General features: G+C 34.9%; 1 protein-coding gene across 1 annotated transcript; it reads left to right on the forward strand.

The window, feature by feature from the left end:
• The first annotated feature begins 35,310 nt into the window (after positions 1-35,310).
• Positions 35,311-108,255, forward strand: LOC144580641 (uncharacterized). The gene is made up of 4 exons (XM_078358531.1): positions 35,311-35,450; positions 50,580-50,686; positions 71,556-71,741; positions 107,923-108,255. Exons 2-4 carry the CDS (start codon positions 50,599-50,601, stop codon positions 108,159-108,161), a joined length of 513 nt encoding a protein of 170 aa, XP_078214657.1. The 5' UTR covers positions 35,311-35,450; positions 50,580-50,598; the 3' UTR covers positions 108,162-108,255.
• Positions 108,256-144,179: the final 35,924 nt, after the last annotated feature.

Genomic DNA, 144,179 nt, shown 5'->3' on the forward strand with positions numbered 1-144,179 from the left:
TTAGCTGTTACTATGGTTCAGGTATGGTTTGCTGGTCCCTACCAAGTCGCGTTGAAATTTAATCCCCAGTGTGGTGGTGTTGGGAGGTGGATCCTAGTAGGAAGTGGGTGGGTCATGGAAACAGATCTCTCACGAATGACTCGAGGCTGTTCGTGTGGTAGTGAGTTCTTGCTCTTGTGGGACTGGATTCTCAGGGGGAATGGATTAGCTCCACCAAGAGTGGGTTAATATAAAATGAGCTTATTTCATCCTTTTTCCCAAATGCCTGCTTTCCTTTGAACTTCTCCATCAAGTTTTGATGCAGAACAAATGTCCTCACAAGAAGCCGAGAAAAAGCTGGCACCCTACTTCAGCATCTTCTCTGCAGAAACCTGAACCAAAGAAACCTACTTTCTTTTATGTCTCTTGCTTTATTTTTTTCATAACAGTTAACTGATTTTAATGTATTACATTATGTTCATTGGAGCCTATCTCTCTCAACCAGAAGGTAAGCTCTGTGGCTAACACTTAGAGCAGTGACTGTCATATAATAGATAATAAATATTTGCTGAACACAAAGATGATTTGTTCACATTTGCTCCAAAAACAATTAATAACACTAATTTTGTTTAAGAACGTGACTCCCTGCCGGCTGCAGTGGCACACACCTGCAATCCCAGCACCTTGGGAGGCCGATGCCAATGGATTACCTGAGCTCAGGAGTTCGAGACTGGCTTGGCTAACATGGTGAAACCCGGTCTGTACTAAAAACACAAAATTAGCTGGGCATGGTGGTGTGCGTCTGTAATCCCAGCTACCTGGGAGGCTAAGGCAGGAGAATTGCTTGACCCCAAGAGGAAGAAGTTGCAGTGAGCCAGGATCATACCATTAGCTCCTAAAGGGAGTAAACTGAATGAAGAAATGAAGCCAGGCTTGCATATAATTTCAGAGGTTTTATAAATGTCTTTGCTTTACTCATGAAAGTAGTAAAAGTCATTTTCCCCCCATGTTCTTGAGGCATGTTTCTCACAGGATTTACTTTACTCATTCTAGAGTGAAGGGAAATTCATGTGCATTTAGTATTTTCTAGGGAATGTGGTATATCCACCTTCTGCCAACTCAGGGTTGTGTGGATCTCTTCCTAACTGTGGTTCAGTGACATTAATAGCTGAGGTCCACCATGGTGGTAGTATTTACACATGGAAATTGGCAAATACCACAAACAACACAGCCTTCCTTTCCTCTCCTTTTTTTTTTTTTTTTTTTGGTCAAAGTCAGTTTACCAGCACATCACTGCACCTTGGATTTCTGTTTAGGAGCTTCCTTCTGAGATCTGTAACTAGACAGCAGGCTTATGTGCAGCTCTAGCCCAATTCCCAGCCTCTATTTTCTTTATAAACTACCCAGCCTCAAATATTCCTTAATAGCAATTCAAAATGGGCTAAGAGAGCTGTATTCTTTTGCCAAAGCAAGAAGTTCTTTTGGAATTAGTTATGTCCCACTATTGCTTTCGGAAGCTGAAAAGTAGACTCTCACCAATATGCTCAGATTACCTTTTAACCAGGAAGCCTGTTTATGTCCTTCCTATCCCTGTCCCCACTTTGCTTTTCTAAAGCCTCACAGCTGGTACTTATGTACTTTAATCATTGTGGAACCCAACTCACAAGAGCTGTCCCTTAAGTGATCTATCATTCTTTATTCCTATGGCCTCTTCTGCACCCTAGACCTCTGTAACAACAGTGGCAATATTGCTCTGTGTGTCCTACATGAAACTCAAGACCATTCTGGTTTCGCAAAAGATAAGCACACATAACATGGAAGAAATGACCTCATAAAACTTTCTGTAAAGTGGGAAAATTACCAGTTTTGTGTTGAGGGGCCTACTGAAAGTGAAATTGTATGGTATGGTAATACAACCATCTTAGAAATATATTTAAGAAGTTTTTGTTCTTTAGTATTGATCTCTGGCCAGCAAGACATCATGGATTTGACCACACCTCTTTCCAGACACACCAAGAGTGTTGGTCCTCCCTCATTTCTCTCCTTTACCTGCTCTTTACCCTGACTTTATTCTCTTTATTCAACTTTGTACGTTTGTGCTAAGAAAAAAACTCTTCTAGAAAGTGAGCAGCCTAACCCACCAAGGTGATGAGGAGATAAAAGTGACTTCACTTTGTTGTAACTACTTTCCTTAGAAAGCCATTGTATTTATATAAGGTGTCCAGACATGTACATTTTTTAATGTGATAATTGCATGTATACTCATTGTCCAGGGAGTCCATCACTTGGTATTTATTCTTATGTGTGTGTGTATGTTTTAAATTTCTAACAAATTATTGTTAGTCATTGTATAAAAAGGTATCAGTTTGGGACTGACACCCTTTACTTGGTGCTTTCAGTTTCTGCATTGGGTTTGGTAACATTTACTTAGCGCTTCAAGCTTCTGCCATGATATCATTTAATTGCACATGAGTAACGTGCAGTGAATAGAGTTCTTACTTTAACTTGGATAAATCTGAAAGACAATCACTCTTGACAACTTTATTATTACTGAGTAACTACATCTCATTTTCAAGGATGGCATGGAGGTGCCTATTGATAAAAAGAATTGCACTCAGAATCCAACTGTCAGGGTCAGTTGACTTCTTACTATCTCAGATGATGGTAGAAACAAATATTTCTACCATCACCTGCTGCCTCTGCCAGTCACCTGATATACCATCTACAGGTCCACAGTTCATGCTGTTGACAGCATGACACAGAGAAGAAGGGAACCACCAGGCCAGCAGTCCAAGGACGATCAGCAGGAAAAAACAGAAAATCATAGACAAGATATACAAAACAAAAACAATAAAATACAAAAAAACTCTCCTAGAAAAGAGAGTCTGAGCAGCCTACTGTTCAGTCTGAAAGTTGTGGGAATGTGTTTCCTGTAGTAGGATTGTCACTCTGTGGTGTAGATCTGTATTTAATACATTTCACTCTTCTGTGGCAGTTTCTCACATTAAATACTGTTTCTTGACATTCAGAACATAAAATCAACATATAGACAAAATGCAGAAGAAAATTTCAATTATGGAAAGGAAAGTAAACATTTTCAAGTTTGGCCTTTTTAAGTACACATTGTCAAGTGTCAGTGTTCTGGACAAAATTAGTAGTTTCTTATTCTTTGTTGGTTTTAAATAAAACTGCTATACATATTTGTGTTGAGATTTTGTGTGTGTACATATAAGCATTCAAATAAGCTGTGCAAATACTTAGGAGCATACTTCCTGGATAGTATGCTAAGACCGTTTATATTTGTACAAAAAAATCCCCACCAAATCGTCTTCTAAAATGTATCATTTTGACAAAATATTCTTACTCTATTAAGAAAGCATAAAGTATAATTTTATTAAAGATTAGGGAAAAGATACTGACTTAAGTAATTTGGAAATGAATGGCGTCTGTAAAACTAAATGCAAAAGAACTGCACATGAGCATTAAACTCTATTAGGAAACATTGCTCCCCACATGGGTACAGGCTAACGATTATGAAACCACTTCACATGTACACTGAAATTGAACAATTACGTAAACGCAGGCAATCAAAGGAATCATGCCTCTCACACTTGAAGTGTGAAGTTACAAGCAAGCAAGGGAATATGATAGAATGACTTATGAGGTGACAGATTAGAGTTGAGATTATTACTGGGAACTCATGTTTAGCTGAATATAGATACTAATAATTACACTCATAAGAATGTGTAAATGTAAGGGTTGGAATCAACACAATGTCTTGCTCTGTTGGCTGAGAGGACCTTGGAGCAATGCCACACCAGAACAGCGTATCTAGTACTTGGATCTTAGTTTCTAATGTCACGCTCCAATTAAAGGACACAGAGACTTTTGGAGAAATGACTGATTCTAGGACAGGGCAAAGGATATACTAGATGAGACTGAAAAATATTTCAGTGCCAGAAAAAAAAAGTGGAAGTCTTGGCAAAAAAAAAAGAAGAAGAAGAAAATGCACAATAAGGAGGGAAAGACAAAAGGAAACAGGGCAAACTGAAAGAGTTGTCAATGGCCAAAGCTGGAATGAGGTAAGAAATGAAATAAATCAGTATTGCATTGTAACACAAAGGATAAAATAAATACTTATGAGTTCATGATAATATAAATTACTGAATAAATTAGATAAAATACACTAATCTGTCTTGTAAAACATGAAAAACAATTCATGGGATTACTCAGCCCTTAAAGAAATGGAGCATAACTCCCGTTCCTTAAGTGTGGGTTGCATATAGTGACCTCTTTCCAAGGGTTACCGCTTGGAAAGGCAGGGGCAGGGCTGAGGGAGAGTAAGTTTATATTGAAAATATCCGGGGCCGGACGCGGTAGCTCACGCCTGTAATCCCAGCACTTTGGGAGGCCGAGGCGGGTCGATCACAAAGTCAAGAGATCAAGACCATCCTGGCCAACATGGTGAGACCCTGTCTCTACTAAAAAAAAACAAAAAATTAGCTGGGCATGGTGGTGCATGCCTGATATCCCAGCTACTCAGGAGGCTGAGGCAGGAGAATTGCCTGAACCCAGGAGGCGGAGGTTGCGGTGAGCCGAGATCGCCCAACTGCATTCCAGCCTGGGTAACAAGAGCAAAACTCCATCTCAAAAAAAAAAAAAAAAACAAAAACAAAAAAAAAACCACAAAACCTGTCTTTGCCAGGTTAGCAAAGATAATATCAACAGTAATAATTTAATTAACATTGACTATTTATATTTACTATGATACAATGGGAATAGCACTTCATTTCTGTGGTCTTCCTCCCAAAAATTCATAATAAAAATTAACTGAATTTACATTTTCCAAGAAAGTTGATAAGGAAAATATAACTTGCAAAAAATATTTATTGCCATTTATATTCCCCCATAAAGGCCATAATGAGACACAACAGTCATAAGATACAGATCTAGTGAGGAAGAATCAGAAGCTTTTTTAGAGTTTGTAGTTATATTGAACAAACTACAGGCAAAGTGGATAGTGTAATTTACCTGCCACTGCTAGCTTTATGGTTACATAACTCTGTGAAGCTGAAGTTTTTTGTAGAGAAAACTCAATATTTAAAGATTAATTTGGCTTATTTTAAATTCCAAGGTTTCTTGTTGTTGAAGGTACATTACTTCATCAATGTTGAAGGTACATTACTAATATTTTAAAATATGTTAACTCAAATAACAAAATAAATTTGCAAAGGATAGGATATGCAGTTTACATCAGTGCCTTTGAAGAATTCAAGGAGAATATAAGTTAAGTTAGTGCCAAAAGTAATTTGATTTTAAGTACAATTTATGACATTAGTAAAATCTGTCAAAGTATTAGTATATGTTTCTGTGAGAAAATACCTGATATTATTTTGAATGGTATTCTTAATATAGTTAAGAAGTTCATTGTTGGAAGATAATATTGCTTTTCTTTTGGTAATACTAATACAAGTTTTGATGGAAAACAACCCGTGGTAAAAAGTATCCTTGCTAATACCTTCAAGAAGACAGTATGAAACACTGTAATTCATGGTTCCATCTAAAGAAGCGGCGATAATCTGCTAAATAATATAGGGACCGTGGAAACAAAAGCTTCAAAGGTAACATATTTTTCTATGTAGAGACTTTATATATTATGCATATATATTTTAAAAATATACATGCTTTTATAAATTTAAAATACATATCATTTAAAAATGTTTGTATATACATATGTTTATATATTTTTTAAATATCTTGCAGTTAAGCAGATGATAAACATAAAAATAAATTCTTCATTATGACACCTCTGATTTGGATGATAAATAATATGGAAACTCATTTTAGAGAGTCAAAGATTATTATCAACCTTAGTTTTGTTATGATTTATTTATTTGTTCGTTTGTTTGTTCATTTGTTTAGTGCTGATTGCCAGATTGGAAGTTGATTGAATTTAACACTTTATCCCTGTAATTTAAATTCCAAATATCTATACATCTGAGGTTTCAATCTTTCTGGCGATTTGTCTGTTCTAAACTCCTGATATTTGAATTAAAATATCTTAACTGCTCTCCATAGCCTGATCTTTGACAGACTAACCAGTGCCGCATTCTTAAATTATTTCTGGAACACAGCTCCCATGACCTCCTTCATGCTCAACTCCATCTTCACTTCAGGTCACCCTCACAAAGTTTACCACCAAATTAGGATAGACGTCTACTTGAAAAAATTGAACATCTCATAGATGTGCAAGATGAATAAGGATGCCAGGTAACAAATAGCATGTATTTAACACAGTGATGTGCAAATAGCAGGTGTTCAGCAAATGCTCACTGAATAAATGAAAGGCTGAATTGAAGCACTAAATGGAAATTGAGAAATTATTATTCTAAATAATAGGGATGTCAGTGTGTTTAAAGACATACGTAATATCACCAAAAGCAAATGTGTTCCACATAGACACGTTCTTATTTTGATCTTCATAAAGTGCTCTACAGCATCTTATGTGATTCTCTAATACATTTATTACCTTGTCTGGTTATTTACATGGCTTACTTTCTTGTTATTTTCCTGATTAAAATACATTTAAACCTTAAAATATAGCATTTCTGGTGATCATTGGATGATCACCTCTGTTTTATTACACTACATTTTCAAGCAGCTCTTAACATGTACTATAAAAATACTCTTATTTCAAGTATTTCTAATGGAGTTTATCTCCATTAGTATAGCAGTTCCCCTCTTGAGGATTATAACACTATTTGATTTGATTAAACTGATCAAATTAAAACAAATGCTGGCATAAGCCCTAGAGTAATGTATATTTCAGTTATAGAAACTGCCACTGGAGTGCTTACACTCTACATATGACATACTTTCAGATCTTACTTTTTAATAGATGATTCAGTTACACCAAATAAAAGGAATCTGATAATTTGAGTTCTTTTTGTTAATTTAATATGTATTTCTTTATTACTTAATGAAATTACTTATAATTATTTTACTGCCCTAAATTATATTACATGTTGAATACATAAATGCATGTGTGAGTTTAAAAAGTTGAGGAAAAATTTCCAAGTGTTGAAGATGATGTATTTTGTTTAGATTCGAGTAGACTGTGAAGGAATATGTCTCCTTAAGGGCTAACAGACCATTGGATGCTTTGGGAGAGAATGCCTACATCTTGCTATATAGCATATTAAATGATGATAAAATAATTGGTCACCTTCCAAATCTTATCAAAAGCAGTTGAGCTATGACTTTATTCTTTTCCCAGTGTTTTGAGATTGAAATTAGTGCAGATACTGTTATCTTGCCCGTGTTTAATATTTAATTTAGTTTTTTTCCCTTAAAGTTTGAATATTTGAGAAAACACATAATCCATACAAAGGTGAAATAATTCTATCTTTTATAGTAAGTATTTAAACAAGCTGCAGTATTAACTTGTCCATAAATGTGAACCGTGTTAATTCCACTGAATCTTCATATTACAGTCATCTACCTATATGGTAAGAACTGAGTATATAAATTATAAGCAGTTTAAATATAATTTCTAATATCTGTATCACTTTCATAGAAATTGTACTGGGTTGCAGACATAAAGACTGTTTTTTATTTGCTGGCTTAGCTTCAAGAACTAACTGCTTGTATAACTAGGAAAAGTCATTTTGCTTTCATTTCTCAATTTCTTCATATATTGAAGTAGGAGAGTAGGGTCAGGGACTATGCATTAAAAAAATGCCAACGGGAGGACAATGACTACCAAGCACCCTAGAAATTGACAGAGGAGGAAATGAAGTAACAAATAATAATTAAATATCAGAATTATGATATAGTATTACAATGAATGCCTATACTGATGAAAGTATAGTTATGAATTTTGTAGATTATTTACAAAACATTCACATTCATTTTCTACTAATTTTTCACAGATGTCTACAACATAATCAAGGAATAAATGTATTTTAGAAAGGGGGTTCATTTTAAAAAGGGGTTAATATTAGTTTAAAAAGTGAAACCACATATTAAGTTCTAAGCTAGAGATTGGAAAACAGATTTTTACAGTGCAAAGTTGTTTGAATTGCTCATTCTCATTATTTGAATAATTTCCTATAATTGAAGATCTGTCTGGTTCATTCATACAAGCAGAGGACAATCTTTTCCTGTGTGCATGGTTGAAGAACTTAAACCTGCTTGTTACGTAAGTTCAAGATGAGTTTTTGTAGATGTTGGGGTGATAAGCATGCGAGGTACCCTACTTACAGCAGAAGTAAAAACAAGCAAACAAAAACCAAAAACTTCTGAGATAACAAAGTAACTGTCATTCCAGCACCTTAAAGACAGGAGCAATGTGTGAAATGATGGGCCACATATTAGGTTAGATAAGAAAAAAATTGGTATAAGGAATTTGTAAATAGACCAAAAGTGAAGGAAGGATAGAAGACTTGGAAATTCCAATGAGATTATAAAGCAGTCATAGTGAAAATAGCAGAAAGAAAAAAATGGAAATATATATGACTGCTGGAAAATAATGGGATATTGATCTTTAAGGATTAGGAATGATCACTATAAGGGCACACCCATCCACTAAACAAAGTAATTGCTTCACTTCACTATCTGAAAAAAAATTGCAGTTGGTATTTTCTTTTTCTTTTTTTACTTTGTGTGTGTATGCGTGTGTCTTGATTGCAGGTGGTGAATTTTATGTTATTTGTAAAAGCTATGCGAAAGCAGCATTTATGTGAAATTGGTAAATATACATAATGTGAGATAGGTTGGTAAGAAACTGAAATCGTTATATTGCAACACTCTCTTCCATCTGGTTAGTTAGCCAAGGTAGAAATGTCTACTTCCATGCACTCATTTGACATGTATTCCAGAATTTGATTTGTAAACATTCCCAGAATCTGTTCACCTTTCTCAATTCCAGAGCAAACTAACATCATCACTTACTGAGATAAGCACCTTTCTATCTGGCTTAACTGCTTGTAATCTTGCCCTATTCATTAACTTATTCCATAGGCAGGAAAGGTCTTTATCCAAAAATGAGGGAGTAATATATCATTATACTCTTTAAAATTTCGTTTACCCATTTCCTTTAATATAAAAGAACACACTCTTCATGTGGATTTACAAGGCCCTCCATATTCACCTGTATCATCACCCTCTTCCAATCATTGCCCTCCTTACATTCTTTATTAGACTGTTAACCTTCAGTTTCTTCAATATGTCATACTCTCACTTTACCTTGCAATTTGCTCATATACTATATCCCGTGCATGGAACTTTTTTTTAATGATACGCTCCTTGTGAACCTTAAAATACCTAAGCTTCCTCACTGAACTCTTCCCTGGATGCTGGACTAACTTGAGTATAGCATTTTATTTTCCCACAAAGTGCTGTATATTTCCTTTCATAAATCCCATCAGAAATTTTTGACTTAACAGTTTTATCAAATATATTGTTTTTTTGTATATTTAAACTATTTTGTCTTCTTTGATATTATTGTCAAGTTGTCATACAAGAATTTCAGTATCTTCATAGACTTGATGTTTTAAACTCCAGAGAAAGCACAAAACTATATTCACTGGATATATTACTCTAATCTCGAGACACTAGGAAACCATGGAGCTGAGATTCATGCTAATGTTAATGTGTCTACATGAACCATGTTCTTTCCATAACAGTATGTTGATTCCCAACCCAAAACACTTAAAGATAGATAAAAAGAAAACAAATAAGCAGGATCTCCTTCTCAACGCAGAAATTATAGGGGGCAATGAAGACTTATTCTTGTATAACTACATATCTTGCTTCCAAAGTTCTTATGATGATGCAGCTGTCCACTCAGTGACAAAATATGCAATCTTTCATCTTCACTTTTAGGTTTTGCTATCTTTTTTATGCTCTTTTTTTTCATTTCAGATATTTTTAGCATGTTTAAAGAAAAGAGAAATGTATCTGAAAAGTCTTGAATGACAAATTAATTAATGAAGTCCTTAATGAGTTAAGTTTATACAACTGTACATTCCTGCAACACCCTATTGAAATACCCCGTTAAAAGATATAATTAGGATAAATTTTGGTGAAAAACGTGATAACCTTACATCTCCAAGTAAAGAGCTTCTTGCTTCACATAAAACTTTCGAGATGACTCTTACTGCTTCTTCCATAAAACAGGAATTAAGTACAAAGATGAGATACATATTAATATTAAGACATTTAATTTAAAATCTAACATTTTTAAACGAATGTGGTTAAAAATACATTTTACAAGGTTATATGTTAATAAAGTTTCTTGACATGAAGTAGAAGATATCTGTCAGTTGTTTTCTCAGTATTCACATGACCAGTTTCTTACAATTTTATAGTAGTCATAGCTCATTCATTCATTCATTCATTCATTTATTCATTTATACATTGAGTGTCAACTGTGAACCATGGCAGGATCCAGACCTCTGTACACAATATAAATTTAAATTTGGCCTTTTAAAAAAATATGTATTAAAATTTTTCTCACATTTTTAAACAGTAACAAGACCACACTGCAGGAATACATTACCTAAACATAATTAGACATGAGAGACATAAATTATTTGGAATTGTTTTAGATATAATTTTAAAAATCCTTAATTGCCTCAACTTCTAAGTAAAACTTGAATATGAATTTTACTTGCTGAAATTATTACTAGCACATTTCTAAATCATTAAAAACAAGAAATGTATCTTCGTATGATATATTTGTGCTTACAAATATATGATACACCTTATATTCACTCATAAATAAATAATCAGGCAAATAAAATAAGTTTAGGCATGAGTATATTCATAGTGAATATATATGCATGTGCGTTTACATGTATATGTGTATATAAGTGTGTTTTTTGTGAATATATGCATTTATATTCAGTATATAATAATAGAACTACTATTATAGATCCAGATGTCTTTGATTCAAATCCTGGCTTGTTTACTTTGTGTCTTTACCCAAGTTACTGACAATCTATGGTCTCATTTCTCTTCAAAATGAAAATAATACTAATTTTTACCTGGCAGAGTTGTTGTAACAATTAAAGGAATAGATATATTAAAGTAATTAGAACAATGTCTGGTACTCAGCGAGAATTAGAAATATTGTCAATTATATTGTGTGTATTTTACTATGGCTGGAAATGTGTTCCCACCCAGTGGTGATAGGGAGATGGTGAAGGGATGCTTTTCTTACATCTGAAATTCTCAAGTCTTTATGACATTGAGAAAAAATATCCCAAGGTACAATCCAAAGTTCTGTCTTAAGTTGTTTAATAAACTGGTTGTTCTAAGTAGAATTTGTATCCAAAGTCAATCATCATCAAAATAAGGAATTTTAGGAAACTTGATTATGTTTTGCAAAACATATTCTATATATGTTTATATATAAGATGGTGTACCTACTTGCTTTTTCTCCCCCCACTTTTATGTTCTCTTCTACTGACTGAGATACTTTTTCTTGTAACAGAAATTTTACAATCACCTTTAGATTATTATAATCCTCAATCTATCCATTTTTCTCTGAAATTCTGTTTGAAAGTCTTATTTGCTCTCTGATAGCCGTACTCATTTTCTTCCATTGTTATCACAGTTTTAGTTAGGTATATGGTCATCCGTAATAAATATTATTTTTCCCAATCTTCCTTGCATCCAGGCATAACCATATTACTAGCTCAAGCCAATGATATGTAAATGGTCATCTGGCATCTGGCCATCTGGCAGCACTTGAGAGATGCTCTAATGAGTGAGTGCAGACATACTTTTCACAGTCCTTTTCATCTCCTCCTCTTTCTTGCTTCTAGAAGTATATATATAAGAGCTGTCAACACAGGCTAGAAGGCTGAGAGCCACAGAGTAATTAAGTGTGTGAAGTTTCTTACTGTAGACAAAGTGCTAGATAAACTTTTAAAAAATAGCAAATCATATTTTACCTGGTCTAGGAGATGGTTGATCTCTTAGCCAAGGAAATTATTTTAGCTAAGGAAAGAAGAATCAATATTCACCTTATGGTGTTTGCTCTGCCTGTTTTATCTGCTGGAATGTTTTTTTCCAAATATTCTCATTGCTAACTCCTTCACCTATTTTTAAATTATAACCTAAGACCCCCTAGTACTCTTGCTTCCTTTAACTTATCCTACACCTCTCTTTTCTTATTGTACTTATTACCTTCTAAAACATGAAGTAATTGATTAGTATCATAATTATTGTACTTACGCGACTGAGATATAAGTTCTGTGAGGTAAGAGTTTTGTATTTTTTGTTCGTTGATGTGCTCCACATGCCTATCACAGGATATAAGACATAAACTTTGATTAATAGTTTTTAAGAGGGAGGGAAAGTAGTCAATCTAGATTGAGATATATATATGTAAAGACAATGAGTTAAGAATATTTTACAAGGACATATAATTAATCTTAGAATGGTTGCAATATAGAAAGAAAACAGAAAAGCAATATGAGTTGCAGCATGAGATATTGGGAAATTCAAATGATGGAGAAATTTCTAGGTTTTCACAAGATTCAGAGCCTTTGAGTAACATTAAATGCCAATGGGGGAAGGATAATGTCTGGACTATTGGCATGAAAGCAACTGAATTAGTAAATAGGATTTACTTAATAAGGAGAGATAGAAAATGGATAAGTATGCAGTGGTAAAGAAGAGTTCATTTCAGCAGTGGACTGGATCATTTACAGTGTCCAACTATAGCTGTCAAGGGAGTAAGTGTGCAAACAAGCCAGAAGTAGAGGTAGTTGTCAGAGAATCAAATGTATAAACTAATGATTTCAGTAGCTTCTAATTTCAAGTGATGGCATTATCCAGGGTTTGGCTCTGAAATGCGGAAGGTGGTTCAAGTGGAAAGAAGGAATTTGTAGGACGGAAATGCCAGTGGAAAGTCAAAGGAATGGGAGATGACTGTGTAAGCTGAATCTTTGGCATTACAGTAACTTACACTATTTTAAGGAAATGCCTGGTATAGACAATAAAGACTCAATACATTAAATAAATGGGGAGGGGAAGTGGCCTTATTTAAAATCTCTGAGTGTGATATGAAAATAAAATGCATAAGATATTTGAAAAGAGCAGTTTCCAGGAACTAAAACAGAAAATGGAAAGAAACCCTGATAACAATTTCACATTTTGAAGAAAATTACAAATCATTGAGGTTTATGAAATGAGATGTCAATAGCAAGTTACTAGAACAATAGAGTAAGATGGGAAAAAAACCTCATAAATACCACTAAAGTACATTTAGGAAAGAAAATGCTGTACTAAACAAGAACAGGCAGAATCATCAGGAGAGCAAAGTAATCAGTGACATCAAGAAGATGAATAATTTTTACAACAGAATTTCAGCATAGCCATTGTCTCCACTTTCCAGAGGAAGAAACCAAGGCCCAGACAAGGAAAGAATTGAACAGCAAGTAAACCGCAGAACTCTTCTTCTTACCTGGCAAAGTATCCATTTTTAATTTAAGCAAAGTAGCTATGAGCTTCAATGTTGAAGCAGGAGATTTGATGCTCAGGCTTCTCTATTAATTAGTAACATTGTCTGGGGATTATGGTGAGAATGCAATAACCTAAAATATGTGCAGCACTTAGCGACTCAAGTAGCATTCAGTGATAAATAATAGCAGGTATTATTACTATTGTCATTAATTTACTACTATTGTTATTAACGAGTCTCTCATAAAATTATCTCATCTCTTTAAAACCCAGTTTTATAATCAGCAAAATCAGAAAAGAATGCATATTTTTGGTAAATGAGGGAATAAAGCCCACCTTGAAAAATCATAGTTAAGATTGTGATAACAGATGAGAACACTCTGAAAAGCACTTGGGAGGTTAAACTTTGATTCTCATGCAGTTGAATATACACTCTCCTTCTGCATAACGTTTTTGGATCCTTCACTACATAGTTTACATGTCTCTATTTTGCTGTGAAATACAATTCCAAGCCTTGGATACAATATTTCAGAAGCCACTGACATGGTCATTTCTTGGGCTTGATCTCGTTTCTATTTCCTACTGCAGTTCCATACCACAGCAGCTAAATTACGCTGCCATTTCATGCTGAAGTTGTACTCAATTAAAACTACCTGGTCTCTTAGGTTTTTTTCCCATGAACTTTTTGTCTCTCATTTCCTCTGCCCGATGTTTTCTAAGACTGTTACAAAGAAAGTCTTACAGAAGCTTGTGTTGAAACATATTAGACAAATTATTTTCACTACACGAAGCAAATTGATGATATGTGAGGTGTGTAGGTGTTTGACCAGAGTTAACACCCGGTTGAAATGTTGACTCTGCTTATCTTGGGGATTCCTATGCTGCGTTCATTCTTCATACTCCATCAACAGAGTTAAGTTATTTCTCACTTGTAGCTGTTAAGGCCATGTGGCTATCTGATCCTTTTTCATGGACTCACCTTTACCAACACTGGATGAAAACAACTTTAAAAACTGTACACCTAAAAGCATCTTATGAATGGAAAAAATATGTTTTTCTTAAAATGACTTCACAGAAGGATATAGATTATTAGTAAATTAACTCTTTTTATTATTAGAAAATGAAAATATACACTGCAGAAGAATTATGGTGAACCTTGCAGTATCCATAGTCAGACATCTAGGTTTTAATATGGATTCCACAGTTTACTAGTCTCTCTGCCTCAGTTTCCTCATTTGCAATATAAAGATAATAGCACCTCCCATTTAAAATTCTTATGATAAATAAATGATACAAACATTTTCAAGTGTTTATGAGAACACTAAATTATATTGGTTGTAATTATAAAATTTATATAATTATTAATGTCTGAAATATACATGCCACAGTTTTATATGACTCAAGTATTTCTTTGTCTTCTTGATATCACTTATTTAACATTGAAGGGCAAGTTTTAGTAATATTTTCACTGGCAATTATTAAAAATAAGTAAGTTCTTTTGAACGCTCTGTAGAGTTATGGAAAGTAGCCCTGCACACTCTAAGGAATATTTATAATTTCTGGGTCAAAAAGAAATTAAACGAGGGCTTATTGCCCACAGTTATTCTTACATAACTTCTCTGTCTTCTCAACAACTTTGATCAGTCATGCATCAATTTGCCTTTGAAGGAAGAGGAAAGAGTTTGCATTTTACAATGAGAACATATCAGCACTTATATTTAATTTACAAAGTGAAACTTTAAACATTTTTAAAGGAAATAAGGTAATTTGATTGAAAAAGCATCTTCTGACATTTCACTTTCTGCAAATGCACATTCATCATAGTGATGGTTGGCTTGCTTGAAATTATAACTAATTTGGATTTCAATTGGAGAAAATACGTGCTAACTCCACTAAAAGTATTACTTATATGTTTTCTACTCTTCTTCCCTCATTTCTTTATACATACCAAATACATAACATTTTCTGACCAGAAACTGGATATTGTGTAGACAAACAAACAAAAACTATCAATTATAACATAAAGTAGCGGTGGTGTAGGGTTGTTCTCTGAAGTTTTCTTTTCTTTTTCTTGAAACAGAGTTTTGCTCTGTTGACGCGGCTGGAGTACAATAGCATGATCCCCGCTCACTGTAACCTCTGCCTCCCAGGTTCAAGCGATTCTCCTGCCTCAGCCTCTGCCGTAGCTGGGATTACAGGCGCCTACCACCAAACCCAGCTATTTTTGGTAATTTTAGTAAAGATGGGGTTTCACTCTGTTGGCCAGGCTGGTCTTAATCTCCTGATCTCATGATCTGCCTGCCTCAGCCTCCCAAAGTGTTGGGATTACAGGCATGAGCCACCACACCCAGCCTGGTTTTCTTGATTGTTACTTGAGTGCAGGCTGGAACTCAAATGAGTAAAACACAATTTCAATTTAAAATTGGTAATAGGCAAATTTAAATTCCAGTCATTTTGTGAGGAAATTTCAAAGCTTCCCTGTTATTTTCAGCTTTGAAGTTTGTTCCTCACATCTAAAGTAAGAAGAATAAAAAATATATTTTCCCTACTGAAAACTTTCCCCATTCTGAGTTTGAATGAACATTGGTGTCCTCAGTAGAGGCTCAATAAATACAATTAGAACTAAAGAAATCTGAATGTAATAGACTACCTGTAACAAGCCATGTGAATTTGTTCTCATACTAATTTCCTAGTGACAATCTCAAAAGATATTCCCTTTTTTTCCTTTCCTTTTCTTTTTTAAACAAGGCCTATTGCCTTTTCTCCTAGTGTTTTGATTTTATTTAGAAGTTATTAGGGATATAAGTGTAATTCTACAGTCTCTAGAATGTATATGATATATAATATTTGAATAGTTAATGTCTAGAGTTTACTTTCTGACAGTGGTTTCAGCCCAGTGAATATAGTTTACTTTCATTACAGACTCATGGCATTTATGTTAAGATGCAGAAGGTGTAACATAGATCCATTACTACACGGCAAGTTTTATGTATGATATTGGTACCTGTCCCACTCCCCATCTCCCAGCTGCTGTAAGAGTTGGCTGCTAACAACTCACAGATTCTCCCTTCTGTAAAGAATTGCCCTTGGCTATATGGGAGACACTTGTCCAGAAAACTACAGCTTCCCCATAACCCTCCCTCCGGTAGACCTGCTTTTCATTGGAATACAAGACTGTCCTCTTGCCTCCAGGTGGGACTGCCTTATCTCCCAGGTGCTGGTGAGCTCCTAAAACTACACGGTTGTTTAGCATTCTTATATTCTCCACAGATGTGTCCCTCACATCTCTTCTGCTGAGGGCATTCTATCAGTAAGACATTGAACAAAATTCCTTATCTCAAGTGTGCCTCTACAAAACCCAACCTGAGCTAGCAAGGGAAACTTCCTCATGTGTGATCATGAAAATATATTCTAATTAGGTTCAACATCATTCTAATCTTTTTACATTTTATTTTTATTTACAATCACTTATTTATGCAGAATGTTATAGTAAATTCATACTCATATTTATATTCTTATTGAATGTTAAAATCACTTCATATTTTTAAAAGATAATTTTTAAATTTGTTTACGTTCACAATTTATTTCCTCTGTCTCTAGACACCACTCTAACACTCTAAAACAAACAAAATATCCTGGAATATTCTAAAAAAATAATTTTTGAAGCATTAATATAAATAACTTAATTAAAAAGAAATGTTTCTAAAAGCTTAGAATCATTTTTTTAATGATACAAAGTGGGAGTAAAATAATCATGAATGTAGAGCTCTAGTATTTATCTACCATAAAGGCATAGGCTTACAACACATTCTCCATATGTGGATTTTCTCCTTTCCAAGTTCCACACTAGAACTGTAAATCCTAGAATTAAACTTGCAAACACACTATTGAGATGATTTTCAAAGTGGGTTTTGAGTAGATTTGAATTAAGGATAATGGAGAAAGAAGCAATCATTTTTAATAGTGCTATATCAGGAATTTAAAATTATGATTGTTTTCTGACTTTGATTTTAAGTTCAGGGGTACATGTGCAGGTTTTTATACAGGTAAACTTGTTTCATGGGGGTTTCTTGTACAGATTAATTCATCGCTCAGGTATTAAGCCTCATACTGATTATTTTGCCTGATCTTCTTCCTCCTCCCACCCTCCACCCCCCGAAAAACCCCAGTGTGTGTTATTTTCCTCTATATGTCCATGGGATCTCATTGTTTAGCTCACCACTTACATATGAGAATATGAAGTATTGGTTTTCTGTCCCCACATCAGTTTGCTAAGGATAAGGGCCTCTAGCTCCATCTATGTTCCTGCAAAGGGCATGATATCATTCTTTTATTAAGGCTGCATAGTACACCATGGTTTTTTACCACGTTTTCTTTATTCAGTCTATCATTGATGGGTATTTAGGTTGATTCCATGTCTTTGCTATTGTGAATAGATCTTAAGCATTAAGAGCGGACCCATTGGTTTCAGTATGACTTTACATTTCTATGGTTATATATAAATCATGGCTGTCATATTGTACTACTTTAAGATACTTAATTTAGAAAGAATATAACATGCAACTTAGTGGAGCTCTTACATTACTAGTCATCATAGCCTGAGCTTTTCAAGTTCTACAGGTTTGCAGGAAAAGGAGACTGGGAGGTTTTAGCAATATCACTTATGCACCACAAATTTTTAAAAAATTATATAGTTTGAATAAATTAATCTTTTTTTTTTAAACGGAGTCTCACTCTGTTGCCCAGGCTGGAGTACAGTGGCACAATCTCAGTTCACTGCAACCTCTGCCACCCAGGTTCAAATGATCCTTCCACCTCAGCCTCCAGAGTAGCTGGGATTTTAGATGCTCATCATTGTGCCTTTAAATTTTTAGTAGAGACTCAGTTTCACCATGCTGGACAGACTGGTCTTGAACTCCTGACCTCATGATGCATCCACCTCATCCTCCCAAAGTGCTGGGATTACAGGCGTGAGCCGCAGCACCCAACCACAAATCATGTTTTTATATTTGAAAGAATACAGAGTAAACAAAATGACAGTTGCAAGATTGGGTGTTTTTACCTGTAGACTCAGACATTTTCAGAAAGATGGCATCCAATATCTTAGATTGCTCTCAAGAGAAGCCACCATAGCAGTATAAAAAGTGATATCTAGAATTTGTATCCTCAGAGCATAAAGAACCATAAATTAATCTTAAATTTCCACGATGATCTTTTTTGACTCCATGTCTCACATTTAGGTAACACTAATGCAAGAGGCGGGTTCCCATGGTCTTGGGCAGCTCCACCCCTGTAGCTTTACAGGGTACAACCCCACTTCTGGCTACTTTCATGGGCTACAATTGAGTATCTGTGGCTTTTTCAGGTGCATCGTGCAAGTTGTTGGTGGATCTGCCATTCTGGGGTCTGGAGGACCATTACCCTCTTCCACTAGACAGTGTCCAGCAGAGACTTTGTTTGGGGGATTAAACCCCACATTTCCTTCCCTTCCACACTGCCCTAGGAGAGGTTCTCTATGAGGGGCCCTGCCCCTGCAGCAAACTTGTGCCTGGAGATCCAGACGTTTCCATACATCCTCTGAAATCTAGGCCGAGGTTTCCAAACCTCAATTCTTGACCTCTGTGCACCTTCAGGCTCGACACCACATATAAGCTGCCAAGGGTTAGACTTGCACCCTCCAAAACCACTGCCCAAGTTGATTCCTTGGCCCCTTTTAGCAATGGCTAGAGCAGCTGGGATGCAGGGCACCAAGTCCCTAGACAGCACATGAAACCATATTTTTCTCCTTGGCCTCCAGGCCTGTGATGCCAGTGATGGCCACAAAGCTCTCTGACATTCCTTAGAGACGTTTTCCCCCATTGCCTTGGCAAATCACATTTGGCTCCTCATTCCTTATGCAAATTCCTATAGCAGGCTTGAATTTCTTCTCAGAAAATGGGTTTTTCTTTTCTATTGCATCATTGGACTGCAAATTTTTTGAACTTTTATGCTTTTTTCTCTTTTAAAAGTGAATGTTTTTAACAGCATCCAAGTCACCTAAAATTTCTTCTGCCAGATATTCTAAGTCATCTCCCTTAAGTCCAAAGCTTCACAAGTCTCTAGGACAGGGGTAAAATGCCACCAGTCTCTTTGCTAAGACATAACAAGAGTCCCCTTTGCTCCAGTTCCCAACAAGTTCCTCATCTCCATCTGAGACCACCTCAGCTTGGATTTCATTGTCTATGTCATCATCAGCATTTTGGTCAAAAACATTCAACAAGTCTCTAGGACGTTCCAAACTTTCCACATTTCCCTGTCTTCTTCTTAGCCCCCCAAACTGTTCCAACTTCTGCCTGCTAGCCAGTTCCAAAGTTATTTCCACATTTGGGGTATTTTCATTAAAGCACCCCACTCTACCAGTATGTATTTACTGTATTTCTTGCTACTGATAAAGACATACCTGAAAAGAAAAAGAGGTTTAGTGGACTCAGTTCCACATGGCTCCAGAGGCCTTGCAACCATGGTGGAAAGCAAAAGGCATGTCTTACATGGCAGCAGACAAGAGAGAATGAGAGAACTAGGTGAAAGGGGTTTCCCCTCATAAAACCATCAGATCTCATGAGACTTACTCACTACAATAGCAGTGTGGGGAAAACTGCCCCCATGATTCACTTATCTCCCACCAGGTCCCTCCCACAACATGTTGGGATTATGGAAGCTACAACTCAAGATGAGATTTGGGTGGGACACAGCCAAACAACTCTGATGAGTTTTCTCTCCTCAGAAAACTCTAGAGGTTAAATGTTACTTGAAACAACGTAATAAGCCTCTTTCCTCCTTCCTCTCACTCTAAGAGTTGTAGCATCACCTGGCAGGTAGGTCATGAAATCCATTCTGCCTAGGGCCTACATTTGGTGACCACATCAACTTAAGGTCTGTAAGGCAGTTCTTAGCAGGCGACTCCATGTAAAGAAAAGGAAGGATTTCTAGTTACTATCATCATAAACTAAAATGAGGAAATTTCAAGAGAAGACTATAGAAATTACTATACTCATGCAATAATATTGTATAAATCCCACATTTAAGGAAAATAAAGAAAGGCCTGTCTTTGATTGATATAAGAGGACCATGACAATAATAATTCAAGTCTATTATTTAATTAGTCTCTAGATATATTTTAACAATAGATTTTAAATAAAAACAGGGACAGGACCTGGATCCATATATACCCTGGGCCCCACTGTGATGCTTTTTGATCCTCTTCCCAATCCCTAGACTTCCCCTGTACATGGGGTTCATAGGATGCCCCAAGGATACCTGATACTCATGTTTACAATGCTGTCCCTGGGCTCGATGTCCAGGCTAGGTCCAGAGTGGTGGTTTGGAATATAATTTATTTTCCTGGCTAGTGGGGCCACTGTGTCTGGCAAAGAATTTCTTCCTGGGGTCACATGAGATTAATCGCGGGGATGATGCTGACATGCTGATTTGGGGTGACTCTCACCTAAATCAGAATCAGGAAATGTTCAGGATTCTGATCTACTGATGGTTCAATTCTGAGCCTTGAACATGAGTCACGTGTGTGAGCTGCGATTTAACTCTGATCCATCAGTGTTCCAACCATACTCTGTCTGTAGTTTACAGCATAAGAGGGCTGCAAGGGTAGCTGCAGGCATCCTTTACCCTGTGCCTCTCCCCATCTGCCACTGCAACCCCAAGAGATTACCTCAACTCTTACTGCAAATGCCTTTTCAGTGTCATTCTTCCCTCGGGGGATGGCTGTGCTTGTTTCTTCTGAAGGCTTTGAGACCATGTCTTGCTCTTCAACACTCCAGTCCTTCCAACTGATGTCCTTTCTTGCCTCTAATTTATGGGGTTGTGTGGTGATGTCATGATCTACTGGGTAGATACTCAAGTATGCTGGACAAAGGATATGCATTCATTATGCAAATGCAATTGCTTTCCTGTATTTATCAATGGGCCCCCACCTACCTTTTCTAAGGATAGCTCAACACTGAAAGAGATTATACTCTAAAAATAAAGTAATTTTGGGCTAAACAACTCAAGGACAGATATGGCTGGGAGATGAGTTGCGCAGATTTGTGTTGTCAAATCTAACTAGTAAATTTAACATAACCAGGGATAAACCATCTTCTACATTTTCCTGCACACTCTTGGTGATACTTGAATTGGTGATCATCATCAACAAAGCATAGTAATGATCTGTGATAGAGTCATTTGATGCCAGCTTTAATGACTAGTATAGACGATGCAGTATTATGAGTAACGATGTAATCAGCATTAAATAAATGGCCTCAGGCCAAAAAAATCATATTGTTTGGAGGAAAGGGATTTATCTTGAATAAAATTAATATAGCATAAGTACCACAAATGAGTGAGAACCTTAAAGAAGGCAGCAGAAAAAAAAATGAGGTACACCGTCAAAGAAGACAAAATGATCCTCAGGGGGAGAATGGAGATTTCACCACTGTGTTAAGAGAGAAAGCAAAGAATGATAATAAGCATTTATTCAATTGGCGGTACCACTGAAGTAAGTTAAAGGACATCTTTTTTCATGGCGTGTAGTTTTTCTCTGTGAATTAGAGATATAAGCATCTACTTCTAGGTTGTAGAAAATGTTAAGTTTGGAGGCATATGGTCTCCAAGGAGAATTTCAGATGTAAAATTGTGCTTTATGACTTAAGTGTTATCTAATACAATGAATAATGCATTTATAAAATATATTCACTAGAAACTTTGGCTGTCAGGGAGTGTGTATGAATAAAAATTAATCTGAGGATATAAGCAAATGGCTGTGTTGTATTTGCCTGTTATAATAAAACTCTAGGAAAAATAACAATAGTATCCTCAGTTAAGTTTATCAAATGCTTAGATTCCATTATGAGCAGGGAACTTTGTAGATAAAAGGACTAATCATATTAATAACAGTTTCTGTCCTTAGGAAACACCATCTGGAGGAATACAGACTATAAACATACTTTTATTTTGATGGCATAACTGTATATAATAGTATGAATGGGTATACTGAGCCCAGAATGGTGTGGCCACATCAGATCTTTCTAGTGAACGTTTTCCTAATTGAGTCTTAGAAAGAGTTTGTTACATGCAAAAGTGTGGAGTAAATGTGGCAGTCAAAGGGAAGTACACAGGAATATTGTTTAGCGATTTCCATGTAACAGACCACCCAACTTAGTACTTAGAAGGTAGCCCTTTGTTGTTGCTCTAATTTTGTAGACCTCAATTCATTTTATTGACAATTTCCATTTGACAGATTAGAATTGGCTTAGCTTTCTGATTCTTCTGCTCTTAACTGAACTACCACATGCATTTACAGGGTTCTGGGCAGCTCTGCCTCTGAGGAGTTGGCTAGCCCCTTGAGGCAAGGGAATGGTAGAGGAGACTCGGCCTCATGACTGTCAACATTAGGGGACTATCCCGTTTGTTCACATAAAGGCTTGGCAAGTATTTAAGAGGGATAATAAAATCAAAACCCAATCAAGTCTGGGCTTGATATAATGCCACTTACACATGCTGACCAAAGCACTGGCTACAGGCAGTTCATAAGGCCAGCCTAGACTCAGGGATAACAAATAGAGATACCTCTTAATCAAAGGAACTGCAAAGTCTCATTAAAAGGGGGCATGCATTCAGGGAATGGGAAAACACGTGGCATGTATTTATTTATTTATCCATTTATTTATTTAGTGCATTTAACCACAAAGCACAAAGTTTCTAAGCACAAGATAATTTCATGTAAAATGAATTAACTTTATGAATCTAACTGAACTTCTATTAGAAACTAAAACTTTAAGTACAATATAAAGTAGAAAATTAGAAAAGATAAAGCTGGAGGGGTGACAATCCTGAAAAAGAAGGGTGAGCTTAACAAGATAGGACTTTTTGTAGATTACAGTATTTCCCCCCAAATTCAGACATGGAGAAATCTGCAGAATAAGCTAGACACACACACACACACACACACACACACACACACACACACACACACAGAGAGATAATTACGTACTCAAAGATGAATGGGAAAAAAAATGTCATTCTTTACCCTTTACCCTGGAGATTTAATTTTTTTTTCTTTCCCACCAAATACTAAAATATTGAAAGCTGAATAACAATTTTGGGGAATAAAGTAAAATATTTTAATCAGGTTGTTACAGGTAAGATTTTTACTTTAGACAGATTACCCTGGCAGTCATCTGGATAAAATATAAAAAATTATTAAAGCCAGCAAGATGAAAAATAGATTACTATTGTGATAATCTGAAAGAGAAAAAAAATTAATTTCCAATCTCTGACATTGATTTAAGAATAAAGAAAGGACAAACATGTTTAAACAAAACATAACTTAGTCATGGAATGGATGTGGGGAGGGAGAAAGAGTAGAATTTTGAATGACAATCAAGTTTCTAGATTGGAAGAGTAATGTTTTCACTAAGATAAAGAGCAGGAATACCTTTGATTTACTTTTGTCCACTACACACATGCTTTTACTCATGTTCAGACTCAAGATGAAACATGAAATGAGATTAAGATGCAGACCAACTAGTCCTCGTAATTGAACTAGAAATAGAAACTACCAAAGAGTTTGTCATTTGGGAGCAAGATTAAGAAAGGTAGGTATGGGGAGGACTCAAGATGGCTCTGTGAGAACAACCCAGGATTGAAGCTCTTGCTGGATGCATGGAGAGGGTGAGTCAGGGACGCATTTCCAGATGGATCTTAGTTGCCCACAGAACGGGGAATTTCCCAGGTATAAAAGAGACACAGGACGCCAGGCAGAGGCCTTGGCTGGTGTAGCCGGCAGCCGGTGAGGTTGTGACCTGCGCCGGAGCACAGAGGCGCTCCACAGCACTCCATACAAAAGCGCACTGTTACAAGTGCCCTGTTGAACTGGCAAACTGAGACCTGAGAGGGCTGAACTTGAGACTGAATGGTACTTGGACAGTGAGCCAGCCCAGGAAATCCCAGGGACACAGTGTTTGGGGTAGCGCAGTGTGACAAACAAAATGGCGATTCCAAACGCTCCCGGAGAGGAGGTTTTCTCAAAGCACAGCTCCGTGGGGGGGGCCGTCCACCATAACCGAGGCAATGAGCCCCTACTGAGGTACACGCCCACTGCTAATGCAGCCTGCTGTTGCCGAGGCAACCCGGTACAACAGAGAGACTCCGCCACAGGGTGTAGCCCATGGCAACAGGGCGGAGACCGCAGCAGAAGGGCAGACCCTGCAGCAACAGAGCAAACCTCACACCAGCAGGGCGGGAGGCAAATAGTGACTAGACTGCCTCCTAGCTGGGCAGGACAGCGAGGCAGACACTCACAAGGAAAGCCCCAACCACCCCCCAGACAGATCATCTGAGAAAAAAAGGGTTTTTGTATGAGTTATGTTGCAGCAGAATTAAACATAGCAGCCTAACAGCCCTGAATGAACAACAGAGCTCACAGCTCAGCACTTGAGCTCCTACAAAATACAGACTGTCTCCTCAAGCAGCTCCCTGACCCCTCTATATCCAAAAGACTGACATTTGGCAGACATCATTCTGGGACAAAGATAGCAGAAAAAGAAACTGGTAGCATCCCTTGCTGTTCTGCAGCTGCTATAGGTGCACCCCAGACAGGCAGGGCCTGGAGTGGACCTCAGTAGTCATACAGTGAAGGGGCTAGACTGGTAGAAGGAAAAACAAGTAACAGAAATACTTCATCATCAACAATCTAGGTGTCCACTCAGAGACCCAATCGAAAAGTCAGCAACTACACAGACGACAGGTGGATAAATCCACAAAGATGGGAAGAAACCAGCGCAAAAAGGAGGCAAACACCCGAAACCAGAACACCTTGCTGCCTAGAAAGGACCAAAACTCCTCACCAGCAAGGGAACAAAGCAGGACAGAGAATGACTGTGAGGAAATAACGAAATTAGACTTCAGAAGATGGATAATGAGAAACTTTTGTGAGCTAAAAGAACATGTTTTAAATCAATGCAAATAAACTAAGAACCTTGAAAAAAGATTTGAGGAAATGATAACAAGAATGGATAACTTAGAGAGGAATATGAATGAATTAAAGGAGCTGAAAAGGACTTTCAACCCAGATTTTCATATCCAGCCAAACTGAGCTTCAGAAGTGAAGGAAAAATAAAATCCTTTCTGAACAAGCAAGTACTCAGAGATTTTGTCACCACCAGGCCTGCTTTACAAGAGCTCCTGAAAGAGGCACTACACATAGAAAGGAACAACCAGTACCAGCCATTCCAAAATTACACTAAATGCTAAAGAGCATCAACATAATGAAGAATCTACAACAACTAACGGGCAAAACAGCCAGCTAGCATCAAAATGGCAGTATCAAATTCACACATAACAATATTAACCCTAAATGTAAATGGACTAAATGCACCAATCAAAAGACACAGACTGGCAAATTGGATAAAAAGTGAAAACCCATCAGTGTGCTGTATCCAGGAAACCCATCTCACATGCAAGGATACACAAAGGCTCAAAATAAAGGGATGGAGGAAGATTTACCATGCAAATGTAGAGCAAAAGAAAGCAGGAGTTGCAATTCTCATCTCTGATAAAACAGACTTTAAAGCAACAAAGATCAAAAGAGACAAAGAAGGCCATTACATAATGGTAAAAGGATAGATACAACAAGAGCAGCTAATGATCCTAAACATATATGGACCCAATGCAGGAGCACCCAGATACATAAGGCAAGTTCTTAAAGAGTTACAAGGAGACTTAGACTCCCACACAATAATAGTGGGAGACTTTAACACTCCACTGTCAATATTAGACAGAAAAATCAACAGACAGAAAATCAAAAAGGATATCCAGGGCTTGAACTCAGACCTGGAACAAGCAAACCTGATAGACATTTGCAGAACTCTCCACCCCAAATCCACAGAATATTCATTCTTCTCAGCACCACATCACACCTACTCTAAAATTGACCACATAATGGGAAGTAAAGCACTGCTCAGCAAATGCAAAACAACTGAAATAATAACAGAGAGCCTCTCAGACCAGATTGCAATCAAGTTAGAACTCAGAATCCAGAAACCATCCCAGAACCACACAGCTTCATGGAAACTGAACAACTGGCTCTTGAATGTTGACTGGATAAAGAACAAAATAAAGGAAGAAATAAAGAAGTTCTTCGAAACCAATGAGAACGAAGACACAACATGCCAGAATCTCTGGGACACATTTAAAGCAGTCTCTAGAGGAAAGTATATAGCAAAAAGTGCCCATATGAGAAGAATGGAGAGATCCAAAATTGACACCCTGTTGTCAAAATTGAAAGAGTTAGAGGAGCAAGGTCAAAAAAACTCAAAACCCGGCAGAAGACAAGAAATAACTAAGATCAGAGCTGAACTGAAGGAGACTGAGACACGGAAAACCCTTCAAAAAATCAATAAATCCAAGAGCTGGTTTTTTGAAAAGATCAACAAAATAGACAGACCACTAGCCAGACTGATTAAAAAGAAAAGAGAGAACAACCAAATAGATGCAATAAAAAATGGTAAAGGGGAAATCGCCGCAGATTCTACAGAAATTCAAACCATCATCAGAGAATATTACAAACAACTCTATGCACATCAACTAGTAAACCTGGAAGAAATGGATAAATTCCTGGACTCCTGTGTCCTCCCAAGCCTAAACCAGGAGGAAGCTGAAACTATGAATAGACCAATAACAAGCTCAGAAGTCGAGGCAGCAATTAAGAGCCTGCCACACAACAAAAGCCCAGGTCCAGACGGGTTCATAGCCAAATTCTAACAGACACACAAAGAGGAGCTGGTACCATTTCTTCTGAAACTATTCCAAATAATCCAAAAAGAATGAATCCTTCCCAAATATTCTATGAGACCAACATCATCCTGATACCAAAACCCGGCAGAGACCCAGCAAGAAAAGAAAACTTCAGGCCAATATCCATGAAGAACATAGATGCAAAAATCTTCAATAAAATATTGGCAAGTCGATTGCAGCAGCAAATCAAAAAACTTACTCATCATGATCAAGTAGGATTCATCCCGGGGATGCAAGGCTGGTTCAACATACGCAAGTCTATCAACGTAATTCACCACATAAACAGAACCAAAAACAAAAACCACGTGATTATCTCAATTGATGCAGAGAAGACATTTGACAAAATTCAACACCCTTTATGCTAAAAACCCTCAATAAACTCGGTATCGATGGAACGTATCTCAAAGTAATAAAAGCTATTTATGACAAACCAACAGCCAATATCATACTTAATGGGCAAAAACTGGAAGCATTCCCTTTGAAATCCGGCACTAGACAAGGATGTCCTCTTTCACCACTCCTATTCAATATAGTACTGGAAGTTCTAGCCACAGCAATCAGGCAAGAAAAAGAAATAAAGGGTATTCAAATAGGAAAGGTGGAAGCCAAATTGTCTCTATTTGCAGATGACATGATAGCATACCTAGAAGACCCCATCACCTCAGCCCAAAAACTCCTGAAACTAATAAACAACTTCAGCAAAGTCTCAGGATATAAAATCAATGTGCAAAAATCACAAGCATTCCTATACACCAATACTGGGCTGAAAGAGAGCCAAATCAAGAACGAAATGCCATTCACAATTGCTACAAAAAGAATAAAATACCTTGGAATACATACAACTCACAAGGAACGTAAGGGACCTCTTCAAGGAAAACTGCAAACTACTGCTCAACGAAATCAGAGAGGACAGAAACAGATGGAGAAACATTCCATGTTCATGGCTAGGAAGAATCAATATTATGAAAATGGCTATACTGCCCAAAGTAATTTACAGAATCAATGCTATACCCATCAAGCTACCATTGACTTTCTTCACAGAACTGGAAAAAACCATCATGAACTTCATATGGAACCAAAAGAGAGCCCGCATAGCCAAGTCAATTCTAAGCCAAAAGAACACAACGGGGGGCATCACACTACCGGATTTCAAACTATACTACAAGGCTACAGTAATCAAAACAGCATGGTACTGGTACCAAAACAGAGATATAGACCAATGGAACAGAACAGAGGCATCGAAGGCAACACAACATAGCTACAACCATACAATCTTTGATAAACCCGACAAAAAAAAGCAATGAGGAAAGGATTCCCTGTTCAACAAATGGTGCTGGGAAAACTGGCTAGCCATGTGCAGAAAGCAGAAACTGGACCCCTTCCTGACTACTTACACCAAAATTAACTCCAGATGGATTAAAGACTTAAACATAAGACCTGGCACGATAAAAACCCTAGAAGGAAATCTAGGCAAAACCATCCAAGACATAGGAGTAGGCAAGGACTTCATGAACAAAAGACCAATAGCATTGGCAACAAAAGCCAAAATAGACAAATGGGACCTAATGAAACTCCACAGCGTCTGCACAGCAAAAGAAACAGTCTCTAGTGTGAATCGGCAACCAACAGAATGGGAAAAAATTTTTGCAGTTTACCCATCTGACAAACGGCTGATATCCAGAATTTACAAAGAACTCAAACAGATTTACAGGAAAAAAACAAACAAGCCCATTCAAAAGTGGGCAAAGGATATGAACAGACACTTGACGAAAGAAGACATATATGAGGCTAACAATCATATGAAAAAATGCTCATCGTCACTGGTCATTAAAGAGATGCAAATCAAAACCACATTGAGATACCATCTCACGCCAGTTAGAATGGCCATCATTAAAAAATCTGGAGACAACAGATGCTGGAGAGGATGTGGAGAAAAAGGAACACTTTTACACTGTTGGTGGGAGTGTAAATTAGTCCAACCATTGTGGAAGACAGTGTGGCGATTCCTCAAGGCCTTAGAAATAGAAATTCCATTTGACCCAGCAATCCCATTACTGGGTATATACCCAAAGGACTATAAACTGTTCTACTATAAGGACACATGCACACGAATGTTCATTGCAGCACTGTTTACAATAGCAAAGACCTGGAAGCAACTCAAATGCCCATTGATGATAGACTGGATTGGAAAAATGTGGCACATATACACCATAAAATATTATGCAGCAATCAGAAATGATGAGTTCGTGTTGTTTATAGGGACATGGATGAATCTGGAGAACATCATTCTCAGCAAACTGACACAACAACAGAAAATGAAACACCGCATATTCTCACTCATAGGCGGGTGATGAAAAATGAGAACACATGGACACAGAGAGGGGAGTACTAAACACTGGGGTCTATTGGGGGAAAAGGGGAGGGCCAGTGGGAGGGGGAGGTGGGGAGGAATAGCCTGAGGAGAAATGCCAAATGTGGGTGAAGGGGAGAAAGCAAACAAAACAGTGCCATGTGTGTACCTATGCAACTGTATTGCATGCTCTGCACATGTACCCCAAAACCTAAAATGCAATAAAAAAGAAAAAAAAAAAGAAAGGTAGGTATGGTGAGAAAGAGAATTTCTTAAAGTAGTCTTATAATATTTAGTTTCTTTCCTCCACAAGTATTAATATGAAAATTTTAAAATAAAATAAAAGAGCAAAAGCAAAGACTTCCTATTTCATTCCTCCTTGAGTTTGCTTAACATCATTGTAATTAAATACGTATTAAATTTGTAAACAATAAATAAGAAATATATTAACTAGAAGCAAGTTTGCTTGTGTCTGGAAATTATTTTTAAACATGTCCAGATTTACATAAGAATATACAGCCAAAGCAGTTTTTTTGTGGCACATACTTAAGGATAGATTTGAAGATGTGTGACCAAGGAAAAAGAAAAAGTATATGGGAGTAAGTGGATGTACATTTTATGTCCTGAAGCTGAGAAAAAATTTATGGAATGGAGAAAAAACACTTTCAAATTTATTGATGAAATCAATATTTTCCAAGAGACTGCATTATTTATATTCCACATTTCAAAGACTAAATGCAAAATGTTTTCTAATGTATACAATTTATTTAACTGATACAATTTTTTTTCTGATTATTATCTGTGTTAAAATACAATACACACAATCTTATTTGTAGGGAGATCCTCTCTGTTCATTTTCAGGTAATAATATCAATGATGACCTAATAGCAAGGCTTAGTATTGTTTTATATTGGTGTTCAAGGATGTTGGTATTATTGACTCATTGGCTTAATAGTTTTCTAAAAGTACATATTTCCAGAAATGCACCTTATCGCATACACTATACACATCCACGTGCAGGTCCACATATATGCAAATTAGATACAATAACCAGAAACCATTTGCTTTAAGACAAAGACTTCCATGTCATCTCTTTCTTAAAACAGTTTTCTGATACAACATTGGGCTTCATTGTCAACCCAGAGCTTTTCTTTTTCACACAACTGACCAACAAAATGAATTTAGTTTATTCAATATACAAGTGATAGTTTATTCAATATATAAGAGACTCCTTGGATAAAGCAAGTGGAATTCAATGCAAAAGAATAACATGATAGATCATTAGCTTATCAGTAACAAAAATCAGGATATATGTTCCTGCATTTTAAAAAAATCAGTTCAATGTCTAATCATGAGGAAATGACATTGCTGGTTTCCATAGCAACTGAGTCCTGAGTATTCTTCATTCCCCTCTTTTCTACCAGAATCCAGAATCCACCTCGTTATGGTAAAAAGAAATTCAATGTCACATCAATAAAAACTCTAATATTTATACATCCAAATACATTTTTTCTGTCCAGGGTGACTAAGTAAAGATGCTAAAATCCAGCATTGGCTTGAACAAGAAAAGTTAATTTAAATGTGAGAAGAGCTGAAGCTTTCTTGAATTTTACTTATGTATGCAGCATCTATTATTTGAGCATCCGAGAGAGATGTTTTTCTCATCTACTTTGACAGGCTCAGCTCTTTGGAGAGTTTATTTTATCTCCCCTAGTCAGAAGCTGATTTCAGTGGCACTTCTGCCTCAAACGTAAAAGTCAAAATACAAAAGAACTAGCACACTTACTCTTGTCTAGCAAAGACAAGATTTATTCCATGTGGTGTAAAAACACCTGACAAACTATCTACTTGATATTGAACTTTCAAAATACTTTCATACCACATTTTTTTTGAGTGGGAAAGTATGTTAGCATAATTGACTATAAGTTGTGTTTTCTGTGATTATGTATAAAAATATATACGTTTTAGTCACAGCTATATTGCATAATTTGACAGCACTTCTGTTTTGCTAGATCCATTAATGGATTTTTTTGTTCACAAGTTACAAAGTAATTATTTATCTTAGAAACACAATTCCAATCTCTGTAGCTTTGTCATATACTAGTCACAGTTCAAATTCATGGTTTTGATGCACTTACCTTGCACAGTGTATCACATTCTGTGCCTATTCTATTTCACTGGTGTATTTCCATAGGACTCTACATTTTTCTGAATAATCATTTCGATAATTATTTTCTTTGGTTGTTGATCTAATGTCTGTAATCCTCAGAAGACTCCAGGTTTATGCAGAAACCAAGTCTACTGTTTTATGCTGGATTTCAGTACTTAACATAGAGGCTGGCACACAAGAGAGGTCAATAAATTTTTAATGAATGAAAGAATGAATAATGAGTCTAAATTTACTGTTTCTATTACTTGTTAATTATAACACCATATTCCAGTGACTCTATTATCATTATTGCCTTTAGATTAACACTGCATAAGTGTTGTATTTTGTGTGAAGTCATGGGGAAATGAGTATATATAGCTAAATAAGAGTATCTGTCGTGTCCGTGGCTTGCTACTGTTTATAGAAATAACCCAATACATAATATATCACAGAGCTGACTGACTAAAAGAAAAAATGAAAACTTATCTTAAAATTAACAACATTTTTGGGAAAGACGAGAGCCCCATTTCGGTCAGGGTGGTTGTAGATCAAAGGTGGAAATGTGTTAGATTCCAGACGTATTTTAAAGATAAAATGCAGAGGATTTGCTAATAGATGGGATGTGAGATGCGAGGGAAAAAGTAGAGACAGGAATGAGTCCCGATTCTGGGTCTAAAAAATTGAAAGACGAAGTCTCCATTAACTCATGAGGAAAAAGTAGTAAGTGTGAGGACCATACCACACATCTTACATTTGTTTTTGTTGCTGCTAAATTTGAGATGCTTGTATATCTAAGTTGAAATGCTGAAGGAGTACTGTTCTATGTTTAATCAAACGGTGAGAGGAGCGAGGATAGAAGGATAGAATTCAGAGTTTGAGTTTGGTTTTGGATATTGGATCCTGAATGCTGGGTAGTAAGGAAATGTTAATTTTAAAAAAGTTGAAGCCACGGTGGCAAATGAAAAAGGCAGCCAAATCTATGCTACACTTCTCACCCAACATACACTGATGAAGTCAGTCTAGTATGAAATTGTGCTATCATGTAGTGATTTATCCAGGAACTGATTTACAAATATATCATCCATTGTTTTTACTTTTCTTTCTGTTTTATGTGGGATAGATGTTAATAATTCATGCTCTCTGTAACCTTTGCAATTTACTCAATTTGTAGTTTCTCTGTCATTTTTGCCTGACCTTATAGAATTTCGCCATGCACACACAGAACCTAGTCTTCAAAAAATATAAAAGAGGACCTCTATGAAGACATCTGAAACATTTTTGGGTATATTTTATCTTTTTAGAACTTCTTCCTCCAACATTCAGACACTACAGCCTTCCTAAATGTTCATTCCTGTCATCTCAACTAAAGATATTAGTAGGCGCTCTCTGACATCACTGTTTTAGCCTAAGACCATACCACCCAAATGTGCCTGATCTCATCTGAGAACATTGTTTTATTTTCCAGGAGCCAAAGTATGTCTGCAGGCAGACATCTGAGAAAGCTGTAGTGCCTCCAAACTCAAGTTCTTCTCTTGAGGTTCACAGAATGAACCTTATTATCTACTGTCTGAAAGCCACTACTTTATAAATTTTGCTCTGATACTTTTGTTCATTTGTTCTCATTTGAATTTAATGAGTTTAAGTCTAGACCCTATATTTTATGGTGTTTAAAAGTGGAAATCTACCACTTTTTTTCTACTGTATTCCCCGCTGTGCCTTTCACACTGATTTATGAATTAAGACAGACCCACTTCTCTGCAGAAATGTCCCTAATATGAAGTAAATAGGTATTCTCTGAACAGAGCTTGGGAACGAGCTGAGTTGTATCAGAATCCCTCAAATAGGAATAAACATATTTCTGACAATATAAGCAATATATGTAAGCCTAACAAATTCAATTAACAAGTATTGGATGTATCCTTGTGCCAAAAATACTATAAAGAGAATGAGCAAAGTAATGTAAAATATCTTCTGGTTTACACGCACATGTGCACGTGCGCACACACACACAGTCACACACACATGTATATCAACTGAATTTTACATATTACAAAAAATTCCAAGATTGTAAATTGTAAAAGCTTCAGCTACTGCTTTTAAGTTGATTTTGTTTTGTGTTTAAAAACAAGAACTAGAAGGAATATAAAAATGGAGGGGAGGGAAGGCAGAGACATTCTAAGTGAAAAGGGAAATTTGCCAGACTCTTGTCTCAAAATTTCTTTCATTTGCATCAGTAGATGCAATCTGAGGAGGGAAACAGCATTCTTTTGCCAGTTATTTTCATCACCTAGCTGTTGTTATAAATTATTTAACAATTCAGTTGTGTACATGCCGAGCATGGTGTATAAACTGGTCTGCCTGATTCATATTTGTCAAGTGTATTCCATGCATTTGAGATTGTTGCAAAATAATATTTCAAAAGTTCAATGTACACATTAAACTCTTACCTCACAGGAAAAGTGTGCAAGTATTTGATATCATTAAAATCTCTATAATTATTGTTTTAAGAATAAAGTGTTATATATTATATCCTATGTATAAATTTAAATTACATGCATCCTTCATTTTATGGCAGTTTACTTTGCTGTATTTATCAGATACTGTTTTTTACAAATCCAAAGTTTTTGACAACCCTGAATCAAGCAAGTCAAACAGCACCATTTTTCAAACAGCATGTGCTTATTTCATGTCTCTCTGCTACATTTTGGTATGTATTGCAATATTTAAAATTTTTTCATTACTATTATACATTTTATGGTGATACGTGATCAGTGATCTTAGCTCTTCCTAATGTAATTGTTTTGGGGAGCCATGAACTATGCCCATATAAGATGGCAAAGTTAACTTACAAATGTGTGTGTTTTGACTGCTCCAGAAATTGACTGTTGCTCTCTTTTCCTCTCCTCAGACTTCCTAATTCCAAAAGACACAATAATATTAAAACCAGGCCAATTAAGAACCCTACATCCATCTCCAAGTGTTCAAGTGTAAGAAAGAGTCATAAATCTCTCACTCTAAATCATAAACTAGAAATGACTAAAGCTTAGTGAGGAAGTCATGCCAAAACTAAGACAGGTCGAAAGCTATGCCTTTTGTGCCAAAGAACCAAGTTGTAAATGCAAAAAAAAAAAAAAAAAAAAGAAAGAAAGAAAAGAAAACAAATGTGCTACTCTAGTGAACACAGAAATAATAAAATAAAAATAAGCAGCCTTATGTTGGTATGGAGAAACATTTTAGGTGTCTGGATAGGAGATAAAACCAGCCACAGGCCGCGCACGGTGGCTCACGCCTGTAATCCTAGCACTCTGGGAGGCCGAGGCAGGCGGATCACGAGGTCAAGAGATCAAGACCATCCTGGCCAACATAGTGAAACCTCGTCTCTACTAAAATATAAAAAACTAGCTGGGCGTGGTGGCGTGCGTCTGTAGTCCCAGCTACTTGGGAGGCTGAGGCAGGAGAATTGCTTGAACCCAGGAGGCGGAAGTTGCAGTGAGCGGAGATGGCGTCACTGCACTCCAGCCTGGTGCCTGGCGACCGAGCAAGACTCTTTCTCAAAAAAAAGAAAAAAACAAAACAACAACAACAAAAAAACCTGCCACAGCATTCCCACAAACTGAAGGCTAATCTGGAGCAAGACCCTAACTCTCTTCAATTCCGTGAAGTTCCAAAGAGGTGAGCAAGCTTCAGAAGAATGGTTGGAAGCTAGCACAGGTTGGTTCTTAAGTTTTGAGAAAGTAAGCGATTTCTATAACATAGAGTACAAGATGAATTACCAAATGCTGGTATAGAAGCTCTGCAGCAAGTTACCCAGGCAACCTAGCTAAGATCATTGATGATGGTGGCTATGCAAATTCAGATATTTAATGTGGACAAAACAGCCTTGTATGGGAAGAAGATCCCATCTAGGACTTTCTAGCTAAAGAAGATAAGTTGACGTCTGGCTTTAATGCTTCAAAAAACAGGCTGACACTTTACTTAGGGACTAAATCAGCCAATGCTCATTTACTATTCTGAAAAATCCTAGGTCCGTTAGGAATTATGCTAAAATATATTCTGCCTGTGCTTATTAAATAGAACAAAGCTTGGATGACAGTACGTTTGCTTACAACATGCTTTACTAATTATTTTATGCCCATTGTTGAGGCCTACTGCTCAGAAAAAAAAATCCTTTCAAAATATTACTGCTCACTACCAATGTACCTGGTCACCCAAAAGATGTGATAGAGATGTACAAGGAAATCAATTTTTTTTCATGCCTGCTAATACAACCTCCATTCTTCAGCCCACAAATGAAGAAGTAATGTCAAAAATTTCAAGTCTTTAAGTGTAGAATTGCTAAAAACTTAATTTTAAAAAATTCTTTTAACTTTTATTTTAAGTTCAGAGATACAAATATGGGTTTGTAACATAGGTGAACTTAAGTCATAGGATTTGTTGTACAGATTATTTCATCACTCAGGAATTGAGCGTAGTACCCGTTAGTTATTTTTCTTGATCCTCTTCCACCTCACAACTTCTATCTTCTGAAAGGCCCCAGTGTGTGTTGTTCTACTCTGTGTGTCTATGTGTTTTCGTCATTTAGCTCCCATTTATAAGTAAGAACAGGCAGTATTTGGTTTTTCATTATTATGTCAGTTCGCTAAGGATGATAGTCTCCAGTTCCATCCATATCCCTGCAAACGACATGATCTCATTCTTTTTTACAGCTACGTAGTATTCCATGGTGTATATGTCTTATTATTCAAAACACATTTTGTAAGGCTATCACTGGCATAGATAGTGATTGTTTTAATGGATCTAAGAAAGTAAATTTAAAGCCTTCTGGAAAAAATTCACCACTCTAGGTGTTAATAACATTCATAATTCATGAAAGGAGGTCCAAATATCAACATTAATAGCAATTTGGTAAAAGTTGATTCCAAGCCTTATTAATGACTTTGAAGGATTCAAGGCTTCAGGAGTAAAAGAAACTGCAGATGAGATAAAAATTAGCAAGAGAACTAGAATTATACACAGAACCTGGGCCAACACAGTGGCTCACACCTGTAATCCTAGCACTTTGGGAGACTGAGACGGGCAGATCACTTGAAGTCAGGATTCAAGACCAGCCTGGGCAGCATAGAAAGACCTCATCTCTACAAAAATATAAAAATTATCCAGGCGTGGTGGCACACACCTGTAATCCCAGCTACCCAGGGGGCTGAGGTGGGAGAATCACTTGAACCTGGGAGATGGAGGTTGCAGTGATTGAGATTGCACTGTTACACTTCAGCCTGGGTGATAGCGTGAGACTCTGTCCCCCGCCTGCACCCCCAACCCTGCCAAAAAAACAGAAGTGGAGCCTAAAGGAGTGAATGAATAACTGTACCCTCATGAGAAAATGTAAATTGATAGTGAGTTGCTTCTTATGGAGGAGCAAAGAAAGTGGTTTCTTGCTTTTGATAAAAGTAATGTGAACACTGTTGAAGTGACAACAAAGGGTTTAGATTATTACACAAACTTAGTTTATATGGGAGAGGCAGGGCTTGTGATAATTGAAGATTTTTAAAGAAGTTCTACCGTGGGTAAAATGCTATCAGGTAACGTGACATCCTACAGATAAATCTTTCGTGAAAAGAAGAGTCAATTGGTGCAGCAAACTTTATTGTTTTATTATTTTAAGAAATTTCCAGGACCTCCTCAATCTTCAGCAACCTCCATCATTATCAGTCAGAAGCCATCAACATTAATGTGAAATCCTTCACCAGCAAAAAGATTATGACTCACTGAAGGCTTAGCTGATTATTAGTATATTTAGCAATAAAGTATTTTAAAGTTTTTATTTAGATGTGTACATGGTTTTTATTTAGATGTGATGCTATTGTGTACTTATTAGACTATGGTATACTGTAAATATAACTTCTATATACATTGGAAAGATAATAAATTTGTGTGACCCACTATATAGCTATATGTTATTGCAGTAGGCTGAAACCAAACTTCAGAATTTCCAATGTATGCTTGTCTAGATAATTATGGCTAGCAAGTCTTCAAAAGTGTTATTGTTGAAAATTTATATTTTTTTAGAATACATATGTTTGACTTTAAAAAATACTAGTGACGTACTAAGACATAAACATTTATTTATTTCACCATTTTTTTATTGAATGCTAACAAATTTACAGATTTCTTGGTGATAAGATACAAATAGGAAGAACAGAATAGTCCTGTGCTCAGTGAACAATATGTGAAATGGCAGAGACATACAAACCATTGTTTTATTTATTTATTTATTTTTGAGATGGAGTCTCACTCTTGTTGCCCAGGCTGCAGTGCAGTGGCATGCTCTCAGCTCACAGTAAGCTCCAACTCCCAAGTTCAAGCAATTATCCTACTTTAGCCTCCCAAGTAGCTGGGATTACAGGCATGTGCCACCATGCCCGACTAATCTTTTATTTTTAGTAGAGATGGGGTTTCACCATGTTGGCCAGGATGGTCTTGAACTCCTGACCTCAGGTGATCCGCCTCTCTTGACCTTCCAAACTTCAGATATTACAGGCCTGAGCCACCATGTCTGGCCAAGTATTATTTTAGAATAATGAAATGAAGAGAATTAGGGTATAGTATAATACAGAGGAAATAAATAGATCCATCGTTGCTATAGAAAGTAATAACTACATGTAAAAAAAACCATTATATTTTTCAAGAAGAAATGAGAGGAAATGGATGAAAATATAGTGTGTCTACAGATTACTAAAATTGGTTCTCAGTGGTGGAAAAAAGAAGGAGTTTGTAGCGTGATATTAAATAAGAAAGCAGGAAAGAGCTACATCATAAGAACTTTTGTTAATTTTTTATAGCCAGGCATGGTGGCTCACACCTGTAACCCCAGCACTTTGGAAGGCCGAGGAAAGCAGACCACAAGGTCAGGAACTTGAGACAAGCCTGACCAACATGGAGGAACCCCATCTCTACTAAAAATACAAAAATCAGCCAGTTATGATGAGGAGTCAGGACAATCACTTGAACCCAGGAGTTCGAGGTTGCAATGAGCTGAGATCATGCCACTGCTCTCTATTCTGGGTGACAAAAGCAAAACTCCATCATCTCAAAACAAACAAACAAACAAACAAACAAACAAACAAACAAACAAAAAATCTTTGTTAATTTTCCAAACATAAAAAAAGAGCTTAATATGTATTTGGTAGTCACAAGCTATGCCCAAGTCCCTTGTACTAAGGTCTTTAAATTTTTTTTCTCTCTTTTTTTTTACTCCCCAACTCACCACCTCCCTCTGTCCCTCCCCTATTTCCCCCCAACAGACCCCAGTGTGTGGTGCTCCCCTCCCTGTGTCCATGTGTTCTAATTGTTCAACACCCACCTATGAATGAGAACATGAAGTGTTTGATTTTCTGTTCTTGTGTCAGTTTGCTGAGAATGATGGTTTCCAGGTTCATCCATGTCCCTACAAAGGATATGAACTCATCGTTTTTGATGGCTGCATAATATTTCATGGTGTATATGTGCCACATTTTCCCTGTCCAGTCTATCATTGATGCACATTTGTGTTGGTTCCAGGTCTTTGCTATTGTAAACTGTGTTGCAGTGAACATTTGTGTGCATGTCTCCTTATAGTAGAATGATTTATAATCCTTTGGATCTATACCTAGTAATGAGATTTTTGGGTCAAATGGAATTTCTATTTCTAGGTCCTTGAGGAATCGCCACACTGTCTTCCACAATGGTTGAACTAATTTACACTCCCGCCAGCAATGTAAAAGTCTTCCTATTTCTCCACATCTTCTCCAGAATCTGCTGTCTTCGGATTTTTTAATGGTCGCCATTCTGACTGGCTTGAGATGGTATCTCAATGTAGTTTTGATTTGCATTTCTCTAATGACCAGTGATGATGAGCATTTTTTCATATGTTTGTTGGCCTCATGTACATCTTCTTTTGTAAAGTGTCTGCTCATATCCTTTACCCACTTTTGAATGGGATTGTTTGTTTTTTTCTTATAAATCTGTTTTAGCTCTTTGTAATTTCTGAATATTAGCCCTTTGTCAGATGGGCAAACTGCAAAAATGTTTTCCCATTCTGTTGGTTGCCGATTCACTCTAATGACTGTTCTTTTGCTGTGCAAAAACACTGGAGTTTGATTAGGTCCCATTGGTCTATTTTGGCTTTTGTTGCCAGTGCTTTTGGTGTTTTGGTCATGAAGTCATTGCCTACGCCTATGTCCTGAATGGTTTTGCCTAGATTTTCTTCTAGGCTTTTTATGGTGTTAGGTCTTATGTTCAAGTCTTTAATCCATCTGGAGTCAATTTTAGTAGAAGGTGTCAGGAAGGGGTCCAGTTTCTGCTTTCTGCATGTAGCTGGCCAGTTTTCTCAACACCATTTATTAAACGTGGAATCCTTTCCCCATTGTTTGTTTTTGTCAGGTTTGTCAAATATCGAGTGGTTGTAGATATGTTATGTTGCCTCTGAGGCCTCTGTTCTGTTCCATTGGTCTATATCTTTGTTTTGGTACAAGTACCATTCTGTTTTGATTATTGTAGCCTTGTAGTATAGTTTGAAGTCTGGTAGTGTGATGCCTCCTGCTGTGTTCTTTTTACTTAGAATTGACTTGGCTATGTGGGCTTTCTTTTGGTTCCATATGAAGTTTAAGGTGTTTCTTCCAGTTCTGTGAAGAAGATCATTGGTAGCTTGATAGGGATAGCATTGAGTCTGTAAATTACTTTGGGCAGTATGGCCATTTTCATGACAATGAGCCTTCCTAACCATGAACAGGAATGTTTCCTCATCTGTTTGTGTTCTCTTTTATTTTGTTGAGCAGTGGTTTGTAGTTAGTTCTCCTTGAAGAGGTCCTTTACGTTCCTTGTTAGTTGTATTCCTAGGTATTTTATTCTCTTTATAGAAATTGTGAATGGCAGTTCATTCTTGATTTGACTCTCTTTAAGTCTGTTATTGGTGTATAGGAATGCTTGTGATTTTTGCATATTGATTTTGTAGGGTCTTTAAATTTTAACCTAATATGTTTGGGGTGATGTTGAGGCATTTTAAGCAATGGTGAACATTGATCATGTCAATATATTCTTAAAATATTTCCACTAGTAGCACTGTAAGAGATGAACTGAGAATGGAGAAGGAGATGTAACCAAGAGCTGAAAGCCTGGGATGGAGAGATCAACTAGAAGACTGATACAGTAATTCCAGCAAGAAATTGTATATTCTTCACCAAAGTAATGACATTGGACAAGGAAAAGTAACAGGATTTCAGAAGTATTTAAAAGGAAGCATGAAAAAAAAAGTTACTACAATGAAATAAATAATAGAAAATAAGCCAGGAAAAGTAAAAGCCACATAAGTCGTCACATTATAAAATCAGCTTACCAGATTTCAAAGTTGTGCCTAAGATTAAGTGCAATTTGTGTCCTTTTCTTAAAACATTTTCCCTCTCTTTTTATCCAGCCAAAGCTCATTCACAATTTGCATCTTAGTTCAAACATTACATCTAAATGGAAGTTTTGTTTAAATACAACGACCTGTATTAGGTGCACAATTATTTATTTCCCTGTTACCTGTCTCCAACTATAACCATTGTATTATATATATGTTTTGAATTTTGTTGTTCTTCACTGTAATATATGATTCATGAATAAAGGGTCTTTGTCTATATCACTTCATTTAGATCCCCTAGTTGCTAACATAGCAATTTAAGCAGTACAGTTGTGGCAAATATTTATAAAAAAAAAACAATAAATAAGCTAATAAATTAGATAAAACAGTCCCAAATATTGTAGATGTAAAAATGTTATGAATTATGCTTTAAAAGGTAAAAGGCAAAATCTACATTTCCTGTGACTTAAATCTGAATAACAAATTCTTGCAGTATATACTTTAGGGGCAATCCTGAAAGGACATTTTGGACTGTGATGCCCATGATATATGTGATTTCTTTAATCGTGTCTCCCCTGTGAGTTATATTACTTCCTTTAAAGAGTGGGGGAACAGTCATTTTGCTTCTCAGAGCAGTGCAAGTGTTAATTTTGATATGTGGCTAAGTGCTTAGCTATCTTTAAAATCATTTTTCTTCACATATTCAGCTATAACCTTTGAGAATTTTGATTGTTACTAATCTAATATTTTTTGAATTAGAGAGCTGAGAGCTGAATGAGAAGTATTCAAGGAGAAAGATGCTTACCATAATATGATTCTTAGTTCAAAAATTCATTCATCCATAGCTTTAAAAAGACCCAAGACAACTGACCTTCAGGTCAAGGGAGCAAGTCACATTTTATTGAGAAGGACAATTTGTGCCTATAAAAATGTCCTGTAGTTTATCATTTCTCTTTAAAGAAATAATAGCTTTAAAGTGTAGTAACTGTGGACCCAAAGGAAACATTTTTTTTGGATCATTTTCCTATAACCTTTTTTAAAAGGCCCAGAGAGTAGTGCAAAGTAGATAATCCCCCCTTCCCATATCAGTCTATTGAATAGATAGGCAAACCTAGCCTCCTTCTTTATGTAGCAAGTGATTGTAGTCTGATGAGCTTTCACTGGAATAATTGCTAAGAAATATGGTCTATTTCTTTCTTTGCAGCTTTGAAGCCACAGCCGAATTTATTTCTTGACCAATTTTAACTATGTTAGTAAGAAAAAATAAGCAAAGTAACAACGTTATACATTTGTTTTGAAAGTGTTAAGAATATATCCAGATTTTAGATATTTTAAAGTACCTGGATAAAAGACAAACACAACACTATGTGTGGTATTTTCATGGGAATATACAGAATTAGTATTTGAAGGACACGGTCCTGATCCTTACTTTGCATGTTCCTGGCTGTGAAGTTGGCAAAATAAGTTCAGTTCCACTTTTTTTCTGGGTATAATAAGAGAAGTTTACTAGATGTGTCTACTCAATCAATTTCTTAGTTATAAGAAACAAAACCTATTCTAGTTTGTTAACAAAAAAAGAAACATATTGAAGGATATTATGTAATATACCTTAACACCATGAAGTAATGAGAATTATAGAGCCTCCCTAGCTGGAAATTATACTCCGTGGCCATTACAAGAACATCGTTGCTACTGGGAACCAAATGGCACCCTTTTTGTCTCTGCCACTGCTGTGTCTGAAAGAGGCGTGTTGGCTGGGCGGTGGCTCATTCCTGCAATCCCAGCAATTTGGGGAGCTAAGCTGAGAGGATTGCTTAAGCCTAGGATTTCAAGACCAGCCAGGGTAACAGTGAGATTCTGTCTCTACAAAATAATAATAATAATACTTTTTTTAAAATGGAAAGAGTAGTGTCTCTGCCCCACTTTTACCAGAATGAGCTCCTCTGTTGATTCTGACTGAAAATCTCACTCACTGAGGAGATTAAAGAAAACTAGTTCACTCACCTACGAACTGAGCAAAGTAATTTTCTGGCCTATACTTTGGAAAGGCATGGATTTGAGGGACTGCGTTAAGGAAAATTGCCTGTGTTTCAAAGGCAGGAATTTCCCAGCGCCATACCTCCATCCACTCCCACAAAAGGAAAGTTCTTTATCTAAATTTCTCACACACGGGCTAGGTAGAAATTCCAGGTGAGCTGCTTTCTGTTCAGAAAGCCCGCCAAATGCCCTGGGAGGAGGGGCTCTGTTGTGGGCCCAAGCAACCAATCCAGGGTCAGAGTCGAAGATCAACCACTCCAGACGAAGTTTGAAAGAACTCCTCTCATTGGACAAGAATATGAATGGGGCAGGAATAACTCTGGGGTTAAAATCCCCCTGCCCTTTACCTGTGAGCATTCTTCCCTTGGATCCCCTCCAATGGCAGCACGGGAGCTCTCTCTGTCTCTCCCTCTCTGTCTCTCTTTTTTCCACTCTTTGCCTAATAAATCACTCCCTGCAAAACTCTTCTGGTCCACAATATTTATTCCAATGTCACCACACCCCCAGGGCCCCTTTCCCCATTCTTGTGGCAAAAGAAAGGCCAAGAACCTGGGTACTTTGGATTGGGGAAACTGGGAGCATCTTTGGGACACCCCCGCAGCTCTGCTCAGGTGCCCCGTTGTATCTTTAGCAATTAATGGGGAGGGAGCTGAGACCCTGCGTCCCACCACCAGGTTACAGATTCAAGTGGTTAATTCTACATATATATAAAGGGTGCTTGAAAGTTTTGGTGGTTACAAAACACAAAACGCAAAGTTAAGCTTCACTGTACAACCTTTAGTCCTAAAATTGTGGGGATCTAATAATACATGGGGGATATTATTTAAATGTAATTAAAATTTTCACTTTACATGGAACTATTTTGACATCACAGAAATGCAATTTTGATCAACTACACTAGGTATTGGACTTATAAGAGATTTTGTGCTTCCCAATATACTTTGCTAGCTCAAGTTATGACAGTGCCAGTGCAATTAATTGAATAGAAAAATGGTCAGACAGTTGTTCTGTCAAACACTTCCTGCAGCCAATTTAAATGAAAGACAAATGCAGATAGTTATCTATTGAATGATAAAGTTATAAATTTTAATTATATTTAAAGGTAGGGGTGAAAAAATTTGATAATTATCCAGAACCCAAGAGATGTATAAAGAATCACAAGATGAAGTTACTTTTTAGATTTTGATTGTTTCTAATTTTTTAAAAATTTTTACACATTTTTGTATGTTAGGTAATAGGTGAACATTTTTGTTTTTTACCTAGGGTACATCAATTAGTATAGTAAATAAAATGTAAAATTATGAGATTAATTTGAGTCTAGTTTGTAATATTAGATTTTTTGCCTATTCCATGGAAATATTTACAATTGTTCTAAAACTGCAAAGTGAATTTTAATTAGAATTTTCCTGTGCATATCACCTGCATTTTTCCTAGAGTTGTGTGTCAGACAGTTAGTATCAGTTTGAGCCCCTGTAGGTGCCCAGCTGTTCTTGGCTTGTTGTGTAACCTGCAGAGTGTATCTGAGCATGGAACTTCTTTGAAGCTAACATAAATCTCGTGCAAGGACTGATTCAAAGGTGTGTGCACTTCTCTTCCTCCTCACTGCATCGCACCACTCTTATGCCTATTCTTTTATTTTATGTTAATTTCCAGAAATATTCCTGGCACAAAAATAAGGGCTACAGGCGTATATATTGCAGTCTTTTAGTCAATCTAAAAATTCACCATTTTAAAGAATATCTAGCTTATAATTTAATATTACAAATTGAATCAGTTTGCAAATAAATTTTTAAATTACATGCACGCACGCACGCACACACACACACACATATCAGATAAAAGAAATAAACTACATCATTGGTTATATTCATGATTTTTACAAAATGTCTAATGGAGATGGGGGCCTTGCTATGTTGTCCAAGCTGGTCTCCAACTCTTGGCCTCAAGCAATTCTCCCACCTCAGCTTCCCAAATTGCTGGGATTCCAGACATGAGCCACACACATCTGGCCTATATTCATACTTTGCCTTATTCTTCTTACAGATTTTTTATATTATAAGTTAATGAAATAAATAATTGTGTTATTGGTCATGTTCATACTTTGTCTTACTACTTTTATATAGTTATATTTCAAATAAATTTATTAATAAAGTCACTGGTCATATTCATTCTTTGTCTTCTCATTCCAGTAATTATGCTTAATTCAGTTGTCATTAATATAAATCTTGGGTCCTAATTCTTACAGCCCCATCAAAGTCATAAGAATAAAGAAACGGCACTTAAGAAATGCTTGACCAAATAAGCAAAAAAACCAAACAGAAACAGATATTCACTATGTAACTTCTTTAGGTATCTTTTCTTTATTTAACTGTTGCCTTTTCTTTCTCTCTTTTCTTTCTTTCTTTCTTTTTTTTTTTTTTTTTTGAGACAGAGTCTCAGTCTGTTCCCAGGCTAGAGTGGAATAGCGTGATTTTGGCTCATTGCAATCTCTGAGTCCTGGGTTCAAGTGATTCTCCTGCCTCAGCCTCCCAAGTAGCTGGGATTACAGGCACTCAACACCATGCCCAGGTAATTTTCATATTTTTAGTAGAGATGGGGTTTCACTATGTGGTCCAGCCTGGTCTTGAACTCCTAACATCAGGTGATCCACCTGCCTCAGCCACCCAAGGCGCTGGGATTACAGGAGTGAACCACAGCACCCAGCTGCCTTCTTTATTTTTTGTACTAATCAGTGAAAAATCTTTGATTTTTTTTTCAGGACATGAGAAACATTTTACCTTGGCAATGTAGCAAAGTTTGAAGAGATAGGCCACCCAAGAAAAGGTACAGAATGAGGTGGAACTGCGAGGGAGATGAAAGCAGGTAGAGTCCTTGGGCCTATAAAGGAAATGGAATGAAAAGGAAAAGTATTACAAGATGCTATCCAAGATATGGGAAATAAATTAGACAAAAACCAACACATTAAGTTAGTCCTATAAGAACCTTAGTCTATTTCCAAATGGTTCCAAACGTGTAAAAAAAATCCCATCCCGAGACTTAGTCTACTTCCGAATGATTCCAAGCATGCAAAATATCCCATCCCAAGATATGGGAATGAAATCAGAGAATAACCAGCACATTAAGCTAGTTCTTTAAGAGTCTTAGTCTACTTCCAAATGGTTCCAAGCATGTAAAAATTCCAAGTATGTCATAAAATCTCTTCAAAAAGTGTTTGCGTGCACAATAAATGGTGGCTGAATATGATTGCAAAAATATGCCTTTTTCGTATAAGAAGTATTTCAAACTAAAAACATTTGAAAAACAGATTCAAGAAGGGCATTCTAATTTCCCTTATTGCTTCTTGAACAGTTGAAATCTCCCGTGTGAAAGATACCCTTCTTATATCAGGAGAAAATATTATTCAAGGCGGAGTCATAGCCAAGAGAGTTTGGCACAATCATACTTTGCTGAAATAATTCCTCGTTTCCTTTAACCTTCCCACATAATTTAGTTACTTTTCCACAGTTGCCTCTATTTTTCAACATAATATAAAAGCTTTTGGGTTTTGCCACTTCTTTGGATCTTTATTTCCTTATGAGTGCTTCTATGTCATGTAAACTTATATTAAATGTGTAAGCTTTTCTCCTCTTATCTATCTTATGTCAATTTAATTCTCAGGCCTGGCCAGGAACATTAAGAGAGTCGGTATCAATGTGTTATATGCTCAATTTATGACTTTGCATTCCTCCTTTTAAACCTGTTAAGTTTAGCCTATACCTGCCTCCTTACATATTTTAAGTTTGGCTTAAAGGTTTCTCTGTACATAGTGAACTATAACTTAATTGGATGTATAAACAGACTGTAAATGTCTCTTGGGCCAATCACCATATTTCAGGTGATCAAAGTCTCAGATTATGTTCACATGAGGCAAAGACTGAACAGTAACCAGTCCGGTTGTTTCTGTTTTGTGTATGTCACTTTTCTTTTTCTATTCATAAATCTTCAACCACATGGAAATCCTGGAGTTTCTTGGAACCTGTTGTGGTTAAAGGCCTGGTATATTCTCCAATTGTTTTCTGATCAGTTAAACTCTGTGAAACTTAATTTTTCTAAGGATTTTCTTTCATAAAACTTAAATTCAGTTTTTCTGGTTTGAAGTTGAGTGTAGAGAAAATACTTTTGTGAGTCTGCACTGTCATGGCTTTCTGAAAACATTTACCTGAAAAAGTAGAATCCTGGTCTTACAGCAAGACTTGTAAGTGAATTTGCAGCTGTATTCATAGTGAAATAACTCCATGGAAACTTACCTAACTCCAAAGATATTTGTTTATATTTCAAGGGCAAATGAGGCCCATTATCTTGGAGATAAACCTGGCTGGAGATACTGAATTTATCTGCCTCTTGGAAAATCTTTTTTCATTCCAAAGGACTGGAGTAAGGACCCATTCTCTGTACTTTTCCAAGAAGCACTCTCAGAAAATGAGGAGGTAGAATCAGTCATTTTGTCTTCTAAAAGCAAAGAACAATTCACCTTTTAGTCTTTGTCCCTTGCATAAGAAGGATCTGACTACCTGTATAAGAGATTTTTTTCATTTGTCTTTCCTCATATTATACTAAAGATAAAAATTGAGGCAAAAAGGACCAATAGCTATTACAATGTAAATAATAATAATTAATCTGTATATAGTCCAGAACACTTCATGTTGACATTCACTATGCCATTAATACTGATGAATATTAATAACCTAATGTGTTGGGGAGAGGAGTGTCAGAAATGCTTGCCACATTCAAAAGTTTCATCTGTAAGACAGTTCTTATTAATAGAGGATTTAATAAAAGTTGTAATGGAATAAATTATTTTGGATAGTAAGGAAAAGATAGCTAAAGGTAGAGGAAGCAAATTATTACATGTAAATTTAGAATTTATTTCATCAATGTATTAGAGGTTAATACCCAGGAATGGACAAGGTTTAGGAAGCTTGGGGAGGAAACTGGATGGTAAACTCAAGTCAGATGGAGACAGATCGTGTGTCCACTAACAGAGGATTAAAATGTTAGGATTATAAGTGCTAATGTATATTAAAGATAATAATAAGAAACAGTAAATAATGATAGTGGCAGGAGGTAATCAAGAGCCTAGGCAGAGAGAGGCGGGACCCTAGTGAAACCCCACCTTTAAGCCAAAGACAGTTTAAAGCTAGAAACCAAGCTGCAAGTCTTAGCTGGATCCCTGGACGAGATTGAGAACATCTCTTCTTTCAGTTTGGCGTGCTTTCCTCACCTTGAGCTCCATCCTTCACCTATTTTACATATATCTATCTGTCCCTAATTGGTTTTTAACACAGTCATGACATCTGGCTGGGAGATGCTCTGGTCCTGGTTCATTCATGTCTTTCAAGCCTAGCTCATTCCTATCTTTTGAATCTTTAAATTTAGCTAGCAGACTGCTGGCTTCCTCGGCAGCAGTGCTGTGGAATGCTTTGAGGATAAGGGTCTTGGACGAGAGAAACTAGTGAGCCTTTGGTCTGCAGACCACGTTTGAGATTGCATGCTAGAACAGAGAGGAACCAAGAAGAGAGTATGGCAGGGCCAGGGACACCTATGCTTGTTTTAGCTGTTTTTGCATACTCACAGACCAATAAGTACACACTTCCCCATTCTTAGCCCACAAAAGCCCCAGATTCAACAATACTTGGAGGCGGTTAGCTGCTTTTGGTCAAGAAACCACCTGCTTCAAGTCTCTTCTTCACCCTGAGGTGTTCTGTTGCTCAATAAAACTCTTCTCTGTCCTTCTCACCCTTCAATTGTCAGTGTAACCTCATTCTTTTTAAAGACAGGACAAGAACCTGTGACCCATCAAATGCAGATACAAAAAAGGCTGTAACACGGTGGCTCTCTGCCCTCTGCCAGCACCCAGCAGCCATCCCACATGATGGGAAGCAGCAATGGTGCCAGGCCAGTCCTAGAGTTGGGGACCGTGGGGCAGTGGGACTGAAAGAACTGTTAGCATGCTGTAACACTCACTCTGGGTCTCTGGGGTCACTGGCATTCCTGTTCAGGCGCCACTGTGTTCCTCTGGTCTGGATACTAGAGTACCCATGGGAATTGCTTGTGACATGCCTGATCCAGCCTCAAGTCCTGCATGAAGTGTACTCTTATGCCAGTGCTTGAAATGGCCGAGTAGACTCTGCTCTCGCATGCTCACATACCCATTCCCACCGCAGGCTGAGCACGCAGTCATGGTGGCCAGGAAATGCATGCTGGACTGCAATATGGACAGAGTCTGGGGAGCAGAGTGAGCAGGGCACCTCTTGTGACAGGCCAGGGCCCAAGTGAGTCCTGAGGAAATGTGTTGCCAGCTGTGTTGGCCTCCAGCTGGCAAAGTGGCTCCCAAAATAATCCTGCATCAATAATAAAGATGATAAGACTTAAAGAAAAACTTTCCAGTTAATATTTATGATTCAAATATATAGGACTAATAATACAATACATACTAACATGTTTTTACACCAGCTTTCAAAAAGGTAATAAAATGAAAATTCTGCCATTTTTCAGAGAACAACCTAATCCATCAATTTACTTCCTCATATCTTGTCACAAAGCTCTTTGTCTAAGTCTGATGTTTATATTTCCAATGCATTTCACTAATTGTACTAAATATATGGGTCAAAACCTATATACAGTATAGGTTTTATATTCAAAATTAACTGGCAGTGTTTTGTGGGAAATTTCTTTTGTAATTTGCTTTGCTACTCAAATTCGACTTTTGTTTGTTTAGATATGGAAATGATCTAAGTTTCTATTTATTTATTCAAGTTTTCTTTTCTTAGAAATGTGTCTCTGATAAATATTAGACCAGAGGAAGTAAACAGAATCCAAGACAGTTAACTAAATGTCCCCAAAAATTAAGATAAAAAAGAAAGAGAATAGTTAATTTTATGGAAATTATGTTGCTGGGATCCACTTCCAGCTGTGTGGTCAATTCAAATACAAATCAATTGTATTTCAACATCAAAATGGAAGTCAATATTGAATAACAATAATCGTCTGAGTAGCTGGGAGTTTTTGCTCTCTTTTATATTTATTTTTATTTTAAAAATTAGGATTATTGTAGAGCTAACATGTAGTTATAAGAAGTAATACTTAGAGAATACCAAATATCTATCAATGGTAACATCCTGAAATTATAGTGCAGTATCACATCCAGGATATCAGCATTTATATAGTCATGGTGCAGAAAAATAGAGTAACAAGAAGATACATATAAAGTAAGTTATGCTTCCTTTGGATTCATTGTACTCTTTTTCTTTACTGGGCACTTGCCATGGGAGCTTTTATTTTGAATTGGATACTTTTGTTCTAATATATTCGTATGTTTTCCTCTTTTTGTTGCTTTGGCTTCATTCAAGAAATATCTGGTCGGGCGCGATGGCTCAAGCCTGTAATCCCAGCACTTTGGGAGGCCGAGGTGGGTGGATCATGAGGTCAAGAGCTCGAGACCATCTTGGTCAACAAGGTGAGACCCTGTCTCTACTAAAAATACAAAAAATTAGCTGGGCATGGTGGCGCGTGCCTGTAATCCCAGCTACTCGGGAGGCTGAGGCGGGAGAATTGCCTGAACCCAGGAGGCAGAGGTTGTGGTGAGCCGAGATCGCGCCATTGCACTCCAGCCTGGGTCACAAGAGTGAAACTCCGTCTCAAAAAAAAAAAAAAAAAAAAAAAAAAAAAATAAGAAAGAAAAAAAATTTATGTTTTGTTTTCATTTATATGCACTTCAATGTAATTTTTAGAAATTTTATCTAAGACTTATTCTTTAACTTATGGGTTATTTATTTCCAACACTGTCCAAAAGATGATGTCGAAGTGTCTTATCATAGCCTGGTAGGAGTAAAATTGAAGGTGCCTCACTTGATTGTGTTTTCAAGGATGGGAGCTGGGCCATAGATATTTTCTGTGTTATTTAGCTTGAGTAAAGATGTTATTCTCTAAAAGTCGTCCCTCCTAACGTGCTCCCTTTTTCTTGGCCCCTTTTGCTTCAAAAAAGGAGGCTTTTGGTGGTGTGGGGAGGATATTTCTCTGCCCATTCTCACTGATGTTTCCAGACTGCTGATTTTCACTTTCAAAATTTTCATATATAATACAAAAATAATAAAATTAGGGGACTTACCACTGTGTCATTCATTCATTTGGATCCTGGTCTCTAGCAGGTCCAACTTCTCTCCACCTTTCAGAGTCTTCTTAAGTGTCTCTTAAATTATTTCTTATTTATTTTTATTTTCAAGTTCTAGTGTTTTTAGCTGTACTAAACAGAGAGAGTAAGAAGGATTACATTTACTTTATCTTCCCAGAGGAAGAATAATAAAATGGCCTTTAGTATTACTTTAAAATTTCAAAGAAACAATCATCTCTTTTTGTTCTACTTCACCATACACACCAATTATTCTATTTTCCTCCCACCTTTACCCAAGGCTTAGAATTACATTTTACTTATGCTTTTCACAATTCAATGAATGTAACTCCTAAATCATGCAAAGTCATTATAATGCCTCCATGCTGCTAAGTTATTTTATTCTCTTCTTTTTGCCAATGTTGAAAAATATAGTGTAAATTAGAAATTAGCTTATTTCCTTCATAGTAAGATGTTTATATAATTTTTATTATCTTATTTTGATCACTTATTGAATAATATTTCACTTATTGAAATATTATTCATGTCTGAGTAGGAAATGGAAAGAAATTTCTCAAACTTCTAATGCTTATATTTAACTAAAAATATTATCTTTAAATATTGCTGTTAGTTTTGTACACAAAAATTACACAAGGAAAATATGAAAGACATTTAAATTTGAAATTATTAGCAGGGTACCTGTCATATGAAGGTTACAAAATATTTAAAATACATCATTACATTATCTCAACTGCAGAGGAATAAAATGAGAAAGTTTACTTGCTTTTTGAGAACTACTCTAATTTTTATACAATATTTTCTAAATATACTACATTTGGTATTACTATGAGAACCCAATGTAAGAAAATTATGTTAACTTATTTTAAACATAAAGTTACAAAATATCCTAATAAGTAAGTTTTCTGCACTATACTTTTAAATATAACTCAATGTACTATAAGTATAAAATATTACTGGAAAAATTGTCCTAAGATCAGATTGCCTCTCTTGTGAACATTTGTACATGTACTAATAGCAAGCATAAATTTTCATTTTTTCTGTGCTTTAGTGGTAGATATGACAAATTTAAGATGTAATACCTGTTTTTATCTCATTATTTCAAGTAATTTTTAGATGCAAAAAATATCCTATTTTTAATACTTGAGGTTGAAATTAGTAATCCATCAAAGACACAAATCACAAGTCTCTGTATCTCAAATGTAAGTAGTGTGTTGTTATAGTAAATCAACCAAATATACTTTTTTTTCCCCCTACAAATTTATGGAATGGTACTAGAAATAAAAGCATGATGATGCTGGATAATAGGGCCGGCCAAGTATATACATTTTAAGGTATATGTAAGTTAGATATCTGTGAAAGACACATCAATTGATAATAATAAGAAATAGAGGTAAATATTCTTTTGAACAAATATGCATTAAAAATTATAAAGTTAATTAACAAATATAAATTTTTTTTTCTAAAATTATAATTCAATTCCTGTTTTTAGTGAAGATTGTGACTTCACTCATAGAATTCCCAGATAATTTTTTGAAAGAACCACAGTAAACATAAGTCAAATTATGATGAGTTATGAAGGAAAGGTGCAGAAGGCATTGAAAGTATTTACAAGGGGCATCTACCATCCGTGAGTAGATGATTGAAACAGGCTTTGTTAAGCCATCTAGAAACAGCATCACACAGTGATTAAGACATTGGCACAGCTGGATTGGGTCATTTGGTACTCTGTGGCTCCTTACCATGTCATCAGAAGGCTATGTTTCTTCATATTACGGCCTAAGGATTTTAGCAAGCAACAAGGTGATCTGTATTTTAATTCTAGTTTTTGTTTTTTTTTTAAGTTTGAGACCTTAGGGAAGCTATCAAATCTCTTCATGCTTTAATGATCTCTGAAAACAGAGGCTTTAACACCTAGTTATTAGGATCGCATGGTGTAATATTTGTAAAACATTTAGAAATCTACCTGACGCCTAGAAAATGTCTTTTAAGTTCTGGATTGAAAAATAAAGGTAATCAATGACTTAAATCTAAGACCTTAAACAAAAAAATTCTGGAAGATATCATTGGAAAAACCCTTCTAGACATTGGCTTAGACAAGAATATCACGATCAAGAACCCAAAAGAAAATGCAATAAAAACAAAGATAAATAGCTGGGACTTAATTAAATAAAGAGCTTTTGCACAGCAAAAGGAACAGTCAGCAGAGTAAACAGACAACCCACAGAGTGACAGAAAATCTTTACAATTTATATATCTTGCAAAGGACTAGTAAAAAAAACAAAGTTCCATCAAAAAGTAGGCTAAGGACATGCGTTGACAATTCTCAAAAGAAGATGTACAAATGGCCAACAAACATATGACAAATTGCTCAATATTACTAGTGATCAGGGAAATGCAAATTCAAACCACAGTGCAATATCACCTTACACCTGCAAGAATGGTCATAATCAAAAAAAAAAAAAAATAGGTGTTGGCATGGATGCATGGAACAGGGAGCACTTTTACACTGCTGTGGGAATGTAAACTAGTACACCCACTATGGAAAACTGTGCAGTTTCCTGAAGAACTAAAAGTACAACTACCATTTGATCCAGCAATCCCACTATTGGATATCTACCTAGAGGAAAAGAAGGCATTATACATAAAATATACTTGCAAATGCGCATTTATAACAGCACAATTCACAATTGCAAAAACGTGGAACCACTCAAATGCTCATCAATCAGTGAGTGGATAAAGAAACTACGGTATATATATATATACAAAGCAATAGTACTTAGCCATAAAAAGAATGAATTAATGGCATTTGCAGCCACCTGGATGAGATTGGAGACTATTATTCTAGGTGAAATAACTCAAGAATGGAAAACCAAACATCTTATGTTCTCACTCATAAATGGGAGCTAAGCTATGAGGATGCAAAGGCATAAGAATGACGTGATGGAATTTGGGGGCTCAGGGGAAAAGGGTGGGAAGGAGGTGAGGGATAAAAAAACACAATTTGTTCAGTGTATTCTGCTAGGGGGACTGTTGCCACGAAATCTCCCAAATATTCACTAAAGAATTTACTCAAGTACCCAAACACTGCTTGTTCCCCAAAACCTTTGGAAATAAAAAACTAGAAAAAGAAACCATACAGGTGATATTTGATTAAAAATTTTTACATAAATAGACTTTCTGGGAAAAGAAAGGAACAGCATTCTGAGCATGGAGTAAGACAAGAAAGGGTATAGTGACGTAAGAAAAGCAATAATTAACTCCATTATTGCTATGTTTAAAGAGAAAGGAGGACAACAATAATGAAAACAAGAATAAATGATTACAATTTGTCTCAAAATGAGGGGAAAAGGGATCCAAAAGAATGTAAGAAAAAAAGAAGGATCAGAATCAGGAATGGCTATATCATGGTTATTTATCTTTACACCAAAGGCAAGAGAAAGCCATTCCAGCATTATGGGAATAGGGATAATCAGATTTTATTTTTAACAAGAATGTTGTCTGCCATATGATCACTAGATTACTTATCAATATTAATTAAAGAAACAGTAATGTAGAAGACAGATTTTGGTCCAGTGATTAACTAGCTTCATCACAATTCTCTGGGTAAATTCCCTGAATAAAGAAAATACAAATAACAATGTTTTCCTAGTGACTATTTACTCTCAAACTCTACCTCCAAAATACAAACTTTCATATTGTTCTATATGTAGGTTCAGGTTTTCTTTGCATTCACTCACAGGCTTACATAAATCTTCATAATTTCTCAACAAGCAAAAAGTCTTAGTTTAAAATAGAAGCAGAGCAGTAACAGGATGTATCTAGTTTACTTTGCTATGAACTTTTACTATTGTTCCTCCTGGAATAAAGAATCTTGTCTCAAAGACATCAGGTTGTAAATTGTATAAATGAATTAGAAAGATGTGTGATGTTAAACATGATAACAAAACATTACAACAACAAATTGAAATTAACAAAGAATATTTAACAATCCTCACCTATTTGACTGCAAGTTGTCTGTCTTACCTTTTTTTGCTTATTCTGGGGAAAAATGGAAAGTAGTCATCATTTTCTGTAAAAATTATAATGAATTGGGTTATTTATTACTTTCTAACATGATTGCTATTTGTCTTACAATCCTATAAATATTTTTACAAAAGAATAATATTAAAGAGATAAATAATATTCAAATTATTTTCTTATTTATACTTCAATATGTCATTATAACAAATGCAATAAAAACGAAATAGCGTAAGGTTCTGTTGTGATAATTTTCTTGCTGTTACAAAACAGCATATGTTCCCATTCACTGAAGAAATGTTAAGAATAGTACTGGAAGACCTATATTTCATTTCTGGAAAGTAATATTAAATGTATGTACTAAAGTACCTTTAAAGTACTTTTAAGGAACATATGCTCTTTTGTAGCAGCAAGAAAATCATCACAACAGAAACTTATGCTATTTCATTTTTATTGCATTTGTTATAATGACATATTGAAGTACAAATAAGAGAATAATTTGAATATTATTTATCTTTTTAATATTCTTTTGCAAAAATATTTACAGCATTGTAAGACAAAAAGCAATCATGTTAGAAAGTAATAACCCAATTCATTACAATTTTTACAGAAAATGATGACTCCTTTCCATTTTTAAATACGTTTTACTTCTAAGATGTGGAAGATATAGATTGGTAAATAGTAGTCAACTATTTGTAATATATCCATTTTTATAATACTTTTTACTATATTATTTATTTCATCAGCTGGATTTTGCTGCATAATCAACTACCCAAAAGTTAGTGGCTTAAAAGATCAATCATTTTAGAAAGATTCTGATTTTTGGAGGTTGACTAGGCTATGGTCTGTGTCTTATTTCCACTGAGTTCTTTCATGAGTGTCTGTGGTCAGCTAGCAGGTCAGTTTTTTGCTACATGATCTGCATAACTGTCTTCATATGTCTTGTAGTTCACAGTCTGGTTGGTCTAGGGACCTCAACTGGGGTGCCTGATTTGCAATTTGTGGTTTCTAACCATGCAATAAGTTAGGCTTGATTGTTTCACATCATGGCCTAAGTGTTCCTAGAGAAGCAAGAGAGGGTAGGCTTCAATGTTCAGGTTATTTTCAAGTCTCTGCTTATATGGCATGTATTACTATCCCTTTGGACAAAAGAAGTCATGTGGCAATGTAGCTGAGCATTGTGGATGAAGACAATATCCAACAGCATAAATATAGGAAAGAAGACTATTACATGCACTTTTTAAAACAATAATCCTTGTGGTTATTAACCTTTGTTCTAAAATGTACTACATAAGAAAATATATAATGTCAATACGTATCTTCCTGAGCCTTATCTATACCTTTAAGTTAAGACCAGAGATGATGGTGTGGGAAATATAGGATGGAAAAAGTCACATCAGGAATTATGTAGTTGATTTGATTTGGATATTTGGCCTCAGTGATATCTCATATTGAATTCTAACTCCCAATGCTAGAGGTGGGGTCTGGTTGAAGGTGGTTTGGTAATGAGGGCGGATCCTTCATGGCTTGACACTGACCTTGTAATAGTGAATGATTTCTCATGAGATCTATTCATTTAAAAGTGTGTGGCACCTCCCTCCACTCTTTCTCTCTTGCTACTTTTTGTTGGCCACGTTAAGTGCTTGCTCTTGCTTTGCCTTTTCCAGTGATTGTGAGCTTCCCAAGGCCTCCCCAGAAGCCAAGGTGATGCCAGCATCATGCTTTCTTTAAAGCTTGTATAACTGTGGGCCAACTAACCTCTTTCCTTTATATAGTACCCAGTCTCAGGTAGTTCTTTACAGCAATGCAAGAATGGACTAATTGAGAAAATTGATACAGAACACAGGGACCTTGCTATAAAAATAACAAAAAATATGGAAGCAACTTTCATACTGGGAAACAGGCAGAGGTTGGAAGTTTGGAGAGCTCAGAAGATGACAGAAAGATAAAAGGAAGTTTGAAAATTTCTGGAACTATGTGAATGGTTGTGATCAAAATGCTGATAGTGATAGGGACAGTTAAGTTCATGCTGCTGAAGTCTCAGGTGGAAATGAAGAGCTTATTGGGCACTGGAGCAAAGGTCACACATGTTGCCTTAGCAAAAAGCTTGGCTGCATTCTGCTTATGCCCTAAGGATTTGGGAAGTTTGAACTTGAGAGTGATAATTTAGGTTATCTGGCAGCAGGTATTTCTAAATAGCAAAGCATTAAGAGATAGCCTGTCTGCTTCTCACAACCTAAGCTCACGCATGGGAGCAAGGAAATAATTCAAATTAGAAATATATATTTAAAAGTAAAGTAAAGTATAAAAATTTGGAAAAATTTGCAGCATTGCATGTGGCAGAGGAAAAAAAAAGCTTTTTTAGCAATAGGAATTCAAGCAGGGTGTGAAGCAACCACTTGCTAAAGATATTTGCATAACTAAAAGGGAGCCAAGTGCTGATAGCCAAAACCAGGAAGAAAAGGCAGTCTCTGCTCACTGCAACCTCCACCTCCTGGGCTCAAGCCATTCTCCTGCCTCAGCCTCCCGAGTAGCTGGGATTAGAGGCACCTGTCACCCTCCCAACTCCCCAGCTAACTGTTTGTATACTTAGTAGAGAGAGGGTCTCACTGTGTTGGCCAGGCTGGTCTCAAACTCCTGACCTAGTAATCTGCCCATCTCGGCCTCCCAAAGCACTGGGATTACAGGCGTGAGCCACCGTGCCTGGCCGACATCCCAATTTTATTCTGCCTCAACACAAAGTGATTTGCTCCCTCTGTTCTTTTCTGTACCATTATTCTCTTGCCAATGTCGAGGCTTTCACTACTAAAGTCAATTTTCTACACTTCCACTCTTTCCATAAACTAAAAGTCCTCAATTGTCTCCAGCTCATCTCCTAAAATTTCTTCTCCTGTCTTAATTTAAATTTGATAATAATCTAGTAATAAAATGTTTCCTGTTATGTTTTTGCTAAAGGCTGCTTTTTATTTTACAAGAAATTTAATATTAAATGGCATTTTGTTTTTTCTTTTTTTTGCTTTAAAATATCCCGTTACTTAAATAAGTAAAACAAAGCAATACACAAACACTATATTTTTTGAGATTCATGTGTCCAGCTGCATCTTAATTTGCCCTCACCTCACTTTACCTATCTGCTCACCAAAGTCTCTCAGTTATTTATTATTTTGCCTCTAACTTACACACTCTGACGTTACTCTTGCCATTGTTATAGACACATTCACCATTCCACAGAGTTATCAGTCAGTTTTCATGCTGTTGACAAAGACATACTCAAGACTGGGCAATTTACAAAAGAAAGAGGTTTAATTGGTCTTACAGTTCCACATGGCTAGGAAAGCCTCACAATCATAGCAGAAGGCAAGGAGAAGCAAGTCACATCTTACATGGATGGCAGTAGGCAAAGAGACAGCTTGTGCAGGGAAAACTCCTCTTTTTAAAACTATCAGCTCTCATGAGACTTATTCACTGTAATGAGAACAGCATGGGAAAGACTTACCCTCATGATTCCGTTACCTCCCACTGGGTCCCTCCCACAGCACATGAGAATTTAACATGAGATTTGGGTGGTCCTCCAAAGACAATTGCATTCACGCAGTTTCTCCTCAGTAAATAAAATCTTATATTTTTAAAATACCAGACAGTATTTGAAGTTGTCTTAGATTCTTAGCTCCTGCCATTACTTTCATACTACATGTGCAACTCCATAGCAAATAATGCTGGTTTTGCCTTCAATAATATATCTACAATACAGCCAGTATTTATTTCATATATACTAGTTGAAATCACCATGATCTTAACTTAGGTTATTGCATTAGGGCCCTTACTGGTTTTTTTTTTTTTTTTTTTTTGCTTCCACCCTACAGTTTAGTATATCTAATAAATACCACATTATGTCACGTCTCTGATCAAGACCTACCAAGGACTTCCTATTCATTAAAAAGAAAATCTAAATTTTGTAAAATACCTACTAGCTTTTACATAATTTACATAAATACATAAACACCTTATGATCTGGCCTCAAGGCTGTTATGCAGAATATAAATTGTGTAGTACACAGTACAAAAGGAACCAGCAAACAGAACCTTTATAACATACATGGCAATCCTGTATCTTGCTGTGTTCTTTTCCCTATTTATTTTTGAAAGTTCAGCCATACACGTCCTCTTGATTTCCCTTAAAATCGTCAGAACTTCCTCCTCAAGTTATTTACATTTTGTTTCTTCTGCTAAAAAAAATACTCTTACTTAAGATAACTGTATGACTTGCCTCTTTGGTTTCTTCAAACCTTTGCTCAAATGCTACCTTATCTTGACCACTATGAATAAAATGACAACACTGCCTGGCTCACTTGAGCCCCTGAATCAGTTCTGGAATTGTTTGCACTAGGATTCTCTTTTGTTCTGTAGTTTATGTCTAGAAAGCTGATCCCTGCAGGCTTTGTTTTCCAGATTCCTGGGCTAGCTGGCTTCAGCTCCCTTTGTTGCTTGAGAGGGACCAATAGGACTTTTGGAGGCTAGAAAAATAAGAGAGGCCCGTTTAATGTTTTTCTCTCTCTTTATCATAGTGAATCTTTCTAGCAGACATTGACTTTCCTGTGTGGCTGTCTTAGTCCACTTGGTGTTGCTATTAAGAAATACCTGAGGTAGAATATTTTTAGGAAAAAATGGTTTATTTGGCTCATGGTTCAGTAGGCTGTACAGGAAACACAACACAAGCTTCTGCTTCTCGGAAGGCCCACAGAAAACTTTCACTCTTGGCAGATAGCTAAGGGGAGGAAGAATCACATGGTGAGAAGAAGGAAGCAAAGGTGGGAGTAAGAGGTGCCAGACTCTTTTTAGCCATCTTTAACAATCAGTTCTTGTGGAAACTAATAGAGCAAGAACTCACTCATTACCAGGCACAAAGCCATTCATAAGGGATCCACCTCCACAACCCAAACACCATTCGCTAAACTCCACCTCTGACATTAGAAGTCAAATTTCAACATAAAATTCGGAAGAGACAAATATCCAAATGATATTAGCAGTTTTTAGCCAGACCCAACCATGGATTTATCTTTTATTGGGTGTAAAGTCTTAATAATGACCTCCAATAATAACCTGGAACTATGAATGTTATGTTTTAAAGAAAAAGATCCGCATGTATGATCAAGTTAAGTATCTTGAGTGGCAGAGAGCTTAGGTGACTTTTGTCCTAGTTATGTGGAAAACAGAACTTGTAAGTGATAAATTTGTATATTTAGTTTACATGATTTCTAAGCAAAATGTTGAAGCTGCAGCCTGACTTATTTTTGCTGCTTATAGTAAATTGTGAAAGGAAATGATAAATTGAAGAAAGAACTGTTAAACAAAAAAGAAACCTGATGACTTGATACATTCTTTTATTAATTAATTTTTATTATTTTTTAAATGGAGTCTCACTCTGTTGCCCAGGCTGGAGTTCAGTAGTCCTATCTCAGCTCACTGCAAACCTCCACCTCCTTCCTGCCTCAGCCTCCTGAGTAGCTTGGATTATAGGAACATGCTACCATATCCCAGTGGTTTTTCTATTTTTAGTAGAGACCGGGTTTCGCCATGTTGTCCAGGCTGGTCTTGAAGTCCTAACCTCTGGTTACCTGCTGTCTTGGCCTTCCAAAATGTTGAGATTACAAGTGTAAGCCACGGCCCTTGCCCAATAAATTCTAATACTATCCAACTTTGAAAAGATGCTAAAATTAGGAGATTCACTAACTGAAAAGGATACTTGGGAAGGAAAATTCAATGATATAACCAAACAACTTTTGAATAGTGCTTCACAGTATTAAAATATCATAATATTCATTCACACAGAAGGATCTTTAAAGACATTAAGCATATGATTCACAAATCCTCTCTACTACCTTAGGAGAAACCAGAAGTAAAGGTGGCATTATTCAGGAAATATCTTGGGAGGACACTCCTGTTTAATGGAATAAATCCCCATGACTTACACAGGAGATTCATGAGTTACATGAGATGTTATGTCAGCAGAAACACTGCCAGTTGGAACAGAAAAAAATAAAGAAAGGAAAGAAATAAAGGAAGGCAGGGTGTCAGACTCCCAAATTTCCATAAGCAGGAAAGAGGCTGATAAAACTTCTCAGCAGTAAACATGTGCCCCTTTCAAGGGAAAGGAGGATGATTCATGAGCAGAGTCTCAAGATCAGAGGGTAGATCCTGGAACCCAGAAAATGGAGCTGTGGATCTATAAGATGGAGCCAAAATTCACAGAGGATTGTTGCCAGGCCTTGAAACCTAATGGACTCTGCTAAACAGGATTTTAAAATTGCTTAGAACTGGAGTCTCCTTTTATCTTTTAGTTTTCTGTATTTTTAATGAGAATGTCTATAATTGTTATCTTATGCTTGTTTCTCCATTGTAATTTAGGGGCATGTTATTTGCTTTCTAGTTTCCTGGATCCACAAATGGAAAAATGATTTTGCTCTAGGACAGATGACTTAGATAATGAGAATTAGGACTATTGAGCTAATCACATTTACATAAGATTTTGGACTTGAATGATACTGTAATAGGTTAAGATATTTGGTGATATTGGGATGGGGTGAATATTGGGATTTTGAATGTGGAATAAACACTAATTTTTGGACACTAGAGGGAAGACCATGGTAGAATGAAAAATGTCTACCCAAATAATAAAGCTTTTAATTCCTGGAACCTGTAAATGTCACCTTGCGATGAAGAGATAATATTCAGTTATTTGGACAGGCCCTAAATTACAAGTGTCCTTGTAGTAGAGAGGCAGAAGGGACATTTTTCCATAGAAGAGGGAGGCAATATGATAACTGAAGCAAGATGCCTGTTTAGGTTTTGAAGATGGAGGAAGGAAGTGCCAGCCAAAGAATGTAGCTCTAGAAACTGGAAAAGGCAAGAATATAAATTTTCTTTTAGAATCCCTGGAAGGAATATGGCACTGCCATAACCTTGATTTAGATCTAATGAAACTTAATTGAGTTATTTTACAGTTCTGACTCCAAAATTATAAAAGAATAAATGTTTGTTGTATTAAGCCAATAAGTTTTCCATAATTTGTTACAGCCATACATGGGAACAAATATGCTGAGTAAACTGGGCTCATCGGCTGTGATAATTCTCCTGGCTCCTTTTATCCCTATGGCCTTGCTGCTATAAAAACTCTTGGTTTCTTTACAGTCTTCTGTTTAGACTCTCATTCTTTCCACCAGTTGTGTTTTCAATCCCCTACATTAAATTCCCTCTTTTAAAAAATAATTATTTTTTTCTTCTAGTTTTCATCCTGCCTAATATACTAATTCCCTTACTTTGTATTTTTTATAATACTTATTTACTCTTATTTGAGTATTCAATTCATCAAATTGAATGGGCTGCATACATGAATATTGAAATGACTTAGAATGATCATTGGAGTAAGAGTAAGTCAAAAGATTCTAAAGTGGTCACATCATTTGAGACCTCTGATAGGGGTCCAGTATCAGATGTAGGTAGAAAGGAAATAGATTCTCTGAAAGCATGCATCATTTATAAGATAATTTAAATATACGTGGTAGAAGAATAAGGTCTTGACATGATAGTGGAGAAAAGGAGAGTATCTAATCTCAGTTGATGACTCCTTTTCCTTAGTGCAGAGGAATAGTTTAATGGGCATCCAGAAAGTAGTGGACAGGAGCCCAGATAAAAATAGGATGGTCAAAATAAGTAGACTTTATTTAAGACTCTTATTTAAAGTTCCCTGAAATACTTATGAGTGTTGGCTTACCCTTAGCAAGCACTATGAATAGTATTGGCAAGTAGGAAAACAATGAAAACATGAGTTTGAAGAAATTTGAAGATGTTTTTAAAAATACCTTTTAAAAAGATAAATTCTGTGAATGTTGAAATTTAGAAGCTAGTATCTAATTATTATTTATTTTATTCCAAGCTAAACTATTGTTTCACTTTTATCATCTGAATTATTTCATTATTATCCTTTAAAAAATAATATTATTATTATTCCCAGATTGCAGTGGGAAAATTGAGGTAAGATAATGAGTTAATGTGACCAGAATGATACATTGTAAGTGGAGTAGACTTATCAGTGGAGTCAGATATTTTCTATTTTCTTTATTTTCTTAGAGACAACCATAGTGGTATATTGTCTCCTCACTTATCCTTTCTTTCTATATACATATAAGAGTTAATAACATCTTGAGGACTTTCATAGGAATTTAATAAATGTTTGTTATTTATGAATGTGTTAGTTTCTTTGATGAGGAGACCACATAAATACATAAAACTTATTAATAGCAAAATATTGATGTAAGCATTATAATACCATCAGAGCCACTCATAAGAAACAAACATAATTATAAGGATTATTTGATATTCATCCAGAGGTCTAGTGATTTGTTATGCTTATTTATTATGTTTATTTAACCATCATGTGATTGAAAATGCAACAATAGTGCTGCTATAATATCTCTATTTAGCCATGCTTCTAGAAATTCTCCTTGCATATCTCATCTATTTTATTTGCCAAGCAGTAAGCAGTTTATGTAATGCATGAAGGTACCTGACCTGCAAAACTATTAACATTTACTCTTTGGATGACCAATTCAGGTACAGTAATTGGAAAAGTAACAAGGTCAAAAGGAAATCCATTTATTGTTTCCTTATTTGCACTTTGCAAAATGCTTCAAATGATATATGTCATTTGAAACATATACATAAACTTAATCACACTAAACTTTATTTTCATAAGCAATATTTGCCCGTGAATACATATTAAATAAAATAATGAGTGTTCTTAAATCTGCAAAATGAGAGGCTGTGGTTAGTGAATACCTTTCTCTTTCCTAGTGTCTTCCCAGTTATAGCTAAATTAAAAAAAAAGAAACTTCCGTAATTTTTGATGCATTCTGGAAATGATTGAATTTTATGTCAGGGAACATACATAGAGACTAGTTAGAATACATGTATTAAGTATTTATGAAACAACTATTTCTCTTTCAATATTTGTTATAAAACTGAAGCTTCTCATGAATCCATTTTGTATCCAGAATAACTGAAATACCTTAGGGCTAGCAAGAATCCTCAAATAAAAATTGCTATAGCAAACAGCTATCAAACAACAACAACAACAAAGTTAATGACAAATGCACTAAAGTTCTTAGGCTGAATTTAGTTCAAACTTCACATACGTTAATCTACATATATAAGATGCTTGTTGATTTACAATGGAATTGCATCTTGATTAATTCATCATAAGTTGAAAATGTTTTAAGTTTAAAATGCACATAATGTTCCTAACCCACTGAACACCAAAGTATAGCCTAGCCTATCATGAATGTACTCAGAATACTTACATTACTCTACAGCTGGCAAAATCATCTGATAACACAGTACGCTGTAGAATATTACTGTGGGGCTGACCGGGAGCTGTGGCTTACTACCACTACCCAGCATTCCTAGAATATCAGATCACTTTATACTGAAGGCTTATCACTTTGCAAGCATTGTGAAGCTGAAACGTTGTGAGTCAAACCATTGTAAATTGAGGACAAAGTCTAGGTGCCAAAACAATATGATATTTTACACAACTTTAATGTTAGAAACAATCGTGATAATATTGTATTAACTTCAATGTTCGAAGACTTTTTTTTTGCCTCAATATAGGTGTCATGTGAAAATGCGTTTATCTAAAACAACGTATTCAAATATGCAATACTTTTACAATACACTTTAATATGTATATTAGAAAGAGTAAAAGTTATATATTTTGTGTAATCATTAACCTTATATTAATTTGCCAGATTATTTTACCCAGTTATTTAAACAAACAATAATTTGTGGAAGTATTTTAAAGATGTGGTTAACATATACAATCTGTTGACTTCAACCAAAAGAGCTTACTCTGATGATATGAGTAGGATTCATTCAATCATTTGAGGATCCTACAAGTAAAAATCCCGTTCTCCCTGAGAGGAAAAATATACTGCTTAAAGACTATATCAACTACTGCCCGAGTTGCCAGTCTGCCAGCCTGCCCTAAAGATTTCAGACTTGTCAGCCCCCACAATTGTGTGAGCCAATTTCTTAAAATAAGTTACTTTATATCTATCTATATCCATATTTAAATCTAAATCTATGTATCTATTGCTTATAGTTTCTGTGGAGCCCCATAACTAATACTGATTTTGGTACCAGGAAGTGGGGTGCTGCTAAAACAAATACCTAATACTATGCAAATGGCCTTGGAATTCAGTAATGGGTAAAGGCTGGAGAAGTTTTGAGTTGTAAGATTTAAAAGCCTAGGTTGCCTCAAAGAGACTGTTAATAGAAATTTGAATAAGGAGACACTGGTAAAAACTGTAAAAAGGCAGTGAATAAATTTGTAGAGAAAGCTTCTGTCATCTTCAAGAATACATATATCATCGAGGACAAAATGCTAGTAGAAAAATAAATGTTAAAGGTGTTGTTTCTGGTGAAGTCTCACATAGAAATGAAGAGTATATTAACAAATACTAGAGGAAGGTGACCCTTGCCAATGAGTAGTGGAAAAATTTACTAGATTGTATAAGAAATGAGTTTTTATGTACAGCTGAGGTGATTTCCATGCAAATTATAAAGCAAATTATAGAAGGTGTATCTTGATTTCTCTTTGCTTCTTATGTTAAAATGGCAGGTGAAAGAAATAGACTAAGAAGGAAACGCTAAGCAAAAAGTTACCAGAACATGATCATTTGAAAAATTCTCAGCCTGTATTGCATAAGATGTTACAGGGTGCTCTTGAGGAAATGGATGGCTAGTCAAACTTCTACTGGAGAGATTAGATATGTGACTTATGTGCAATGGTTCAGATATGGTTTCTTTGCCCTCAGCAAGATTGATGTTGAAATTGATTGTTAATGTGGTATAGTGTTGAGAGGTGAAGCCTATTGGGAGATGTTTGGGTTTTTGGGGCAGGTCCCTGATGAATGGCTTGCTTCTCTTCCTGCAGCAGTTAGCTCTCACTCTCATGAGACTAGATTACATCTCACAGGCATGGAATTGTTCCCCCAAGAGTAAGTTATTATAAAGTCAGGGGATCCCTTAGATTTTCTTTTTTTTTTTTTTGGAAGTGTTCACTTCACCTTTGACCTGTGTCATGTGATGACAGCACAGAAAACCTTGACAGAAGCCAGGTACATTCCCTTGAACAGCTCAACCTGAAGAACTGCGAGCTAAATAAACCTCTTTTCTTTATAAATTACCCAGTGCCAGGCATTCTTTTATAGCAACACAAGGCAAACCAGAACACTCATGTATCCAGTAAACAATCTCATCAGAAGCTAGGAATATAGTTGAGGTCATCCAGGAAGGATCTGTGGGGAACCTTTGTGTCTAATAACATGGATCCCCTTGACATATACAGATGACCAACAAGGGTTTTAAGAATGTTAAGCAAATTAAAAAACTGCCAGAATGAACCAAAGAAGACAAATATGGAATAAAATGAAAGAAAGACGTTCAAACTCTGAGGGCTCAACTGGTAGAAAATGACCAGGCATGGTGGTTCAGGAGGGCATTGTGGCTCAGGCTGAGCACAGAGGCTCTCACCTGTGATCCCAGCACTTTGGGAGGCTAGGAGGGTGGATCACAGGTTCAGGAGTTCGAGACCAGCCTGGCCAACATGGTGAAACCCCATCTCTATTAAAAAATACAAAAATTTGCTGGGCACGGTGGTGGGCACCTGTGATCCCAGCTACTTGATAGGCTGGGGTTACTTGAACCCAGGAGGCAGAGATTGCAGTGAGCCGAGACCACACCACTGCACTCTAGCCTGGGCAACAAGGCAAGACTCCATCTCAAAAAAAAAAAAAAAAAAGGAAATGGATTGACAGGCTACCTGACTTTGAAAATATATTCCCATTTTAGGAGATGTTGGGATGGAGTAAAGGTATTTTGCACATGGGACAGACATGAATTTTGGAAAAATCATATTGTACTGGAATGAATAGTGTCCCCCAAATTTAATATGGTTCTCCAAAGTTTATGTCTACCCAAAGCCTCAGAATGTGACCTTATTTAAAAATCAGGTCATTGCAAATGTAATTGGTTAGGATGAGGTTATTATTGAGTAGAGCAAGCCCTGAATCTATTCAGGGAATCTTTTAAGGAGGGGGAGCTTAAAAACACTCAGATGCACATGGAGGAAGCCATGTGAATGTGGTGGCAGAGACTGGAGTGATCTACAAGCCAAGGAATTCCAAAGATTTTTGAACATCACTAGAAGTTAGAAGAGAGAGAGATTTTCCCTCAGAGTCTCCAAAAGAAACTACCACTACTGGCATATTGATTTCATAGTTTTGACTTCTGAACTATGAGAGAGATAAAATCTGTTGTTTTAAGTCACCCAGTTGGTGATATTTTATTACAGCAGCATTAAGAAGCTAGTAGGTCATGACAAAATAATTTGAAATTAGTCCATAATCAATACATTTATCATCAGATGCTTTCTTAGGTAAAAGGAAAATGAAAATAAATTTCTTGTATTTTCTAAATCTTGTGCCTGAGAAATATTAAAATACATGATTAACAAGAATTGAGATTTTTAGCATTTTCACATTCACTGAAAACAAATATATTAAAATAATAAAATAGTGGTAAATGATCATGTCAATTTATTACATTTTGATAAAAACTCCTTTTTCCTTTGAATAAAAATAAGTCAACATGATGTCTTTAAACATTTTCACCTAAACTGCTTTTTACCTAAAATCAGTCTTTCAAAATGTAAATATGTTTTGATTTTGGATTTTATCAGTTTGCTTGAGGGATAGATGTCAAAATGAGATATTTTTTAAATGTATGATGATGAGGAATTTTAGCTGTATTTTTCAAAAAGCATAATTTGAGTCTGGCAATAGATTTAAACTTAATTAGAATAGCTATTATAGTAGTGATAGAAATAATTACTGATATAAGAATGTAATATATTCAATGGGATGTAAGATCCCCTTAGTGTTTTGATAGCTGAAGAAGCATTGAGGCCATATTTTTTATGAAAATAAATGCAACTTATTAAATATATGATTCAAAACATTTTGCATTTGTCTCTTGGTACGAAAAAGAGGCACATTTCATTATCAAATGTTGTTTTTATCTTTCCAATTACCCTGCAGTATTAAGAAAGCACATTTTCCCACATTTAATTAAAGTTACACATGAACAGTTTTAGCTGGTAAGCATAAATAAACCTTTGTAGCTTCAGTGCTATTTAGTTCATCTACAAATATCCAGTCTCTAAAGTATCTTGTTGCTGATAATAGGCTGTTGAAATCAATTATTATAATCTATGAGGTGATCTAAACTATTTTTTTCAGAATATATATGTACTAAATTCAACTTGTAATAATTCCACCCAATGTAACGACATTTTGCAATTTTTAATCCATCACTTTCTAAAAGAGAAGAGGTATATTTTGATCTTAAAATTTAATTTTATGTTGTGGAAATTTAAAAATATAAAATGCAGAGTTTACTTTCATCTTCACTGTTGGGAAAATACTGATTTATTAACCACTTATTAACTATTATTTAATAACCATTTATTAACTATACCCCACACTCTGTTCTGTGCAGATAGCTTAAGTAATATAAATCCTCACTCAAAAAAATTGAATATAAAAGATAGTCATGCCTATTATATTACAAATGAGGGAGGAAGGGAGGAAGGAAGAAGAGAGGGAGGGAGGGGATAAAATTTAAAAAGGTAATAAAAGTAAATGAATAAATTTTAAGTGTGGCAACTACTATGCTCAGATTCTTGATTCTCTTTCTCACTTTTGCCCTGAGGCTGCTGAGGAAGTTTAGGTGTTATTAAATGCTGGTGGAGAGGAGGATCAACTACCGCTCTTCTTCAATTTCTTGACAGACTTGACTGTTACAGCATTTCCTACTTTTCTATTTCTGTTCTCACTACACCTACTGGGTATACCCAAGCATATACTGCTCTGTTTTTGTTACCTTCATGTGTTGAAGTTAGAACACTATGAGTTCTAAAACTCACAGATGCATTCTAGTGCCTAAGTCCTGTAAATATACCCCTGGCCTAACCACTTTCCTGAGTCATGACCATTCCTACAGGGTATAATCAAGTTCTACCCTCTACCTTTAATTCACATACTCTTTTCATCTCTAAGGTTCCTCAGGTGGCTGTGGAGCACTTTGAAAGATATTCTCTTCCTGGATTTCCAATTAAGGGAGTAAAAATCATCCCCCTTTGCACTAGAATGCTTAAGTTTGCCAATGGGTCCTTGTGTCACAGGCACAATAACAGATGATTGAGAGTCAATCATCACTTTCTCAGTTCATTCTCACTGGGCATCTCCCCAGGCCCAAACAGATTTCTAAGTGCTTTTTGAGCCTGTTAGAATGCTGAATCTTTGCCAAATGTTGGTTATTGCCTTTCCCAAGTCTCAAACCATTGCAAAAATGTCTTTTCATATGGTCCTAGGTTGCAATGCAATGAGAATTACCACTGATATGGTTTGGCTGTGTCAGCACCCAGATCTCACCTTGAATTGTAATAATCCTGGCCAAGGAATGTGGATCACTTGAGGTCAGGAGTTCGAGACCAGACTGTCCAACATGGTGAAACCCTGTCTCTACTAAAGATACAAAAATTAGCTGGGCATGTTGGTGCATGCCTGTAATCACAGCTACTTGGGAGGCTAAAGCATGAGATCTCTAACTGGGAAGGTGGAGGCTACAGTGAGTGGAGATTGTGCCTCTGCACTCCAGCCTGGGGACTGGGTGACAGAGCAAGGCTCTGTCTCAAAAAAAAAAAGAAAACAAAATACTTCTGATTTTATTTCAAACCTTTTCTGTCACATATACTTCTAGGCAATCACATTTACAGTAAAATCCTAGATGTTGACCAAACTTGACATTGTTCATGTAAATTAACCAGTGAATTAACTTAACTGTATGTCTAACAAGATAATATTTTATTTTTTACTCATTCATATATTAATTTGTTTATATTATGTTAGAAAAAACTTATGCATTATTCACTATTTAGGTATCATTGTAAAGTTTTGAAGCTATAAAATACAACACATTTTTCTTCCTTTAAATAAATCACAATTGACAGTGAAAACAGTTTAATACATAGGTAATTGTGAATAACTATGAAAATAGACACATAGATATAGTTTTTTTGGGAATAATGAATATTTGTAACTAACCGAGACCAGAGGAGTTAAATGAATCGACTTTGTGTGGAAAGGAAGTTGGTCAGTTGGTCTAAATCTGCTCCTGGCTCTCTGAATCATGTATGGTAGGAAAAATTCCACAGGAGAGGACCACAGGGGAATGTGCTCTCAGCTGAGGACCAAGTGCTAGTCGAAGCAAGCAGGTAACAGAAAACAGTGGTAAAAAGGAGAGAGTGGTAAGGTTTACTTCCAATGGTGCAAGGGTTCCATATAGCAGAGACAAAGACTGAAGAGGAATCCATCTTGGCAGCTTCCAGGAAATGGAAGTTTTTGTGCTCTAAGAAGAAAACGAAAGAAGAGAGCATAAAATTTAGATGAGATTGGGAAGAATAGCTTTCAAAGGAATGAAAGGATGAGGATCATGTTTAGAAATGACTGGATTCAAGTATTTATTTCTGGCAGACATTATTTTGGGGACAGAATGACTAACGGTTGATGTCAAATAATACTGGGCTTATGAAACTAGTACAATGGGTGACAGTAGCCACGTTCTTTAATAGAGATGCCCTATTCTCACGAAAGAAACTTAAGAACAAATTAGAACGCTTTCTGTGCAAAGAGTGTTTCAATGTATTGAGAAGAGTAGAAAGAGTGCTACTTAGAGTGGCAGACTCTGTTAAAACTTTAAAGAACAGGTACAATCCTGTCTTAGGATGTGGGTTAATGACTTGTTTTGTTTAAGAAAGATATTATAAGAATTCTACTTATTTGAGAAGCTAAACATCATCTACCATAGATTATAATTTTAAAAATGAATACTCAGGCAGTATAAAACATAAGTATCTTGCAAAAGGTAAGAGTGTTCTTAAATATAAAATTATAGTATTACATAACTGCAATTTCTATCAGTTTTAATATGATTATGTCTATATATTCATCAGAGTTCTCTGCAGAACAGTACAAACAGGATATTTATTTATTTACTTATTTAAGGAATTGGCCTACATGTTTATGGAAGTTTGCAGGAAAGTGCTAGCAAAGAGAAAGAAGCAAAGTCTCACTCCAAGGAGATGCCTTCGAAGTCCACTTTGTTCCCTGGGTTCACCTGTATTCTCAGGCAAACTGCTACCATGAAACTCCCCACACAAGATGTGAAAGCCAAGAGGAAAGAGTTGAAGGGTAAGGTCCCCATAAGAAGACAGTGAACTACAGTTTCCTAGTCAATGGTATATACAGCAGGTGCTTATCCAGCAACTTCAGACACTGCAGAGTAGAGCTCAAGTATTCTTCTAAGAACCATGAGGTGACTGACATTACTGACACTGACATGAATGGATGCAAGGTACGCTGGCCAGTGCACCCCAGGCTCGTAGAGGACCCGACAACCACACTGGATGTCCATATTGGATTTTTAGGAATCTCATACAATTTTGGAACATATAATAAAAACATATCCACACAAATGTAACTCAAAGAATGTGTAACACCATTTCTTATTTAACAACGCTTCCTGTATGATTTTAACATACCAAAAAAAAAAAAAAGTAAAATTCTCAGGATGAGCTGGGAGGCTGAAAACCAGGGAAAAGCTGATACTGAAGTTCATCTGCTGAAGAATTCCCTTTTGCTGGCAGGAAGCCATTCTTTTGTTCGATTCAGGCCTTCAACCCACCCACATTATGGAGGGCCATTTGCTTTACTTAAAATCCATCAACTTAAATGTTAATCTCATCCAAAAATAACCATACAGAAACATCCAGAATAATGTATGAACATATATCTAGGCACCAGGCAAGTTGATACATAAATTTCATCAGACTACATTTGAATTAGCCTGCAATCATTGATTATTCTTTAATGTTATAGTTTACCTGCATAAGATCTGAAAAATGACATTTTTTAAACATTTGTAATAGTAATGTACAACTTACTAATTGCTATGACATACGTAATTTCAGTTTATCTTCAAAACTATGGTCTGAAGGGAAACAGGACTTAAAATGTCCATTATAAGAATTGCCAGTAGAAATATTACTTTTACAGGTTTGGAGATAATGAACCCCAAATGATTTAAACAAATGTGCAAGATAAAGCAGCCAGTAAATTAGCGCAAATAAGACTTGAATGTCAGCCTTCTGACTACAAGCCTAAAACTTTTACCACCATAGCTGTGCTTTAGAGAGAAATGTGTCTATAGTTGGAATCAATTTGTAGGATTAGAGCACTAAGTCCCTTTAAATTTAGGCAGAGCATCATTCTTCATTAGAGAGCCAGCATGTGGTAGGAAACTGATTAACTTATAGCTCTTTTAAAGGTACCCACAGGTATTCATGTCAGCAACATACTATTTACCAGTCACTAATCTAGAGGTGATCTTAATATGGAAATCCTTAATTTGAAAATAAGGACGATTTCATATTACATTCCAAAGAACATAATTGTCTTTAAATTGCCCTTCTTTTCTCCAAAGATTTGATCTCTGAAGCCTGAAATGAAACTTTAACATTTTCAATTAAATGCAAGCCTTCAAGCTTTGGTTGAAACTAAGAAAATGATTTGTGAACCACTTTCTAAACTTCCTCTGAAATCAGCTTCAAGCTAGTAAAGTTCTAATTCTTCACATTTACACGAGTTATAAAAGAGAAGTTCCTCAATGCTGAACTTTAGTCATAAAGTTCAAACCAGGCTGAAAAAAAGAATAAAATATTTTTTCCAATTAATTATTAGGCTTTTATTTCAATATCTGAAACCTTTTTTAAGGAAAAACACAGCTTATTATTTGCATGCATTGTTTAGGAGGAGAAGGCAGTGAAAACAAGCAAAATAAAATAAACAAAATTATCTTGCCTTATATTATTCGGCATCTAAGAGTTACATATCTGGCCATTATAATGCACAGTGTATATTTTTCAGTTTCTCCCAAATTCTGTGAAGTACTTTGGGATGTTTCTTTTCAAACATTTCAGAAAGCTTCATTCCCTTATATCTTCAATTTACTTTCTAAATTGATAACACGCTTTTGCTCCTTTGAGGAATGAAGTGTTATTGTGATGTATTTTTTCAAGGTGTTCAGAAAGTGAGAATATCATGTAATCATGTTCACAACTTCTGTTATCTGTGCTATTCTAATAGTAAATCGGCCACGAATAGTGATCATGGAGTCCCACCGTATGTTGTTTTCAGTCTTCATGCTATAATATATTAATATATCCTCTCATGTTTCCTTCTCCTTTGACTTTTTATATCATTCAATAGAAATCCTACCCTTCGGCTTTTAGACAACTTTTAGAGAACTGCAGAATACTGATGAAAGTATGGTACAATTTTGAAGTTCATCAATTTTTTTTAATTTCTCTTGTGTTGACTTATTTAATATCTCTGTACTGACAGATTTTTGATCATTCTATAAGACTACAGATTGTTGTGTTATAGCATAGGTGCAAATTTGTGAATTAAATGTAACAGATATTAAAGGAGAATGCAAAGAAGTTTATATTATCACTGTATCCAAATATACTGCTAGGCCTGGCCTTCCTTGTCAAGTGTTGAACTTTTTATAGGCTGTCTTGCATCTTGAATCTATGCAACATACAGGAATAAGAATGAATATAAGGCCAGATGTGGTGGCTCATACCTGTAATCCCAGCACTTTGAGAGGCCGCTGGGGGCTGATCACAAGGTCAGGAGTTTAAGACCAGACTGGACAACATAGTGAAACCCCATCTCTACTAAAAATATAAAAAGTTAGCTGGTCATGATGGTGGGCACCTGTAATCTCAGCAACTTGGGAGACTGAGGCAGGAGAATTGCTCGAACCCAGGAGGCTGAGGTTGCAGTGAGCCAAGATTGTGTCATGCACTCCAGTGTGGGTAGAAAAAAAAAAGAATGAATATGAAATTATTGTAAGACCTAATGGGTTCATGTTGCAATGAAGTCTGAAATGATTTGTCCTCTTAAATACCTTTTGGTAAAACCAAAAGTGGGGTGGTAAAACCTTAAGTAAAGGTAAAATTCTATTTGTTTTCTTGTGCAAGATATTAATACATAAGTCACAAAAATTGGTCCTAAATAGAAATACCAAATTATTTTTAAGTAAACTGAACAGCTGTGAAAACACCAAATATATATTTCTAAGTTCATCTTAACATATAGACTGGGGAATTATGTATTAGGTATAGTTGCTATTTTGACACATTTTCTTCTATAATTCTAAAAATTTCTTATATTTACCTCAAATAGAAATTTCACAAATACCTAGATTTAATTTTGAAAAAATAAATAAATTAATGTGATTACACAGGCTTTAAATTCCAGTGGTAATTTGTGTATCAGAATTAAAATTTATTTGTTATAAAATTATATTCATTTATTATAAAATTTAAGAAAGACTCATGTATAAAAGTGTCAATATATTCTAAAATAACAGGGACCATTAATTATTCTTTTATGTTTTGGCTATCATCACCCTGTGTCGGTTTGTAACATACTAGCAGAATTCACCTCAGAAAGTCAAATCTTGAACGTTATTTCTTTTATTAAAATTATCAAGAAGACATGACCTTGTACTTCTTCTTACTGGCTTATAGAAAATCAACTTGATAATGGATGTATGCTGTTTCTAAATAAGGTGTTTAATATTGAAATATTTTCAGTGACTGGAATAAATCACCCATTTCATATCTTACTCTAGCACCAAATGCACAGCCATATGTTTTGTGCCAAATACAGATTTACTAGAGGGCCAATAATTCAGCATTTTAGCTAAATAGTCTGATCATGTTAGTATTTATTTAAAGAAAGATTCTATCCCATATTCTTGCACATTCCATATATCATGACTTTGAGTTGGTGAGGGCTTTTGTGTACTTGAAGTTTAGGTCAAAGTAATAAATGGTAACATTCAAAGTTGTGGAAACTCCACACATTTTCAAAGTAAGAAAAACCTGGCAGTTCGAACTTTTAAACTTTAACATTTATAATGTCCCATATAATTAATGTTGTGTATAAATTAGCATATACAAAAATGTCCTTATTTATGCTAATTTATGGTCTCCTCAAAAATAACACAAACCCATCACAAGTCGCACATAAACTAGTACGGCACTGTAAAGAATAAAGAAGGTCATCAGAATTTGTTTCTCAATAGAAGAGTTAACTGAGTACTAAACACTGGGGTCTATTGGGGGAAAAGGGGAGGGCCAGTGGGAGGGGGAGGTGGGGAGGGATAGCCTGGGGAGAAATGCCAAATGTGGGTGAAGGGGAGAAGAAAAGCAAAGCACACTGCCATGTGTGTACCTACGCAACTGTCTTGCATGCTCTGCTCATGTACCCCAAAACCTAAAATCCAATAAAAAATTAAAAAAAAAAAAAAAGTTCAACTTTTTTCCAAAAAAAAAAGAATTTGAAATGAAAATAGGCAGTTAAAAACAGAGCATTTGTACAAATTATAAAGACATAGAGAAATCAGAAAAATTGAAAAAGAAGAAACGAGTATAAAAGGAAAATAATTAGTAAAGAAAGAATAAAGAAAAAATGACAACAAATTGTTATTATATACTTATTTTTGTTTAAAAATTTATAAAATTTCAGAGGAGAAATTATTTGGCACTAGAATTCCAGCAGTCACGGACCCATGCATGCTTATATGTGTCCTGTTTTCTTATTTTTACTTACTCTTATAGTATCCTATTTTCAAGGGAAAATTTTTGTTTATCTGTATTGTCTCAGTTTCATTATAAATCACTCTCCCAAGATCTCTCAGAATGTAAAAGAAAAATTATAAATTACATTTCTAAAAAATGTGTTAGTGAATTTTCAGGAACAGTTTGTCCAAGGTGTTTCTTCAATAAATACAAAAATATATTCTTTATATGACTTCCGTTAAAAAAAATCAAGAACAATTATCATGTGAAGTGAAGGCATTTGATATAGTTTGGATGTGTGTCCCTGCCCAAATCTCATGTTGAAATGTAATCCCCAGTGCTGGAGGAGGAACCTGGTGGGAAAAGCATGGCACCTTCCCAACACTCTCTTGCTCCTGCTTTCCTCTTTGATCTGCCTATTCCACCTTCACTTTTCACCACCCATTGGCAGCTACCTGAACCCTCTCCAGAAGCAGATTCCACTATGCTTTCTCTGCAGCCTGCAGAACTGAACCAATTAAACCTATTTTCTTAGAAACTACTCAGTCTCAGATATTTCTTTATAGCAATGCAAGAATGACCTAATCGGCATGTCAAAGCTAAACACTCAAATTACATTGGCTTGGTTTTACCCCCATTCAGATCTTTATGATCTCTTATATGGATTATTGGAATCTATTTAATATTATCCTATTCCTTATGACATCAATTTATCTACCATATTCAATAATGCAAGTCTGATTGTATCAATTCCCTCCTTTTTTTCTAGAGCAATGATGCCTTCTTGTTTGTATTTTTAATTAACCTAATGGTCTTATATATTTATAGAGTGCAATGTGATATTTTATATAAACATACATGTGGAATGATTAAATCAAGGACAGTGCACATTCATCACCTCATATACTTATTTTTATAAGAAAACTTGAATTTTAAAATATACATTATTATTAACTATAGTCATCATAGTGTGAAATAAATGTCAAAACCTTATTCTTCCTATTTAACCGAAAGTTTGCACTTTATGACTATCATCTCTTTCTCAAAATCACAAAAAGAAAAAATTATGTGACTGTCAACAACTGTGTCACTGAATAGTCAGGAAGCATGTCTCTAAGGTGTTTCTTTAATAAATACAAAAGCAATTATGATATACACTGTGTGTTTGTGAGGTTCATCTGTCTATTCCATCCTGAATCCTGCATCCTGCATCCCTCCAGTCTCTAGTAACCACCACTCTGCTTTCTAGTTTTGTGAGTTTTACTTACTTAGATTACACTTCTAAGAGATCATATTATAGTATTTATCTTTATGTGATTGGCTTATTTCATTTAGCATAATGCTCTTCAGGTTCATCCATGTTGACTCAAATGACAAATTTACTTTTAAAGTCTGAATAGTATTTCATTAATATTGTTTGAATGTGTTCCTCCAAGTTCATGTGTTTTAAACTTGATTATCAATGCAGGGGCATTGGGAGGTGGTGCTTAAAGGAGAGGTTCGGGTCGTGGGGACACCCTTCTCACTAATGGATTAATACCACTATCTCAGGATTGGATTTCTAAAAAAGGATGACTTCAGCCCCCCCCCCCCCGTGTGTGTGTGTGTGTGTGTGCGTGTGTGTGTGTGTTTGTGTGTCACCTTCTCTTGCCTTTCTGCTTTTCCCCATAAGACAATGAAACAACAAGGCCCTGGCCAGATTCTGGTCCCCCAATCTTGAGTTCCCAGCACCAAGAACTGTGAACATGTCTGTTCACTATAAATTACTCAATCTCTGATACTCTGTTACAGAAGCACAAAATACACTAAGCCATTGATTGTGCATATATGCCACATTTTCTTTTTCCATTCATCAATTAATGGACATTTAGGTTGATTCTACATCTTGGCTATTGTAAATATTGCTGCAGTGAAGAATGGAAGACAGATATCTCCTTGGCATACTAATTTCAATTCCTTTTGGAATATGGAAGTGGAATTGTTAGATCATATGAAAGTTCTATGTTTTGCTTTTTGAAGAACCTCAATATAGTTTGCTATAATGTCTATACTAATTGACATTCCCACCAATAGTGTATAAGAGATTCCTTTTCTTTATATACTTTCAACACTTGTTATCTTTTGTCTTTTTGATAATAACCATTTTAATAAGTGTGAGGGTAAAAAAAGAAAGAGGAAGAAAAATATTGAAAATAAACAGTCTTTAAATTTTGGATGCTTTAAATACAGCATCCAAAGCTAAAACTTTAAAGTGCAAATCATTAACAAATTACCTCACCCATCCCAGGCACTCTACCCTGACCTATACATCCTAACTACCTTAGACTATTCTTGGCTCTGTGAATTTATTGTGTAATATCTCAATTCAATTGTTTAGACAGACAAATTCTGCAGACTGAAGTATGCTTATCCCATGGAACTCTCACTGCCACACAAACACACCAGCTTCTTATTTATCTTCCTGGTATAATATTTTTCCATCTTCAAGGATTATCTCAAATTTGACCTCCCAAACTACAAATGGAATTAATCATTGTCTCCTCTGCACATTACCATTCAAACAAGCCTTTGCCAATGGTGATTTATTCACAAATTGTTAATTAGTTTAAAAATTATTAACAAAATAGATGTAATTAATAATCCAATATAAAAATTCTAATAAAAAGATATTTATAAACATAAATGAATGTAGAAAGAGAACAAAAATAGTTTTTAAAATGGCAAATGAGTATAAAATTTTTATGTTTATATTTTAAAAACAACAATAAATTAAACGAGGTGGGAACTAAATGGAACTACACTATTGATATCTATATATATTAAAAAGAAAAAAGTAGCTAAAAATACTCAGCAGACATAAAATAAAATTTTAACTATAACCTCCATTAATCAAGGGAGCACTAGCTGACCAACAGATAAATTATTGTCTTCAGAAAATGAAAATATATTTTCTACTCAAGTGCAGTCCGAAAAAGCTCTTACCAACATGAAAACAGCTCTTCTCCAATTGGTGAATGAAAAACTCAAACATCTTTCATCTTTTAGCTCCATGATCTTTCAGATCTGGCTTTTGTGAAGAATAAACATGGGGAAATAATACGTGTGGCTTTCTATATAGATCATGTCTAAATATAGCATACATCCACTAGGTGCATTCATTTCATTTCATTAACTGGCACCAATTTAATTGCATGGAAATTTGAGAACTATAGCCTTTCTATAACGTTTAGAAGTAAAAGCAAATTTAGTTAAAAATCAGCTATTTTTGTCATACTATACAATTTTATATGTAATAAAATTAAAACTGTAATTTAAAATTAAGATATAAACTCAAAAGCAGACGTTTTTACACATTTTTAGATAAATAAACTCATCTGTCATGAATTTGTAATTCCAAATACAGGTTCTGTGCTGCCAAACATTATTCCATCTCCTTTAATTTCACATTAACTCAGTGACACGGGTTGAACTTTAATAGTAAAGAAAAGATAATTCTCCTACAAAAATTAAACCATGTGTTTCAAGAACCACAGCTGTCATATGTGACCAAAGTGATAGTTTATTTGACAGCACAACACCATTAAAAACAAAACACAAAGTTTTGTGGCTTGTTGTAGTGGATGTTATAGTGCACTGGCCATGATCATATCCTTTCAAGCTGTTGGCGTGGACCTGGATGATAGCCCTCCACTGGCAACTCTTTATGGAAAGTGCCTTGGCTATAGAGAGCTACTATGGGTATTGACAAGCCACTTACAAGAACAGCCTTCATTCAAAGATTGTGATACAGTGGCATAAAGGTTCCACTTCTTGCCTCATTTGGAAATAACTCTCAAGGCCATTCTTGTTTGGCTGACATGTTCTTTGAGGTTGTATCACATCCTAAATTATCTTTTGACCTAATACTACATCTTTTTCTTATCCCATAAGAAAGCATTCTCTCATCGACTTTTCATATGCTTATCTTCTCTGGGTCTCCATCCTAAGGAACTTTACCTTCAATAGTTGGTACAAGAAGTGGGAGTAAAAAGTAGACTATTAATTGGAATTTTCTAGCTGGGTCATATATTGGCCAGATAACAATAGGAAGTCTATCACTAGTAGTAATTAGAGCACAGATATAATCTGACAAAGAACAGTGCAATTGTTTAAATTTTCACAGGTGAAAGTCTTATATCTTATACATGCACTAAAGTTGAATTATCAAGTCTTTGTTATATAGGTAAGGAGTAATATTTATAAGGATAATAGAATTGTGTGCTATTGCAGGGGGTAATCAATGTTTTGGGCAAAGATAATGAAGGTTTGAGGGTGATTATTGCCTAAGGTCTAGGTGAGAAATCTAGGAATGCTCCCTCAAAACATATAAAGAGACTCATCTTGTGCAGTCAGAGAACAAACAAAGCTGAGGAGCATGTCTAAGATTTAATCAGAAAAACAGCAGAGCTTGGGGGAAGGTTGGTCTTTTCATCTAGGATGCACAGATATCCTAAGATTAAGGCCTTAGTTAGTATTACATGTGAAAATCTTGACTTTCTATATTCTACAGAATCTGCTGAAATGACTAACTTCTCTCTTTTAAAGGTTAGCATTCTCCCTTGCTCCATGAAAATGTTCATGATGAGATAGTGCATGCATCACTTCAAGGAACTGCCACTACATAGTTTCCTGTACACCAGACTGTAAAGTAGGCTTAATTGACAGCATATATTTTCAAGGTAAATTTCACCCATTAAGAAAGGCAAAGTATCATGAAGAAGCTGCAGAACCTAAACAACCTACATTAGTAGGAAATGAAAGAGTATCTATCTCTAGTTTATCTATCTCTCTATCTATTGTAAGATATTAAAATTCTAGATCAAGAGAGGCAAAATATATATTTTATAAGGTATAATTAATTAATGTATATTTGAAGCATTTTCCTAGAATTCAACGTTTAACATTCTGATATCTTGCCCAGATATGTTGCTTTCCTGTTGCTACCATAGATTTCAGAACCTTGGACAGAGTGAGGTTCTATTTTGCGAATGCCGTAATTGCCATGTCAGATGAGTAAAGAATAAATAAAAAGTTTCAGAGTCATAGGCAAGCTAGAGAGAATATATAATGTAAGGCTAGAAAACTCAACAAAGCACTATTTTCTATAGGACGGCTTAAATTTAGCAAAACAATAAAACAATGTGCTTAAAACAGTAAAATAAGCACCCATAAGAATTTCAGTGTTGGCTCTTTTCTGTAGACAAGAGCTAACTTTAGAAAACTCTATTATAGAATTGGACTCACTGATAGTGATGGAGACACTGATAGAATTCCAAAATTGTAGAAGCCAGCTGGCAGTATATTACTGTCTGAGGCAAGGCAGCAGAAATTATAACATGAGTCAAGGTCGGAGGGATAGCCAGGAAGCCTAACTCACAGAGAGTTATGGGGAGGATTAAAGAGCACAGTGTCCTTAAGGGAAAAATAGATGAACAACCATTCCAATATTTATAATTTATTTATCAGTTTTTAGACCTGAGCCAATTTTCCAAACTGATTGTCACTGACAAAGGAAGAGGTTTTGTCTCTAAAAGGACAGATCCTACTACAATACTGGAGTAGATATATGGTAACTCCCCAGTTAGTCTCAGGAAATCTAGAGCCATTTGCTCAGGTAACTGTCCAGTGAGAAAAGAAACTCCTCCAAGTTTTGAGGACAATTGAACACAGGATCCAAGCTAATATTTATGCTGTGCATATAAAGCATTAACATGGATCCCTTATTAGAATGGGTCATAAGAGAGTCAGGTAATAAATAAGAGTCCTGGCCCAGGTCTGGCTCACAATGGATCCACTTGTTTGATGGATTCATCTGGTGATCCTTTTTTGGGTTCCAACTGTAAATCAAAATGAGTATAGTTGGAAGTTTGCAAAATCTCTTTGTTAGCTTCTTAGCCAATAAAACCTCATTTGCTAATACAGTGGGGACAACCAAGTGGAATTCTTTGAAACTCCCCCACATACCATCTGAGATAGAAAATAATATTTACCACAGTAAATATTTATCAACCAGAGACACCCTTAAAATACTAAAGTATAAGAGTAGTGGTTCCCTTCATATTTCTATTTATTTTGTGAAATTTGCCATCGCAGGGTCATTGAAGATGGACTCTTGAGAATGACGATACCAACCCACAAACTCAACCAAGTGAAAAACTCCCTTGCAGTTGCAGCGCAAGATGTACTTTTTGTGCATGGTTTCAGATACACAATAAATGGCCACTTATTCAACAAATATGTTATTTATATTCACATTAAAAAGACAAATCAGCAATAGTTTTCATTTATTGTTCCAGAGAGCAGGGGATACACTTTATGAAGCCTCAGATCTGCAGCATCAATGACGTTTTCGAGGATAACGATCTGAAACTTTCTAGCACATGTCCTCTCAAGCTCTAGTTTTGACGGGAGGAAGGGAGATTCTGTGCTTAAGTGTATATTTGACAATATCTAGGGGCATTTTTGGTTGTTATAGGTAGGGAGGCCTTAGAATTTGGCAAGTATAGTCCAGGAATCCTATAATGCATAGAGTCGACTATACAAAAAAAAAAAAAAAAAAAAAGAAAAAGAAAAATCTTGCCTGGCCCAAAATGTTGATAGTTAGGTTGTAAAGCCTGCTCTAAAGTAAGGGACAATTTTTTTTTTTTTTTTTTGAGAGGAAGTCTTGCTCTTGGCTCAGGCTGTAGTGTAATGGCACCATCTCGGCTCACTGCAACCTCCACCTCCTGGGTTCAAGTGATTCTCCTACCTCAGCCTCTCGAGTAGCTGGGATTACAGGTGCCCACCACCACACTCAGCTAATTTTTGTGTTTTTATTAGAGACATTGTTTTACAATATTGGCCAGGTTGGTCTCAAACTGCTGACCTCAGATGATCCCCATGCCTTGGCCTCCCAAAGTTCGGAGATCACAGGTGTTTGAGCCACCGCACCCAGCCGGTAAGGGACAATTTATTCTATCACACACTTTGCAACAGGAAGGGTTAGTACCTTTGGAAGACTTCATGATCTTTCAGAACAATTCTAAACAGCTATGTCCTTTTTAGAAATTCCCATGGGATTGGTCACAACCTTTGTTAAGCCTGCAGGACAGTCATGCTTCTCTCTCAATCCACTTTCTTCACATCCCCAACAGAACTTGATTTCAAGAACACACCCTAACAAATTTCTGGTTGTTAACCTCCATCTCAGAATCTCCTTCCAAGGAAACCCAACCTGCAAGAACAAATAAGAACTTTAATTTCTGGTTTAGCTTCTTAGTGGCTGAATTACCCTGAGTATTTCAGTTAGCACTTCTGAGCATCAGGTTTGTCATCAATAAAATGGAAATAATAATAATCTTATCACAAGATTATTTAATTAGATGATATATCATGCAACAATGAGTTAATAAGCTACAGTACTAGATTTCTATCATCTTCCTTAAGTATTTAAGTTGAGAAAGGGAAAGGAATAAAATATTTGATATTTAAAGGTACTAAAGACTAGGTTTACTACAATAGCATCCGTAGTAGATTCACATCAAAAGGCATTATAATTCTTATGAATATTAACTTTTGTTTGGTTCCTTTAAATTACCTAATAAATTTTTCAAAAATTCTTTGAATTACTCTGGCATTTCCTTGTTTTCCACTTTTTGATTCTAGAATAAAAGCTTCAATTTAATTATTTAATTTAAAAAGATGCTATGTTGTGTCTTTTACCCACAGAAAAATTCTTTTTAAAGCAGTTATTTACAAAAACAAAACTTCAAGTAATAAAATCTAAACTCTATGTCAACCCATTACTTGCCAGACAGTATCTAAAGGTTTTGAAATATACCAGAACATGAAACTGTATTGGTTTCAAGACTTATCTATATTATAAATTACATGTAGAATTTAAAAATATTCACTTTTTAAAAACTGTAAATTTTCGTTTTCTTTTTTTTTTTTTGAGACAGAGTTTTGCTCTTGTTACCCAGGCTGGAGTGCAATGGTGCAATCTCGTCTCACCACAACCTCCACCTCCTGGGTTCAGGCAATTCTCCTGCCTCAGCCTCCTGAGTAGCTGGGATTACAGGCACATGCCACCATGCTCAGCTAATTTTTTTTTTTTTTTGTATTTTTAGTAGAGATGGGGTTTCACTATGTTGACCAGGATTGTCTCGATCTGTTGACTTCAGGATCCACCCACCTCGGCCTCCCAAAGTGCTGGGATTACAGGCTTGAGCTACTGCGCCTGGCCAAAACTGTAAATTTTCTAAACATTACAATGTCACTATATGGAATGTATATACTAAATTTAATTAAAATTAATGGTATAAAAGGAGAAAAATAAACAAAAAAAGAATCCTATTAAAAGCAATTGCCAAATTCAATTTAAAAGTTCGTTTAAATGAATAATACATATATTACTTTACCAAAAAATTGAAAATAAGGTAATAACGAGCATAAGTATTGTATTATATGAAACTGATAATACAATGGCCTTAGTGCAAGTAAATAAAATGAAAAACAATCTTTAATTTTGGCCAAATTTTTCACTAAAATTATTTATTCTTTTTTTTTTAATTTTTTATTGGATTTTAGGTTTTGGGGTACATGAGCAGAGCATGTAAGACAGTTGCGTAGGAACACACATGGCAGTGTGCTTTTCTTTCCTTCTCCCCTTCACCCACATTTGGCATTTCTCCCCAGGCTATCCCTCCCCACCTCCCCCTCCCACTGGCCCTCCCCTTTTCCCCCCAATAGACCCCAGTGTTTAGTACTCCCCTTTCTGTGTCCATGTATTCTCATTTTTCATCACCCACCTATGAGTGAGAATATGTGGTGTTTCATTTTCTGTTCTTGTGTCAGTTTGCTGAGGATGACGTTCTCCAGATTCATCCATGTCCCTACAGACGACACAAACTCATCATTTCTGATTGCTGCATAATATTCCATGGTGTATATGTGCCACATTTTTCCAATCTAGTCTATTATCAATGGGCATTTTGGTTGATTCCAGGTCTTTGCTATTGTAAACAGTGCTGCAATGAACCCATCTGACAAAGGGCTGATATCCAGAGTTTACAAAGAACTCAAATGGATTTACAGGAAAAAAACAAACAAGCCCATTCAAAAGTGGGCAAAGGATATGAACAGACACTTTACGAAAGAAGACATATATGAGGCCAACAATCATATGAAAAAATGCTCATCGTCACTGGTCATCAGAGAGATGCAAATCAAAACCACATTGAGATACCATCTCACGCCAGTTAGAATGGCGATCATTAAAAAATCTGGAGACAACAGATGCTGGAGAGGATGTGGGTAAAATTATTTATTCTAGTTAAAAAAAAAGAGACTTGGGCCTGGCGCGGTGGCTCATGCCTGTAATCCCAGCACTTTGGGAGGCCGAGGCAGGCAGATCACGAGGTCAAGAGATTGAGACCATCCTGGCCAACATGGTGGAACCCCGTCTCTATTAAAAATACAAAAATTAGCTGGGTGTGGGGGCGTGCACCTGTAGTCCCAGCTACTTGGGAGGCTGAGGAAGGAGAATTGCTTGAACCTGGGAGGGAGAGGTTGCAGTGAGCCGAAGTCACACCACGGCACTCCAGCCTGGCACCTAGTGACAGAGCAAGACTCTGTCTCAAAAACAAAACAAAACAAAACAAAACAAAAAAAACAAAACGAGATTTGACAAATATTTGAAGGTATAAATTAAATGTATTGTTAACAGTCAGTAAAGGTGCCTCGGATGAGTGTAAAAGTAGTGTAGAATAGTAATAGGAAGAACTAAATCTAAATGCTAGTAATAATGAAAAATTATTAAGTAAAAATTATATTTATCAAATGTAATCATTTAGGCCTATGTTATAATTTTATTGTTACTAATTTTTCAACTTTTATGCCAAATATACTAATTATACTGGCATATATACTTTTTAAACAAAACTGAATAATGAAATTTTATGGGCAGGAAGAGGATGAGAGCAGAAATATCAATAATGTTGATCCAGGTATGAGGCAACTACAGCCACAATAATTTTAACACTTTTACTCTTTGTATGAGTCATAGAATCTAAAGTTGAGTTTTGATGTTGGCTGAGAATGTTATCAAAAGCAAGGAGAGAATGAGTTAAACACTTACTGAGTATTGAATATTACTTAGTAGATACCTAACTTATTATTTTCTTATTTAATACCAATAGCCATTATTAATAATCACAAAAGTATTATTTCCATTTCACACATTAAAAATTGAGATTGAATAACATGCTCAGTGTCAACAGATACACATTTTTGGAACTGAGAGTCAAACAGACTTGTTGAATTGGACAGTCCCTGCTTTCTTTTTTAACCAAGATTTTTCTATTTAACTTTGATCTGTTTTTCTTATACAGATAATAAATTATTTTCCAAAGCTAACTACAGCTGAGACACTAATTATCAGGTGGCATGGTACAATGCAGTATATCATTCATCCACTGTCTGATGTAAAACAGGAGCTGCATGGGAGGTAACCATATTAACATCATTGTTCTCTCCTGACTTTGAACAGTAGCTGCAGCTTGAGCCTTAAATAACACACAGCACAAGAAGGCCCAGTACATTGTACTTAAGTTATAGGTAGCTAAGCTTTGCTGTCATTGTTTGGGTAAAGATCTAAAATCTCATGTTCTCTTCAGCACACTCTCGGGTTGACATATTTTCTGATTAACCGGCATTTCTCCCTCTCCTGAGTTCTCGTGATATTTAGACATTAAATTCTATTCTTATACTTTGCCTCTTCTCCAGCCATCTGTTTAGATGACATCTTTCATACTTAAAGTTCTTTGAGGATAGAGATCTTTTGTATATCTTACAAAATCCAGGCATGCCTTGAGCAAAATGGGAACCTAACTCATTGTTGATAGCTAAATTAATTGAAACTACGTATTTTTGTTTGCTTTTAGCCACCAATCCTCACAACAATATATAATACCATTTATTTTGTGCAGATGATACATTAGAAAATAACAATGCATAATAATGCAAGTCCCATAATTTAATGCTTTGTGGTACAGTCTTGATGATGTTAATAAAAATGTTGCATTATCATGAAGACAGCTTTTCAGTTCATGAAAAACAAACCTATGTCATTTAGTTATTGAATGCAATTTGAACTGTTTTCCACAAGCTCATAACCAGTATTAGCTTTTAACATTAAGCAGTAAACAGAAGAAGCAATAAAAACAAAACAATATTTTATTCAAAATATTATTATTCATTATGACTCTTACATAAGATTGGAGAAAACTTGGTTTCTTTAAAAAATATATTTTTTAAATTTTCTCAAAAACTTGTTTCTAAATGGATTTTTTAGACAAACGTAATAAAATTAATATCTCAGAAATTTTAATTTCTTATACATGTTTTGCCTAAAATAACATGTCTTTCCTGCCTTCATAGTATTTACATTAAAATGAAAGGAATGTAAAAAGCATACAATGAAATTAACATTGACTTTTAAAGTTAGAGGATCTGTTTTAGTGTAGTTTCTTCCACTAAATAAAAGTGAATTCTTAACTAAATATATTTTGTTTCCTTCAAAATTTAACGTAACATTTGCCTCGAATTGTTTGTGGAACTTAAGAAATGTAGTTGAGGTGAAATGGGATTTGCTTGCTGCAAAATTTACATCTCAATTATATAATTATTTAATTATAAATATTTGACTATTGAGACTTAGAAAACTGAATAATTTTAGTTATTTGTACAATTTAATTGTGTTTAATCATTATTTTTTCTGGCAGAATTTTTTGCAGCATTTTTTCCAATATTTTTTAACATGGTAAAATACCTGCAACATATAATTTATGATCTTATCTTTTTTTAGCATACAGTTCAATGGTATTAAATACATTCATAATGTTGTACAAATATCACTAAGATCCATCTTCATGACATTTTTTATTTCTAGAAAACTGAAACTTTATACCCACTAAACAATAATGCTACATTTTCTCAGCCACTGCGAATGGCCATTCTAATGGATAGTGGGTAGCATCTAATTGTAGCTTTTATTTGCATTTTTTTTTTTTTTTTTTTTTTTTGCCAATCAGTTTGAGCTTATGAGGTTGCTCAGGTTAGCCTTGAACTGATGACCTTGCCTTCGCAAGTGCCATGACCTCCAGTGGGAGCCACTTTGGACCCCAACATTTTCTTAATGTTTAGTGATATGGAACATTTTTTCAAGTGATTATTAACCATTTGTCTTTCTTCATCTTCTTTGGAGAAATGTTTATTTAAGTCCTTTTCCCATTTCTGAATTGAGTTGTTTTATGTCTTTGTGTTTTGAGAGTTCTCTACATATTCTATATATTAATCCATTATGAGATAGATGATATGTAAACATTTTCTCCCATTCTGTGGTTTACCATTTTACTCTATTGGCAGGGTCTGTTGAAGCACAAATTTATTCATTTTTGTAATGTCCAACTGTCTAGTTTTTATTTTGTTGCCTGTGAATTTGGAGTCATATTTTAAAAGTCAATGCCAAATTCAATGTTATAAACTTTTGCATTACATTTTCTCCTAAAAGTTTTATAGTTTTTGGTCTTACATTTTAGTCTTTGACCATTTGAGTTAATTATTTATATGGATATTTAAAAAGGTTCCAACTTCATCAGGCTTTCCCTGCACCATTTGTTGTAAACAGTGTTATTGTTTTCATTGAATAGTGTTGAGTGATCTCATCAATAATTATTTTACTGCATATGTAAACGTTTATTTCTAGGATCTCTACCTGTTTCACTGGTCTGTATATCTGCCTTTATGCCAGTACCATAACATTTTGATTACTGTAGCTTTGAAGTGAATTTTGAAATTGGGAAATATGAATCCTCCAGCTTTCTCTTTTTCAATATTAATTTGACTGCTCAGTCTCTTGAGACTATTTATGCAAATACATTGTTGGTATTTTGATAGGGATTACATTAAATCTGCAGATCACTTTGAGTAGTATAAACAGCTGAATATTAAATCTTTCAATAGATAAATACAAAATATGTTTTTATTTATTTATATCTTCTTCCATTTCTTTTGACTTTCTTTTCCAGTTTTCATTGTACAAAACTTTCACTCCTTTGGTTAATATCTAACTATTTTATTATTTAGATACTAGTATACATTAAATTGTTTTTATAATTTCCTTTTAAGAATGTGCATTATTTTTATGTAAAAATGAAACATTTTTGTTGGTAACTTTGTATCTTGCTACTTTGCTGAATTTATTTATTAGTTCTAACAGTTTTTTTGTGGACTCTATAGAGTTTTCTAGAGAGAAGATAATCATCTGGAATCAGAGATAATTTTGTTTCTTTATTTCCAATTGGATGCCTCTGTTTAATTTTTCGTCTAATTTCTCTAGCTAGAACTTGCTGAACTATACTGAATGAAAGGGATAAAACCAGTCATGCTTTTCCTGTTCCTGATTTTTGAGGAAAAGCTTTAAGTCTTTCACTATTATGATGTTCACTTCACTGTGAATTTTTAAAAGTATATGACTTTCATTATATTGAGGTAGTTTTTTTCTGTTCATAATTTGTTGTGTTTATCATAAAAAGTGTCAATTAGGTAAAATTATTTTTCTGCATCAGTTGAGATGACCATGCATGTTTTTTTCCATGCTTGGAATGTGGTAAATTACATTAATCAATAATATATAATGAGCCATTACTGCATTCCAGAAATAAATCTCACTTTTTCATATCGTGTAGTACTTTGAATATGGTGCTGAGTTTGGTTGCTAGTATTTTTACATCAATGTTCACATTAAACATCCGTCTGTAGTTTTCTTATAATGTCTTTATCGAGTTACAATAGCTGGCTAATGTGATTTCCTCTTTTATTTATTGATTAAGAATGTGTCATTTATTATTTTATCTCTGACAATCTCTAACAATCTCTGCTTCTAAATTAGCATGTTCAGACTACTCACATTTAAAATGATTATGGCTGCAGTTAGATTAATATCTATCAAGTTTGTTAATTCCCTTAACAAATTAACAGTAGTTATTTGAAATGTCCTGCCTGATAAACCCAAAGTGTGAGTCTTATCTGAATTTGGTTCTGAAGCTTGTTTTGTAAAAAAAAAAAAAAAAAAAATTAATATGCCTGCAGTAGTCCATTCTCACACTGCTATAAGAACTGCCTGAGACTGGGTTTGTAAATGAAAGAGGTTTAATTGACACACAGTTTTACATGATGAGGAAAGCCTCAGGAAACTTACAATCATGGCAGAAGGTGAAGGAAGGCAGGCACCTTCTTCATAAGGTGGCAGGAGAAAGAATGACCAAAGGAGTAACTTACCAAACACTTATGAATCATTAGCTCTTCTGAGAATTTGAGAACTCACTCACTATTAGAAGAGTATGGGGAAACCTCCCCCATTATCCAGTTCCCTCCACCTGGTCTCTTCCTTGACTTGCAGTGATTATGGGAATTATAATTCAAGATGAGACTTGGGTGGGGACACAATATCTAACTATATCAACACCTAATCATATTTGGTTGGAAACTGGACATGATGTATTGGTAAACAGTAACTGAACTAAATAGGCTTTAATGGAAGGTTTTATGTTAGCCTGGCTTTGAGCTGGGCTATATTTAATGTTGAGGTTATACGTGCCACAGATTTCAAATTCCTCTGGTGATGTTGCTTTTGTCTCTCCTGTTAATTTTGGGGTCCCCTAAGTACTACCCTCATAAAGTCTGTGCCTTGCAGCTATTTCAACTATAATCCACTCTTTTTCTACTGAGTCCTTTATTGGCCTGGGTGTAAAGCTTGGAGTAGAGGAAACAGTGTGTAATATCATTATTAAATCTCATTCTTTTAATGTGACTATTTTTCTGTGCTGTGATTTTCATAAGTGATTCTAAGCTTTTCTTTTTCTTTAGGTGAAACAGAAAGGCTAGAGGATTTTAGAGCAGAGAAATTACCTTTTCCTAATGTGGAATAAGCCTCCAGTTAACTGGTTTATCTAGAGAGAGGCCTTTGTTATGGAGAAGACTTTGGGTGTAATTCAGAAGTCTTTCGTTTTCCCTTTCTCTGCCAGAACCAGTAGGATATCTTTCTTAGATATTTACTAGGGATTCTTGGAGAGATTGCCCATAAATACATGTCCCACCCACCTGAAAACTGCAGCCCCTAGTTTATCATTCTTACACTAGTCCGCACTTCGCATCTAGCAATTTGTTTAAATTGTCAGAAGTGTTTGAACCAGAGCAACTCCATCTTGTATAGGTACTGGGTAAAATGAGGCTGAGACCCAGTTGGCTGCATTCCCAGAAGGTTGAGCATTCTAAGTCAAAGGATGAGACAGGAGTTTGGCACAAGAAACAGGTCACAAAGACCTTGTTGATAAAACAGTGTGCTGAGGAAGTCCACAAAACCCACCCAAATCAAGATGGTGATGAAAGTGACCTCTGGTTGTCCTCACTGCTCATTATACAATAATTACAATGCATTAGCATGCTAAAAGGCACTCCCACCAGCACCGTGACAGTTTACAAACGCTGTGGCAATGTCGGAAGTTGCTCTATATGGTCTAAAAAGGGGATGAACCCTTAGTTCTGGGAATTGCCCACCCCTTTCCCAGGAAACTCATGAATAATTCACCCTTCCTTTAGCATATAATCAAGAAATAACTAGAAGTAAAATCTGTTGAGCAGCCCATACCACTGCTCTGCCTATGGAATAGCAATTCTTTTATTCTTTCACTTTTTTAATAAACTTGCTTTCACTTTATGGACTCACTTCAAATTTTTTCTTGCACGAGGTCCACAAAATCTTTCTTGGGGTCTTGATCAGGACCCATTTTTGCTGACAAAATTACCATTCATGTTTTCCTATCAGTGTAAGAAGATAAGGGGAGTCTCCAGGAACTCTAAGAATGTAATCATCTTGCACAATCAGCCTCTGTTAGGGCTTTGCAGCCTGTTTTTGTAACTGCTCAATGAGTTCTTCTTGCCCCCTGCTCAGATGGAGCCAATTTATAAAGACAGGGGAATTGCCATAGAGAAAAAGTTTAATTCACACAGAGCCAGCTAAACAGAGGACCAGAGTTTTATTACTCAATCTGTCTCTTCCAAATTTGGAGACAGGGTTTTTTAAGGGTAATTTGGTAAGCAGTGGCCCAGGGAGTTGGGAGTGCTGATCCGTCAGGTTGGTGACAAAATCATAGAGGGTCAAAGTGGGTACTTCTTGCTGTCTTCTGTTTCTGGGTGGATTCACAGAACTGGTTGAGTAAGATTACAGGTCTGGGTGGTGCCAGCTGGTGCCTCAGAATGCAGGATCTAGAGGGTTTCTTGAGCACCAATCTTAGATTTTACAAAAGTGGCATTATTCCTAAGAACACTTGGGGACTCTCAGAATCTAGTGGCCTCTTGCTGCATGACTCCTAAACCACAATTTCTTATCTTGTGGCTAATGTGTTGGTCTTACAAAGGCAGTCTGGTCACAGGAAAGAAGAGGGCTTGTTTGGGAAAGGGCTTTTAATTGTCTTTGTTTCAAAGTTAAACTATAAACAAAGTTCCTCCCAAATTTAGTTCAACCTATGCCTGGAACAAGCTCCTAACAGACCCCAGCAAACTACACATTAACCCAAGTAAACTTTTCTTATTATCATGCTAAGATCTCCACCGTATGAAAAGCAGTAGCTTTATTATTGTAACATGCAACCTGTGTGCAAGCATAATGACTTACTGCATCTGCCCCACAGGGACGCATTCTACACATGCAATAATGCCCCCTCTCCCCTCTCCACTGTCCCATGAAACCCTCTTGTTACTTTCCTTCAGGGAGACACTGCCTTGGAGAATACACGTCATGCTCTCCTTAGTTATGGAAGGTATTAAAACTCCTATTGATCAAAACCTGCATTCTTATGGAGAGTCATTTGTTACTCCAGGTAAATGAACCCCCTTTTTTTGAAAACATTTATTTAATATTCTGTGAGCTTCTTCTCTTGATAAGCAGATCTCAGCTCTTATTCTCTGCATGGACATTTTTTAAAGATTTCCAGATTTCAGGGTAGCAATTTACCCAGCAACCTTAGCTCTTCAAGAACCACCATTGATTTTCAGTCTGTATAAGCATTTCTCGTTAGAAGAATGTAAGTGATGACCATTAAGCTCTTTAAAATTGCAGCTGAAGTTGGAAATCCACTAATACTGATTGGTTAAGTGTTAGCTTTTATCTTTTATAATATTTGCTTGTGCCTTTGTGCATTTATTTTTTGTCTATGTGAGATTTTATCTTTCTGCTATTAATTTTTCAGTTACTTGACAAAAGCTCCTGTAATTTAATTCCTTTTCACATCTACTTGTTGACATTTGAAACATCCTTACATTAAATTCTCATGCTACCCCTCTTTCTCTCGGCAAGTAAGAGTTATCTTGCTTACACTTGTCAGGAAGCTTCCATTTCCACATTTAACCATTTATGTTCTGCTTTTATTTTTTATTTTTTATTTTTTCTGAGACGGAATTTCGCTCTTGTTACCCAGGCTGGAGTGCAATGGCATGATGTCGGCTCGGCGCGACCTCGGCTTACCGCAACCTCCGCCTCCTGGGTTCAAGCAATTCTCCTGCCTCAGCCTCCCGAGTAGCTGGGACTACAGGCACGCACCACCGTGCCCAGCTAATTTTTGTATTTTTAGTAGAGACGGGGTTTCACCTTGACCAGGATGGTCTCGATCTCTTGACCTCGTGATCCACCCACCTCAGCCTCCCAAAGTGCTGGGATTATAGGCGTGAGCCACCGCGCCCAGCCATTTCTGCTTTTCTCTATCTGTTGAGCAGGTTTCCTTCTGTGAACCCTACAGTTCACAGTCTAGCTTAGTGAGGCTTAAGGGTGCCACTGTGCCTGGCACATAGTAACATCGTTGATGTTCAGCTCTTACAACATAAATATTCATCATCCAGCAGTAATTATTCACAAAAGTTTGTTAAAATAATATCACTTTGTTACAATATAACTATTTTCCTTTTTTTTTTTTTTTTTTGAGAATGCAGATGATATTAAAAGTCACATGTTAACCTAAAAATATAGGCTGTTATAAAACTCTCTTGTCTTTCTGGTGTCAACAAGTTCAATGTTCACACTGTGTTTTTGAACTATAAACCTGAATAAAGTACAAGCAACATTTCATTCAATTCTCACAATATTTAGTTCACTCATTTTAATGGGCCCCAAAGAAACAAAGCTAGTAACACAGACTGCACAATCCAATGATTTATATACCAGCACTCTTTCATTCTATCACCTTGCCTTCTGACACCTCTGAATAATTTCCTAGTTCTCGACAGATAAATGGAGGCTATGAATTGCTACAACTTTTAGTCAAGGCATACTGGACCAATCATGTTACTAACAATATCCCCCACAGAATTATTTATTACAACTATTCCCTGTTTTGTTCTGCATCAGCAGGTCCATCTGGCAGCAAAGGATTGACCAGGTGTTCTGGGAAAAGTTGGCACACAGATGCCTTGAACACTGTGATGTGAGCAGGAGGAGAGATATTTTAAATGAGAGAAAATTTAATTATTCTTGGTATGTATAAAGGTACAAGACATTTTTAGGTGATAGCAATTATGAAACATCTTTTTGCTTTATTTGTAGAGGTTTTTAGACTTGGTTTAAAAAGTCTGAATGAAGTATAAATATTCAAGGAAACTAGAGTGTCATTCTTATTGTGTAGAAAATAAACAAAAATCTAGGTAGACATTCTTGAAAATATGCAGTAAAATAAAAAAGTCATACCTCATCAAAACCATTTGTTATTCTAAAGAAAATAGTAACAAAAGCTCTCTCTTGATTAGTCTTGATTAGTTGGTATCTGACTCAGGGATTTCAATCAGATGCTCAGAATATAGTTTACAAATGACCTTTCCCTTATTAAATTGAATTTTATGTCCTGAATTAGTTAATCTTTTTCCCAAAGTGAACAATTTTCTGTGTATTTTAGCTTATCAAAGACACTGAATGCATTAAGAGAGCAGGATTCATTCTAATACTGCAGAACTTAGGCTGAATAACAAATGTAGTACAAGTCCACTGAGGTTTCAAGCAGCCACAAAGAAGTTGTCACCAGGCAAAGAGAATGTTGCTTTGTGTAGTGAATCTGTACACATTAATGAGAAACCTCCATTGCTGGTACTAGCACTCTGCAATGCCCTTGGTTTTCATTATGTAAGAATTAATTCCATGGCAAAGGGCTTTTATCAAATTTAAATGTGCATACAAGAATCTCAAATTATTTGTGGGACATACATTTCAAGGTCCCCGATGGATGCCTGAAACCACAGATGGTATTGAATCCTATATACATTATGTTTTCTCCTATACATACAGACATATGATAAAGTTTAATGTATATTAGGCATAGTCAGATATTAAAATAATAATAAATTAGAACAATTATAACAATATACTGTAATAAAGTTTTTTTTCTTTATTAAATCAAGAATTTTTACTCTTTCACTTAAAAGAAGAACTTTATAGCTTCTCTTTGGCATATCCAAATTACCAGCATCAATATTCTTGCTCTTTGGGGCCATGGTTAAGTAAAATAGGGGCTACTTCAACACAAATGCTTTGATATCTCACCAGTGGATCTGATAACTAACTGAGATGACTACCAAGTAACTAAGGGGCAGGCAGCAGGCAGCTTAGAGAGCGTGGAGCTGCTGGACATCTGAATATGAATCATATCATTTCTGGTTGGACACAATTGGATAGTGCAAGATAGTATTACACTGCTCAAAACTACATGCAACTTAAAACTTATGGACTGTTTATTTCTGGAATTTTTCATTTAATATTTTTGAACTGAGCTTAACCCAAACCATGTGTAACTGAAACTACAGGAATTGATATCATGGATAAGGAGGAACTAATACTGTATGATATATTATAAAATATTCAACCAAACAATGTTGCCATGCCATTTTAAGAAAAAAAATTAATTTTCTATGATTGGGTTAATTTTTATCTAATATTTATATTTATATTTTTAACCTTTCCATCATAATCTTCTACATTCATAAAACTGTTTTAAATATTACTTAGTGATTTTAGAAAAAAACAACTAAAATGTTAAATCAAAATTGATGATTCTACTATTTAGAAATAGCATTTACATTTATACCTTCCTTTTATATATGAACCTGTGTTCCTTCACTGTTTTAAAATATGAATTTTACTATAACAGCTTTCTAACTTTTCTCCAACAAATTATTTGCTGTTTTTAACTTTATTAATGGATAAATATTTTACACAGTAATTATCTTAAAAAACATGAAAATATAAACTCAATTTAAAAGACACCCAAATTACACTTATATACATTTAAATGTAAGATAATGTAATAATTCCTTGGTGTAAAAGATGTCAAGCTCCTAGCATACATATTTCTTCAACATCTTCTCTCTTGACCTGCCAATTTTGTTGCCTAGACTGTTTTAAGTTTCATGGCAATCATAGCACTATATTATCCAGTCATATTCCCAACAGGATTTATTCTCAGCTTTATATTTAAGTAAATTTAATAGTCATTATCAATAAATCATCAAGGCTCCTCCATCCTCGAGTTCTTTATATTATTTTTTAGAGTGTTGAATTTAATTACCAAGAATCTTTCTTCAGAATTACTCATTTTATATATTCAGACTCTTTTATATTACAGAACGTCAGCCAGTTGCTTTAATTCTTTTATGACTATTGAGATGAGTGTCATATTCTTGGATCACACTTCCTTTTCTGCATAAGAAAGATGTGTGTAACATATCTTCTTCATAACTTGGCAATCACTGCTTTACTTATTTTCTGGCAAATAGTGTTTCTGTAGTGAAATCTAAAGGCTAGCCTGATTTTACCCTTATAGCTGATGTTTTCTTACTATTTCTGATCTATAAAATTATTTACTTTAAAGTTCACTGCTTTTGGTGTACATAATATCTGAATCTCAATTTTTGCCTGTCTTTATCACCGTTCTTGGTGTATGATATATCCTGAATTCTTAAAAAAATTTTCTGTACATTTATTCTGTGAATTTAGTGTCTGTATAATTTAAAATATTTTTTCAAGGTATCTCTCTGAACATTATTTGTATTATTTACTTCAGGGACATCAATTATCTTATGTTGTATCATGTTTGTTTTTCATTTAATTATATTCTGTATATTGATTTAATATTTAGGCTTTTCTTTTTTTAATTGCATTTTAGGTTTCGGGGTACATGTGCAGAACATGCAAGATAGTTGCATAGGTACACACATGGCAGTGTGTTCTGCTGCCTTCCTCCCCTTCACCCACATTTGGCATTTCTCACCAGGCTACCCCTCCCCAGCTCCCCCATCCTGCTGTCCCTCCCCTATTTCCCACAATAGACCCCAGTGTGTAGTACTCCCTTCCTTGTGTCCATGTGTTCTCATTTTTCCTCACCTGCCTATGAGTGAGAATATGTGGTATTTCATTTTCTGTTCTTGTGTCAGTTTGCTGAGAATGATGTTATCCAGATTCATTTATAACCCTAGAAAGGACACGAACTTATCATTTTTGATGGCTGCATAATATTCCATGGTGTATATGTGCCACATTTTCTCAGTCCAGTCCATCATCAATGGGCATTTGGGTTGGTTCCAGGTCTTTGCTATTGTAAACAGTGCTGCAGTGAACATTCGTGTGTATGTGTCCTTATAGTAGAATGATTTATAGTCCTTTGGATGTATACCCAGTAATGGGATTTCTGGGTCAAATGGAATTTCTATTTCTAAGGATTTGAGGAATCGCCACACTGTCTTCCACAATGGTTGAACTAATTTACACTCCCACCAACAGTGTAAAAGTGTTCCTATTTCTCCACATCCTCTCCAGCATCTGTTGTCTCCAGATTTTTTAATGATCGCCATTCTAACTGGCATGAGATGGTATCTCAATGTGGTTTTGATTTGCATCTCTCTGATGACCAGTGATGATGAGCATTTTTTTATATATTTGTTGGCCTCATGTATGTCTTCTTTTGTAAAGTGTCTGCTCATATTCTTTGCCCATTTTTGAATGGGCTTGTTTGATTTTTCCTGTAAATCTGTTTGAGTTCTTTGTAAATTCTGGATATCAGCCCTTTGTCAGATGGGTAAACTGCAAAGATTTTTTCCCATTCTGTTGGTTGCTGATTCACTCTAGTGACTGTTTCTTTTGCCATGCAGAGGCTGTCGAGTTTGATTAGTTACCATTTGTCTATTTTGGCTTTTGTTGCTAATGCGTTTGGTGTTTTGGTCATGAACTCCTTGCCTACTCCTATGTCCTTAATGGTTTTGCCTAGATTTTCTTCTAGGGTTTCTATGGTGCCAGGTCTTATGTTTAAGTCCTTAATCCATCTGGAGTTAATTTTAGTGTAAGGTGTCAGGAAGGGGTCCAGTTTCTGCTTTCTGCACATGGCTAGCCAGTTATCCCAACACCATTTATTTAACAGAAAATCCTCTCCCCATTGCTTGTTTTTGTCAGGTTTATCAAAGATTGTATGGTTGTAGATATGTTGTGTTGGCTCCGATGCCTCTGTTCTGTTCGATTGGTCTATATCTCTGTTTTGGTACCAGTGCCATGCTGTTTTGATTACTGTAGCCTTGTAGTATAGTTTGAAGTCCGGTAGTGTGATGCCCCCCCTCCCCCGTGTTCTTTTTGCTTAGAATTGACTTGGCTATGCAGGCTCTCTTTTGGTTCCCTATGAAGTTCATGGTGTTTTTTTCCAGTTCTGTGAAGAAAGTCAATGGTAGCTTGATGGGGATAGCATTGAGTCTGTAAATTACTTTGGGCAGTATGTCCATTTTTCCAATATTGATTCTTCCTAACCATGAACATGGAATGCTTTTCCATCTGTTAGTGTCCTCTCCTATTTCATTGAGCAGTGGTTTGTAGTTTTCCTTGAAGAGGTACCTTACGTTCCTTGTAAGTTATATTCCTAGGTATTTTATTCTCTTTGTTGCAATTGTGAATGGCAGTTCGTTCTTGATTTGGCTTTCTTTAAGTCTGTTATTGGTGTAGAGGAATGCTTGTGATTTTTGCACATTGATTTTATAGCCTGAGACTTTGCTGAAGTTGCTTATCAGTTTTAGGAGTTTTTGGGCTGAGATGATGGGGTCTTCTAGATATACTATCATGTCATCTGCAAATAGAGACAATTTGGCTTCCACCTTTCCTATTTGAATACCCTTTATTTCTTTTTCTTGCCTGATTGTTCTCACTAGAACTTCCTGTACTATATTGAATAGGAGTGGTGAGAGAGGGCATAATATTTTGGCTTTTCTTGTGTATTCACTATGATTTCTGAAGAAGGATTTTCCTCATAACAACAGTTTGATTTTCAATTGTACTCATTCTGTATCTTTCAGTTTGCATCTTTCTGTGTTTCAATTCGTTGACTTCTGTTACTGTCTTTACGTAACACATCTTTTAGGTACTTACTTTGTGCTGTCATTTTATATAAATGCTTTTATTATTAATTTCTTCAATGACTCAATGATTTTAAAGAAGTTATCTGTTGTTTTCCATTTATTTTGTTTTTGCTTCTGCTATTACATGTAATGCATTTGCTCATATTTTGTGATATTCCTTGTTTTTATAATCACTGATAGCAGGAACAGCATTCTGTAGGTCTTATTTGTTTTATCATAGAGCAATCAAATTGTCTTTGACACACATCCTAGTTAAACTGGTATTTCCAGTAGCTTGAGGATGACTGGTTAGAGAGGTTAAAAATTGACAAGCATTGCTGGGGTCTCTTTTCTGTACGCTAAGATGGCACTGGATGTTCTCTTTTAAAGCCCTCTCTATTCCGCCAGGTTTCTGTCACTCTGTCCATGAGGTATCACTCTTACTTCCTTCTCAATCCAGTGATAGATTAACTTTAATGGCCAATGTAAAAATTGGAACTCCCTGAAAAGCAAATAAATCAAGATGTTTTAGAACTTGAAGTAAGAGTACAGTGTAGGGTAACCATAAGAAATTGAGAAATTCAAGTATATTAAAATTAAAGCCTTTTGTATATCCAAGAAACTTTAATAAAAATGTAAACTAGCAGAGGTTATTTGAATCACAAATAACTAAGAGGATTAATATAATTTTATAAAGTCCTCAGAATTCGGCCTGGCACGGGGGCTAAAGCCTGTAACCCCAGCACTATGGGAGGCCGAGGCGGGTGGATCATGATGTCAGGAGATCGAGACCATCCTGGTCAACATGGTGAAACCCTGTCTCTACTAAAAATACAAAAAATTAGCTGGGCATGTGGTGCATGCCTGTAATCCCAGCTACTCAGGAGGCTGAGGCAGGAGAATTGCCTGAACCCAGGAGGCAGAGGGTGGGTGAGCTGAGATCGCACCATTGTACTCCAGCCTGGGTAACAAGAGTGAAACTCCATCTCAAAAAAAAAAAAAAGACCTCAGAATTCAAAAAGAAAATATATTGATAGAATACTGGGCATTATAAATGAGCACATTATATACAGAATAGTCAATACACGTGGCTAACATACATATGAAGAGATGTCCAGAGTCATTGACAGCGAAAGAAGCTGGAAGGAGGACTCTAACATGATGTCATTTTGTACCCATTCGACTGGCAAATAAGAAGTCTGAAATGCAAAATGTCACAGCAGATATGGATTGATGGATTCTCTCATGCACTTAGGGGAATAGAAAACAGAAACAAAATATAAACAGTCTCTTTGGGTAAAAAATACAGCATTATTCTCTCAGTCTGGTAAATTTATATAATCTTTGTGACAGAGATGTAGTACAGTGACTGCATTTTTGCTGTAATGGCACTCAGTCAGGGACTGTGTATCCCAGCCCTCACTGTGGCAAGGAAAGCCATGTGCAACTTGTTTACACTTTTAGAATAAGAGCAAAAATAAATATACTAGCTTGCTAGGGATGGCCACAAAATATCACAGACTGGGTGTCTTAAACACAAGAAATTTGTTTTCTTATAGTTTTGGAAGCTAGAATTCCAAGATCAAGGCATCCCCAGGTTCTGTTTCTCTTGAGGGCTGTCTTCTTGATTACCAGATGCCACTAGTTCATCACCCTGTTTTGACACATGTCTGCTGTCCCTTACACTTTATTCTAAAGACTTCAGTCATACTGAAATAAGACCCCACCTTCGTGATCTCATTTTTATCTTCAAATATTTTTACTTTCTGAAATACTGACTTTTGAGGCATTAATGTGTGAATTTTGGAGAAAAATAATTAAGTTCATCCCAGTGGGGTACACAATTATTGAGCCAAGACTTCTGGGAGATACATGTGCAACCTTCATGTTCTCTTTGAACTCCTGATAGTCATATATATATATATATATATATATATATATATATATATATTTATATATATAATCATAATTATGTGTACATAAATACACAAACATATAATCATATATGATTATATATATTGTATATATACCATATATATAAACATATATATGGTATATATACAATAATAATCATATATGTGTTTATATATATTGTATATATATGTATATATAATCATATATATGTTTATATATGTATATTATATATTATATAGATTACATAGATTATATATGTACATATACATACATATAATCATATATATGATTATATATATGCACATAAATACAGACACACACACATAACTATGTGGCAAAAGAGGAAGGAAACCTTGATTTCTGAATTACTGAATGGAGATCAGGCACCTGTTTTGAAATGACACATAAGCAAGAAATAGAAGCTTAATATGTTTGAGTAATTTACATATTTTGGTCCGTCTGTTAAGTCAGTTTAACCTATAATGAACATAATTTAAGCTCTATAAATATGACTCATTCACAAAAGCAACTTTTGCACTTAGTAACAAGAGATATAAAGAATGTTAGAGTAATATTACTCATGAGGAGAAAAATCTAGAAACAGCCTAAATGATCAACTTGAGAATTAATAAATAAATTATGGATCATTAAAACAATGAAATATTGCACACTACTGAAATACACCAAATATACATACTTCAATCATGGTAAATTGTAGATATATAAAGTTGAGAGAAAATTTCACAGAAGAATGCATATAATTTTCTACTGTTTTTATAAATATAAAATAAAACATATATTTTAGATAGGCATGTATATTTATATGTCATCAAGTTTAACGAATATTGAGGGCATGGTAAAAACATCAGCATGGTCATCTTCTTTTCAGAGGAGGGAGGAAGGCCTGCTCAGAAAGTTGTATAGCGAGATTATGTAATATTGGTTATACTCCATTTATTCTTCTGTAATGAGTTCTGTTTTATAATTTTCAAGTTGCATATGTGAAATACATTGTACAGTATTTATTATAATATTACATATTAGGCATTTTTATTTGAATAATTTTAAACATGCCCAAAATAAACTTTTTTTTCCTTTTAAACATTGTAATAGTAAATTACAGTTGGCATGACTATATTTGTTAAGGTCTAACAAAAAATTTTTAAAAATCAAGTTGTCATTACAGGTTACTCAGATATGATATAATTTTAAATATAATATTGGTGAATATAATTTTAAACAAAATTAAGTTGCCATAAAATAACATTCAACTTTATCTACAGATGAAAGACTTTGAATTTAGGGTGAGATTCAAAAGTGTTAGAAGTTAAAATCATATTAGGTCAAAATAATATATGTTTGATACTTCTGATATTTTAATAACTATAAAATTAGTTGTGTTTGGTGCATAATACTGGAAGGGAAAGCAATCAATACTAAATAATATACATATCTAACTGGCATCTCCCTCTCTACTAGAACTAAAATGTATTAATGTGTTCAACAGTATTTCTGTATTCCATTATAAATCATGATACATATGTACTTCTTCAAAGGATTAAAAATCAAATCCTGTGTAGAAAAGAACCTGTGATAATTGGGATTTAATCACAAAGAATATTCTTATGATTTTAAGTAATGATGTGTGCTTTTATTAGTTTAATTATCTTCAATACTTAAAGACAGAAGAATTTTTAGTTAAAGTCAATCAAAATATAGGAGTTGAAAATATTAATTATTTTTCAGCTCTTTTTAAGGAGGCATGAAGGACAATTCAGAAAATAAATATTTATAAGGAGGATTGGCTTAAGAATGCTTGATCTCAAAACAGCACTTTCATTATCCTTTAAGAAAAATGTTTACAGTTCAAGATTAGATACACAGATTAACTTCTAATTTAGAATATTTGGGGGTATATTTTCTAAGGAGCTGATGAAAGAAGTTTCATTATTTCTTGAATTTTTTTTCTGTTTTTGCATATTTCTTAGTGTTTGTATTCTCTAAAATGTATTTTCAACATGGATATTTCTTAAACATTCTACCCTATTTTTCACCTATTTATTTCCCCCAAAGAGACAGCTCCCTCTTTTGGGGAAATAAAAATAGTGATAGGGCCATCGCTATTTTGTTTTTGATAGCAGGCATTATATCTTAGTGGGAATTGTGCAGTCTTTGATAAAACATACATTCACTTATGAAATTGTATATGTTTTATACAAACTTGAACTTTAATTTCTTAATCTGTAAAACAGAGTAAATACTGAATTTGAGTTATGAAAAGAATAGAAAGAATATAAGTAAATCTCCTGGAACCTATTTGATATTCTATTAGTGGTAGCTATTATTGATTATATTTTCGGTCTTGGTATCACTATGGAGTATAGAAGATAAAATATATTTTTAAATGTAAAATTACAAGTTAGAGGTAAAAATGAGTGCTATTCAGCATTCAGAGATATTTATATTTTGGTAGTGATAATGATAGGAAGCAGAGAAATTCCTGGGCAGACAGGGATGGGTGCCCGGTGAAATTCAATCTTCAAGCCAAGGATAGTCTGAAGTGTGAGCACCAAATTACTAGTCCTGGATAGAGTCCATGGACCAGAATAGGAACTTCCATTTCCATTTGGTACAATTAGCTCCTGATTGGTTCTGGGTCAAGGTCCTGGGTCAAGCCTTCACTTCACTTCTCTATTGATTCTTACACTATTGTACCTCTTTCTGAATGGTGATTTTTTTCCAAGCCCACCCACAAACCAATCAGCATGCATTTCCCTATTCTAAGCTCATTAAAACCCTGGACTCAGTCTCACAACCAACAACCCACTTTCAGGTTCCCTGTTGCTGCTGAGAGTTTTCTTTCTGTCACTTGATAAAATTCTCCTCTGCCTCATTCACTCTCCAGTATCCACACAGCTCATTCCTCTTGGTCATGAGACAAGAACTCAGAACTTGCTGAAATGCAGGAGTGAAAGAGGTGTATCACTCCATCCTGCTGAACTATGGGAGTGAATAATACACAACAGCAGGACTTTATCAGAAGTGGGAATTGGAAAATAGAATATTTCCAAAAGATAATATAACCAGTGTGCTATTAGAGAAGCTTTTAAATGAAACTACCTGATCTTGAAGCAAGAACACAGACTAAGTTGGACAACAGAAGGATCAGTTGTGGAATCTCATGCACTGCTGGGGCATCCAGGTTCAACATTGGTGTACAGTGTCTGGTAATCATGTAGCCTATGTGTTGCATTAGAAGAGAAACCAGCAGCTGGAGTAATTATTAATGTAATTTCTGTTTTCAGAACTGAGTCAGCTTCAGAAGCCAATCATTAATTGAGTTCAGGAAGAAGAGAAAAGTTAAAAGGAAGACAGGTTCTAACTTAAATCACACCAAACCATAACTAATTTCTTATTTCAATTAAGATTTCTTAAAAAGCATTTTTAAATTTGCATCTACCTGAACTTAATGACTTCAAATTTTACCTTCCACGTGGTTGAAACATATGTTTACTAAATTTAGTGTTATCCTAGATAAGAACAAGCCTTTCTAAAGTCACAAGTTTTTGTAGTGTTTCCTTCTACCAACTATTCTGGTACAAAAGAAGATTAGATGAGTTAATTATGTTTCTTAGAAATAAAAGAAAATCCTAGTTCAGAATATTTTACATACATCTACAGACAGAGAGACCTGTCTTTGAGAATAGAAAAGATTATGATATTATTTCCATAATTATTTTCTAAATAAACTAAATGTAAGCTGTAAAAATTTAGGAAACACAAATTGTAGCTAAGTGTGGTGGCTCATGCCTGTAATTCCAGCACTTTGGGAAGCTGAGGCAGGCAGATCACAAGGTCAGGAGTACAAGACTTGTCTGGCCAACATAGCGAAACCCTGTCTCAACTGAAAACACAAAAAAATTAGCCAGATGTGGAAGTTAGAAAAATCATTAATTTAAACTAAATTGAAAAAATAGCTTTTTTTCTAATTATAAAGCCAGTACATGCACGTTGAATAGAGTAACAAAATTCAAAGATATGATTTTTTTTCTACCAGTAGTTTTATTCCTATGTTTAAAAAAAGTATATTTAATTTACAATTATTATGGATACATAATAGTTGTATGTACTTATGGGGTGAATGTGATATTTTGAAACAAGCATATCATGTGTAATGCTCAAACCACAGTAACTGGAATATCTATCACCTCAAGTAGTTATTTCTCTGTGTTAGTAACATTCCAATTCCATTATTTTAGTTACTTTGAAAGACACAATAAGTTATCATTAACTATTAGTTTCCCTACTGTGCAACTGAACAGTAGCTCTTATTACATTTAGCTGTATTTTTATACCCATTAGCAAACTATTTTTATCTCCCCCACAACAATATACTTCCAAGCCGCTGGTAAGCATTAGTCTACTCTTTATATCTAATGGTACAGTTTTTAAAAAATGTATGTTATGTTAACTAAGCCAGGCACAGACAGACAAATATTACATATTCTCTCTAACATGTGGGAACAAAAAGTTGTTCGTTTTTTAAGTTAACAGTGAAGTATTTCGGAATGCAGATCGGTTTTAAGAAAAGTGTTACTGTACCCCAAGTGCCTACATGAAGCTAAAGAAACAAATTTAACAAAAATGATTGAAGTCTTTTTTCTTCTCTCCCAAATCTCTTTCTCCCACCTAAACAGTAAGCAGAATTTGTTTTTTATTGTTTATGTACATTTTCTATACTTTTGCTATGCAGTATTATATGATTATGCTAAAATTATTATCGTACAACTTATCTTTATGCTTAACATTATGTTCTAGATTATTTACTTCAACTGTTGTATGTCATTTTATAATATAAATATACTACAATTTATCCATGCAAAGATTAATTTAAATCCCTAATTATTTAAAATTTTAATTTAAAGTATTATTAAAAATTTGTCACAAATAGCATAGTAATGGTTATTTAACATTTAACAATGTGAACATATTATAATATGCCTAATGATTCTTCACTACTAGATATTTGGGTTAAGGTGCTCTCTCCACTTCTCCCAAGAATTTAGAATATTGTATAGTTCATAATAGATGCTTAGTAAAAACATTTTTTTCAACAAATGACTTTCTAGGTGTTCATCATTATAATTCATAATTCAAATAAATTGTACATTACTTTTCATGTGACTACCTGACCATTTCAATGTTATTTAGAGAGAAGGTTGTAGGAAAAGAAAATATTATACAATCATATCATTTTCTTTCCTGTTCTTATACTCTAGTGGTAGAACGTGGGAATTAGATGACCTCTGCTTTGCTCAAAACTTTGGAAAGGAGAAACTGGCTGCAACTGTTGGCTTACTTTGTACTTAAACAAATGTCTGATAAACAACCCTTTCTCAAAGGTGTTGCTCTTTCATTCTAAAGAGCACCTGTGAGATTAAATTTCCAATGGAAAAGTTGAAACTCTTTGCTACATTTACAGTTGGCTTTTAAAAATTAAATCAAATAATGCTCAAAATCTAATTTGTGAACACTTCCCTTCTCCTGTGGGGCTTAATATAAACACTTTGATTTTTCTTGGATGGTAGGAAGGTTTGTTGCAAATAATTTTATTTATCCTAAATTGATTCTTGTATGGAATAAAAGTCACTTCCAAAGGGAAGAGTTAAGAGCCATTGTTGCCCAGCTGAACTCATATCTTACCACATGAAAAATTTTCAAGCAAGAATTACCTATGTGAATTTGCCTGGAGCAACCTACATCTCCCTTCCTGGCCTTCACCCCTCTTATTTTTTTCTTACAATAAGTGACAAGTAACTGAGTGTAGCAGCTATCTAGGCAAAGTAAGATAATTCAAATAAAGAGAATTTTGTCTATTGTCAGTGTTCTGTTAACTATTTTAACTAACTTTCATCCCAACCCTTATCTTATTTGACCTTAGGACACCGTGACCTCATTGATTCATTCTCTATATCTTCATATATAAAAAGAATAAGTTGAATATTTTCTGAACTTGATTATCACAATTCCATCTTTGTCAAGTAGAAATTGAAGTGACTCCAGTCATTCCTACCTTCTGCTGTTCACTTACTATATTATCTTCTCTCCTTGAATGTTACTTGTTTCTTATCAATGAAATATGGTAAAGATGAAGACATTTTGGAGATGTAATTAAGATCCCAAATAAGTTGCTCTTGGTTAATAAAAAGGGAGATTATTCTAAGTGGTTCTGGTTTTACAGGTAAAATAACTCAAAGAGAAAGTGGATCATCCTTGAAGTAAAAGTCTCTCTCTCTCCCTTTTTCTCTCTCTATTGTTAGTTCTGAAGAAGCTTCCATGTGGTGAGAGAGTACATGGAGGGGGCCATACGAAGGGGGCCATGTGGCAAGGAACTGTAGCTGCCACTGAGTGCTTCGAGCAATCCCTGACCAACAGTAAGAACATAGAACCACAGTGCAACAGTTGCAAAGAGATGAATTTTGTTAACAACATGAAGATGTTGGAAATGGATTATTCTCTAGTCCAGGCTATGATCACCACAGCCCTGGTCAACACCTGAATTTCAGCCTGGTGAGACCCTGGAGCAGAGAACTCACCTAGGATATGCCTGACTTCTGTCTTACAGAAACACAAAAATAATAAATGTGTGCTATTTTAAGCTGCAAATTTGTGATAATTTACTACAAAGTATAGAAAACTAATGCAATATCTCTTTTCTTTCTGCAACATACATTTTCATTAGTCAAATTTCCATCTTGATTCAACAGATATTTTTTGAATTCTTATACCAAGCGCTGTTAAGAATTTATCTCAGAATCACATAGGTTAGTAAATAGCAGCGACCAGATGGGCGTTCAGGATGTTTTCGTCATTGCTCAGTGATGATTCCCTTACAAAAGCATCTGTGGATGCACTAATTCAAACATCAAGTGTGTCACTTCTATAAATATTTGAGCTATAACATGTTAGAAATGTTTTTATATATATGTGTCAAATTTGGAACTGTGTTGATACTTTAGGAATGCTATGGTAGAAAAAAGAGATTAAGTAAACCATTCTTTTTGTAAATGGTCATCAACATTTACAGAATATATATGTTCAATTTTTGTTTTGCTTGAAGGTCAAAATAGAAGTCAGGATTATATGGAAATATACCTTCTTAAGTAAAAAGACAGTGATCTCCATTCACAAAACTAGTAATACATCTATGAGCTCTGCTTCATGATATTGCCAGATTTTATAATTTAAACTTCCCTATGAAATTTCTAAATTATTTTTGTGAGATTCCAGAGATTTATTTCAAATTTTAATGGGAAAGCTTGGATAAGTTGGTTTTTCAGTCAAAATTATTATAACACAGCTAGAAAATAATTTGAACTATATTAATGGAGCTGCAATAAAATTAATTGAAAATTTTATGGACAATAAAAGCAGAAGTGGAAATTTAAAACCAGATTTTGTTTTAATATAATAGCTTTTTAGAAATCTATAGTGTTATAATAAAATACTGTAAAATGAATGATTTGGATTCAATTTCCCACTTGATAGAATCTAAAACTTGTGTGGAGTTGAATAGAAAAGTACATTATAGATTTCCTTTACTTTAATTTCATTGAGAACTACATTTTATACTGCAATAAACCAAAGGTCAGATTCAGAGAAAATTGCATCTTACTACTGGTAGCAGCATAAATATGAACCAGGATTTACTATAGCTTTATGAGTTTTTATTAATATCAATGATACCACTGAGAAACAATGAAACTAATTAAATTACTTAGTTTTGCTATATTTGAAGTTTTGGAATAAATGGGATTATTCCAGGAATTTAAGTTTTCTTAATTTGGCTGACAAGAGTAAAATGTTTCATTAATTAATAAATTAGCCTATATATTCTGTTATTAATGATGGTAGCTGAAATATTTAGTTTATTAATAAAAATATATTTTATCATGAGTGCAAAGCAAAGCAAATGCATTACTCATGCTCCATTTTCATCAAGTAGATTGCATTGTAATTTAATATCAGCATTGCTATTTAATCAATTAATTTGTCACAAGATCTGAGTAAACTGGGAAAATAATGGTATTTTCACCAGGATGTTTTTGAGGCTGTTCTAACATATTGAGAGCAAGCAAAAGTTGAAGTAAAACTGTCAATCAGTAGATTTCTTTAAAATACCTCTGCTGCATGAGTTTATAAATAGAGAGAACATGTTTTGTTTCCCTAACAGCACATAATTTTTTATCATTATTATTTTGTAGTTGATGTTTTTGGGATAAAAAGTCCATATATTTTTAGAACAAACTACTATGAATCTTAAATCTTGTAATTATTTTGAGAATAGGAGAGAAAAATTGAAGAAATTCTATCACTAATAGTAGTGAGCAAAACTGTTAAGTTTATACAGGGAAGATAATTTGTTATGCAATAGATAATTTTTCTTAGTTGCTTGCTATTTTTTCCCCATATATAAGCCTCTTGAGGTTAGAAGTACAATTTATTGCTCTTTATCTCTTTGACAATTAGGAAACTAGCTGACTTACATTTTTATTAGAATGGCACCAGGTTTTTGTTTTTGTTTTATAAGTGACAAGTTTTTGCTCTAGTGCCCAGGCTGGAGTGCAGTGAGAGATCATAGCTCACTGCAACCCTAAACTCTTGGGCTAAGTTTTTAACTTTTTAACATGCCTGGCTAAGTTTTTAATTTTTATAGACGTGGGGTCATGCTATTTTGCCCAGGCTGTTTTTGAACCCTTCATCTCAAGTAATCCTCCCACCTAAGCCACACAAAGTTAGAGGAATTAGAGGTCTGAGACACTGCTCCCAGCCCAAACCAGGTTAATAAAATGCCTAAAAAAAAAAAAATTAAATTTTCATCAGGACAGTGAAATTAACAAATTTATAATAATCTTTGCCAAATTAAAAATAATAGGACTGATATTGGAAGCAGAGATCATCAACTTAGTAATACTTAAGTATTTTTTGTGTTTATGGCATCTTCATATATGGAAGGATATTTTCTTAAATTTATTAAGTCCTTCTCTATGGTATATAACAACCTTCACTTATTCTAAAGCTTTACTTTTCTGAATCCTAAAGATGCCAGTCTCCTAAACAAATCACTAACTATTGCTTATTTACCCAGCCAAGGAGATCTGAGCTGCCAACTCAAGTAGTAACATATTTTCGAGGCTGCGGTGAGCAAGATCCAATGGAAATGGCAGAACAATCTAAATTTCAGATTTGGCATATGACATACATACGTTAACTCTTTAAATAACTGCCAGGGATATGGGCAAAACTATGATCTATGCCCGCCTCTACCATTTCTAAAATGGTATGACAAAACATTACCTACTCAAGTGTTTTATGAAAAATAAAATAAGATAAAGGTCAAGACATTATAAGAAATTTAAACTGTATTGTTTAACTTAATATTTTATTATGATGATGCAGATTAGCAATGAATGTAATACGCATATAGGCAATTAAACATCAATTATAGAGCTAACAGTTATGTGATTAGATGTTAACCTAAATGAATAGGAAGTCCATTTAAAAACATATTTGCAGATTTTAAAGGTGAGGGGAGATGCTTCTTAAACTGACCTGTAGTTTTACTAAAACTAGATTTTGCAAAAAAAAGTGCATAGATGGTTCTAAGAGATGGTTCAGCAGCATGACTAAAATTTGGTCATGCAAACACTCAGAAAAATGTATTTAGCGTTACTGTTATTTGAAAAGGATGATGACTGAAAGTCTTCTTGGGTGAGGCAATTTTCAGTGGTCCTTGAGCATCCCAGCATGTTCTTACTGACTGTGTAACACTACAAGATTTGTCTGTCTCCTGAAAATGAACAGTCTGTGCAGTTAGTCACAAAGGTAATAAAGTACTCAAAGTGACCAAAGCATGAATACCTTATACTTGATCCTCCCTTGGGACTGGATTGCTTGTCGCTTGTTAAAACATTTGCTGCTTGCTATGATGCTTGGTCCTTGCTCAAAAAGTGCCAGACCTTGTGACTACATTTCTCACCTGCAGCATAGCCCACTGTGTGTCTAATATCCATCTTGACTGGTGGTATCTCCTCGGAGATATGGAGGGAGCATCTGTGTTTATGCTCTTGGTGTACACAGTGCCGTGAATAATAAACCATCTGGTCCTGGTCAGTTGAGTTTCACTGTCCACTTTCTATGGAATAGCCATGCTCTAGGCAAGTCAACCTTCTTTCATGCCTAGTTATCTGCTTTGTCGTCTTGTTGTGCATTGCCATCCTCCAGGAGATGATGGTCCTTCCTTGATAACTCTTCTGGATATTTTTTTCTCTTCTGTGAAAAATTCTGTTAATTTTTTACTATCTTTAAATCTTAATTACTATTTAGTTATTAAATGCAGTTATCTTGTATCAGATATGTTCCATTTCAAAACTAATTTTATAAAAAATATTTACAACAAACTGGTGACAACTGGACTTGCTATCCTTGTTAACATTGATTTTTACATTTAATTTAATGCAATTTTTAATTTCCTTTTTCACTTTTATTTTAGAATCATGGGGTGCATGTGCAGGTTTGTAAAAAGGTATATTATGTAACACTGAGGCTTGGGGTGTGATTGGACCTGTAACCGAGTCCATTTTCACACTGCGATAAATAACTACCTGAGACTGAGTAATTTACAAAGAAAAAAGTTAATTGACTCACAGTTCTGCATTGCTGGGAAGCCTCAGTAAACTTGCAATCATAGTGGAAGGCGACGGGGATGTATACCTTACATGGCAGCAGTAAAGAGAGTCAGAGGAGATTGCCACACCTTTAACCCATCAGATCTTGCAATAACTCCCTATCATGAGAACAGCATGGAAAAAAATCTGCTTCCATGATTTAATCACCTTCTCCCAGGTCCCTCCCTGACATGTGGGGATTACAATTTAGCATGAGATTTGGGTGGGGACACAGAGACAAACCATATCATCCAGGTAGTGAGAATAGTACCTAACAGGTAGTTTGTCAGCCCTTGTTCCCCTCCCTTCATCGAATAGTCCCCTGTGTCCATTGTTCCAATCTTTATGTTTGTGAGTATCCAGTGTTTAGCTTCCACTTGTAAGCGAGACCATGTAGTACATGGTTTTCTGTTTTTGCATTAGTTCACTTAAGATAATGGCCTCCAAATTCAACTATGTTGCTGCAAAAGACAAGATGTTGTGTGTTTTTATGACTACATAGTATATGCACCACATTTTCTTTATCCAGTCCACCATTGATGGGCACCTGAATTGATTCCATTGCTTTGTTATTTTACATAGTGCTGAGATGAACATATGAGTGCAAATGTCCTTTTGGTAGAACAATTTATTCTCTTATGGGAATACACTTAGTAAGGGATTGCTGGATCAAATGGTGGTTCAACTCAGTTCTTTGAGAAATCTCTAAACTGCTCTCATCAATGGCTGGAATGATGTACATTTTCTCTAATAGTGAATAAATGATCCATTTTCTCTTCAGCCTTGCCACTGTCTGTTTTTGTTGTTGTTGTTTGTTTGTTTTTTAAGTTATTTTTTACTTTATAGTAAACACCCTTCTGACTGGTGTGAGATGGTGTCCCACTGTGGTTTTGACTAGCATTTTCCTGATGATTAGTGATAATCAGCACATTTTTCTGTTTGTTGACCACTTGTATGCCTTCTTTTGGGAACCATCTTTTCATGTCCTTTACCCACTTTTTAATAGCCTATTTGGTTTTTATTTATTAATTTGTTTACATTCTCTATAGATTCTGAATTTCAGACCTTTGTTGGATGCATAGTTGGTGAATATTTTCTCCAATTTGGAAGATTGCCTGCATACTTCCCTGATAGTTTTTCTTGATGTAAAAAAGCTCTTTAGTTTAATTAGGTCTGATTCATAAATTTTTTGTTTTTTGGAATTGCTTTTGAGGACTTAGCCATAAATTCTTTGCCAAGGTCAATACAGAGAAGAGTTTTTCCTTGGTTTTCTTCTTTGATAGTTTGAAGTTTTAAGTCTCTAATCCATCTTGAGTTAATTTTTGTACATGATGATAGGTAGAAGTCTTGTTTTTTCTTCTTCATATGGATTGCAAGTTATCTTAGTACCATTTATTTAGTAGGCAGTCTTTTCCCTTTGGTTATTTGTGTCACCATTTTCAAAGATCAGATCATTGTAAGTGTATTGCTTTATTTCTTGGTTCTCTATTCTATTACATTGGTCTATGTGTTTATTTTTATATTAGTACCATGCTGTTTTTGTTGCTGTAGCCTTGTAGAATAGTTTGACGTCAGGTATTGTGATGCCTCCAAAACATTGATATTAATACTTAAGTAATGTTGTCAGACAAGCCACTATTCTTTAAGCAAGAGAAAAAGGAAATGATTCTACAAAGCATAACATAAAATATGAAAATTTCTGTTTTAGCCACTAACTAGGACTGGAATTCTGTTACACTCTGCAAATTTAAATTTTTCTTGATCTTGCTTTTCTCAAGAGGTTGTTTACAGCCCGCAAGTTTTAAAATGACAACTACCATGTGCCAGGTGCTGTGTTTATACATTGCACTGTGAACATCAGAATGAGTAGGGTTTGGTGCAAAACTCAATATTTTTAGAATCTATAGAATTTCTAAGAAATATAAATTTAATAATTTTAAACTATAAATATTACCTTTGCTTTATAATCTGTTGTGTGGTATTATTTCTCTTACTGATACTAATCAAATGTTGATCATGTGCTGGGCAGTGTGCAAGGCGCTTTGGATCCAATTGTCACTGATATCACCATGGTGCTTCATCTCATGGAGCTTCCTGTTTAATAGAGAGGGACATTTGTAAGACAAACACACACCAGAGTACTTCATGAAACTGAAGAACAGAGAGATTTAGAAACATAATGGGGACAGCCAAATATTTGTATTTTTGATATACTAAAAGTGTTCATTATGTACCCATGAAATGTGTTTCTTTCAGGTTCATCTTGTCAAGAACAGATGTTTTTGCTATAATTTCACAAGATAATTATTTGCTACAATTAGTTGATATGCAGTTATTGTTCTTTTTCAAGGATTACTATTTTGATGTTACTCTTTTTATTTACTTTTCCCCAATAGTATCTTCAAAGAAGTTAAAAAATTGGAATCATAAGGAGACAATTCTTCATGTGTTTTTTACACTTTTGTGTGTCTCGAAAGCAAAATAACTAACTGCTGTGTTCTGACCTATCTTTTCAATGGTGTCTGTGTAGAAAACAGCCTTGGATGATCTAATGTCCACCTCGACCCCACCCTATCTCACATCAGAGCGAAGGCTGGTTTGTTTACAATATTAAATGATAAAGTGCCTCTATCTGGAGCAAGTGACATGCATGCATTGCTCTCTCTGGAGCAAGTGTGAGAGGATATGCATCCCAAAATACACCATTTTGGTATAGAGATTATTTTGAGTTTTAGCACTTGAAAAACAGCAAATACAAGAAAGACACTGTAATCTCCTTCATTATAAAAACCTAAGATAAAAACTCCTTATGTAAGTGATGTCCTCCCTATACCAGCAAAAAAGCAATAATCTTCAATGAGAAATCAGAGCTAAGAAAATTTTGAATAAACAAACTGTTAAAATAATTATTAAATTCCTTTAGACTGTTGTGGAAAAGTAACATAATTTAGTTGCTTTTTCACAATTCTCCCTTTTGTTCAACCTTATATAAAAGCATTTAGGTTTTGCTACTTTTTTGAGTCTTTATTTCATTATGATGGCTGCATGTCGTATAAACTTATATTCAATTTGTGTGCTTTTCTTCTGTTAATTTATTTTATATTAATTTAATTTTTAGGCTCAGTTAGGATTCCAAGAAGTTAAAAGTAAAATTTGCCTCCCCTACCCATGAATATTACCAGTATTAAAAATGTGGATTCTGTAAACTTAGTGTTTCTCTTCCATAATCCACTCTGTGGGCATGTGTCACTTGTAATTTTTGCCTCAGCTGGTGAAAACTGAAATTTGAGGAAGGAATCAATGCAAATACTAGTATTCTGGCTATTGATATTGCAGGGAGTAATAAACTATTCTTTGTTTCCAACAGAGGTTGTACGCCCTGTGTTGAAATATCTGAAACTATGGCAAGCTAACTTATTAATTTGCAAATAGAGTAAAAAATTTAGACACTTTACAGTTTTTAATAGTCATATCAGAACCATTGGGCATTGCAAACACATTTGGGAAGTTTTTACAAGTGGCATTATCAATTATATTCATCAAAGAAATAGAAATAACCAGGTTAAGCAATGCTGGTCTAGAAGTTTTAAATATAAGTCACAATTACACTTCTATGTTCCCCCAGAGGCTAAGAAGAGATTGCAATGCATTATAATTCAAGATTCTAAAATATTTTTCCAATTTTGTTTGTCCTTACTGTCTGCCTTCATCATTGTGCTATTTTTTTTTTTTTTTTTTGAGATGGAGTCTCACTTTGTCACCCATTGACCAGGATAGAGAGCAATGGCATGATCATAACTCACTGCAACCTTGAACTTCTGAGCTCGCGTGAGCTTTCTGACATACTCCTGAGCAGCTGGTAGTACAGGACAGAAATGTGCCACCATGCAGAGCATTCTCATGCTTCCTTTTCCTTCACAGAGATAAGGACACTCACTGGTGAACTGTATGTATGTGTCTGGCCATGAGAGAAGATCCATATTCTTATGCATTTTTAACTAACTATTTTTGTTACAAATAGAAATGGTTAAAAATACTTGGAGCTTTCACATTTCTCTGCCAAACCATTGGCTCTCTTGTATCCACATAAGGGCCCATTGAGGACGGAGCCCAGTGCAATATATTACACAACTATCATACAAACTTTAACCAGAGAACTTAGCAGTTCTTTGCATCACATATTGTGTTTCTGGAAACACAAAAAAAGAGCTCTTCAGATAATAGAGATTTACAAACTGCTGTTTCTTCAGAATCCAAAAGCTCACGTTACTGAGTAAAGGCAACATGTTTATTACACATTAATCTCATGGCACTAGTAATCATATGCATATATATTTATTTCATAAATTTAGTGACTATCCCAATAAAATTTTCTCCAAGTAGATAACAGGGCTACTTCTGTTTAAAAGCTTGTCATTCTAAATTACAGCAGTCTCCATTGGAGGCAAATAAACTATAGAAAGGATAAAAAAAATCTCGTGTCTTATTTTTATACTTTTAAATATTAGTATTTTAGATTGAACAGTGAAATTCCATTGAATTCCCATTTTAGTGGAGACAAATGATTTAAAAAAAAACACAATCTCAATGGGGTTAATCTTTAAAGCAGAGAAAAAATGAACTGCATGACTGTCTCAAACAGTGATAAGGTTGATCTGCTTTGAGAGCTTATCAGCACTTACCAGTATTTTCAAAGACATTCATAATTAAAGTCCAAAAATGTATGATTTATAATGTACACTGCAGTTGCTTTTGATTGTCTTATTGCTATCTTTATTATAGCTTCATTTTGAATGAATTTGTCTAATATATTTCAATTTCATTTAGTAGTTTTTTTCCCCTAAGAATGTAAAAGTCCCATACCAACATTGACTTAAAAAAAAAAAAAAAACTTTTAAATTCAAGGATACATGTGAAGGTTTGTTACATAAATAAACACTGACTTTTTAAGCTTCACATTTTTATTAGTTTTATGCTCACACTGGAATGTTTACCAGCTGTTTCTTTTGCCCTCATAATTATTCAAACCCGATTTTCACCTGCATAGCAAAAATAGATGATTTCTATAATATTTTAATCAATTACAAATGAAAGAATAATTTCTCATTATTCACTAGAACCATGGATTTTACTGTATACTCATTATTTTCTCAGTCATCAAGCTTTTAAAAAAGTACAGTAAATATAAAGTATTCAAAACTTTCCTAAAGCATGAAATTTGACCAAAACCATTAAGGTTTCTTATTAACTTTGACCATCATAAATACAAATTAAATATATAGATGTGAAAACAAAAATACATTAAAATGACTTAATGGTCAAAAGTTCAATATGTGAAAAACTGTTCACATAAGAGACAAGTGAAATGGTAGATAAAATCAGCTGTGGTTATCTGGTACCTACTAATAAACACACATAACCCCTGACATCCACAGAAGGCTCTTGAATGTTGAGATAGAAGCACTACATTTAAAAACTGCAGTGATTTTCTTTTAATGTTGTTACCTTTTAGCCTAAGTGGTTCTGGAACACCTTGGCTTTTTTGATGTTTCTAGACAAAAATATTCCAATTTTCTTTTTTTAAAAATATAGAAATTTATACTGATTTATTTAGTACCATCCAACTAATTAAAAATAGGGCCAAGACCAGAATCCAAGACTTTTACATTTATTTCAGTATTTTTGGATACTTTTCCAGCTATAAGTAGTCATTTTTGCATTACAAGTTATTGTCATAAACCAGCATTGGTTATAAACAAGCCCCTAAGAGTTCATGTCGACATTTCATCAGTGTTGTACGATCGCTTCTAGCGAGGGTGTACATAGCAAGGCCAATGAATTCCATGATATGAAGTCTATTCCCTTTCTGCTTTCCTTGTAAAACAGCTCAGTGTTAAGCAGCAGTGATGTGTGGATACCATGATGCTGAATAACTATGAAACAAAACCCATTAAAGTTATGCTAAAAAATAATTCTGGGCAACTTAAAAGCATCTATAATATAATATTTTATAGATGTATAGATGTTTTTAGTGATTCACTGAATCCATATTTCAGTGAATATGGATTATTGTCTGTATCCTTCTCCACAAGGTGATGAGAAGAATTCAATATAATTCACGCTGGTCCTCTTGGGAAATGGGAATTTTGAATATTAGTCCCTCAGCTAGAAATGCCTTACTTTAGGGAAAATCTTATTGACCTCAATATGTAACATTCATCCCTTCCGAATATTCACAGGTTTTATCTCCCACTATTTGATGTATTTATCTTACAAATACATCTATACGTTATTTGCTATATCTTGCTCACCAGATCCAAGTTTTTTGATATTGTCAGCATAATAGGTAATATGTTCTGAGGAATGGTGATACAGTTGAGGTGAGCAAGTGTCCTATGTAATGACATGACAAGTGAACGTGTGCACTATTTTATGACACAGAACAGAGATGACATATTCTTGAGGTAATACGAAGAAGATGTGCTGCATTCCAGACAGCATGAAAGCAAACCTTGTGGTGGTCCTTTCAAATTAATATATAGATGCAAGCGATTGCCAGATCAATAGCTTTATACCAGCTACTGAGCTTCATGCTGTCTGCTCCAATATGTATACAGCATTTGATACAGCAGTTGCAATTTGAGGCAATTTCTAATTAGATTTACAATAGTTTCTTTTATTCTATTGCATCTATATTTCTTCACGAGCCCAAGTGGCATGTCCAGTGAATATAAAGTAGAACTCACTTTTACTGTATCTTTCAAGTGTTTAATGGTGGCATAATTCCTTGAGATTTTACTACAGATGACATATGACTTTCTTTTTTCTTTCTGGTTTTCATCTAAATTAAGATTGAAGACCTCTACTTTTCCATTGTACCATAAAAGCCTTTTCGCCATGGGCCAAGGAACCAGTGTAGGGATTCTGCTAGCTATGGAGTATGAATATTTCAACTATGCATTCAGAACTTGGGAAGGTAACTACAGAATGATTTTGGAAATTTACTATGCCCGCTTACAGATGGATTCAGGCCAACATTCCATTTCTCAACTGACCTCCATAAGCCCCGACTCTGAGTCATGGATAGCAGCAGCCTGTTGACGTATGAAAAATTTATATCAGCTCAGAGCCAATGTATTGAGTAATAATTAAAAGGTCTGGATATTTTTCTTTTCAGAGCAATTTACTTTGGGAAATGATCACAGGTTTTTTTTTTTTTTTTTTTTTTTTTGAGGAAAGTCAGAAAAACTCTTTTCATTCTATATTTGTAGTTTTGTTTGTAGGTTCTACCTTCAAGGGGAACCCAGTTTCTGCTTCATTCCACAAACTCTAGAATCTGTGTTTTGATTCACATCTGGAAAGTAGGTTAGAGTCCCTTGATTCTTTAACTTGGTAATTCCCTCAGGTATCTTCATCCCACTTATATTTTATCTTAGTTTACTTGTGGATCTCTAGTGAAAAACCAGAGATAGGAGTAATTTATAATGAATAGAAATTTATTTCTCATTGTTGTGGATGTAAGAAATTCATTTCTCATTGTTTGAAGTACCAGCAGGATTGATGTTGCAGGAGGGCTGCTCCCTGCTTCCAAGATGGACCTTACTGGTGCATCCTCCATCTGGGAGAAAATGGAAGATGGATGGAAAGGCAACTTTTAACACTTTTATACGGGTGCTAATCCCACTCAAGAGACTGGAGCCATGATTATTTAATCACACCCTCATGGCACACCTCTTAATGCCGTTATGTTGAGGATTAAATTTTAACATGAATTTTGAAGGAGATATTATTACTCAAACTATAGAAAATTTGTTTCTAATCAATGTTTTCCCTGTTGACTTATTAAGAAATAATTTACTTGATTTATTTCTACTTCAGTCAGGATTCACTCAGGAGCAGAACCAGTGGGGCGTTTATTATGGGAAATAGTTTATGCCATTGTGGAAATTGACTAAGTAGTCATTGCAAGAATATTCCTGTATCAAATGCTGGAGGCTGAAGTCCAGAGACAGACAGGCAGGGAAAAAAGATAACAAGAAATCTGGAACCACAGGAGGACGAACAGAAAGCCATGTTTCTTCTTGTTATCACTGGCATTAATGTTGAGGGCATTCTCGAAAACAGGGTCCTTTGTCATAGAGGTGGTCTAACGTGAAAAAGAGTCCTTTGTCATAGAGGTGGCATGTACTACATGTGGACTAAGAGTCAGAGAAAATAAATGAAGGTATAGTGAGAAGAGAATTGAAGACCTAGCTGCTGCCTCATGTCAGTGAGGTGAGTTAACAGACTCTCCATGCATGTACTGCAAAACAATTGTTTCCTGCCTTTCTGGCACCCTTATTAGGAGCATATAAGAAGGGGAATTCTGGGAAGTACTCTTCAGCTTAGCCAAGGGAGTATAAAACAAAGCGATCACATCTATTGTTCTCATTCCCAGGAACACCTTGAATAATTGCCCCATCAAGTCTCCACAGACTAAAACATTGTGATTACTGCTAACCATACCTATCTTAAAGATACAGGTAAGAGCTATCAGTTGTTGGCCTATGCCACTCCACAATCCCATTACCACAACTTAAATTAAGAGGTAATGCCTGTAATCGTGGACCTGACAAAGACAGCCATTATAGGGCTATCCTTTCCAAGCATGTTAGTAATCTTCTCATTATTATAACTTCTCAAGTCACTTATAAATGGATTATCTTTTGGATTTGTCTCGATTCACTGACGAAGGACATATTCTCTGAGCTTTTCTTGGAAACATGATTAGCTTGGGTAAGTAATAATCTATGCTGACTTCCTTGTAGTTAGCTTCTCTTCCTAAGCACTTTCATTTTTTCCCCCGCATTACATGCCAATTAAGTTCTAGTATCTCAATTCTATTTAATGTAGGCCAATGCAGAATTCAACATTTAGTTATTCACCAAGTAAACCATTAGAGATACTCATTGTTTCTCCAGCTACTACCCATATTAATAATCCAATCTCATCTAATGTTATGATTATTTTTTCTCATAAAAAAACATAATTACATTCCTTCCCCACATACATTTCCAGGTGTCAGTTGATATAAATTGACAAAAATCTTGCAGATCTTTTGGTTTTTATTCTATATCCTTTCAAGTTGTGATTTATCCTTATTGTTTTGAGAATATGCTGGTTATTTAACTCTGGATCAGGAAGACATAAGGAATGGTACTTGTGAGTCTTAAAAACAATCAGCATCCCTTTGAAAGGCATCTGCCTAAAACAAAGTTATTAGAATCTTAAAGCAAAAGAATGTTAATATTCTTTGTCAGGGAAAGGTTTTTTTCTTCTTAAAAGCAAAGTAAAAGAAGATGTGGGGTGGAGAGTGTAAATAATCATCTCCATAGGAATCCATAAAAATTCTCGCATCCTATATTCAGGGTTTTTCACATTTTCTAATAAACATTCTCACATTCACATAGAACCCCAGAGAGGGTCCTCATTTCATTTGCATGATACATCTTTTACTCGCAAATTAAAAATTTCATATTTTTATGTCAATCCCAGGGCTACAGCAGATAAAATACTCTTTTAAGTCATCATGGGAGTTCACAGAATCATATGTTTTCCTTATGTAAAAAATATTTCCTTCTATCTTTCTCTCTCATGCATGCCTTTGTTCTCTCATACTCTTTCCATATCAATATTCAGAGTGGTTTTCATGGATTTCAAAGTGGGATATGCATTTAATATAATGAGGAGAAAATCTGGAGGAAAAGTAATCAGACAAATGATAATATAAGAAAATACAATGAGATGTGGATGGAGGATACCATATTTTATTTTTTTCACATATGTTCATGTATGTGTGTGTATACATATATATATATATACATATATTTACATATATATTTAAAATATATTAACTAACATTGTGACATAATAATAGTTGTAAAATGACCCCAGTATTTCCAACCTTTGTTCCACATACCTTATATAATTTCCTCAACTTAAGTGTAATCAGAACCTCGGAGTTTGATGCAATAATACTCTCAAGGTTATGTCATATTACATGATGAAGGAGATTTTGCAGATGTACTAAGGTTACTAATTCGTTAACCTTGAATGAATAAAATAGGATATGTGTGTTGGCCTGTATTCAGGACATGAGTCCTTTGTATATAGGTCTGGAAGTCAGAATGAGGAAATCCAGATTGAAAGCAACGAAGGTGTTATCTTGCTGGCCTTGAAGGAACAACCGCCATTTTGTGAAGAGGGCAGAAAATAGACAGTCTCCCAGTGCTGAGAATGGCCTCCTCTTCTCAACAGCCACAGGAAGGATGGAATATCAGTCCTACAACCAAAAGAAACTGTATCTAACAAGCCAAATTGGTCTGGAAAAAGACCTTAAGTTTCAGGTGGGGCACCTTGCTTTCAGACCATTAATCACACTGTGCAGCTTTCTGACCAATGAAAACTGGGAGAAAATAATTTTGTGTTATTTATAAGCCATGTAGTTTGAGACAATTTGGTACATAGGAAAGATAACTCATATAATTAAAGTATAAGCCATAATAATAGCAAATAAAATATAATACTGCTCATGAACAAGTCTAATGGAGTTATTTCTTTAGTTCATTCTACACTTGACTGCAACAATATTAAAAGATTACAGAGCATACACACTGGTCAACACCATTATTCAAAATATGTGGCAGAGCCACTAACACCAGGGCAGGTATTACATTAGCTACTAAGCAGTTTTGTTAGTCAAAAGGACTTTACACACATTTAAAATATATGGAATTTCTCTTTTATCTATCCTCCATGTGAGATGGAAGATACTGTCTCCTAGTTTTCTTCTAATTATTCCCTTACAAATTTAAACCTCTGTACCAAGTCCTTTTTTCCTATTGCTCCAACATGTATACTGTAACTTCTGAAAACATAATTATGTTACTAAAAAAATACCTTATATCTTACTTAGCATAGAGGGCTTTTCTTGCCTTAACTAAATCCTGGTTCTTTCCTTAATTTCTTTCTTTTTCTCCCTGAGGGCCTTTGTCAAGGGTATTTGAGATATTAAAGATTTCCTCTTCCTGTTTAAAGCCTTTGTGTGTCTTTTAGCTCATCCTCTTCTACTTCTTGTGGAAAATAGCTTCATTGATCACTCCACCTGGCTTTTTTTCACATTCTTTCCTATTTCACCTGTTCCCCCCACCACCACCACTGCTCAGTGAATACATTCCTAAGGTCTCTTTCATTCATTCACCTCCAGCAAGTATGTCTAGTCTTGATGCTATAGTTCCCTAGATATACTTTCTAGTTGTTCTCCAGCTCTTCCAGAGTTGATAAGGCTGCAAATTAAATACTTCACGTTCACTATATCAGGTCTTAATCTCCCAAAAGCAATTCATTTGATTGGATAAATTCTATTAGTTTACTTATATTCTCCTGATAAGATCACCATTGATTCCCTAATTAAAATAAACAGTTATTTTGATGGCAAAAATTTGCTGTAGTATTAACAATAATGTTCATTCAGCTATACATTGTAGATGATATATTATTTGGGCAAAATAGTAGACTGAGGCTTTTTGAGACTTCATCTCAACAAATGCTCTGTAATCGCCATACTGAATTTGGGGTAGAGGGGTAGGAGAGGGCTAGGCAGTTACTGGTTTTCACTTGGAAGTAACGTGTGTCTTTATTATGCACATTTCACTGATCAAAGCAAATACATTGACCAAGCCTAGTCCCAAGAAAACAGGGAAAATAAGCCTCTCATGTGTCCAGGAAAGAGGGAAATAAATATTAGTAGAGAGTAATAATGTATCTGACTAATTGTTAGATACCTCTGTATCTTTTTAAAAACTGGTTTCTTCATGCTAATTATTTCAGGTCATTTATTTTCATTCCATTCTTTAGTTACTTTTCTTCTTCCCGTCTCTAAGCTTGCTTATCACCAACAATCTCAGCTCAGACTAATACCACTTCACTCTGTATGAACTCCTTGCGAAGTTTTATTTATTCTCATGGTTTCATCTAAAACCTGATGACACGTACTCTGGATTTTCAACGGAAGTATCCTTTCCATTCTTACACGTGCATATTCACCTGTGCACTGGGAGCCATTACTTTTATAACAAATCTGACCAGTATATAATATAAAGTTATACGAAACTTAACTTAGACTTGATTTTATTCTTATATTAACGATGCCATTTCAACATTATGATCTTTTTTCTTTTTTATTCTTAATTTTGTGGGTACATAGTAGGTGTTTATATTTGTGTGGTACATGAGATATTTTGATAGAGGAATACAATACAAAATAATGACATCAAAGTAAATGGGGTATCCATCACCTCAAGTATTCATCATTTTTGGGGTGTTACAACCATTCCAATTATACTCTTTTAAATATTTTTAAATATATAATAAATTATCATTGACTATTGTCACCCCGTTGTGCTATCAAATACTAGATCTTATTCATTCTTTCAAATTACATTTTGTACTCCTAAAACTACTTCTGCCCCATCCTCACTACCTTTACCAGACTCTTGTAACCATTATTCTACCTCTGTATCTCATGACTTCAATTGTTTTGATTTTTAGTTCCCATAAAAGAGTCAGAACAAGTGAAGTTAGTCTTTCTGTGTCTGGCTTATTTCACTTAACATAATGTCTTCCAGTTCCATCTGTATATTTGCAAATAACAGGAACTCATTCCTTGTTTTCAAAATAGAGTAAATTACTCGAGAAACAAAGTTGTTGATAATCTTTATGATCCTTATCTTCTTTTAATTGTTTTATCAAGTTTCATCTCTTAATATAGAGCTAATGAATACGTGGCTAGGAGACTTGAGAGAACCAACAGTATGTTATAATGCCAATTTTCCTCAAATAGTATATTACTTTCTTTCTCATAAATTGGCACCAAACTTACTTGTTACTCCACTTCCAAAAAAGAATCTTAAATATACCAGGTGACTGTGGTTTACTTATCCCTCACATTCAATAATTGACCATGATTTCTTTATGCTTCCTAAGAAATTAAACATCTAAATCTTCTCAATGATATTGCAAATTTCTTAGCTCATTTCCAGATTATCATATATCATCTTGTTTCTTCGGTATCTATTAAAATATCATCTCTGCTTTTAGATTTACTAACTTGAATTCACCATCCACATGATTTTTATTATCTATTTAAATGAGATTATAATGCTGTATGATTTTCTTTTCTTGAGTTTTGTGTTCAGAGATCTATAGGCCTCCAGTGAGAGTGTGTTGGAAGTGAAGGTCAGAGGCTGGCTTTTCCCGAAAGGTATCAGCTGAGTCTCTTTGGCCTCAGCGAGGCTGGATTCAAAACAAGAAGTGAGCTATTTCTTCATTGTGAGGACGGTTGGAAGTAAAACAATATCTGAGAGCAGAAAGACCTCTTCTATTTATCTAGCTCAGTAGCAGTGAGAGTCTATCTTTCATCTGTTGCCTCCCAGGGAAGGAGTCCCATGTACCTCTAGGATTCTGAGGATTCTGGCTATAAAACATATGTAAACATTAAAATCTAAGTCTAGATTCATCAGCATAATGAAATTGCAGCTTTTCTGATAGGCCTCAGGAGGAAGAGAGAGAAAAATAAGATGGAAAATTTGAAACACATGGCAAGGGAGAAAACCTATGGGAAGAGACAGATGGACTCCTGATTTGTTTTACGCATTTAGGAAGATGCATTCAGAAATTAGATTAAATGAGCGAATGAGAGAAAATTAAGACCAATGTTAGTGATTTAACAGGTTTAGAAAAATTGGGAGGAAAAGAATAGGAGCTTCAAAGTGAGCAAAGGGGACAGATGGAGGATTAGAAATAACAAAACAATTGACGGAAGAAAATTTATTTGAGTTAAATGAAGAACAGTGTTTTCATATTGAGAATACTCATTGGGTCAGTCCTAGGCTGCACTAATGAGAAATAATTTCTAACCTGGCAAAGCTTGATAAAATTAATGATCTATAATGATAAAGAAAAAAATTGTAATTGTATATATAAGGATAAGTCATCAGTAAATAAATATATTTGCATTACCAGTGGTTACAAAATATCACTTATTTACTTAAGACGTTATTTGCACCTCAGATGCAGAAAGGTGTTTGAAGATATGTAATAAGTCAAAAGTATATTACCCAAATATTAATCTATCTATCTCTGCCCCTAGTTCCTGGCACAGAACTTCAAAACTCTTATAATTTCCTAAGTATTAGGAGTTTTAATCTTTGGTTTTAAAATTTGTTCTCTGTACCAGTTCCTGACACAGAGCTCCTAAATCCCTTGGAATTTCCTGGGTGATAAGGATATCTTTCCTCAAATAAGGTGACCTTCGGTGGAGACTGGTCAACAAAAGATCAACCCATGATTAGAAGCTCGGAGCTCTCAGCCACACTTCCCATTGTTTAGAGAGGGGAGAGAAACCAGAAATAGAGTTAACAGTCAATCATGTCTTCATGACAGAGCGTCTACAGAAATCCCTGAACCATGGGGATTTGGAGAGCTTCAGGGTGAACAACCACATTCATGTGCCAGAAAAGTGGCATGCTCCAACTCCGTAGAAACAGAAGCTCCTGCACTTGAAACCCTTTCAGACTTCACTATGTGTATTTCTTCATCAGGATGTTCATCCACATATTTTACTATCTGCTTTACTGAGTAAAACCAGTAAACATAAAAAAGTGTTTTCCTGAGTTCTGGGAGATGCTTCGGCAAATTATCCCCAAAGGGGATTATGGGGACCCTGATTTATAGCCAATTAGTTAGAAGCACAGGTTTTAACATATGACTTGTGATTAACATCTGTAGTGGGGGAACTCTTCTGGGACTGAGTCCTTAGCCTACGAGATCTGTCTCGATCTCTGGATCCAGAGTGTCAGAATGGAATTGAATTAAAGGATAGCCAGCTGGTGTCTGCTGGAGAATTACTTGGCCAGTGTTAAGAGGTAAGCACCACATCTTGGTGACTAGAGGTGAATGAAATATTCTGTATTGAATGTGTAAGAGTACAGAAAACACTTTGGTTTTTCTTGTCTCTATTATTACCTAAGTAAATAAAATAGCATTAAACCAAACCTGAGACATCAAAATGTGCCAATTAAGAGAAGATAAAATAACAGTATGAATATTGATATAATAAATTGATAGACATATGTAGCTATAGATGTAGACAATGTATTATGTGCCTGTATTATATACATACTGTAGAATAAATTATTAATAGTTAAGGGGATACTTTCTGGTCTCATTTGAGTATTACATAAGATTCACAGAAAACACATGTCGTCAGGATAATTCTAATAAAAACTACGTACATTATGTCAGCCAAGATTGAATGTAGGCAAACTTCAAGAAAATTATGTATATTGATACCTGAATAACTTAAAGAAGGTAATTACATTGTTTGTAACTCAAAGGATAAATGCTCAAAGGAATCAATACTCCATTCTCCATCATGCGCTTATTTCACTTTGCATGCCCATATCAAAACATCTCATCTACTCCATAAATATCTATACCTACTATGTACCCACAACATTTAAAAAATATTTTAAAATTTTAAAATGAGAGAGCTGAATTTATAGTTGATAAGTTTCATTTATGACAATTTTAGCATCCTCTTCAATAAATGAACATATTTCAATTAAAGAAAAAATTTATTCTACATTAAAGCAGATAGGAAGTAGAGATTCAAGTAAGATATTTTATGTGTTGAGTAAATAAAAAACAGATACATACTATAAAATATGTGAACCTAGGAAAATCAGATGAGCAAAAAGTAACCAACCAGATACAACAAACATTTTTAAAGATTCTTAGGTTGTCACAGTCTAAGTGTAGATCACCAGAAGTAATAGAAACCCTATCTTTCTCAAGAGAAAATAAAGATCAAACTCAAGGCCCGAAACTGATGTTTGGTCCTTAAGATGCATTCTGCATTAATGACTTATGGGAAAATGCATACAAAAACATAGTCAGATTTCTAAAGCACACACCATAATTTCCCCTAATAATAACATTTAATTTCCTGGTATGCTTGATAAATTTAAGATGTGTTGAAGTATGGTTTAATAAGGGAGTCTACACATGATCTATCAATTTCTATGTTCCTGGTGCTTTCTCTGTTCAGTGTCAAACCCATTCAGGTAATTAGATGGATAAGGGAACAACTCAAGGAATAAATACATCCTGAATCAACTTGTTAGTCTGAATTTTTCCAACAATAATTTGAAAAGCTGTTAGAACTTTAAATAAATGTGGTAGTAGTAAAAGTCATGATTTTCCTTTATCATCCAATCCTTTTAAAAATACTTGTTAGTAATTATTGGCAGCTACTCGTATTGTGTTAAATAACACCTATAAAATACTGGATTCTTGCACCTTGATTCTGTTTGAAAGTCTACTCTTGAAGACTACTTTACCATGAAATGTTGTTTCCACACATGATTGTCAATAAAAAACTTCAGAAATACAAATCACTAATAGCACCATATGTAGCAAATTGTAGGCTATTTTTTTACTTTCTGTTTTATACTTTACTGTAAATCCAACATTTCTGATATAATTCTGCACTGGAATATTGGGTGGTAAATTCTTATATTTTTGAAAAATGATATGTAATTAAAAATTTGCAGCATAAAATGGCATTAAAATTTTTAAGCCAAAAAATACAAGAAGGAAAAAAATGAAGAAGGTTAAAAAAAAAGGAAGGAAGGAAAGACAAATAAATAAGAAAGCAAGGACTAACTTGACCCATCAACAGACAAAGACTCTCTTGTTGGATTAAAGTCTAACACCCTATAATGTATTATTCAAAAAACAACCTCAAAGCAAAGCTTTTTTTTTCAATTAAAAAGAAAAAAAACAATAAACAATAAGCACCTTCAAAACAATGACATAAGTAGTACGAAAAAATTATATAAGGTAACATTGAAGATTATAAATCAACAAAAAGGGTAAAGAGAAGCAACATATATTAACAAAATGTAGCAGGCATGAAGATTTTGTGATTATATTTAGATTTATATGAAACATGATAGCAGATAAATCATTGAAAAAAGTAGAAATAGAGAACAAGTTCAATATGACTTGTTTACATTTAGACCTTACAAGAAAAACTAGTGACAAATATTTATTGAGTAATGTAATCAATACACATGATTTAATAAATAATAGTTTCATAGAACAATAAATCTATATGCACCAATTGTAAGCATATGCATGTTTTCATATGTCCTTATAACATTTGTATTGTTCAACTATCATTACTCCACTCAAATCGTTTTAAAACAGATTGAAGATGGATTTTATTAGTTTATAAGATTATGTTAGACAAAAAGTGTTTTATGTTTAAATTAGTGTCAAGAGTCTTTGTACACATTTGATATCCTTTCTTGGAATTGTTCTATGTGTGTTTGTGTAAATATATAAATTATGATGTTAAACATTCAAGATATATATATATATATATATAGAATGTATATATTGTGTATATACATTGAAGGTGTATATATATTGTGTGTTTGTGTGTATATATATATATATATTTATTACATTGTTTTCTATTTACATAATGGTTAAGACATCTAATTTCTTATCTCAGGCTTCTTAGTCTCTCTCATTATACTCAACACCTTTCCAGACTCTTTTATTCTTCTATTACTCATAAGTTTTGAGATCTAAAGGCTAGTGAGTATGGATCAATGAAAACCTGTCATCTATTCCAGAAAGTCAATTATAAATCATGCCAATGAAAACAGTTTAGCAATGAAAATTTTCTCCACTATACAGAAAACATTCCTATAACTTTATATTTAAATGCATACATAGTAAATTTTAGCATATTTCTAAGAAAATACATCATTACAAACAACTGACGTATCCAGAACCATATTATTTAGCAGATATTTTTCTTTCCTTTTCTTTTTTTTTTTTTGAAGCAGAGCCTCCTTGTGTTGCCCAATCTGGATTGCAATGGTGTGGTCAGCTCACCACAACATTCACCTCCCGGGTTCAAGCAATTCTCATCATGTCTCAGCCTCCTGAGTAGCCTGGACTACAGACACCTGCCACAATGCCCGGCTAATTTTTTGTATTTTTAGTAGAGGCAGGATTTCACCATGTTGGCCAGGCTGGTCTTGAACTTCTGACCACAAATGATCCACCCACCTTGCCCCGACGTCCCAAAGTGCTGGGATTACAGGCGTGAGCCACCGTACCCAGCTTTAACTTCTCCAATGTCAGGGCTGTAGAGAATGAAAATATCTGGCCATAGGTTGGAGGTTGATTTGGTTAGCTCTACCTCTCAGGGTATCCATAGAATCACCACTTGCTTTGGTGAATACTTGATATTTATCCCCTACAATTACCATCATGACCTTTAGAGTATAATAGTGCCCATCTCAATGATCCATGTCTTGCCCCCAAAATGCAAAGGTCTACAATTTAAATAATTATTTCTAGATTTTCTATTCAGGGCTTATACGCACAATATTCTACATCTAACACGAAAATATTCACATCTTGAACACTGCCATTTGGTGACACAAGAAATGGCTTGATAAAAAAATCACATAGAGATGCAGAGACTTTTGAAAGGAAATCTTAGAATTTCCCCAAAATTTCAAACTCATAAAACAACAGATTTGTTATTTTTACTATTGCTTCTACCATAAAACGGAAACTCCATTGGGTATAAAGAAGCAGCCAAAAATGCAGTATTTTGAAATATGTTTAAATTTCCCAATCAACCAGATTTTAGAATACTGAATAATGCTATATTTTCAGTGCTTACTGAAATCCTAAATTTGCATAAAATATATCTGAATCAAACATTCACACAAATTATTTTTTATTCATTGCCTGTATTTGAATTCCAACATCACTTGTATCACCATCTCAAAAAAGATAGGTGTAACATCTATGTTAGCAAATATGAGAGAATTTATCTAGTCTCTTTTCTTTCTGGATGGAAAAAAAAATTCATCTTATCATTTACCAGACTCTTTTCTGAAGCGTTCATATATAAGTTCCCATTTTATATAATTTTTTTATTTTCCTATATAACTGTTACTGCCAACAGGCTGTTTCTGAAAATGTTATTATTGTTCTACAGATTTGCGGGAAATGCGGAACATTAATAACAATATATAATTATATTTATAAAGCAATAAACTTCTTTTGATGTTTCAATTCTTTACAAATTTAGCTTTCAAATCTTTCATCCTGACTGAAAGACAATCATTAGGTAACTAAAGTCAAGCTAAATTTCATTCAGGTCTGTTTTCCATACTCAATGAAAAAGCAACAGTGGTACAATAAGCTCAAATTCACTTACTCTTTCAATAATAATAGTCTAGTGTGTATTCTATGCTTTGTAAAACAAAATTATATACAAATAAATGAATAGATAAATAGGTAAATACTATAAGCCCTGCCGGTGACAATGTCAAGCGAGTTTAGAGGTAGTACATTTACATCACTAAAATACTTTAAGAACTTATCAAATATCTATTTAGACATCCAGAGTCCACATTTCATTAGGACATTTTTTTCTCATAAAAACAATAGGGAGATTTCTTAGGACAGCTATAACAGGTCATACTTCTTAATTAGAAGTCCCTGGATGAACTGTGCATGTGTGCAGATTTTGGTGCACAAAGGCAGGTCATGAAGCCATGTGTCGAAGCCATGTGTCTCATCCATGTTTGTATGCCAGTATCCCCTTCTCTTAGGAGAGAGTTCCAGTTTAATTGGTCAGGGCCTTTTTATCACCTAACACCTTAACACAACTATTCTCAGCACTGTCGTCACTTTCCAGTTGTGAGTTGGGAGATAAATTATAGAATCATCTTACAAAGAGGTAACAAAATAAAAGTTAAGGCCATTGATGAAGTTAGGAGGGTAGAATTTCTAGAGATATCAGTGGTGCAACAACTGTAATATATTAAAGCCAAAAAGCCATTAGATGAAATACTGTTATATTCCACACTATTAAGAATGACAAAATGCTGTCAATTAATTTCTGATACATTATCCATTTTTATAAAGCAACCCAGTTTCAGAGACCTTCAGTAGTGAAAAGAATGTGTGTCTTAGACTCAAATATAATGTATAAATTTAGCTTAGAATGAATTACAATTTAAATAATTAATTTAGAGTGAATATATTTTTGAAATGGTTGAAAACGTATACCTTATGAGAAGTATACATCAAAGAAACATATCAATAAGTATTAGTGTCTTCTCTTCAAAGCTGAGATAGGAGATTACACATAAAAATAACAGCAAATGTACAATTTATAAATTTATAAATAAACCCTATTTTTTATTTTTAACTAAATCTCAGTGCATTGAGACATTCTACAACTGTTTGTGTTTTATGTTTTCTTTTTTTCTATCTCTGAATCACTGTGTGTTTACTGGATTCTACCAATTTAAAGTTAACAGCGGGATTTCTTTGAATAATTAAAGAGAAATAGCTATGTCACACTGGCCCATACGTCTCACAGAGTGGTGCCCTCTGCATGTAACATTTCATTCTGTCCCTCCTTTACTCATCATGAGGTCAAAGGATTGTTCTTCAGTGCACTAAGTGCAGTCAAATAGCCTTACAAGTAAACATCCTTTACAAGTCGAACCTCTAGACAGACCATAACTTTTCTACTTTGTTGAACTCACCTGACAGGGCAAGAAATATTGCTCTGAAGTGCTGTAGCCAGCAGTACTTTACATTCATGGCCAGACTTCCACTTCACTTCCCAGAAGCAATCAGATTTCTTCAATCAGATACCTTTTGCTTCTAGGGTCTTTTTTATTCTGAGCTGCAAGAACAGAGTGAAATAGATACTTTGTAAACAGACACACGTTGATAAGAAATAGATTACCAATGACATTAAGAATTATTGCAAAGTAAATACTGGTAACCAAAATGATACTTTAATGGATCTGAAAGGTGATATAGGCTTAAATAAACTCAAATAAAATGAGACTGCCTTTTTGTTTACATCAGTTTTTATATTCTAAAAGTATATAAGTTTTATTTTTAATGTGGGAAGTCACTCTTAAACTTTATTCTGCCAAATTATAATTTTCCAATTATGAAAACATGATCCTCATACAATATAGAATAAATACATGTCAAAGATTTATTCAACTCACTAATTAATGAGAGGACCAATTAGATGGAAAGGCTGATTCCAAGAACATTTGAGAAACATGTGTTTTGATAGTCTATGAGGAAAAGCATTTAAGTGGAATATTAGAATAAAATCACTAGATTAAATATAATAGAGTTTCATATTCCAAGTGCTAATAAAACCATAATCTTTGGGGATATCGTTTCTACTAGGCAAATATCTATAAGGAGACATGTAACTTCCCAGTGAGCAGGCACCAATCAATTGGTACGCAAAGTTAAAAAAAAAAAAAAGAAAAAAAAATTGTTCTTCTAGCAAATTAAATAATCCTTGGGTTTTTACAACAACAGGGCCTGTTGATAGTGCAGTGGCACTGAAAGGACTTACACATATCCTCGAGTTATTTCCTAAATTTTGATCGTATTTTTTATTGCAGGTTCTACTATTTGTAGGTTATAACCTGAATGCCATTCAAAAATTATACTTTGCATTAATGGTAGAGGTGTTAAGATATTTGAAGATGAACTGTAAAGGAAAAGCATTGACTTAAGAAAATGTTAGTATGTCTGTTAAAATCTTTAAAAAGTTATAGGCTGCATCTATCAATTATTTTGAAATTTCTAGAACACTGAGTTTTGTTTATTTCAGATGATACAACTTATACCTCAAAAGGAATGGAAGGCTCTCAAGTAATTATAAGATTATCTTGTCCAATCTTGAAAATGTCTTAATATACTGAAAAAGGGGACTGAATACTTCACTGACTAAGACTGATTGGCCAGGTTAGTGAAATATGAAATACATGAGAATCTACAATTTGAACTTCGTGTTTTAAACTTCAACAGTGTACTAATCAAAAAAACACATTCTAGTGAGATGAAAAGTATTTGTATACATTATATTTCTCTTGCAGTAGTTATGTTTTCATAAAATTTACTTTTTCATAAAATAATATAAAGTTCATGAAAATATATACAGGCAATAATATCCTAGTAATTGCTTTCTTTCTACAAAAATTGTGTTATAATTAATGAATGCTTTTTAGGTAAAGTGTTATGACAACAACTTTGTATTAAATAATAATGCTGCCATGCTTATTTACAAAATAGATAGGTACTAAGTTGACAAAAGTATGTAAGCATAATATATTATTAACTTATTAAAGTTATATCCCCACAGGAAAATATTTTCATGATATAGTATGTCTTCCAGTATCATTTTTAAACATTATTATTAGCCATGATTACTTCCATGGAAGTTACTCTGTTTTACAAATCCAGTGATAGTGCATTAATTTATGTGTGTGCATTTAGTATTTGATAATTCTAGAGGAAACAACTGAAAATAAGACTGAAAAACATTATACTAATAAATAGAGTGATTCTATATGATTTCTTAATCTCTTTTTCACTTTCTGTATATTTATTTTTCTGAGACAGTCTCGCTCTGTTGCCCTGGCTGGACTGCAGTGGTGCTATCTCCGCTCACTGCAACCTCTGCCTCCTGAGTTCAAGCGATTTTCCTGTCTCAGCCTCCCAAAAAGCTCAGACTACAGGCACAAGCCGCCACGCCCTGCTAATTTTAATAATTCTTGTAGAGACAGGGTTTTACCATGTTGTCCAGGCTGGTCTCAAACCCTGACCTCAACTGATCTGCTTGCTTTGGCCTCCTGAAGAGCTGGGATTACAGGTGTGAGCCACTATGATGGTCATTTTTAATTTTTTTTTTTTTTACTTTTATAAATGTTTACTTCCATATACTTTCACAAAGAGAATAAAGGAAATAAGTAATTGATTTAGGGCATCTCACAAAAAGGGAAAGGTTAAACTGAACATGTGATTCTGTTTTACTCAAGCTGGCTAGAAGGATCAAACAAATGCTATATTTAAGTATTTAATATATATTGAGCTGTACTATTTTCACTGCTTTTGAGAATTGGTGATTTGCATTAACTAAAGTTGCTAGGATACAGTCTAATAAACAATAGTAACAATTTACTTAATTGGGCTAAAGTCATTTCAGGTTAGAATATCAAAACAATATCATTTTGATTTTACTCGATTGTTGTTGCTTTTTAAAGGTCAACACAATTTACATACTTTTTGGAGTATGTAACAAGTTGCTAGCAAAAAATTATCTTTTCTTCCAAAGGCTATTCTTGATTTTCTTTAAATCAAGTGAGATTATAAACTATTTCTCTGTAACGTTATTTGTTTTTATGTAAGAATTACACATTAAAATATTATTTCATGTTACAGATATAACTTTGGGATTTTTTTCAATAATAACATCAATAAGTTAATATCCATCATAATAATGGCATCAAGAGTACATATTCTATGACAGTGATTGAGCTACATGTGTTTTATAGATTGTTCCTTGGCTCACAATAATCTCTTAAAAGGCAGGTACCAGTGGCCACATTTTCAGAGAACAGGATGGAATATTAAGGGGGTTATATAATGTGCCAAAATACCCAGCTATTTATTCAAAAACAAAATCCATGTTTGTCTAACTCTAAAACCTATGTTCCATTTACTTCATCATAAAGACAGTTCTTAATTATCAGTCTAGACTCCTAATATACTTTTTAAAAATCACACTAGTATATGCTTTATATGGGTAACCTGACCTCTTTAATGGACAATTCATTCTCCTATAAGTGATATTTCCATTTATAATTGGACTAAAGGTGAACTGACTATCTTGTAATTTGCCATGGGTAGGAACTTTCAAATATATTGTTTAATCCGGTTTATATCACTCTCTGGGATACTCTTTAACTCATTCATGAAAAACATAAGAATTTGGGATTTGAAGCAGAGGTTATCAAGGTTCGTCATTGACATGAGTTTTGAGTGCTCTTTCATTGGTTTCCTCTAAAAGTGGCCTCAGATTGAAGTTTCCTTATGTAATAAGAAGAATGATGGAAATTAATAACAACTAACTTGACTTGTCTTATTTAACATCAGATCTTTCCAAATTATATATCATGTATGCAAAGTAAGAGTATGATCCTTTCTTCTTTTTATTCTCTGGAAAACAGAGCATAAACAGAAGTGATTTTTAAATAAAGTATTATGCAGAACCGAGAGAGATTTTTCCACATTAAAAAAAAAAAGCTCACATGTAGGTTAAAATGCACTTGGAAGTTTACACTTTTTCAATATGCACAGCTTCTTATAAGCCAAATGATAAATTGCCCTAAAGAAAAGGAAATTATTTGAAGCCTCCTTGTCAAAATATAGCTGAGTTAGTGTTTTCAATTGTGATTTACACTGAAGGTGTGAGGTGACCCTGCAGTATATATTTCATGCTCTAATTACTCCCGCCTCTGCCTTGTCAGTTAATATGATTGTTGAACTTAAAAGGGCCTCTTCAAAATACACCTATAATGAAGCCTGGACTGATGGAAGTGAGATTTGTAATATAACTTTGAAAAGTTTGACAGTAAAATGAATGTGATGTTCTCTATAAAAAAGAAAAGTCAACTAGAAGCGAATTTAAAAAAATGGAGAAGAAAAATATGAAAAAGAAAATGGATTTAAATTTAAGTCTATACTGACTTGTAGAATAACTGGTACTTAGATTTTAATAAATGTTTGAATATTGGACAAATAAAGTCAACACAATAATTAATAGGACTGATCTTTATCTGCGGAAAAATAATACAAGTTAGTTAAGAGGATGAGCATGTAAACTCACAATTGCCAAGCTCTGGGTTTCTTCTTAAGTAAGATTCCCACTCCACCCATCATTTTTTTAATACTTTTGAAGACATTCTTGACAAAAGGTACAGGATAAGCTGAGGGAGTTTACATTAGTTTCATACACCAAAGCACATCTGCTTTATAATTGTCTATAAAATATTGACTGGCTTGTGACCTACTGCTTGTGATTTGCATTCTCCAGTCAAGTGTGTGTTAGTAGTGACAGAGTCACTTCTAAGTCTTCTGGAAGACTTTTGCACTTCTGTCCCTTGCTTCTCCATGAGCTGATGAAACCATGTCTAGGTTAGCCTGTTGGAGAGAGGTGAGAGACAAACTGTAGAAAAGCTGAGCCATCCAAAGCTGATAGTCAGTATATCCACATCATGTGACAGAGCAGGGCCACTTCCTTAACCCAGAAATTACTGCAAATATGATACTGTCAGCCAGGACACAAAGAACCATCCAACTGAAGTGCAGACTTGTGAATAGTAATCAATAGTATTGCTTCTCTTAATTTGGGCTTCCTAGAAGCAAAGCCTAAGACTTGTTTTTCTGATCAAGTAAGTATTGAGGGAATTCTTTCACATAAATAGAAGTAATGGAAGTTGAATAGGGTTAGAGACTAAGGCTAAGCGAAAGTGTCTATCAGCTGGGGACTACATGCATTCTGATCCAAAGGGGAAGCTGAAACCCAATAGTACCACAAAGTTAATCCTGCAGTGAGGAAAGGGAGTGGTTATTTCCTGCCCTAGTGTAAGTCAGTTATTGGCAGAGAGCTTTCCTCCAAGGGGAATGAGATTGAGAAAAGGGTATGGGGAGTAGCAGCCTTTAGGACTATTATAGAAGGTCTGCTGCCTTTTGACTTGGGGGTGGGTACACACCATAGAAAAGGCAGCTGTGAATGATCAGCTAAAATGCACAGCAGCTGGAGATTGGGCACACCTGTCACAGAAGAAAATGCTGTTGGGCCAGCAGCAGCATCCACTACACTGTTAAGCAACCAAGTTAAGCAGAGACAACTAACTCTATTACAGTAACCATCATAGTTTCATCATTTTCTAGTCAATGCCCAAGCCAAAAATTTACATGTTTAACCATTTTATGCTCACTTAATATTAGAGTGAGTTTAGATCATTTTTTACTACAGATAACAGGAAGCTAACAGAAATCTGTTTTGCAGGGGAATATGATATGACAAATTTAGTTTCTAGAAGAACCCCTTTAGGGACATTTTGATAGATAAATGGAACTAGATAGATTTAGATAACAGAGAAATCAGTGAGACGGATATAGTCATAGTTGAATTAGTGATTCAGAGACATTGAATTAATCTGCATTAAGTAGATCTCTAAGAAAAAAATAATAAAGACATGGTGTCTTACTCTTCTCAGAATGCTATAAAAAAATTGTGGTTGCTTAAACAAACACTTAACTTCTCATAGTTCTGGGGGCTGGGAAATCCACTATCAAGATGCTGGCCGATTTGGCTCCTGGTGAGGGCTCTCTTCCTGGCTAGAAGATGGCCTCCTTCTCACTGTGCTTTCGCATGGTGGAGAGAGAGCAACCTTTTGCTTTTCTTGTTCTTATAAGGACCCTAATCCCATCATGAAAGTCCTACACTCATTATCTCCATATGCTTGATTACCTTCTAAAATTATCTCCAGATACAGTCACATAGGGGGTTACAGCTTCGACACATGATTTGTATTTTGTTAAGAAAAGCACAATTCAGTCCATAGAACATGATAACCAATGTGATATAAAAGGCTTACATTTTCTGATTCCTTCTAGATATCAATATATTAATAATTAGAACTACAGAAGAGAGAGTTGATTTCAGGGAGAAAATAATGAAGACACATTTGGGATTTCTCAATTTGGGCACTTTATAATATTCAGGCAGCATTAAATTACAGGCACTTGAAATACAGTTGTTAAGCTTGGATGATTTAGAAATAATTAATATATTATAGCTTTAAAAAAGAATATTTTCACTTTAGGGTGATAATTTTGAAGTGGCAGGGACCAAGGATAGAGTTCTGAAATATTATGATCATGCAGAACAGGAAAAGGCAATAAATAATAGTTTTCATTAGTGAAAAGCATTTTATAAGTGCTAAATTCTATGTAAATATTTCAAGTTGACTTTTAAAAATCTTCCCAAAAGCTTATCAGGTAAGGTGTAATATTTCCACATTATATGTGAAAAAAAAAGATTGCAATAGTTAATAATTAGTCCAAATTTTCAGAGTTATTAACTGAATAAGCCATGATTTGAACACAAGCCATTTGACCCCAAACCCTACCTTACTAATCTACAAAAAAATCCGAAAGTATTTTTATGTTGTTAACAGATGTGTTATGCTTTATGTCTGCTCACTCTCTCACCAAATACATAAAATCATAAATGCTAACAATGATGTTTGATCTTCTTATAACCTGACAAATAGGCAATTGAATGTTTTCTTTGTAGATTATCTTTGCAATAAATAATTTCTTAGGATGTTTTACTTATTGTACTCATAAGAATTACCAAATTGAAAATTAATAAAATATGTATAATTTAAGCAGTGCATTAGATAGATATTGATTTTAAGGCATTAACTTATGGGCTTATATTAAATAGCTTATAGACTGATGCAACCTCTTTAAATACTCATACACTTAGCCTTAAGACTAACGAAATAAATTAGAATTTATCAAGTTAACAAATTTTTAATTCTTTCAGAGTAAATGGACTAACAAAAAATTCCATGAGGATCTTTTTTGAATTATCAAAAGAGAAAAAGACTCACTGGTATAAGAAAAATAAAAGCATATATTTAATATTTTAAACCGAAACATAAAAGTCTAATTTTCTACTGTAAATTTATTTCTAAATATAAACTATCACATTTCAAACTATTATCTTCATTTCAAACTATCTTTAGTACATAGAATTTAGTATGTTAGAATAACACAAATTTCTACTACTAATAAATATAATTATTATCCTTTTTTATTCTATTTTATGTATATTTTATTTCACTTTTTTATTTTTTGTTGTAATCTACAGTGGACAATATATATATTTGCTATTCAAAAAATATATTTAGTGGCTCACGCCTGTAATCCCAGCACTTTGAGAGGCCGAGGCGGGTGGATCATGAGGTCAAGAGATCGAGACCATCCTGGTCAACATGGTGAAACCCCGTCTCTACTAAAAAAAAAAAAAAAAAAAAAAAAAAAAAAAAAAAAAATTAGCTAAACATGGTGGCTCATGCCTGTAATCCCAGCTACTCAGGAGGCTGAAGCAGGAGAATTTCCTGAACCCAGGAGGCGGAGGTTGTGGTGAGCCGAGCTTGGGCCGTTGCACTCCAGCCTGGGTAACAAGAGCGAAACTCCATCTCAAAAAAAAAAAAAAAAAAAAAAATTATATTTAACCTAGATATAAGCTTCCATGCTTCCTATAAGTATGGCTTAACGTGTATCTCATTAATTATGCAATATCAAATGATGTCAAAAGACAAGAACTTTTTGTAGGACAAGAACTTTTTGTTTTAGTTACAAATATTTCTGAATATGCCTTTTCTCATTCTCATGTATTTAAGACAATTTAAATTGCTTTAGCATGTGTAAACATTTTTTAAGAAAAATATAGATATTTCCTAAAAGAATAATAATAAATTATAAGCTATAAGAATAATGTGAATGATATGTGTGAATATTTTTTAAAGTAGTAATTTTGACTATGGAAGTTACTTTACTTGTGCCAGAGAAGAAATAATTAAGTTCTGCATTTTAATTGATTGTTGCATATATGAGTTAAAAAACAAAACAAGACAAACAAAAGTTTGCAACAGCCTTAGCAGAGACAATAATTTCCTACTTGAGGTAAGACATCAGGGAACTTCTTGACATGAAAGAATAATACCTGAGTGAGTCTCAAGTTAAAAAGAAGCAGACAGGGATAATGTGATATTGACTTCTACTTAGCTAAATTGATTCCCACATTCATTTTAAATGTAATGAAAGATAAATCCACATTTGGAAGTAATGACATACTTGAAAAAAAGTAAATGCTTCAATTCAATATCTCCAAATATATATTTTACTTTCATTTCTCTAATACTTCACTCCATGAACTTCTGCAGTGTTCTTCACTGGAGATACTTTTTATCTCCAAAACTTCATACCCACTAAGATTCATTCTCCTGCTTCTTGTTTCCTTTAAACTCATGGATGGATATCCTTGAGTAAAAACTTTTGTTATTTAAGCTAATGTCATAGGTCTATATCACCTTCCATTTAAAAAAATTGTATAGGCCAGGTGCAATGGCTCACACCTGTAATCCTAGCAATTTGGAGGCCGAAATGGGCACATCACCTGAGGTCGGGAGAGTGAGACCAGCCTGACCAACGTGGAGAAACCCTGTCTCTACTAAAAATACAAAATTAGCTGGGCTTGGTGGTGCATGCCTGTAATCCCAGCTAATCTGGAGGCTGAGACAGGAGAATCACTTGAACCCGGGAGGCGGAGTTTGCAGTGAGCCCAGATCGCACCACTGCATTCCATCCTGGGCAACAAGAGCAAAACTTCCTCTCAAACACAAACAAACAAACAAAAAATGGTTAACCCCTATTTTCAAGTCATTTTTTTTTCTTATAAAGAACTTTAGAACCTTGTCCATCCTAACACCAACTATAATAATCAGAGATTTAAATGGCTGTTTTGTCTTTCCTTAACATCCCACAACACTTCAACTATTTTATGTAACAAAGGTTTACTTTAAGTCTGTTTATGTGTGAAATATGAAAAGAGTTAAATAGTATTTTGAACCTCTGTTTCAGGAAAATATGTGAAGAAATAAATAAAACATTCATATTATTAAGTAGATATGAGTACAAATTAGGGGGTGTGAATAAAGGCATGACTAAGTTTAAGATCTCTTGGAAGAGACCTAGAGATAAGATAGTTTGCACTATTTATTTTTAATGTGATTATTCGTATGATTACGCTTAAGTTTATCATCTTAATATTTATATTCGTCCCATCTGGTATTTTTGTTTTCTTTTCCATTTTTCTGCCTTCTCTTATATTGATTGATTGAACATATTGTATCATTTTATCTTTTTTGTTGGCTTCTTCTTCTTCTTTTTTTTTTTTTGAGACGGAGTTTCGCTCTTATTACCCAGGCTGGAGTGCAATGGCGCGATCTCGGCTCACCGCAACCTCCGCCTCCTGGGTTCAGGCAATTCTCCTGCGTCAGCCTCCTGAGTAGCTGGGATTACAGGCACGCACCACCATGCCCGGCTAATTTTTTGTATTTTTAGTAGAGACAGGGTTTCACCATGTTGACCAGGATGGTCTCGATCTCTTGACCTCATGATCCACCCACCTCGGCCTCCCAAAGTGCTGGGATTACAGGCTTGAGCCACCACGCCCGGCCCTTTTGTTGGCTTCTTAACTGTTATGCTTATTTTGATGATTGTTTTAGTTTTTATACTAAACATCTGTAATGTTTAATTTTGAATCTCAACTTGATTTGATTAAGAGATATGTATCTAATGATAATACATTCTTACTGTGTGTATCTGTGAATTGGTGGATGAGAGGGGAATATGTGCCTTCAATGTGGGCAGGTGCCATACAGTTGACTGGGGCCCAGATAGAACACAAAGGCAGAGGAAAAATAAATTTCCCCTTTCACTTCTGGAGATAGGACACTTTTCTTCTACTTTTGGAGATCAGAAATCCAGGTTCTCTGGCCTTTGGACTTTGGGACTTGTACCGGCAGCCTCCTGGGTTCCCCAGCCTTTGGCCTCAAACTGAAGGTTATACCATCAGCTTCCATTGTTCTAAGGGCTTCAGACTTGGACAGCTACACTGCCAGCTTCCCTGATCCTTCAGCTTGTAGATGGTCTGTCATGGAACTTTACTCAGTCTCCATCAATATGTGAGCCAATTCCATCTATCATCTATCTATCTATCTATCTATCTATCTATCTATCTATCTATCTATCTATCTATCTATCTATCATCTATCTATCTATCTATCATCTATCTCTTATTAGTCTGTTTCTCTGGAAAGCAGTGACTAATACAACATCTTTAATATATCAACGTTTAATTTCAAGTGCTATACCACTACCATATTATAGAAAACCCTTACAGCAGTATGCTTCCACTTCTCCCTTCTCAGGGTTTATGCCTACTCATTTTTTCCTGGATGCCACACACTAATTTTTATTTTGCTAAGCAGTGAATATTTTTTGTATTCTTAAAAATAGTTTTGAGCTTTGATTTCAGTAAAGTTAGGTTCAATACTGGAAAAATATTGATTCTTTTGAGGATATTTATCTTCTTATTAGTCTACCGTTTGCCCATAAATTGGGTGATTTTCCACCCTGTGTGAGTTCTTGAGACTGCTCTCTAGTTCTTTCTCATAGTCGCATCTCTGGACTTAGGTAGATTACTCAGAAATACTCTCTAATCACCACTCATGAAAATCTGCGAGGCTTCTCTGCATATCTGTACAGCTGGTCCTTTGAGTTAGCTGTCTCCTCTCCAGAATGCTGCTTTGTAAATTATAGCTTTTTTGCCTTCTCAGATTCCCAGCTCCACTTTTTAAATTCAGGGAATCCACCAGGTTCCACATAAATTACCCTACATGCAGCACAAAGTAGGGTAACTAATGTGGAACCTGGTGGATTAGAATAGAAATTCTCCCAGACATGAAGTTGGGCAAAATGCAAGTTTCACTTCATTTGCTTCTTTTCTCTTAGAGATCATTACTCTATTTCTTGATGTCCAACATCTTGAAAACAATTATTTTGTATAGCTTGTCCTGAATTTAGAAAGTGGAGCTGGGATTTTATATTTGTTTTATATTTGTTTAGGTGTAAGAATAAATCAAATTTCTGTTATACCATTTTAGCCAGTAAATAAAGTACAATTTTTTTAGTACTTATTTTGTAAGCACATGTTTTATGTAATTTATGCTATG

Source organism: Callithrix jacchus, chromosome 21 (assembly GCF_049354715.1).
Source record: "Callithrix jacchus isolate 240 chromosome 21, calJac240_pri, whole genome shotgun sequence".
Lineage (NCBI taxonomy): Eukaryota > Metazoa > Chordata > Mammalia > Primates > Cebidae > Callithrix > Callithrix jacchus.

What these genes read in the sequence shown, in the direction of transcription:
- LOC144580641 (XM_078358531.1), top strand. Translation starts at nt 50,599, where the DNA reads ATGGCTCAAGCCTGTAATCCCAGCACTTTGGGAGGCCGAGGTGGGTGG. An exon ending in AGACCATCTTGGTCAACAAG is followed by an intron (nt 50,687 to 71,555) that starts GTGAGACCCTGT and finishes TACTTATTTAAG; the next exon opens with GAATTGGCCTACATGTTTAT. An exon ending in CAAGAGGAAAGAGTTGAAGG is followed by an intron (nt 71,742 to 107,922) that starts GTAAGGTCCCCA and finishes CTCTATTGTTAG; the next exon opens with TTCTGAAGAAGCTTCCATGT.